The sequence below is a fragment of the Anarhichas minor genome, unplaced genomic scaffold (genome assembly GCF_050575085.1).
Source record: "Anarhichas minor isolate MPS153535 unplaced genomic scaffold, ASM5057508v1 ptg000043l, whole genome shotgun sequence".
Classification (NCBI taxonomy): domain Eukaryota; kingdom Metazoa; phylum Chordata; class Actinopteri; order Perciformes; family Anarhichadidae; genus Anarhichas; species Anarhichas minor.
In genome coordinates, this window is record NW_027466489.1 from 6,317,244 (window position 1) to 6,429,840 (window position 112,597).

Sequence of the window (112,597 nt, forward strand, 5' to 3'; positions counted from 1 at the left end):
TCACACTAGCAGCGTGACTCTATTGATGGCATTGTTGGTCTGTATTCATGGCTCCCAGACAAAGTATTCTGATGACTTTGTTGATGTCCTTTTTTTTTGTTTGGCTCCACCATGATGTTTACATATGTAGTTTTGAGTGAAATGTCTCAATAACTGATTTGCCATGAAACTCAAACTCAATCAGCAAGTTAGCATTATCATTCTGAGCATGTTAGCATTTAGCTCAAAGCATAGCTGCGCCTAAGTACAGCCTCACAGAGCCACTATAATGGCTGTGGACTTCCATGTCCCTGTGTGTATGTCATTGCGGTATTAAAACCGGGGTGTAAAATAGTTCAATCAGGAGAGACAAGTCAGATAAAGAAACGATAATAGTTTATTATTAACAGATGATACTATGTGATGATAAAGTCTTGACAAAGTCTTTGGTGTTGGACTCTACAGGGAGATTTGTAAAGGAGGGGCGTCTGCCCTGAGCAGCAGCCAGATAAATCCCCAGTGGAGTCCAGACACTGGTGGTGGCTGATGAGGCTATGAGGAATGATGAGTTGATGAAGCTGATGAAGCTGATGGATCGGAGATGGTGAGGTGGAGGGGTGCGTAACAACAGCATGAACGTAGAGAGACAATCACATTTAAAAGAGACAGCAGCAGGATGATATAGGCTAACTATGTCATTGTGTCGTTGTGCTATTGGATATAAAAAAAACAACTGATCTAAACAGCTGATGTCCTGATTGGCAGCCCCGAACAATGACAGCAAGGAAAGAATGAGTGAGCATGTGTGAGGAGTGATTGGCAGATGTATGAGAAATAAACTACGGGTTTAAGGCATACAAGAGTATAGTCTTCCTGACTGAACTTACGCTAGAGCTTCATCGGGTGCCAATAGTATTATTTGCTTCTGACACCTGGGTGCTGCAAATAGCATCTGCCTAAAAAAACAACTAGTATAATGAAAAACCACAGACGAAGGTTTCGGTTGGATTAGTTGCTAAAAACCTGAATGAAGTCTGGTGGAGATGATATGAGATTTCCTTCCAGTGCACCTGCGGTGAGAGGATGGACAGATTGTAAAGCAGCCAGCAGTTATAGACAAATTCACTGATTACAGCGCTGCTGAACCGCCCCTTTGTCGTGGATGGGAAAGGATGCCCATCCTTGTGACTGATCACTCTCTCTCTCTCTCTCTCTCTCTCTCTCTCTCTCTCTCTCTCTCTCTCTCACACACGCACTTGACCATACACCGACAGAACCAAGTGATTCTTCGAGACATGTCCCGAACATTTCCTCTTCCTTTCTTTTTCCTTTCTCCTCTCCTTCTCAGCTGAGGTTGGGTGAATCCCTGCTCAAGCAGTAGAAATCATGCATCCTATATTTAGACCCCTGTTTGATCATACCTCTCCGCTCCACTCCGCAGCGCTCGGCTCTGCTTGGTTAATTACAGATTTGGGTACATGTTTTATTTCATACTTTCTCTCCTTGAAAGTATGAAAGAGAGGTTTCCGTTTCCTGTGAGATTCTTCACACATGTTTTTTTTTTTTTTTGGTGCTGTGGGTGTGTGAGTTCATACCACAAAATGAACACATCGCTGTGAATATTTTCTCAGTATTATCTCTGTGAAATCTTTATTAATGAAGCGAGATAATCTCACTCTGTTCACTGAAACTCACAATTATCATAACTCTACCCAGCAAGTGATGCTATGCGAAAATCAAAACAAACAATTGTATAAAATAACTTGTGTGTTTGAGTGTGCTCATTGTTACCACTTGTGTGTTGTTGGGGAGGGGGGGGACGACAACTGAAAACTCATGTAATATTTAAAGGGACAGTGTGTAGGATTTGGTGGTAATCTGGTGGTACCACAGATTTGCACTTTGCCGCAGTTTCACAAGCGCGTCGGAGAACTGCAGCGGTCTTCAGGTAACATGAACAACGCAAAAGGCTCTCACTAGAGTCAGCGTTTGGTTTGAGCATCCTGGGCCATGAAACATTGGCGATGCAACATTGCATGGCATTCTAAGCTGATGAAAACACAACGATTCTTAGTTTCGGGCGAGTATACTTTCATGAAAACATATAGTTATGAATATTATATTCCATTTCTGCCAATAGAGCCCTCAAAAAGCTATACTGCCAGCTGTGATGGTCGGATGTGAGAGTTTATTCATCTTGATTGATCGATCTTTCATTGTCATCAACACACTTTCAGTTCTCCCAAGACCAACGCTAATTCAGAATACATTTTATCGTATCTTCTCTGAAATTCTGATTGTAACCAGTTTTCCATACGAGGAAAATAATCACCGCACATGCTCACACTTTGTTGTTTGTGTTCATTAACATCTTCATTTGATGATCAGTTTGTTGTAATGATCTTTGTTTCTCAGGGTAGACAGCTTCAAAGGCCTTTAAAGTATGATCTAATGTCAGGAAGATGTTCTCATCTAGTAACATTACAGAGCAGCGTCACATGCAGTATAATGATGCTTCTGCAGAATGAGCAGCATCTTCAGAGACGCTGTACATTAACTCCCACCTATAATGAAGTCTATGGGGACCACTAGCACGGCTCTGTTGCTTCATCGATTCTCTTTGAGGGAACAGAAGACATCACATGCTGCTGCGCTCTCTGTGCTTTTGTTTCTGTCTGTTCTTTGTCTTTCACTCTGTTATTTGTTTCACTACGTACACTTCTTATTTCTCTGCTCTCATCCAGTGATGGCGGTACCTGTACTTAATGGAACAATTCCACCGAATCCTATTTCATCCTTCTGCTCTACTTTAAGAGGGAACGATTGTACAGTCTACTCCACCATATTTGATTTTACAGCCACAGCTACTAGTTACTTTCCAGATTGTGTAAGATTTTACACACCAGATACACTCAGTGTCCACTTTATTGGGTACACCTGTATAATAATCTAATATAATCCCATAAAATAACATCTATCTTTTTGAAGCTCATAACGTTCAGCGCATGACAGTGTTGGAAATGTTTAAAATCATTTATATGTTTATTACTGAGGTCATAGTTAAAGTTGCTGTTACTGGACTGCATTACACTGAGAAATGTTTCTAATTTATTCATTTTCAAACTTCAAAATCCGAAATGATAGAACATCTATTAACACATCTATTAATTATGACTGCAGGACTTACCAACGGTAATATCTCTCACCAACTATTGATCTAACCTCGTCTCTGCTTTACTTGCATTCACAAGTCTCCCTCATTCATGACCCACCTACTTTCTCTTTTTCTGCAACTCCAACTCTTCTGCTCTTTTCTCACTTTGCCCTTCTCTCTCTCTCAGATTTACCCCTGAACTCCTTCTGTTGCTCTCCGGCTCCCTCTTTTGCGCTGCTCCCCACCCACTTTCATTTCCTTTTCATCTGTGAGAGGAAATCTTGTCTTTGAGCAGCGCAGAGTCAATCCCTCGGGGACTCGCTTCACCTCAGCACATGAAAGAAGGCTGCTTATCGTGTCTCTGGATTTTGGAGGCATTGTAGAGAGGCACAAGCAAACACAATGGAAGGTCCATTATTTGTCGCATACATGAGTGCAAATGAATATAATAAGTCGGGGAAAAAACAGCAGGATATTGAAGATTTGAAGAGCCACAGTATATGAAACATGTTCTCTTCTTGGCTTTAAATTAGGAGTTGAAGTTTTACGAGCCCACAAACCAATGGTTAGTATTTTTGAATGAGATTGTTTGCTGTAAAGCCTTCTTTGATTAATCAAATCAGCTCTTTTAAGGCCTATATAAGTTGAACAAAAACTTGTTTCATGACATTTTTCCTATGTAGTGTATCTGTTACAGTAACATGAATGCCATTCTGACAGAAGATGTACAGACATTTTTGGTGTAAATCAGGTATAAGCAAAATCTCCACATTAACAATGGATCAAAACAAATGAAACCATAGAGAATTGTCACTGTCATTTCATTTCATAAATGATGAATGCCCTCTGATTCACTGCCATCATCGACCTACTTTGCTACATCTGTGAAAAAATATTGACAGAAAAACGGCATCAGTAATGACGACAAGCGTGCATTAGATAGATGCAGGTGTACAGGTATTACTTTGAAAAGTTGAGAGTTTTCCATTGACATCCATCCAGTTTGTGGAACAAATAGCAAAACAATACAGTTTTTGAGACCTTATTTTGATACATATAAACACATTTTTCCATAAAACTCTTTTCTCATTCAATAAAGTTGTCAAACGTTAAAGTCTGTCTCAACACAATCAGCCGCACAATACCTAAATAAAATAAATGTGTCTTGTCTAAATAAAATATTTAGATAAAATATATTTTTTTAATAAAATATTTAGATATATATATATATATATATATATATCAGAAACTATGTAATAAAACATTAAGAGTTTCAATCTGAGATTTGATTTCAGCTGTTAGCTCGACAGTTTTGGAGGCCACAGAAACCAAAATTAACTAAAAAAAACAGCCCGCCAACTCCAACAACTGTAACAAATTATGTTCTAGTTCCTTTTTGCCAAAAAAAATGATTTATGTTTTTACTACAGACAAGCGTGTATCAATCTTGAATGTCACATTTGTTTACACATTTACTTGATGTTGTTTTCTTCACCTTGACCTTGCACATCTGTCTCGTTGTTTGACTTTGCCCATCACATTTGACTTTGTGCATCCCTTTTGCTTCTGGCACAACTGGTTTTGCTCAGTAAATCACACGTTGTTTAATATACAGTAGTAATACTGTAATAGCTGTTGTTATGTTAATTAAATGTCCCCCAGGGAACCTTGTCCATTTTCTTGCATAACAATACTGATACAGAACTTGAAATATAAATATAACCCATTGGAATAAAGACAGAAAGATTGAATCTTTACATATCAAAACATTTTGTTTTATTTTAACTTAACTAACTTGAATAACTTGAGAACCTGTACGGAGTTCTCATTTGTTAGACATTAATACGTTTTCAAGAACCTAACCTCTTCTCTGAACATTATATCAACGTGATATCCAACACATCCAATGTATTAGATGCATATCCCAAGATAAGGCTTTCCCCCTATTTATAATAAATTACCTCGTAAAACTGAGACAAGCTGTTATTTCTTCCAGTATTAATTACGGAAATGTACTCGTCCGCGCTACGCTTTCAATCGAACTAATTCAAATCTCGGCAGACAGAAAACGAATGTGAGCCAATGAAAATAATTACATTACCTCGGTTTATTTTCAGCGTCGCATTGTGAATGCACACACTGATTATAAAGTTCTGTTTCAGAGCACTACAGTCCTTCACACACAATAATATGCCAGTAATGCACTCGCAGGTCTGTTCACGGCATACGCATTCATTATTATATTTGAAAGAGAAAGGGCAGAAACCTTTTAGACACTGTCTCATTATTGGAGACTCGCTGAGGGAAACATTAAGAACTAAACACATAAGAACATTAATATACATTATAATACATGAAATATATTGTGTATAGCTTTTGTTATAGTGCAGTGTTTTTTATAAAATGCTGTACGTACAATGTACAAATATACTATATACTATGCGACTCATTTATTGAAACAGTCTGCATATTCTCCAAACTGTAAGTGCAATTGTCACAACCGTTTCATGAGACATCACAAATCTATTGTATGTCTGCAGAAGGCAGTAACTCGCCTAAAACATTTCATTCATGCATCAAACCCTAGTCATTGTGTCAGTAAATTGGCCAATGCCACTAAAATGAAAAGTCGTTTTCTCATCAATACTTACTGATCAAAATGTTTAGATGTTTTTCTCACTATGGCATTCTACCCTGAACACTTTCCTCTTTGTAGTTTGACTTTATTGTTGCCACTGACTGCTTACTGTAGCCTACTATTCTTGAATGTCAGTCGTGTCCAAGCTGAATGCTACTGTGTTTTGCATTTTTACATTCTGTTTTCAACAGTAGGTGAAAGTTTACAGAGTCAAAACTGTATAATACTGTAGTACAAAGAAAATAGATATGCACATTTGTATGTAACAGTCAATTTATTTGTGTAGCAATGTGTTACATGTACTGTAAACTGAAAATTCCCCTTTGATTGTTCAGTAAAAATCAACAAATTGTTCCTCCTCACAGCACGTAACATGTCATAAATATTTATTAAACATGCATGTACGTGTATGTGTAGATTTTGATAATTGAATGGATCATTTTGCATGTGATGGCTCACGCAATAAAAGAATGTTTAGAGGTTGTGAAGAGAAGGACAATTTCACTGAGGATCAGCTCGTCAGTTTTGATCAGCAAAGCCACGAGCAAGTGGTTATTGTGCAAATCATAGACGACTGTACCTGTTGTTGTGTAACAACAAGTGCAATTTGCTTGAATTAATGAGAGTTTCAAATCTGTCGCGAACAGCAAGCTAATAGTTCAGAGATTTGAACTAATAGTAATACGCAACAAATCTTTGCATATGGAAAAATAATTTCAACCATTAAATGTTTCGAGAAATGATAAATAAGAAGGAACCTAAAGAAAAATCCAAGTTTTTCACAACCTGGGTGCACAGCTGGATCAACACTGTTAGCTGTGGGCCCTTTTCAACCCCTTTGATTTCTGATACTCTATGTCCAAAACTACTATAATAAAACCACGATTGTCAAAAAAGACATTAATAATGCCTTATCACCAACAAGTCCTCAAAATTACAGGAGAAAACACACCATTTGTCCGTGCCATCTAGAACAACACACAGACTGTTTGCTGTTTGCTGGAAACGTGAAACAAACGTGTTAAATCCGACCTCCTCCCAACGCAGACTTTGTCATGCTATGATAACATCAGTTGACTTCCTATGGTTACCAGAAGGCGTTGTCACTTCAACGCATGTCTTTTCGGGGCTCTTACTGAAACAACTGCTGCTGCCGTTCTTCTTTGCAGGACGGTGTCTTTATTACAGACGACACAGAATAATGTAAAGCAATTCACTGGTTGAATAATGGAACAGAAACGGAGGCAAACATACTGTATAAATCATGTTGTGGTGACTCACTTGTATCACTGCCACACTCGCTCACTTTCACACGGTGCACACACATTTATTGCACATATAGTACACACCTACGCACACACTTGCACACTGTGCACCTCAGCACTGGGTATTTTTGAACACAGTGTTGTTGGGTAGCCTGTTACACAATATGTGTGTCAGGGACAGACAGTCTTACTCTGACCTGTTTTCTGTCTCACTGGGAAGGTGGGAAGAGACCGGCCTCACAAACAGGCACGACTCACTATTGTCTTTACCGAGAGAGAGAGAGAGACAGAGGTGAAGAGTTATCATCTCTGCCACTGGGCACTTCTACTGAAATATACTGATGAGTTACTAGAACAAACACAAAAGGAACCACTGCAGAAAGAAAGCACAGAGGGAGGCGTTGTGACGTGAGGTGCATCTGATGTAGTCCTGAAGTGTTGATGCTCAAGAAAAGAAAAGAATCAAATAACATATAACTTCAATGAGATGATGTTGACATGAGGTGATGAGACCTTTAACCTCAAGATCTTGCACAACCTTTGTTCTTTCTGTCTATTGTGCCATATATATGATTTATGTATATTATAGGCACTTTTGCTTCTGTTTCTGCTTGGATGTTGAACTGTCATTGTATTGGTACTTACTGTGTGCAATGACAAAAAAAGAGTCACTACTTGACTCCATCATTAGCATTAAATTGAGATTTCTGACACGTATGAATTAATATAGCTTTGCTGCAGATGTTTTTTTTACTGTAATTTGCACATATATAAAAAGACAAAGCATTGCACTTTGGCATTTTATCCAGAAGAAGTGTATAAGCCATGGAAACATTTTTTTACTCTCTTTCGGGGAATTTTTATGGCACTATAAACATGTCACAAGGAGAAATCAGGCACTTAAATAAAATATGGGAAAGAGATTTTAGTGCATAGGTAGAACGTATGGAAGTGATTTCCCACACAGCTCTTGTCATTTCCTGGTCCCAGTACTTGTTCTGGAGTTTTTCACATCCTGTCATTTCTCACCTGCCCTCTGGTCCAGTGTTTCTCAAATCAGGGTGTTTGGAGTGCTGCAGGGGATACATGACGTGGTGAGGTTGCAGATCAAACCAACTGAAATTTCTCCTTTAAGTAGGAGAACTACAGTGGCCGACACAAAAATGAGAAAACGCAATTTCTTTTCAGGTGACTATGAAAGAAAACATACTTACTGTATATATATGTTATGTTATTTAAAATTTTATATTCCACTTCTACCAATAGATCCCCCTAAATGCTACAAGCTGATTCTTTAGTCTCCAAAAAATATCAATCATGCATAATTCCCAAAATAATTACAATGTCATAGGTTTGAGAACCACTGCTCTTATTGTGCGGGTCATTTATCTGGGCGGTGCTTACCTTCTTTACTATCCAACCCTTTACTGTCTGCATTTGAATCCTGCTTCCTGTTGCCTGTTACAAGAACAGTGACAACCACCAAGAAGGAAATTAGTATATAATGACTTTCAATTCAATCACAACACATGTTTAAACTAAATACAAGGCCTACATGTATCATATAATAACCGATTATGTGAAATATTCCACCTGCTGAGCTAGCTATGTCGATCATCTCATTCACCACACCTCTTAGGTAACAGATACATTTTTGTCCCCTGGGCTGTGGGTTGCGATGTTGGAGAGTTCATTTCAGTTCAATACAAACTTTTGCTTACGCACAGGGGCACAAAGTGGCACTGTAACAACACATACAAGCCATAATTAGCAGAGGAATCGTATCAGAAGCAAATCATGTGTGGCACTTTAACTCCAGTTTACACTCTGGCCCACTTCCCAAACCTTTCCATATAATAAAGCTGAAACTTAAACCTGCAGTGTCTGGATGAGTTGAAACAACAGCTCTCCTGACACTTTTCACTGCTAATCTTTACTGTTGCGGCATCACATTATAGAAATGGTCTTTGGAGATTTGAAGTAACATGCAGAGTATATTGACATAACATTATCATATTTCATAAATTTTGTTGAATTACAAACGCTGGATTTTCCGAAGAAAATGTGGATGGACACACATTTACAGGATGGTGTGTTTTTGACCTCATTCTTTCTTGAAGCTCTGTGAAGAGAAGTAAAGTGAAAAGGATACACAGCGTCTCTAACAAGGACAGGCTCCTCAGGGAGTTGAGTCATCTATAAAGTCTATTGACGAGGTTATTTGGCTCTGGGTTTGTTGGGGTTATTATCCTGCTTCTTTTCTTCAAACCCCTCGTCTTCCTCACAGCTCTGCTCTATATTTGTGTTTTTGTTCTGAGGACCATTTTGTGATAACTTTGTTCAAACCATTGTAGATCAGTGTGTATCCAACGAGTGTGTTACTTGTGTTACTACTTAACTTTGTGGTACCATGCGTGTCATGAATGCACAATAAACCAGACCAACGAGAGAAATTTTGATTACTCAGCAATAAAACCACCACATATAATCTTTTTTTGCGTAGCAGCTTCTTAATTTTGCAATAACTGTATATTTAAGCTGCAAACACTGCTATTTGCAAACACAGGACACGTTCCCACCTCCCAATTAAATTCCTTCAAGTGCAATTCTTACTGTTACTGTAGTAACTTCACTTCAGACCTTGTTATACAGACAAAAGAACCCCTTCTAAATAAATCTATAGTTTAAGTCAATAAGTTAAAATGAATAGAAAGAAAGCATTTCATTCCTTAAACATTTTAAGTGTTCTTTATCAAATGTTTTGAAACCTGCAGCTTGAAGTCTTCTTCTCTATATTGCAACATTGCATCAAACACTCCACAGATGCCTTTATAAGAAGGCTTTAGCTTTAATTGTCGGTTGTTGTGGGTCGTGTGGTAGGTGTAGTGTCAACATGGAGTCAGAAATGGCTGCCTTCGGCTTCAAAATTACACATTTAAACATGTCAGTCATGGGATGCGGTGGCACACTGTGTCTCTTTCCCCGTCTTTTTGCGCTCTCTTCTTTTTCATTGCAGGACGTAATCGGCTGTCAAGGTGTTTATAATTACAGTGGAAGCTCTTCGGTGGTTGGCCTGTACATGTCGACATACACACACACGCACACACACACACGTGACGCAGAGATGGAGAGGAAAGCGGTGCCTACAGCTGGAAGCCCGCTGCTGTCTGTGTGATGGGAGAAAAGTAGGTCTCTTATTTCGTTAATCACACATGTGCAGTTTGCTGCTAGATGAAGGCGTTGATTAAACACATAATAAAGGGCTGCAGCTCTGCCTATGAACTTGTATGCCGAGGGAATTTTAAGGTCAGCGCAAAGTCTTTGTGCAAACTCCCTCTGCTGATCAGATGTTTTTTATTTTTTCTTGTGGTAGAAAGTGCTTTCACTCATGGGGTGTTTAAAAAAGTCACATAGTAGGTTTTCATTCATTTGGTTTGCTAAAATTAAATACATGAAAATATTCTAATGTCTGCAGGGATGACCTCATGTCTGTGTGTCATGTTAAGGTGCTCAAAATAATGGAAAAAAGGCACAACAGCAACAAACATTTTGCATCTGAAGGATTGCATTTATTCCCAATGAACATCCTTCTTCTTGGAAACAATGTTTACAGGATACCTGCACCCTTTATTTAGTGGCCAAAACGCTATTAAAGAGTTGAGATACTCACTTAAACCAACTCACCAGCTTCCTGTTGGGCGCATTTGACACATTTGCAACAAGATATACAGTATTTGCTCTTATTAGGGTCAGGAGCAGGCAATCAGCCTCACCATTGAAATTATATATATATCATTTTGGAAATCTGTTTATTACAGGGCTTAACCAGGCATGTACATGCATGGCCTTCCAGTAAACTAAGCACTATATGCACCATATGCACTAACAGTTCCAGTTTAGTTTGTCCTTCTCTCTCTCTCTCTCTCTTGCACTCTATGTATACTAGAACTGAAATATAAAGTTACATGAATGTCATTTAAACATCAATAACCCAAAAATCGCCATCCCACATTCTAATGTGATCCGTAAATACAGTAAAACAATTGCTGCTTCTCGGAAATCGTACATTCCAGCATCTGGTTTGTATCTGCTGCTATGGGAAACAGAACAAACTGTCAGAGAAACAGGGACCTGATCCATAACAGTTTTATCAAATTTTAGGCCCCCCAGCTTCAAGTTAAATCCATAAGGGCTGCATGTGTCACCGGTGCTGTTGGGAGTGAGATGATGCATCCTGTAGGAGTTTGAGCTGCAGTGATCGGAGGTCCTGCAGGAATGAGTGAAACGTGGTCCCCGATGAATTTCACTTGATCAATTATTACAATAACCCTCACAATAACACAACCAATAACATCTCACTTCTATAGCCAAAGAGAATTTTTAACAAAGATGATGAATGCAAGCCTACTAAAATGTTTTCTCACATGCAGGTGGAGAAGTGGAAGAAAACACTTACAGTGTGAGATGTGATGATTTTCCTCCGCACAGCCGCTGCCTCATGTGCTCCTGAGCAAAGGCCATGTGACAGCAGATCCAAGCAGCGGAGAGCAAACGCATAGACAACAATGCACAGGAGCGTGCACGCACAATTACACATCCATTCATGCACACGGTGATGTATCTCTCTATGCATAAGAGCAAACATGCTTTGAAAGCACATATTCTTAGCTACTATTGTGTCTGTGTATGTGCAGAAAGAATATCATGTGCATGTACCAAGAAAAAATAACATATTGAGAGAATATACACAGGCATACATGCACACACTTCCTCCTCTCGTTCATTTAATAAAGACCAAGAATGTGTGGAACTGAGATGTGCAGCATTGGTGAATGAAAAGCTCTCACCATAAAGTGTGTGTGTGCTTGCATATGTGTGTGTGTGTGTGTGTGTGTGTGTGTGTGTGTGTGTGTGTGTGTGTGTGTGTGTGTGTGTGTGTGTGTGTTTCTGTGTGTGTTTTGAGTAAAGTGGAATTAATACTCCCTTTGATCTCCTTTTGCAGATCATTCAGTACTGTGGATGGTTATGCATTTGTGTCTGCGTGAGAGAGATAGTGCAGAAGAGAGGGGGTGTTAGCAAATCCCTCTCATTCAGCAGCTGGCTACTGTTTGAAATACCGTTCAGCCTTGAAGGAAAGGGAGGGGTGAGGAGAAAGACAGGAGTCAATGCAGAAAAGTGGAGCTGACAGAGATAAAGCGAGGCAGTATGAGGCAAATTTGGAGCAAAAAGAAAGAGGCAGATAAAGGGTGGAGAAAAGAAAAGAGGTCACTGCAAAGGATAATTAGAATCAGCATTTCCTCTCCGTTGATTAACTATGAATGGAGCTCTGCAGTACAGTTCAGCAAGGTAAATGTGGGACTTTTCTCTCTCTCTCTCTCTCTCTCTCTCTCTCTCTCTCTCTCTCTCTCTGTGTATGAGCCTCTGGCCTCCTTCGTGTTCCCAAACGTGGTTGAGCACAATTCGCTGGCTGTGTCCAAACGTCCCGAGTGAAGCACAGTGATCTGTGAAAGTGACATGATCGGTTCTGCTCTGAGGAGCACACACTCTAGTAGTCAGTACTCCAGCAGTAGCTGAGCTCATATCAGGAGGAAGAAAGAAAAGAAACCTTGGATAAGAAGAGCTTAAGCGATCACCTTCTGCAGTTTCAAGGGTGTAACAGGCAACAGGACAAACTTGAGATTGAAAGGAAGTACGGTAACAGGCTTTGTGCTGCCATTTCTCATTGTTTTTGTTTATTTTACTGTATGTGAATTACAGTAACTTAGTATTGTAGTATAGGTTGCATAAATGTAATTCTCACATTCATCAATGTCTTGTGTTTGTGTCTACTGGTGTGCTGTAAATCTTTAATGTAACTGGTAGGCACTTACTCAGCACCATTCAGATCCTTTGTACCATTATACTCAGCACTAAGTGTGTCATTATCACCCGTTACCTCTTACTTTACTAATGTTCAACCTTCTGAAAAAGGCTAGGTTGCTGTTATTGACATACTTGAGCCACTCTGTGGCTCTAGAAAGTGCAATGATAGGCCAACATTTTGCTCAAGGGTCACATAACCCAGCACATTGGATGGACGTTACCAACAGGTACAACACAACCCCATGGATCTCATCTGTACCTTGAGATTAATACTCACGCTTACATGAGCAGAATAAACATGCACGCCATTAGTGACTAATGGCATTTACGAACTTAAAGCGAGTACAAGACACACATGGGCATAGAATTTAACAAAATAAGTCAAATTAGTTTCACACCAGGGGTCAGGTGAGAGTCACAGGTGAGTGTCCTTCACATATCCACCTCAGACATTCAACCTGACTTCAGTGCACTCGTTCAAGCACAACACAGACTAGATTTCTCGCACTGAACTGAAAAACAGAAAATGAGGTAATTGAACTACAAACAATAGTAAAAAAAAGTATTTTTTTTTTGCAGAAACATGATCCCTGACAGTATTTTTCTATTACATATGGATATTTTTTCTGCTGCAGATGTTTTAGGTGGAGCTCATTTTAACTCCTATATACACTGTTGTTCAGTTTGGGTAATTAGGAAGGGTTTTAAAAAGTATAATGTGCAAAGTAACTAGTAACTGAAGCTGCCAGACAAATGCAGTGGAGTAAAAAGTACAATATTTCCCTCTGCGATGTAGTGGAGTGGAAGTACAAAGTTGAATAAAATGGAAATATTCAAGTAAAGTACGTTGAATTTGTACATAAGTACAGTACTTAAGCAAATATACTTACCGGTAGTTAAATTCTACCACTGATCATAATATTTACTCTTACCACTCACAGCTTATCAAAACCCTACAATCTACTTTTTATAAAGAGGAGGAATAATATAGAGCAGGATCAAGTTCACTCTGTCTGGCCCTCCACAACAGTCCTTGTTTCTCATGTGGCCCCTTGGGAAAAATAATTGCCCACCCCTGCTTTAGAGACAACTTTCGATGGTGCTTGAATGTTGTTTGGATATCTGAAGGCTTGACCACCAGAGGAGGCTCAAAGGTCCGCTTCAGGGGCTGCGTCCTTCAGAGGACGCAGCTCCTGAATTTAGAAAGCTTTAGTGTAGTTAAATAAACGCCTCCTATTTATTCCATTGCAGGGCTGAGACAAATCCTCCATTACATGCATTTATAGTATCAGTGTTCATTGTAAAAATCCCTTCACTGGCACAGTTTCTAACTAATACATTCATCTGAAATGGGCCCTTCTTCATAATGAGTACTTTTGATGCTATTACTTTTGGACTTTTATTAAATGACAAAACATTTAGTCAGAGTATTTCTACACTGTGGTATTGCTACAATCTTTCTTAAAAATTGCATATATTTTGTCTGACAACACTGCTATATTTAAAATTGATGACGAGTGTAATGCTTTTTGAAAGTGAAAGACAATCTGTTGTTTTTCTCAGGGCTTCAGGTCCCACGAGAGGCCGGTCCATAACGCTGACTTTGTGCCGAGGCCTCTACAAGCTATCGATCCTCTGGTGCACTTTAGATGTAACCCAACTCTCTGCCCCCGTCAATCCTCTCAGCCCCCTCTGCATCCCGCTGCAGCATCCAAAACTGCCTCCTATGGGTCCACGGTCTAACTGGAAATTATTGATCCTGGCATGGACCATCTGATTATGATGTGTTTTATGACTCTCTGGATGGGAGCTTTATTGTTTTAGTGGGTGCATCTGGTTTCTGATGATGGACTTGATGAGGTCAGTGTATAGGGGAGAGGAGGAGAGGAGGAGAGGAGAGGGGGACAGAAGTGAAGAGATCAACACAGAGAACAATAGAGAAAGAGAGAGACAAAGTGATGTGTTAGGTTCAGGTTACTTTTATTTGTACCCGTAGGTAGACTTGGTTTGCAATAGAAGGCGAGGCATCCATCTCGACACACGTTACAATCAACACAGACAACAAGACAAACATGATAAAAGTACACAAGGCTACAAATCAGTAAATCACTAAATAAAATAAATAACTACACAAACGTTGCTTCTATAGCATCTGTGCACTGTTGCTATAATGTGTTCACCTGAGTGATGGCTGCTGGAACAAAGCTGTTTTTATACCGCTTTGTTCTACACCGTGGGACGATATACCTCCGTCTAGAAGGAAGAAGCTGAAATTCCCTGTGCAAAGGGTGGGAGTCGTCCTTTAAAATGGAGCCGGTTATCCGTTGTAACTATCTGGTGTACAGGGACTCTGGGTTAAGCTGTGACTCACCAATCTTAACAATTTGATGCAGAGAGTTTCTGTTCTTTAAAGATAGGTTTCCAATCCATGACACCAAAGAAAAAGAGAAAAATCGATACAATAAAAGCACGATAAAATAAGGTCATCATGGTTTTGTCAAAGTGGAAATAGGACAGTTTCCTCACACAAAACAAACGCTGGTGCCCCTTTTTGCACACGGCTAGAGGGTGGGTGGGGTTAATCGATACTCTAAAGCATTACATCATCGTTTAGCCAGTCTAGTGGGCCATCAGACGCTCTGCCAGTAACCCCGGCCATGAATCATTAATATCATCCACTCCTACACCCCACCACGTCGGTAGTGCACTCCAGTCTGATGTTACAGGCCACGGCACCTTCAGCGTGTTGTGTTGGTCAACAACACTGTCAACATGGATAATGTCTCCCATCCACTCTATGACGTGATTATTTCTGCAGGAGCACATTCAGTGCAAGAATCACTCCTCCAAGATGCACCACGGAGCGCCACAGGAAGTCCTTCCTGTCTGTGGCCATCAATCTTTTCAACTCCTCCCTCAAAATGTCAGACACTCAATATACTGGCACTTGGACATATTTTCACCCTATAATTTCAGATTTTTATATGTGCAATAATGATTAAACTGTATATATATTGGGCAATAATTCGACTGTGCAATATTCTGCCGTTTATACTGTATTTATCCACACTGCATTTATCTATATCAATCTATACATCTATTTACTATTCTTGCATTTATATTTAGCGTGTGAGTTTGATGCACATATTTCTTGTATTTCTCATTCCTTTTTTTGTTATTTACTTGAATTATCCGCATATGTTGTGTTATATTTATGCTAGCATTTTCCTTTACTTACATTCACTAAGTTCTTTATTTCTTATTTTCTTCTTTTTCTTTATGCCTATATATAAAAGCAACTGTAACATATCAATTTTCCCACCGGGATCAATAAAGAATTTCTGGTTCTGATTCTGAACAACAATTTTAAACAATGGTGTTGTTGTGTTGAGCTAATTAAGAGAAATGGAGCTGTACAGCTACCGATTACTATTTTTTAAGACAATGTTTCTGCATTGTTTTATCGATCTCTAAAATCGATGAAATTGATTAATCAACCCTCCAAACAAAGATTTTGATAATTGATTAATCATTAATTTTATCAAGCAAAAAAGCAAATCTTGCTGTACCCAGCTTCTTAACTCTTTAATTGTCTGTTTTATAACATTGTAAATTGAATTTATTTTGGGGTGTTTGTATTGTTGTTTGTACAATATTTCAAAATGTCTATTAGTGATAATGAAAATAATTGTTAGCTGCAGCCCCAGTAATTATATCCTGTATCCTGAAAATCACATTTACATACTTTGACTCTGCAACAGCAAATATACTTGAAAGGAAAGAAAGGAAAATGCCACGTGGATTATATTTCTTATCATCATTATGATGGAACATTAAATAGCCTATAGGCCTATCATGGCACGTTGCAAAATGTTAACTGATAATGTATTTCATTTATTTTCCCGACCATACCCATTTGTAGCAACTAGCATGAAAACACTTTTCTGTGTTTATGTTTCGGCACATTAGCAGAAGACAGGATGCATTCAGGTGCAGTAGTGAGTGTAGGTGACCCCTATTTTACTTAAAGACTTAAAGCCTAAAAAATATGCTTCAGGTTGCGTTTGCGCCCAAATAGTGCATGCGAGTGTAACATGAGCCGCTGCAGCGACAGCCACACTGATTAAAATTGCAGCGTAGGATAGTGTGTCTGTTTAGGGCAGATGACTGAAAAATGTAGGTTTTGTAGGTTTCTATCAATCCTGAATTACTCCTACCACTATTACTACCACCTGCTTTAAAGCCACAGCTCAAGTCATGTTTGGTATAAACCTACAACGCATCATCTACAAAATCAGTTTTTCAATAATTGAGAAATACAATATGTGCATCTTTGAAATTATATGACATTGCCTCATTAAGCAAACCTATTAGATGGTAAACGGGAGCCGTCCTTTACTTCACCGGGCTAACCTCCAGACAGGAGGACTTGTCTGGAGGTCATTTCTAATTGCAGACACACCAGAAGACATGTGAGACACACACATGCACAGACAGAGACACGATGAAAGGGAGAGTCTGTGAATGGGGAGAGGAAGAAGTTAGTTAGTATTCCTGCTGTCTGGAGGTGAATTGGTCTCTTATGGATTATTAATGAAGCAGGGAGAGCCCCTTGTAACTCGGTACGCTCGCCCCTTTTTAATGATTAGGACACATCCGAACAGCGTATATCCTTACTGATGGAGTTGAACAGACGGGCAGACAGACAGTCAACAATATCTTACATTTAAAGTTTATTATTATGCACCTTTTAAGAGCACACGTTAAAAAGTTGTTCACAGTAATGAACGGAAAAGCTACATTTACAGAACTCAAACAACATGACATTAAGACTTCAAGACATACAAAAATGGAAACAAGACAAAAGGAGGTTTAAACTGATGGGTCTTGAGCTGCTTTTTGAAGGTTGCCACTCGTCATTTTTCTCATCCTAATTGTCTCCTCTGAGTCAACGGGAGCTTTTTTTCATCGGACAGACAGGAGGTCCTCTGGCCACGCAGACACAAATAGAGTCAGTATCATTAAAAGAACTACCAGACCTTCATTGGTGAAAAAACAAGTATGATACAAAGACTAATAATTGATCTTGTTTGCAACTGGAGGCGCCCTGGCCTGTTTTACAGACGTCTCTTTTATAATGGAGGTCTATGGGATGAGGCATCTTTTTACAGGTACAACAGTAGCTGCTGGAGCATTTAATGAAAAGCCCCTTGAATATCCTCTTCACAGGCTCAGAGAGAGGTGAGATGTATATCCATAAATTTTTTATCACGTACGCAGACACCTAAGCACATGTTTATTTACACAAACAAGTGCGTACATGAATAGAGGTATAGTCTCACACTCAAACACAATCACGCTGGTTATTGCTGTGTCCCAGTTGCCATAGTGACAGGGTGACAGAATACTGAATTCAATGTGTGTGTGTGTGTGTGTGTGTGTGTGTGTGTGTGTGTGTGTGTGTGTGTGTGTGTGTGTGTTTTGTCACACTTCACTCTCTCTCATGTCGAGTGTCGATTTGTGAGGATTTCAACATTGCATCGCTACAGCGCTGGTGTGTGTGCGCACGCAAATGTGCGTGGGTTCAATCTCAGTGTGTGCCGTTAGTTACTGTGAGTTAGTGTGTGTGTGTACGTGTGTGTGTGTGTGTGTGTGTGTGCGTGTGCGTGCGTGTGTAATAAAACAGAGGAAACACTTGAGCTTGTCTGTAGGCCCTCCAACCAGAAATAGGCCTCATGAACACCTACTCACCAGATAAGGGCCTCTTTTCCATTGAACCCCAGACTGAAAATCACGTTGACCACTCTGACTCAAACATGACTCATATTCTCCCCCTGAATCAACCAGCGAAGAGCTGACTTTTGCAAATCTACTTTATAACTTTAATTTGGAGAAAACACTAAACTAGGCAATTTATTGCAGAGCCAGACATGTATTCTATACAAAACATCAATCTTAATGAAAAAAACATGTCAGATTAAGTCTTTTAGATTTAGATTCAGTGCTTTAAAATAAAGGTGAGATAGATCCCTGCAAAGATGTCAAAATGCCCAACGATTCTTGATGATGGAGTTGTACTGCTTGATTTCAGAGACTAACATCCTCTACATTAGTTAGGCTGAGGGTTAGGTCCAAGATAATGATGATGGAGACTTTCTGCAATGTGTGCTGTTCTGTTCTGTTCTTTCTGTGCCTTAATTTGCTTTATTCCCCACAACAATCTAGGAATGTTCAGTGGGTGACATTGGGATTTTAGAAATAAGCAATTATAAAATCTTGTTGAAAGGGACATTTTGAAAATAGAATTAGCAGTACTCAAAAGTTTGACCTTTTTAACTTTTTGTCTATAGAGACTCACAATTATCAGCGCTGTAATACCTTATAGCCTTATCCGGATTCCCATTAATTTCAATGAGAAAGGTGTCAGATGTATTTGCTTCATGTCAAACACTGATCCAGAGGCAATTCTCACAGCAGACAGGATTGGCCTCTCATTCAGAAAATACCCTACTTTATATAACTGCAAATCCAAATAATACGAGCAGCAAAGAGCCTGTCTGCAGTGAGGTAAAATACAGGCAAAAGGTCACAGCGAGACAGGCAGGGACATGAAGACTGGACTGGTAAGGCCGGGTTGCACAACAGACAAACTGGCGGAGAAGAAGAGCAAAGGGGCTGGTCTATAATGATGAGGGGATTGGGAGCAGGTGTGTGGGTGGATGTGAAATTGAGGTAATAAAGAAAGTGTGTGAGGGAAACTAGGGCAGAGAGGGGATGTGCCTTTTTCAGAAGACATTTTGACAGAAGGAAAAGCACAGGTGCAAATCATAAAATGAATGAAGGCTGAATTCTATTGTAAGTGAAAGTATATGAAATGGGCCCTTTTCTATTTTTTGCTATTCTTTTCTATTCTCTTCTGTTTGACCATAAGTAGTAAATGTGGTTCCTCTGCTCTCTATTTGACCCAATGTCCCATCATTGCTTTAACAGGAAGCTCGGTGGGTAGCATGTTGGATGTTCATGGTCATAGCATCTATTTTCAGACCGGGTGCTGCAACCTGAAACGACTGGCAGCTGTGTGGACCTGGATTGGGCCACTAGCCCTGAGAGCAGGACAGGAAGGCAGACTGGACACTGGGGTTTAGGTGTCAGTATGTGTGTGTGTGTGTGTGTGTGTGTGTGTGTGTGTGTGTGTGTGTGTGTGTGTGTGCGTGTGTTCGTGAGGGCAGGAAGCGGACGTGGACACCCGAGGCGTCTGATATGTAGGGAATCTGTCGCCTCCGATCACATGGTGGAATCTGTTGTACCGGGCCAAGGACGGGCCAAGACTTTCCCACAGTCAGAGCATTCGTCAGAGAGAGACAGACAGACTGAGAGAGGGTCACTTTTTTCAGCTCGGCCAAAAACACAAGGGCAGAGTAACACTTCCTGTCACACTGCAGCATGTATCCAGACATAAAAGCCCAGTTTCTTTTTTCCTTTTTTTCCCCCAAAAAAGACTCAAATACTAAGAAATGACAAACTCTCAAAACCAGAAGAGAATTTTGTAGTAAATAAGCAGATGAAGTTTGCCCGGTAGTAATGAAGTTATATATTAAGGCAACATGGACAAACAAATGCTCATAACGGAAGATTGCTGAGGTTGTTTGTTTTTCCTTCATAATATAGTAGTGTAGTTGTGTATGTAGTATAGCATAGATTGTATACCATAGATAGTGTTTTGATTTACTTACATTGGAAATGTTTCTGAATTCCTGCCCACTGCAGAAAATCTTCCAATAATGATCTGTTTTCAGCTCAAAGAGTCACCATGTGTCACTGTGTGGCTTGTTAGCTGAGAGAGTGAGAGGGCAGTTTTGACTTGACCCGTCTCATGCTGTCGCTGACACAGCGAGGCAGAGACGATATCACAATCATCAAGCCTCTGAGAGAGAAAACAGAAACTCAGATTCATGTGTTGGGCTGAATCGTTATCAAAAAGCGAGGCTAAGAGGGAAATGTGTGGATGCCAATGGAAAAAGCAGCAGGTGACATTTAACATTTTATTAATCTCCTTGTTTGAATGGTCAGTTACATCTGTAATTAATCTGTTAGAAAGGTAAACAGGGATATTTCATGGACACATTATGTCAGTGTTATAATATGCTCCTTTTCTACAAATTGGACTGAGTGATGACAATACAACAACCTGAAACATGAAAAGGTTTGCCAGCCATTTACGGCGTACGTTTCGACAGGTAAAGCTTGTTAAAGGTCTATTGTATGTTATTGTACATAAACACTGACTGCAACCTCTTGAAATGAAGCGATGTCTAGATGTGACCTATCACCACAAGTTATGGCTTCAGTGCGGACATGAGTTGAGAGCAACCAAAGAGGAATTTTTCTGAGGATGATAGAGATAAAAAAAAAAAATTTTTGATTATCTTTCGACCCCGCGGATGAATCTTGGGATCCGTTGGGGTTCACGACCAGAAAAGAGAAACAGAAAATGCTGAAAGTACCAGCTGACATAACTTTGAAACCAGTTTACTGAGGTGAAAACAAATACAGGATTTGTGTAAATTCACCACATGGACCACAATGCCATTACTTTGCGCAGCACTATTTTAATGTCTGCCTGGTTTCAGATTAACCTTTTTCATGATGAAGAAACACATTCCCTTTTTTCTGTATTTTCAAGAAACTGTTCAGTTTCTTCCAGGCTATATTTAGCGGGTGTAATTTACTGAGCTAGTACTTATAGTGTAGAAATCCCTCTTCTACTTAAAGGGATTCCTTTTTGTGTGATGATAGAAACTGATCTGTGTGCATGTGTGTGTGTGTGCGTGTGCGTGTGTGTGTGTGTGTGTTGCAGACATATCAGCTGCTGTGCTGTAAAGCCCAGATTCATGTTTGCCAATAAGTAGCACTGACATGGAGCCTGGGCCGCAACACGACCACAGGATTTGTAGATCATTAGTAGCTCTGACACACACACACACACACACACACACACACACACACACACACACACACGCACAGTCCTGTGTCTCCTGCAGGAAATGACTTGTTGACATCCTGATTCTGAACCCTGCATCTTTAGTTCTCCCTACAGATAATGGACAGTAATGAGGTGAGACCGACAAAACAAGAGTCACAGGGAGACAAGTTGATACAGGGACACCAGATGAGAAGAAAAAAAGAGAAGAGAAAGAGGACTAAAAAAAGCATTAGCCTCAAAGAAAAAAGACATGGGATGAATTAGCCAGAGAGACAATTAACCGTGTATGAATGAAACAAGAACACCCTGTCAGCACATAATGAGATTACAATGTGGAGGGAACATTAATCATTATTTTAAATCCACCAGAGAGCTCTCATCCCCGTTGGTACCTAGATGAGTGTATTCCTCGATAATAAAGCACTTGGCATGCAGTCTGTGCAGGTTTGCTTATTCTGAACAACAAACACAGAGTTTGTTATAGGAAATTAAGTGATAAAAGCTCTTTCGACTTGTTTTTGCCTCACGTTCATAAAAATCATACAGGTGTATACAAACATCACTGTGTGGTTAGCCACTCACAGCACTTGGTTAAAGTCAGGGATTTTCCTGGTCTTGGTTTAATGGTAAAAAAAAGACAACAGTGACAACAGTGACGTTTTGACGACGTTACGACGTTTTGACGTTAACATTCAACAAAAGCAAAAATGAATTTTGGACCCGATTCTGAACGCTGCATCATCTGAACACTGATGAGTCTTCACTCTGTGTATTCGACACAATCTATCCTTAAGACTCAATTCTGTAATGATTTGTAATGCAGGGACACAGGGATTGGACCCAAATGCAGACAGATGCAGAAGAAGAAGAAGGATGAATTTAGTGGATTTATTTATAAAAAGCTAGATTCCAAATGGTAGTGCATGGGTCCAGCAGACAAATAACAGGTAGAATAGCAGGTAACAGGCAGGTAACAAGAACCTGCACAGCAATGATGATCTGAGGAGGAACAAAGGTGAACTGGTTCATACGGAGAGCGGTTGACGAGTGAATGAGATGCAGGTGAGCAGCTGGAAGGAGAAGGTCAGGCAGAGCTGATGAGGGAAATGGCAACAGGTGAGTAGTGGGAGGGGATGTCAGGTGAGCAGGACTGGCAAGAGAGTCTGAGGGCATCTGGTGGATGGTTAGAGGATGGCAGGTCTGTGGACTGAGAGGAGGTACACGGTCCGGAGGAGACAGCAGGAGAGAGCAGGAGCTGGAGACAGAGGGACAGGCCAAACAACAAAGACCCTATAAAGTCCTCGAGACGGATTACAAAACCTCAACAACAACAACAACAGAGGAGAGATCCCTTTTCCTGGACGGACAATATTATACAGTGCACAGGGAGGGGGAGGAATGGGGGGGGGGGGGGGGGGGTATTTTTCTGTCCTAGCCAAAGCACCACACTGATGGCACATGAATAATTTTCTCAGACTCGACAAGTCAAACTAAAACTGACTTAAACATGTAAAATGAGTGGAATGTCCCTTTAAATTAAATGTATATTTCCTTCATTCATGCAGGCTTGTCATATTCAGGCTGTTTAAATCCCTTTTTATTACCTTCCACATATTGTATGACTGTTTTTTTTTTGTCAATAGAAGATAAGAGAGCGGATGTTATACTCTTTTTTTCTTTTCACAAGAGCTTCTATTTTAAAACAGCACTATGAACAAACGGCCTTCGGTGAGCCTTTCTGATAGACAGTAAACCTTAAGTTAAAGGTATTTCAGTGCAGAAAAGGCAAAACCAGGTTTTGCTCTAATCTAGAGAGAAAAGTTTACACAAAAGTAGAGAATTCAAGGTTTCCTGTGTTAGGGAAGATAACATCCAAGTTTTGGGGTAATTTATTTATTCAACAAGCATGAAACTCAACCTCCTGGATGTGAATTAATTTAAATCTGTGAGGAACACAGGACAACACTGAAATGGAGAGTTTGAATAATTAGTGGAAACTGTATTAATATGTATTTTTTGTCACTCTTGTGTGAAGTCGACCCTGCAGGGAATCCTGATGCATTATGTAACACAACTCCATGTAGTTCAAGAAGGCATGGAGTTTAAATGAATTTAGGCCAGAGGAGGAACGCATTCTCGGTTTCAGAGCATCGGGGAGAGGTGCTTACTGGAGGATTAAAGAGGAGTTTCTTAAATCTTTATTCACAAAGGGAACAGTGAACTCTTTTCAACCCACAGCTGGGGCTGTGGGTTGAAAAGAGTGTGCTGCTCAAGAGCCACGCAGCAGAAGTTAAAGGAATAGCTCTACATTTTTGTAAATAAGTTTTCTGTCTTACCAAGACTTCCCAGATCTGAAAAAAGGTGGACGAAACAATGTCAGTTAAACTACCATTGAAACTGTGCTGGTGGTGGATGCTACCAGCAACATGATGTTTAACTGAAACTAACTTCTGGTCACAGAACAGGACCCTCATAGTTCCTTGGCAAGAATGAGGTGAGATGATTGTTACTACTCTCTGAAGTGGCATTAATGGAGCTGGACCCTCCTCTTTAATGGGGGAGCAGTTAGCCTGGCTTATGTTTTATTTTCAATATAAAATGTAGCCCATCTCGTTACTACAGGCCTAAGTGCCAAATGAATGTGGTGGATTAAAAGTATAAAGTAGCATAAAATGAAAAAGTATGTCAAAAATGTTATAGGTACATTCCACCATTGCCCTTAAGGGAGCTGTAAATGAAATTCTGGGCAGGAACTGCCAGCCATGGAGGTGGCTTTATCAAAATGTTGGGCTAACGGTGCTAACAACGGCAACACTGCAGCTAGAGCTAACGGTGTTAATTGGGGTTATTTTACACTCACTGGGGCGACCTGGTGCAATGTTACGAATCCTACTTTAGCAAAGGCACGACCCACCTTACACTGCCTCTGATTGGCTCACCCTTATATTCTTACCCAGACCAATCTCACTCCTCGTGCCTAAACCAAACCAGAACTACTAACGAAAGCAACGAGTACTAGCCAATAATAGAGGCACAGTAAGGTGGTTCATGCCGTCAGCGTTTAGCTCACCAGTGATCCTTGAAACTTTTTACTTTGTCTAGGGTGATCAAAGTGTCGGATAAATTTTCTTGCTCACACTTTCAGCTGGGTGCATTTTATCTGTGAATGGGGGACTGAATCACTTTGCCACCCAGCTCACCACTTCTACAATCAGGGCACAGTGTGGCGTGCACAGTGTCAGTTCAGTTGATTTGGGTTCAGTACAGTTCAGCTCAGGTCAGCGAGAGTTTGCAGAGGCTGATTATGCAAGTTGATAGATAATCTAATGGGGTCAGATAAGGCTCTGGCTAGAGTCCACAGCGTGAAGATAAGAGCTCACAACTGCTACCACCGCATGCTGCTATGCTGACAAGGAAGACACAGTAACAGGAGACTTGTATCTTTGACATTTGCGCTTTGGTTTAATAAACCACAAACACTCATTCAGGATTTTTGGACGAGCTGTAATCACTTATTTTGGTTTCCGTTAGTGTTTCAGCCGGTCCTGCTGAGCTCTGCAACAATTCCACTTCCTTCCTGTTCCCAGGTTACCATGGTAGCCGTAAAGGAGAACTCTGTTGTCATCAGATGGATTGGGCCGCAAAATCGTATTTTTATCGCCACTTCCCCATCTCCCTGCCCCCATATAACCAGGGGACTGAGTGTCCCCTCACGAGTTTCATGATGCAGCTGGAGTGTGCAGCCATTTCAGAGGATGTGAGAGAAGCTAAAACGAGACCACACCATGGAGACGATCAGAAGCTTGTTGCAAAAACTGTGAATTTTCATCAGAGGCACAAATAGAGCAAAGGATAAACAGCCGAGCAGCAGCTGGAACACAAACGCGCAGATAGGAAGACAATGTGTTTGAAGATCAGTTTTCCCAGTTTCTTAGATGAACGACTCATCTTGATTGTGTGGAATAACGACATAAAGCATCACTGTTTCTAGCTAAAATAAAGATGTATCGTGACGATTATTTCATGCTACTGTAGCAACATCATGCAAAAGAAACCCTGCTGAAAATATCATCCAATGGTATCAAGTGAAATGGTTTTTCATTCAAAACACTAAAGTGCATTGAAAAAAGTAAAATGTTTTATGGAAAATTGTGATAATTTACGTTAAAGTAAGTAAGTTAAATCCACCTGCTGTGGTTAAACTATTTAATTGGTGTAATTTAATCTAGATTGGGAATATATCACACCACTAATTCATGGTGCTATTGTTTGTCAGGTCTTTGTTTTAATCCTTAAAGTATAGATCTGGGGATATTATGTATTTTTCTCATTGTCAACAAATCCGACAACAAATAATTGATCCTACTAACTTAAGTATTGCCTGTGTGGCCAAAGCCTGATACGTCTTAGCCCTCTGTGCCCTCCATTGTTGACCAAATGCTATTAAGAACACTCCAATTCACCGTTGCACTGGGCACCATGAACATTGGCACTGAGGTTTAATTTTAGTCAATCACACATACACCCACCTGCCTCTGTAGTGTAATTATCTGAAAGTAGTCCCCAACAAATGCATTATATATGCTTCAGTTTGGGTAACGTTTGTTTGTTTTCAATGATACCTGACGAAAAGTTACTCCTCATTTTTCAACACTGATGGAGCGTCATGGTCTGGTATTTGAGCAGCATACAAATGCAGCCGTTATTTCAGAAGTCAGGTCATCCTCATGCAGAGGCGCGTCCCTGTGAGTGCCTGGTGCCCGTCTCACATCCAGTAATAATTTCTAATCTAACCGTTCGTCTCGGAGGAGCAGCCAGGGTGAAAGAGGAGGGCTGAGGTTGTCTAACGCCAGTAAGGTGCTCCCGAGACGATCAGGCAATTTAGAGGAGTCAAACGTGCTAATGGTGCGCTAATCTGACTCTGGGGAGCACACCGCCGCGTTTCATCCATCATTCATGAATGCCAGAGGAGAGAGCATGTCTGATCACTGATTATTTTATGGGTGCATATTACCTGTTGGCTGAAAAATGACTGGATATATCTTGTTACTACACGAGTGAATATATGAGAATGAACAAATGCTGTGAAACACGTTTAAAGGGGCTTGACAAAATAAGATGTAGACCTTTTCAGTGTTTGGGATCTCAGCATAACAACAAAGTCCAAACAGCAGAGGGTTGCTGGATGCTTCTTATTTTGAATTTTGAATATAACAATATCACCACAAACCAACACAAACAACTTGGTTTCTTTTTCTGAAGGCTTATTGTTGGATTTGATTGTATTGTGTTGGTTTTCTGCCCACTCTTAAACAAAACGTATCAGCTGTAGAGTTAACAGACTTACATGTAATTATATCATAATTATTTTGCATTTCTAAAACTAGCAATGCTCCATTAGTTTCACGGGATGATCATGATCCTAATCTCTTTCCTGAAGCACTCATGTATGTTTCCCCCGGACATGGTTGCTATAATCTGGACTGCGGTCTGACTGGCTGTCGTGTGGCGATCACCTGTTGTTGTTACTCTTTAACTTGCGAGCGGATGTGTGGTGCACTTTTTCAGCCTAGTGAGCACCTCACCCTGTCTGGAGTCATGTTACACCGGCCGAGGGGATGGGGGAGGATGGAAAAATGGATACCAAGACGAAGTGAGCGAAACAGAGGAAGATAGTTGGCGAAAAGGACAGGATAGAGGAAATGAAAGACGATTAAGAAATAAGAGGCAGAGGAAATGAGGAGTAAAATGAGGTGAAAATTCAGTGTAGTCGAAAAGATGGCAGAAATAAAGAACAGTGAGGTAAAGTGAAAGAACAGTCAGGTAAAGTGACTTGATTTCCCAGTTGTGAGAGTGGAAAACTACAACAAAACAAGACATTGTATGTATAGTTATTTCAATCGTCAAAACTGTTAAATATGTGATTATATGAATAGAAGTAAAATATGTACACTGACTCCAAGATATGTCATTTAAATAAACGTTTCCATCCAAGTCGGAGCTTCGTTGGGTCAAAACGGTTAGTATTATATACACACAGGCTTTATGATGACAGGTGTTAACATCTCAAGTAAACAATTCAAGACAGTACAAAGGCATTACATCATAAAATACAGTTATTTAAAATGCATGTATAACCCAAAAACCTCACTTCAGATGTGTGTCATGGTCGAGACTATGAAGGAATAACAAGATATCTGACTGTAATCATCAAAGAATGCCACCAATACCAGCTGGAGTTACTGGAAAGTATATACATTTGACCACAGAACTCATAAGAAACACATTCAACACTATGAGAATGAAATAAATACAGGGGGTAATGTCACAGGGGGCAAAGAGATAAGAAGAGACTGAATATGTTTGCTCACCAAGGACAGGATCAAAGTCAAACATTCACATTGGCACATGTGGCTGCTCATGCGCATACACAAGCACCAGATGCGCGCACACACACACACACACACACACAGAATGTGTGAGATCATAGCCTATAACAATCTCGATTTTGCAGCTGGCAGCAAGTGTTTAACCATATTTGGCCTCGATAAATCTGCTCCACATGGTCACATAGACATGGATATATTTCCAAAATGCCACACTTCCATTTTTTTCTTTTTGGGGAGCTGGGTTAAAGATTTGTGAACAAAAGTCTTCAATCATACACATTTAAAAAGCTATTGTCCATTGTGAGTTTCCGTTTTATGGCAGCAATCATGTGTTTGAGGTGATGTCAGTGATTGGTTGCGTTCAAAGTTCGTTCAGGTGTGTGTGTTTAATGAGCCAGCCGTAAGTTCACCAGCTAACACAGGTGGACTGACGAGGTGTATATTCCCCAAGCTGCTCTTGTCAAACAAGTGTTTCCTAATAATGTGCCTCTGACCTGCAAAGGGCACTTAGGTTGTCAGCGTCACAAACAGCTGATTTCACTGCCTTCGCCCCTTTATGGTTGGGGATGTGCAGTTAACTGTAAAGTTTGATTGGAGTGGAAATGAACAGCCTGCACTCTTGAGGATGGCTCTGTAAAGGACTTTCTTTTGTTTGCATGTGGAGAACATGTGATTCAATGTCTCTATAGCTTCCCCTCTGTATGTTTTACTGCCTCAAACAAGTTCCTCTAAAATACAAATTTAGATTTATTATTCAATATCGGGAACGCACTCTGATGAACATGCAAGCCCACACAAACTCAGCTTTGACAGTAAGGATGTGCTCGGTCGGCTGATAAGAAACGCTGCTGCACTGTGTTTCAAAATGGGGATGTTATTATTCTAGTTTTCTAGTATTCTAGTTACTATTCTTATTTCTTTCCACACAGTTTTTAGTACATCACTAGACCACAAACTGAAGCATCACTGTCATACACTTATTACAGTTTGTGATCGCTCTCATCAATTTATTGCCAACATCGCCTTCTGGGTTAACGGGGATGTAATATTAACAACGATTAAAACCTAATGACAAGTAGAAAATAACAAACACTCAGAATGCAAACTGGTGATGAAGATGTGAGGGTGATTGTGATCACAGCATGGCAGGTAGATATAAGAAGTGATTGAAGTGCTGGAGCTGAAACGTTCGGTCAGCATGGATTCCTACCGGTTTTAGTCCCCCCCCCCCAGCTCCCCTCTCATTATGCTCTTGAAGTGGTGCGTTGCTGGAGAGAGCGCTGCACTGGCTCTTTATATAACTGTGAAGGAGAGCTGAAAGAATACAGTACATCAGAGTACAGTACCACTCACAGTGGGAGGACAGTGCTCATCTAAGTACTGCGGCAGCGGCAGCAGCTGCCATAGCAGCTATTTACTGTAATTATTTGAGCCCATTAAAGGAGGCGGCCACAGCGGAGCTTTCGCAAAAGTAGTGAGACCCGAGCTCCTCTGTTTTTTTTAATGTCATGACTGTGGTAGATGCAATTTATTTGCACGAGTTTCAGTTCTGTCAGTCAGACAGAGAGCACGAGGAGCATCTCATTAAAAGAAGATGGAGGACTATTACTGAAATAAGTCTGTGCAGCATTCACAAATGATGGCACTAACATACAGCTAACATACAGTTAACACCTGCAGTTTCTCTCGAAGAGGAAGTGTTGAGATCAAATGTCCTTCTGCTGTGACCCTTCATTCACCCCTCGGATCGTGTCCACATTCCTTAACAGACAAGGTTTGGTTGATGAAGTTTGACTTTAAGCAATGTTAGTTGTATCATTTTGTTTTACAGCTTTTACTCTGGTCGGTGTACAAATAGCTTCTTTGAACTGGTGTCAACATCGACTGATAGTTTTGTTATTTATTCATTAATATTTAAAAACACTTTGGCCCAACACTGTCACTGCATGCGTTATCATCAGCAGCAGGTTCACTGATTTCTCGAAAATAGTTGTGAGCTTCCTTAAACAATAGTGCTACTAGATAGACAAACATTTCGCTAACAGGATTTGAAACAACTTGGCCTTTGTGGGAGAAAAGTGTTGTTTTTGCAGGAGCCCTAAACTGAAGCGTGTGAGGCTTGAACCTGACCCCGAGACCAGAGTTCTCTATAACATTGTAAGACTCACAATTGATAAAAATAAAAAAAAAGAGGAAGCGTCTTTTCTATTCCACACATTCTTTTTCCTCGTCAAAGGAACCGACATTGCCGACAAGGCAACTTCTCGCAAAAATCTCTTAATGAATTGAAAATAACCAGATCCAAGCCAAAACCTGAAACAAGGGGAAACGAGCAGACTGTGGAGAAAGTAATGACATGAATGGAGCTGGTGCTGTGACAGTAACAGAACCAAAATGTCAACATGCACCTCTCTGGATACCAGGGTGAAGCATCTTCATTAGCGAGCAGTGGGAAACAATGTTTTTGAGCTCCTAAAGAATAACACTGCAAATGTCACAGAGCTCTCATTCATTTAACTATCTAAGGTCACGATGAAGTCTTCAAATTAGAGCGGGAAACATTTCCTGTTACATGAACTGTCACGATGATGATGATGATGATGGGCATGTGGGAAACCCTGTCATCATGTTGCCAGGAAACCAGAAAGTAATCAGTCGGTGGTGTCGATCACTCTGTCCCCAATCTCTTCAAACAGGCCTTCATTTCCTTTATGTCACCTCTGCTGTCGCTGTAATATCCTGTCTGAATTACCATGAGGTGAATGGCTCACTCGGTGTTGCGATGGCGCAGGAAGTCATGTAGCAAAAAATGAAAGATGAGCCGTTGTAGAAGGAGGGAAGAGGAGCGAGGGCAACACCGGAGGAGATATTTATAGCCAGCTCAGCTCAGCTCACAGCGCTGTCTTTAAGATGCTCTTTTTTTTTTATTCCCACCAACCCTCCTCACTTTGCTGATTCTCTTTCTCTGACTCTCTGTCAGCTTTCATGTGCACATGTGGCGTTGTCACTTGCTAGTTGAGAAGGTAGAACAAAGGGCAGCTTAGGGTTAAGCGGGAGCACTTAATGGTCACACAGGATGCAGCTTGGAGAAAGAGAGTTCTTATCCCTCACAGCTGGATCTCTGCTGCCAGCTTATGGAATGAGGAACCGTAAACTGGTATTCATCACCACACAAATAATTAAAAGAATGGTTCAACAGTAATTCAACAGGAAACTTGCTTATTTGCATTCGTGCCCAGAGTTGGATGAGAAGATAATAAACTGGAGCAGCTTAATTTAGCATAAAGACTGTAAACAAAGTGAGCTAGGAGTCAAAATACAGCAATAAAACTCACTAATTATTTTATCTTATCTTTGCTTGTTGATAAATTTTGCCATTTTATGGGCTGACTATTTTTTGGCTAGGAGCAGTTGCCAGGCAACCAGCAGAGATTCCTGGAAAAATGCTGCGTTCCCTTTGAACTGAGTTGAGTTCCCAGTCGAACATTTCAACTAGAAGGCCACCTGAAGTACTGTATACTTCAGTACATACAGTACTGTCCTGTCTGTCTGTGGACATGTTGCTACGGCATTTGTATGCGCGTGTACCGACATAAGACATTGTTATCAACTGGTATCGTTAACAATGACATACGATGGCAAACCTGGCTGGAGAAAACCCCATTGAGTTTTCCTACGTGTTGTACTGGAACAAAGTCAACTCTGATGTGAAAATATGTAACTAGACGCAGTAATAGTCCACTAACTTCATAAATCCACAAATACTCATTTTCACACTTTGGTGTTTGTACAGATTAAACAGATGGATTTTTATTTTCTTTGGACAAAGCTAGGCTAGTAGTTTCAACCTGTTTTAAATCTGTATGCTAATTCAAGCGAAATGGCTTCTGTCGGTAGCTTCATATCTATAAGTGATGTGTGGGAAGGGAAGTGGCACAGTTTCAGTTTTAGCAATCGGATGTGTAGCTGCCTGAAAATGTGGAAACCACAGCAAAGATGCAACAAGACAAACCCTGTGTGTGTGTGTGTGTGTGTGTGTGTGTGTGTGTGTGTGAGTGTGTGTGTGCGTGTGTGATTGTGGAAGAAGATGAAGGGAAGTCTTTTAGGCATAGCAAAACTAAACTCAAGCAAACTGTTTCTATCATCTTGTTGTTCTATACGCAATCTTGTTTCGTAAAGGCTTATTTGCCTTTCTGGAAGGTGATTGTCTTTGTTCCCATTATTTAGCATTTACAAGTAGTAAATACTCATTTAATACATATAATCAATGTACAACACACTCTTGTGTAGTTGTACGCAGTGTGTTTATTAATGCTTTTGTCAACAACTTTAACCGATAAATGGAAGCTGGTATTTCAAACAGATAATGAAAATATAGTAAAGCACAGCTGTAATAAAACTAACTAGACGCAAGAGGCCTGTCACGCTTTCAGCGGTGTGGAGAGGAGAGAGGAGAGTGTCATATTTGTCACCTTCCCGAAGCCAAAAAATGCAAGAGTAGAGATGTCGGATATGGATTAAAAAGTACGGAAGAGCTCTTTCACAGGTGAAACCATCAAAAACCAACAACTACTTTGTTTGCACCAACGTAAGATGCTAAAAATGTTAGTTACTGAAAGCTATAGGGAGGCATAACTAAACGTTTGTTTAATATATTGACACACCCTGCTGTGTAGGAACATTGTTGTTTCTGTTGGTCCTTGTATACCAGAGTTGTCAAGACTTTGGCTGTCTGACGCTTGCATTGGGACTTTTCATTCACAATACTCTGCAGACAAATCATATCGTAAGTGAAGCTCTCATATGCATGTTTTATTTTTCTCTCTGTTATTTCAGAACTAATATAGGAGAAATCTGCTATTATAAACATGAGTAGAAAGTGTGTTCTCCTGCTTTTTAAAAATCCTTATCACCTCACAACCCATCCATCTAAAAATTATCAATATAATTATGAAAAATTCCTCTGCATTTATTGTAATTACTGCTATACTATCATTATGTAGTAAGAAATAAAAAGGACACAAGTTCTAAAGAAAAAAATATTTCAATATTTATTTGCGGTATAAACATGTCTTGTGTTGTTTCCATATACTGTACAAATACATGGGGTCAATCGTATTTCCTTCAGTAGACAGAAAGGTGAAACTGCCCCGGTTAACATGCCCCTTGTTTTCATACACAGACAGATTGCATCTTCTTTTAAAAACCGTTTACAGCACAATACAAAACAGCTATTCAACGTGTGTTCGAAGCTGTAACACGATGCAAGATGCATTGTCAAAAAAATCCCTGAAAAATTCCTCACTGAGGTAACATTTTTAAAATCATTCACTTTTTCTTTCACTTTGTGTTTCGCGCTGCCGCCCCTCGCTCTGCTCCCGCTCGTCTTTCCCTCCCGAGCACATTCCTACCGAGATGTAGCTACAAGTTTAAGGACACAGAAACGGCCGTTCCCGTGATCTGGCAAATTTACAAACAGAGAAAAAGACTTGATTTCTCTTTCATTGTTACAAAGACACACACACACACACACAAAAAAAAAAAACACAAGAAAGCAGCTTGAAATCCATTTTCTTTTTGAGTAGAAAAGCTCCGTACTGAAATATATTTCAATCCTAGGGTGCAAGTGATCAAGTTGTTTTTCTTATTGTAAGTGGGATATAACTACAGACGCGGGAAGGCCATTCAAGCGTGGTAGTATTAGTTTCATCTCTGATGTTACAGGAGAGGAAATTTGCATATAAATTCTAACATATATATTCATATTGAAAGGCCACAGGAATAGCATAGAGCACATTATATCAAAACAAGACGGAGAAAGACGTTTTAATTATATAAGCGGGGTGGTGTAATTGTCTATTGTGAAACATAACTGGCATGCTGACCCACAGCTCTGGCTGTGTGAAGCAGTGTGTGTGTGTGTGTGTGTTAGTGAGGGCCTCTTTCAAGTTGGTAACGGGCACGTCGGCCCTACATTTTGGACACCCCAGGTGAAATGTTACTTCAGTCCACAAGCCATATCGAGCTGGATCTTGTATAATCATAATAGAATAGATATAGTACAAAAGAAGAAGATTAAAAAAAATGTTGAGGTCTTGAATCTACAAAATACTGCAAAAAAAGGTGTTTTGATATATTGCAGAGTAACAAAGAGGACCTTGTGTGACCCGTTACGGTAAAAAAACACAAAAAAAAACAGCTCGCTGTCTATTATTACCATGTTCTGATTCAAATAACAGAAAACAAAAGTCTCGTTTTCACACAACGTTTTTCTAAAGTGAGATACAAAGTATTGAACAGTCAGCATTAGAAACAAGTTAGAAAGATTATGTAAGGCCAGCTAAAACCAACCTTCTTCAGATTCAACTGCTGTCCCCTGTAAAACCCAGTCCTTTGTTTCCGTTTAGACCCTGTCCACATCCAAACCTCTGGAGCTCGCTTTTAACAATGGGCCTCATGCAAGAACCATAATCATGTAAACAGATCTGTTCTTTAGTGTGCAAGTTATTTGTTTTCTTAGACATTTCAACCAACTACAAGTTGTCCTCGGACCAACAGGCCAGAGGAGGACATGCAGCTGGTCTGAACGTCACTCATAACTCTACAAAGAGCTGTGACTCCAGTGTCATGATGGCTTTTAGCATCTTTCACAGTAGGCAGCGCAGACAACCGTATTAACAGCCTGCTAAATGTTATGTCTGCTAATCTAATCTGCTTTTTACATTTTTGTGAACAAAAAACATCAGGCTACCTGTTCGCCTGATGAAGCAATTCTAAAGCGCCAATTATGGAACAATCGCAACTCACGAATGTGCACGACCTCATACACAGGTGGCCATAACCAGCTTGAGACTTGCGGTTTACATGTTTGTGCAGTTAAAAGCTGAATCAGACTCCTGTGAGCATCCCTCACAGAAAAAAAGTGAGAGATTTAGGATGAAAAAACTAAAATGTTCTTGCATGACGCCCAATGTACCTACAGATAGCAGGTAGTACAGATGGAAGTGCTGCAGTGTTGTTGGACTCATTGGAGGAAACCTAAATTAAAAGCACAAATGCTGCAGCATTTGTGCTTTTTTTTGGGGGAGTCTTTGTTGTTAAGGTGCTTCTGATGTGGACAGGATCTCAGAAAACTCCTTAACTACATGCCGTGTGCCGCTGTGTTCAGCAGCAACAGCAGTTAAAAAAACGGTCCTCATCATTCATCTTCCCACCTGGTAAAGCATCATCCAACCCGTAGTTACGTCTGCTGTTAGAGAGCATACAGTACCACAGCATGCTCAGGTATACAAAATAATATCGATCTGTTTACTGTCAGCTCTATTATATATATATATATATATTTATATCATTTTATGTTTAATATATCTTTCATATACCCAAGGCTTACGGGTGAATCAACTCAAGACAAACCTTTCTTTGACAAAATGGGTGATCCCTTTGCAGAAAAGACCTTCCTTCTGTTTCCACCAATGCAGTTACGGGACGTGAAGCTATTGAAGTAGCTAAGTGCAGTCTGTAGCTGAGGCCAGTCCCAGTCCACAACACCATAATACCAACACCAAGAGCAGGATACAATCGCAGTCCCGTGTCCTATACAGTCCTTTTCTTTGTATTTTTGGTAAACGGAACCTAAGATGGGACAACAAATTGAAAAACTTCCTCTGAGGCGAAAAGAAGTAAGCTAATACAAAAGTGTTGAGGCACCTCCCCAGATGACCTCTCAGTTAAGTGTCCGCCTCAAAGTACAAACGTCAGAGGTGTGAGAAACCAGTTTGGCAATAACATACTGTGGTCGGACAATATGCGACGTGAGGAAATAACCGAGGAAGTTCAGTAGCTTACTTTCTGAGTGAACGAATCAAAACAGCTGGTGGAGACAACTGGTACTTCTTGTAAGGCAACTGGATGAACAGTCGTACTGGGAAGGAAGTAGGAACTTTCACTTGAAAACAGTTGGCCGACTGTCAACTCGCCTTCACCCACACCCAACCGCTGCTCGTCTTTGCCCCTAACCCCACCCTCTAACCCCTGAACCTTGTCCTTTGCTCGGGGGGCCAGTTCCTGCTCCCTCCCCACTCCACTGTGCAGCTGTCGGGACTCGTCGCAGCCTGGGACTGGCCTCTCCTCTCCGCTCGTCCTCTCTGAATGTCTCTTTATCTGCCTGCTTCTAGCACCGGCTCCAAGTGCCAACAAGTCAGTGGCTACACCACTGTGCAAACTGCATTAGGTCATTACAAACCTGAAAGGAAAAAACGAAACTTAAAAAAAAAAAAAAGACGACTAGGAATATCACAATAACGTTCCTCTTTGTTGGCGTCTCCACCCGTTCTTTAGTTTTACAATCTCTTAAGCCATTGTTGGATTGAAAAGATACGATTTCTATGTGTATATATATATATTTATATAAGGTACAGATTTGTGCGTAAATGTACACAAAAGTATACAAAATGCATAAAGACATACTGAATTTTCTGCTATGTACGTTGACATACATACAGTACACACAGTACAAACATACATACTTTGTATATGTGTGTGTTAATTCCTTGGTTTGTAAAACTCTACATTCAGTAGAGCGAGATTTCCTACAAGTAAATCCCAGATTCTCCACTTGGCACCAGTCAGCTCGGCCAGAGAGCCGAGAGAAAGACAGAGAGGATGTTGTTGTCTCATAAGTCGAGCGCTGTAGATTTTTCCTATCTTTGTATGAAGCCGTCTGTCCTCCCGCGTCCTTCGCTCAGTCAGTTAAGTCTCCTCGGTTCTTTGTGACAAGGCGAGTTGATCGGGGCTCTTCCTCCCTCGATTTCAATCAACTCCCACGGAGGACGCCATCGTAAACCCATTTGTCAGTTCCCCCACTGGGTTTAAAAAACACCTCGTCCCCTTTTTAACGCCGCACCTGTGACCTCCACCTGCCCATCCGACGCTGCTCCTTCGCCAGGCGCTCAGACAACGAGCCTCGGGAGGCTCAAACATTCATTAAAACCGGCAGCTTCCCTCCAGTGCAGACGCTTGTTATCATGGTAACAACACCGCCTTTAACCCCCCAAAGAAAGGAACAGTCACCCCACTCAAGTTTCATCTGGACTCCAGCGTGTCCAGCTGAAACACGTTGTGATTGGTCGGGGTGGTGAAGAAGAGCTGGTCGTGCGTCGGGGAGGTCGAGTGGTTGTCACAGGGGCTGTTGAGGCCCAGCGTCCGCTCAAAGTCCAGGAGCTGGCCCATGAAGTTGAAGTTTGGGGAAATGTTTGACTTTTTCCGCTTGACAAAGTCGTACGCATCGTTGAGTGACAGGTTGAGCTTCTGCATCAGGTAGGCCACCGTGACGGTCACCGAGCGGCTGATCCCGGCCAGACAGTGCACCAGGATGCCGCACTTTTTGGAGCGAGCCTCGTCTGAAGAGGAAAACCATGAGAGAGGTTTAGATTACAGATGTTTCAGCCATACATCCTAGCCTTCACATTACCAATGAGCTTTAGATTCTCTGTCTGTTCTAATAAAACAATACAAACAAATAGTAACTAGCTTGTTACTATTAGCAATGGTATCATATATATATATATATATATATATATATATATATATATATATATATATATATATATATATATAACAATTGTATTTGCCAAGATGTGAGGTAACATCGTGACATATAATCAAGGTAAATAGGAAAGAAAGAAATAAACAAAAAAAGGATGAAAGGACATCAATAATAATAATAATACATCAAACTAAAATAAATATTTCTGCACTTTAAATATGATTGTTGCTTATTTATTCATATCTAATGTTATAGAAATAATGATTATGAATCACTGACTAAAACCACATTTTCAGGCACTTCTAAGCAATGGATCTTATGACACGAGATTCAATTCTTCAAATGTAAATCAAAAGAAATCTGCACCTCAAACTATACCAGACTTTGTTGGTATTGAATTACAACTAAATAGCAATCATTTGTGCAACAGAAATATTAAACGTTATATAATCACAGCACAACACAGGCTTACTCCAAGTCCCAACGCTGACGACTCGACCTTTCTTCCTAAACATTTATTACAGTTTTACTCCAGAATGACTTTTCTCAATGACGGCAGAAGGACGTGTTTCATTCTGCTTTCTCGCTCTCAGTCTGAATAAAGAAGCCCATCTTACATTATTAAAGGCCTACATCCATCACCCTTCTATCAGTTACGAGCCCTTGCACTTGCATCACTGCAGGCCATTAGAGCGAGAGAGTTAAGTGCTTCTTTCCTTTCTTCCTCTTTTATCCTCTCCTTTATCTCTCTCTGCCTGCGTCTCTTGTTGTAGGATTGGGGTCAGTTGGCTCTTGAGCTCAGGCTGCCAAGCGGATGTCGAATGGAATTTATATGTGATGTGTGCTCACTTTCCACGACTATACACTGCTCAGAAGTCAAAGAAGTAAACCGTGGTTCATTTGTCCTGAACTGATCTCTAGATTGTGCAGCGTTACATCACTTTATTTGTGCTTTAAATGGATTATAACGCGGGAATTGTGCATTTATCCACCTGTTACAATGCCTGAAAACATCAAATCCCTCCATCTCTACATGTTCATACAATAATTTCAGATATTTAAGGAATCTGCAGTCCACATCAGTACATCCAAGGTCACATCTGGGTCTCCTTTTCAGCCTGAGCTCCTCTACCCATAATTACCATGCTGTTAAAAGACCTGATGTAATCCCTGCACATTACAGCCAGACTGCAACATTTAACATCAGCATGACCCGAATCGGCCACGACCTCTGGCTCTGGCATATGTCCCACTTGCTGCCACCTAAGCTGAAACATTAGCCTTAAAAAAAAGAAAGTAAAATGTCAGGGGTCTGGACAATCACAGAGACTGTGGTTCTCACTGACTCATCCGAGAGGGAATTTACTCATTCTCTGGGAATTCAGTCAGAGGGGACGATGGGAATGACGGGAAATACTGAAAATGGGACGAGGTGAGGGGCTGGAATCCTTGTGGCTTCAATTCTCAAATAATCTTTTTCCATGTTTCATTCAAAACTTTGCTTTCGCCCTAACCCTTGATATTTAATTCATGTTGAATCAGGAATAGTAAAAATGAGCCTGTGGACGTCTAAATGCAGCTCAACAAAGCAATTTTAGGAGAATTTCACACTTATTCTGTTTTAAACTATTTCCACAAAACATATGGCAAACATATTTGTACATGACGTATGATTAAACTCTAGGATCAATGTGTTGAAAGAGGGGAATGGATGATTCATTTAACTAAACTAGTGATGAAGTGACTAGTGAAAATTGTTTTAGGTTTTGGAGTGTTGGTTGGACAAATCAAGCAATTTGAAGGTGCCGACTTGGCCTTTGATAATTGTTTAAAACGTTTAATGCAAATACACCAGATGTACAGCTTCTCAAACTGCAGATTTGCTTCTTTTCTTTTTCACGTATTAAATAGTTTGCGTTTTGGACAGTTGGTCGGACAAAACAAGACATTTGAAGACGTCGCCTTAGATTAATCGATAATCAAAATAATGGTTACCCCGCTGTTTCCAAAAAGATCTGTTGTAACGTAACATAGAGAGTTCCCTCCGCCTTTACTTACCAATGAATGAAATGGCCTCGGGGAAAAACTGAGAGAGGTTCTGGCTCCAGTGATCGGAGATGGGGATCTGTTTGTACTTGAAGTCCCCTTCGTGTTCGAACATGTTGGGCAGGTTGGGCGTCACGTTGAGGATGTACTTGATGTTGTACTTGCTGAGCACATCCAGGTTGGTGGAGTCTTTGGCACAGCCCAGGTAAAGGTAGGGCAGGATCTGGACAGGGAACGCTGGCTGGTTGTTGGGGAGCGGGCTGCCCTCCGACTCGGTGGCGCTGCCCGGCTCACGGTCAGATTCCCCGTCTGAGCAGTCGGAGCTGATGCGAAGTCCTCCCAGGCCGAGGACGGAGGCCGGTGGCGAGCTGCTGGGGCAGGAGCAGTCCAAGTTGGTCTCGCAGTGCTCGGGGTACTCCGACTGGAACTTGTTGAAGCCCCCTGGAGGACGAGGAAAAGACAATGTCAGGATAAAAGCCAAGAAAATCATTTCCCTGGATGGTATTAAAAAAAGTGCCCTGTTCATGACCACAGGCAAGGTTGTGTTATACAACATCTACAAAATGGCAGCTGAATGTCAAGTCTGCGTGATACAGGGGGTGGACCATGAACTAGAATGACAAGAAATAAACCTTTAAATTAGAAATAAAATAATAAACAGAGTTAAAGACAAAACAACAACAATGTTGATGCTGGTAAATAATCAGCACAAATTATGTTTTCAAACATAACAATCTATTAAAACGCATTTCACCACTGTAAATGAATACTCTAGTTACATTTCATTCATTAGAGCAGCCAGGTGTAGGAAAGGCTATCCAAATGGAATCAATTTACAGAACTTTTTTCATCAACTCATATAAAGACGAATACATCATAAACATTATTACATTTGCCATTTCTATTGCAGTGTTTTACAATTACATAAATAAAAAAACAAATATATAAGATTTTTTGTTGTTGTTGAAAATGCAGTTATTGCAGCCACGCCACCTTTTTACGCAACACTACACATTATTCATATTTTATAATGTGACGGATAAGAGGAGATTATAGGCGATATTGACGTCATTGTGACCGAGCAAACAGGCCGGACAGATGTGCTCCATTGAGAAAAGCTGAGCCCTGGGGAGGAAGAGCAGCAGAGCCGACTGTCCTGCTGCCACAGCGCGCACCACTCAGCGCAGTGGACTTTTTGTGAATGGCAGCTCGGCTTTATGACTCAAGTGTAACATTTCTTTGATTGCCATTCAATCAAATACGTCCGCATCTCCTAACGCTACCACATGTTATTCTATTCAAATTTTAGAGTCCTTTATTCATTATTATTTTTATTTGTTTCAGAGTGTGTCGTCGTCTCCTCGTGTCCTTGTTCATTCATGAAAAAAACAAACAAAAAAAAAAAAACGCCAGTCTTTTTCCTGAAGGAGCACAACATGGCGGGGCCATTTTTTTGCAGCATTTAATTGAAAACATATTTGACCCAGCTCTATTTGCTGAGACACGGGACACCGTTGGACGCTTCTTTATATTGGACTATAATTTAAGCGAGTCTACCCAAATAAGAATACAAAAAAAATAGGCAATAATCAGCATTAAGTGAAGGAAGTGCAATGTCAAACTTCATTGAGACTTCGCAGTGAGTGCAGCTCACGTGTTCTCCCTCGTTTTCTATTAGCCTGTAATAACTGCTATAATAGTCGAAACTGTCGCTGCCTCATTATAGTTCATACATAACAAATAAGACACAAACTCTAGTCTGTCGACGGAGGATAACAGCTGGATGTGTTTGAAGTGTCGCCACTTAAATATCCCTACAAGCTATTTAAATATATGTAATAAGGTTTTATACTAACACGAGTGGAATTGTCAAAAATGTGAAGATGCCCTTTTCCCCAAAACAATATCTTCTCAAGCGGTTTGCTTCAGAGACATCAAAGACCCAGAAAAGGGATGAAACATGAACATGCGTGTTCATTAATAAAATCATCCCAGGTCAGATAAATCACAGCATGCATGTTGTTTCGTGCTTGGTGAAGAAGACGCATTCAGAAACAGCCGCGTAATTCCCCTCAGATGATTACATCAGAGTGAAATTAAACAATTTGTCTTTCCGTCAGTGTGAGTTCTTTTTTTTTTTTTTTTTTTTTATGAATTAACGCGACTAGGCTACGCCACAGAAGCGGAGTTTATCTTACCCTCCAGGTAGAAAGCCTTGCACCCGTCGTCCCGCAGTTTCTGCAGCAGCAGCCCCAGCACGGAGCTCCCCAGCCCGGACTCCTGCCGCTCCGGGGTCGCCTCGTCGTACAGAACCACCACGTCCGTCTTGCACCGCTTGACAAATTTCTCCTTGTCCTCGTTGTTGGGGATGATGGAGCGGATGGGGAGGTTGCCCTTCTTCAGCCTCCGGAGCATGAGGCCCGGGATGGCCAGGTTGATGGCCGACTCGATGTGCGAGGACTCGTACAGCTCGTGGGGTCTGCAGTCCAGCAGCAGCAGAGAGCTGGCCCCGGACTCCAGCTCCTCCTGCAGCCACTCCACGCTCTTACTCGACATCATCATCGAAGTCACGATCACAGAGTCTCCCCACAGATGATTTATTTTCATCAGGGAAACGTTAATCCGCCTGTCCCTTGGTGTGACATTTAAAAAAAAAAGCAACACAACAGAATAGAGAGAAGACAAATCACGGCGCTAAACTTCCCTTCCCGCGGCCGCCGCTGCTCCTGCTGCTGCTGCTGGTCCTGCGGGCGCGCACGCACACGCACACACACACATCCAACACGCGCGCACCGATGCCCCTCTGGTTGGAGCAGGAAACTTGAACATGCAGAGGTTTCTTTCCCTCCTTCCGTCAGTCCGATAGATTTGGAGGTTTCATTCCGGTCCATGGACGTCCATTTGGCGAAGCTCGCACCAACTTTGAGGCGCCCGCAGAGCCACAAAAAAAACGGCCCAAAAGAAGCCTCGTTAGTGTCCGAGGTTGTGGGCTTCGGACGAGTTGCTGTCGCTAAAACGCGGGATTCTTGTTGTTATTTGACATGCTGGCCCCGTGGAGCGCCTCTGGTTTGTCATTTCCACTGGACGCGTTAAAGAGGCTCTGCGGGCTTGTCACTGAGACGAGGGAGGGGCGGAGAGATTTAAAGGTGCAGAGCTGCGAACGATTCACACGAGCTCAGGCTGCTTTCACGACATCCACGTCCATTCATTGATAGTCGGTACAGTGCGGTCTGATCATGAATGACACGTTCGACTTAGGAATCTGCAAATAAAAGTCACAGTTAGTTTCTACACGGACACGTGTTCAGTTCATGGAACTGCAAATAGCCTTTTTATACAGTTCGGTTGTTAATAGGTCTACATTTTCCTCATGAATCTTATTAATAACACTTTTTGAGATTGTAAATTAATGTTGGACCCTTTTGCCTCATAGCCTACTTTCCTTTATATTACTAAAAGTTGCAATGTTTTTATTAATAACTTTACTTAATGCTTTCCAAATATTAATGAGAATTAGAAAAACAATCCTTTTAATGGACTTTGTGGTGAGTTTGTTTCCAGGGTGAGTAATTAACGTTCAATCTCGACAATTCAGCAAAAATGTCCTTAAAGTTCCCAAAGAAATTGAAAGTTGAACATTTACATATCCACGACAACCGGGTGAGCCCCATCTGCTGACGAAAATTGGCAATTCTTTGAATTAAACAAAATCTCCGGAGTAGCTACGAAATGGCTCGTGTTGTTTTGTCAAGTCACAGACAGAGAGAGAGAGAGGAAGTGGAAGTGTTTTTCCTCATTCTGTAACAAATGTGCTAAATAGCAGCATACAGCTATTTGCTATAGATAAAGTGGAGTAATGTCTACCCGAGTAGAGAAAGAAGTCTCTCTCCCTCTGTGTTTGTTGTTATCCAAGCGTCTCTGTGCTTTGTTTACGTAGCCAGGCCGCACATGCCTTTTGGGGCATATTTGCGGTTACTCGCCTCGACCCCCTGGTGTTGTTGCGTAGCGCCCGCCATTCGGTTCCCCCTCAGGTAAACACTGTTAGCTCTGTTGGCACCGTTAGCAGGCAGCTCAGCCATCGGCATGTTGAGAGCCGTTTGGAGGCAATAGATATTCTCTGGATTCCATATTGAGCACCTTTAACATTCACATTTCTTTCTTTAATCTTCATGTTTTTTTTGTTCAACCCAAGATAACACACCTTGTGTATATTGCTCACACAATGTATCCTTACTGGTATTGTATATTTGTGTACCTTACAGGCCAAAAAACGTTGTTCCTTCTTTTCTGAGCTCCAGACAATTAACAAATCGATTTTTTTTTTTATTGATGAGCAGTAACATACTTACAAGTAGGTTGTTATCATCCTGTTCATTTATTTTTGTTAATGCTTGACAATAAACTGTTTTAATGAAATACCTGAGGACAGAGTGTAACTTTGAATTATGGGCCTCGTGCATAAGAAGTGAGTCTGGCTCATTTTCCACTGATCTCCACACAACCTTTACTCTGTCTTTGACACTCACTTCATCCATTCAAGTTCATCCATTCATCCATAATTCACACTTCCACACATTCGCTTACCAATCAATTACTGGACACATTGCTAACTGAAAACTGGCCTTTGGCCACTAACTTGACAGGACGAGTGACAAAGTCCTAGTTTGTCTACTAGACTCATGTTAAAAGTTTGAGAGTGTTTTGTATTTTTTTGTTACAGCAAAAGAAACAAGAAGAAACGTTATTTTTCCTCACTTCTTTATTCAATTCCTCTATAATTCTCTGTACTTTTATTTAAATGTGAATTATTTTCATTTAGACTGTTTGATGTAAAACACTTTCTAGAAAGGTGATGTAAATATAAATATTTCTTCTTCTTATCACTACTAACGCTTAGTGTTATGATGTTATGTGGAAGATTCACATCTTGTGACAGCTCAATGGTGCTGGTGTACCTGCTGCTGTGGGTCATCACATACGATTCACCATGAATGACCTAATAAGGCATCAGCAGGTTGTGACAGCGGCAGAGAGGAGGAAAAGAGGAGCGTTTGATTTCCTCACAGCTGCAGAAAGGAGGAGTGGGGGATGCACCAGCTGCAGACAATGGCTCTTTATCCCCCCCCCCCCCCCCAGTGACTTATACACACACACACACACGCACACACCACACTAACAAAACACAGACATGCATGCATATACGCAAGTACACAAACAGACACACACACACACGCACACACTTTAGGGCTCTTGTGTTTCCACTCCCTTCATGGACAACAACAGGCTCTCTTAGAGATGTGTAGCCACTTCTGTGTGTCTGTCCAGAAGTAAACACAAACTATCATCACTTATTTTTAACTTTCATGACTGAGGACTGAAACTTCTGATGAAGCTCTATCACAGTTTGTTTGATTTAGTGTGCGACAGGACGATAACATGTCGCTTTAAGCGTACAAATAGACTGTGTAATAAGAACATCTGGTGGCAATCTGTGTCACACTGTCAAATATTATTTTTTGGGGTTCCTATATCAGATTGTTTAATGAATTATATCTTTAAGAGGAGGAGGAGGTTGTGAGGTCGGGGCAAAGACGGCAACATGACCTGCTGACTTGAAAAGGATGTTTTTTAGAAGTATCGTTATAGCTTGCCAAATATAATCGCCTGGTTTCGAAACACTGTTGAGAGGCAATAGATATACTCCCAATTTTGCATTTAGCACCTTTAACGAGCTGGATACGGTGCGGTCACTCAGTGTTGCTGCCAATTAGCTCCAGTGGCCAACCGCAGTACTACGACAATAAAATCTCAGGCAAAAAAAGCATTTCAACACCAGACCACCTTTTAGAAAAACTGTTGTCAGGTCACCTGCAACTGCCAACAAAGTAAAGTATTACTCTTTGTATTGTGAATTGATTTTTTTCTATCTGAATCCCTTTTATTTTATATTTGCAAAAATGCTCCAAAGCTTAGAAAAGTGAAAATGAATGTTGGCGGAGTGTGAGTGAGTAGGAGAGGGAGGAAAACAATTGGACTTCCTAATGCGGATGCAAACTTTCTTTTTGGCTGAGGCAAGCGATTTCAATTCAAATGATTGGGTGCCAACTTGGAGTCCTGTATCAAGTTCTTATACTACATCTATGATGCATTTCATGTTTTATTCTGATTGGCTGGTGTCTAGTAGTAACAGTCATATTATGCTATTCTTTCCCCAATTTTGATGTGGCCCTTCTCAGGTCGTCTAAACTCTACATCGGCGGATTGTCGGTGGTGAATATAAAATAACAGAAGCCTGGCAACATAAGCAAACAGCCTACCACCTGTCTTCAGATTTTGATTCAAATGTTGCTGATTGGTGGTCGTGACATCATGTTGTTCACGTTAAGCCCCATTGCTCATAATGAAACCGATTGAGAAGATATGTTGTCTGTGCCTTTAACTGGTATTTCTTCATAAGCAGAATGGGTTATGTAATAAAAGCAGGATAAGACAAATGAGCTTATGTAAAGATTAGGACGTATTCAACGCTATCTGAACAACAAAAGACATGAGCTCATCAGCAGCTTCACCCACCATCGTGAGTCTACTTGCTCGTACATGCATACAGCCTTTAATCTGCCATTTTGGGAAGAACAGAAGCTTTCAGATTGTCTTTGTACACACATTTCCTGTTTCACAATACATCTCGTCTGTGTCACAGTCACAGTCTTTAGAAAATGGCCCTCCTCCGTTCTCCACTATTGAGGGTTTTAATCAGGTTTATCGTGCTCATATTGAAATGGAATATGAATAACCGTCCGTACAGTATAACCTAATCAAACAGAAAAAGCAATATGCAATATGAATCTTTTCACTGTTGACACAGAGACTCATCCTTCACTGGTGGATGAAATCCTTCTGCCAGATGGAGGAGCCCTTAATTTCATCTTGAATCTATACTCCAGTATGGTAATGTCATTTTCTGAAGCATGAAGTTGAGATGAGCGTAAAGTCCCTTATTCCCTTTTGTACATCTAAGAACTGGAACTGAGCTAACCCGCCTGTATGACGTGTTTTTTCTCTGAATGAAAAGCCACATAACAGAAATATTTCACAAACCCAGGAAGCACCCAAAAAACAAGGACAAAGAGAAATCTTAACATGTGAAGATTTTTTTTTTTTTTGGGAGGGGAAGTGTTGTTCGCTAGAATTTAGAGATTGACAAAACAGATGAGGAGCAGTTTTTTTTTCCTCAGGAAGAAGTGACTTTATGATTCCACATACTCCTAAACTGCACCTGAACAAAGTTTTTAAAACTTCAATCTGAAAAAGTAAAGTCAAACTAAAATCATAACAATAAAAATGTTTTGTTCAGTGTAATTTAGAAAAATTGTATTTGGAAAAATGAAATGTATAAGTTCCCCTACATTAGTGTTCTCCAGTGCAGGAGTTTTTGTACTGACAGACAATGTTAGTAATTTGATTGCTGACAGTTGCATTTTTGATTTGAGCACATTCCATGTTAATGCGTGACATGATGTGAAGGTATGGAGTGATGAAGCACAGTGTTTGTTAGCTGCCGACGACAAAATAAAAAGTAATGATCTGTGGAAATCACTACGATATCTACGATATATTGCAATACATATACTGTCCGCAATTTTATTTGAGTGTCTGAAGTCTCCTAAATTGAACACCTATTCGAAATATGAATGTTTATATCAAAACTTAATAATGTGACATAATAGCAGGACAAAAATTGAGTTGGTTCAGACAAACTCGTCGCTTTGGCTGTCAATCACAGTCTGTCAATCCACGCAGGAGTCTGTCTGTTTACAAAGGAAAGAAACATGAAGCCATTTAGCTTCACTGCCGTCATGGACTGAAACACAAAACAAAAGAATAGATATAGGCTAGCGTTTGTTGCTCGGCCCACTGACTACAGCTAAACTTTAAATTAGCTAAAAGTAGGATTGTACTGTTGCAAACCGAGAGTCAACATTAGCAAAGTTTGCCAGATAGCCCACCGTGCGCTAGATCGCTGATCGGAGAGGATTCGACCGTGGAGATGAGACGTCCGCAAAGGAGCCGCATCGAAGAGTTGGTTTTGTGTACCCTCATTCAAATAATCTATCGTAGTGCAGGTGGCCGTTTCTTGACTTAATCTAAGAGGTTCGGTGGTGAAATGCAGGAAATTAGTTTTAAATCACATTTTGCCAAGTTTGCTCCCCATTTCAAGACATAACCCAAAAGACTACCAACTACCAGTCAACTCCCAAAGCATCCTCCAGAGGCTTTGGGCTTATAGTTTTACTATAACATATGCACAAAAGCTGCAGTGTCAGTGCACTTCAGACAGTGAATGGGAGATTAATCGAAACACTCTGTGTATGCTTGCCAAAAAAAGCAAAAGCACCTATTTAGCAATATTTCGTATTTACATCGATCGACAGATAGATCATTGACGAATATCTTTTCTTGTGTAATCTGTAACACCGGTGGGAAAATGTACCCACCCTGGCATCTCTGCTGTGGACTCGTGCGGGTCTTCTTAGCCATGAACAGCTTTAAACTAAACTCATTTCTGAACCAGAAAATCTGCCCACATCCCTGGTAAATCACCCTGTGTTGTATCCAGTATTCACTAAAAGTCTCCTATTCATTGTCAATGGAGTGGCTCCAAACATTTTTTTTCCACAGATGACGTTTAAAATATGTAACACAAAATGAACTGTTCCTGTTCATTAAGACATCATTTGTAGCTCAAGTCCTGATCAAAAAATGAATTGTAACTTGCGCCCTGTCTATCATTATTATCCAAATATGCTGCATTTACATCACGATTCTGTTTCTTTGTCTTTGTCTGAGGTCTCTTTAAGGCAGACTGTGGTTTAAACCCACTCACCTCAGTTATGGAGTGAGGTGGCCACCCCTCTCCCACGCTAACGCTGGCATTTCCTCTGCTGTTTCCTTTGCCCCCAAACACGCAGGTCGCCAACACATAAAACACAGGCCTGGAAAATGTACCACAGCACTTTATCTGTCTCTGCTCAGTCGCTCTGTGATTCGTGTCTATTTTGTAATCGCAAACATATGCAGGAACATAGATTGTTATAGTTAGTGATTAGTGGCTAAATCTTAGGTTTTCATAAGGTGACTGATTTAGTTGTACTTTTTTCAAGGTATTTAAAGTACCTTGATTAGGAAATTAAAAAGCTTGACAGAGGTACTTTTACTTTAGTTGCAAGGCTATTGTATTGCTTTACAGTATAGTGTACTGAAGTAGATTGCACTACATTCGATTACACACTTCAACAATTCTCTTTTCTATATGATTATATGAATATTTTATATAAAGCACTTTGTAAAAAAGCACAGTGAAATATCTGGCGTTTTTTCTAAATTTATTTCATTATTATTATTATTATGGTATCATGGGCTAGGCGCATTACCAGCAACCATTTGTCCAAAAACTAGTAGAAGAAAATACAAAAAGATTGCAGTAAAATACTAAAGAAATCAAGAATGCAGTAAGAGCAAATGAAAAAGAAAAGAAAATCAAGAGGACGCAAAATGTGAATTCTAAAATGTGTTTTTAGGGACAGCATAGCCACACAGGAATGCCATTATTGGAAGAAATTATAATGTTTTTTAAAATTCCCGCTTTTTAAAAATCTCTGCACGGCCACTCTAAAATAGCGGTTCGGAGAAGATCTTATGGTTAACAAAAAAGCAAACGTTAATTAAAGGTCTGTGACTGGAAGTGATATGAGGTCTCCCGCATGTAAGTCACATGCACGACACATCCATCCCTGACCCACGACCTCCACATCCGTACACTATGAACGTTCACATTAGACATAAATCAGAGACGCAGATTCATCCAATATGGCCGTAATTGCAAGGCATACTGGGATGGTTTCTAGTAGAAATTTAAACAAAAAAGCTTTGTTGCCTGATTTGCTCTGGTTAGTTCCAGAGTCGAGGAGCCCTACCAGGCTCCTACCAGAGAAACTCAGGCTTGTACGGGGTTAGCAGGTTAGAAATATTGTAAAGAGACAGCCTTAAAAGTAACTTTCCAAATCTAATCTAAGGCAACCCACTGTACAGAGGTCACATTTGGAGTTATGTGCATTCTGAGAAGTGATCTCGAACCAGCTGAAGCTCAGAGAAGCTCTACTAACTGAGTCAGGATTATAAAGAGTTGCTCTGCAGATAAAAAGAAACATTCTGGTTCGTGAAATTTTTTTTTAACATGAAAAATAAAGCTGGTTATCAAAGGTGATACTTATGTGAGGAAATTTAGCAAAGCACATCAACGCCAACAACCAGAAACAGCTGAGGTGCTGAGTGATGCCTCACCTCGAAACAAATGTGATAAAATAACGGAACACTTTCTCAAATGTAGCTGCCTCAAACGTCTGGGATGACATGGTGAACTGGTGAACTGGTGGAGCGATCCCCGTGTAAAAAGTAAAAAGGAGGCCGGTGTTAATGCTAATGTCTTCACTGGAAGTGTGTGAGCACTGACCGCTATCAATTCTTCAGAAATCCTAGAGATAGAGAAGTGTGACTGTGTGTGCATTCATGCTGTATGTGTGTGTGTGTGTGTGTGTGTGTCTATTAAAGAGAGGTGAACACATGCTCACGCTGTGAACTCCGAGCCATAGAGAAGTCTCTCAGCTGAATGCATTATTAAAGACCAAAGCAGAAAGATGGAGAGCGACAGAGAGACTAACATTACACAAAGAGGAGAGACAGAGAGAGAGAGACAACAATCTTGAGGGAGAATGGATTTAAAGTGGAGCTGGCTGAGTGACAATGATGGAAATCAGTTTACCAAGTGTACATCTGAATCAAATCTCCTCAGTCTAGCAGTGATCATGAGAGGAAACAACTGAATAAAACATGCAATCCTTCACCGCCAACCCTTTGTCCACCAAAATACTGCTAATCAGCTGATTTGCCAAATATGTGGCAATGTTTCATCCAATCTAAGTGTGACATACTCAAGGGGAGACACTCCAGGGGAATAGGGTAAAAGATAGCAGCTATCACCATGAAGCTTCCCCAGCTGATTATTTACACTAAGTTGTCTTATTAAAGAAATGCGTTTAAATAAGCAAATGAGGCTTTATTTAGGATAACTTTCAAGAACAGAAATTTGAACATTGGATAAAGACAGCTAAAACATTCTTGTTTCATTTTCTTTAAGGTTTTTACAGAGGGAATATTTGTATCACTCCACAAATCAGAAAATACTGTCAACAGACATTTAAAAAATCCATTTCACCATGTTTTTAGGAATAAAATGTTCAAATCAGGCTATGAATTATATATGAACAAACGCCTCTGTAAAAACTTTCAGAATATAGATAGGGATTTAGCTGCAACGTTTTGTTTTTTAAGTGCTACTGAAGTGGAGACTTCTGGCTCAGAGTATGAGAAAAAAAAATAGTTTTGAGTAAATGGCTTAAAGATATGTATTGTTTTCCTTATTTGTGCAAAACACTGCAGGGGAAAAGGGTAATGTCCAGTGTTGCTGATGATTCTCTCTGACCAATCAGTGGTCTGCACCTTCTAGTAACAGTTTGTTTAGAACCGCAACCAAACTGGTACCAAAAAAAAGTACCAGGTACTATCTACTAACTTTAGTTGGAAAACCAAAAGTAAATGAGTTGAGTAGAGCACTGCTGTACCGCACAGTGGAAACGTGGTATTAGAGCATTCTGAGGCCTTTGCCCTTCACAGAAGTCATAAGGAGCAGGTCAGGGTGCACGGTCGGGCTGAAGAAGCACAGGACTAAGACAATGGAAACGAGGTATTTTGTCTTGTGTGTCGTTGCTTTATTAAGGATTTTGATCAAAGTTACGGACAGATCGTGGTTCGGTTTCATTTTTCGCGGTCGGTCGATCCACGACTTTGATCGAGATTGAAATATCTCAAGAACGGTTTTCATGCATGTTCGTGACATTTTGTAGATACATTCATGGTCTCCAGAGGATGAATCCTTTGATAATGCCCTGACCTTTCCTCTAGCACCACCGACAGGTGAAATTTTAGGTGATAAACATTATACCTGCTAAATATCAGCATGGTAGCATGCAACTACAGCACCACTGTCCTTTAGCACTAGCTAGCATGGCAGCTGTAGACTCGTGTTACAAAGTTTATACATCCCGTCTTGTGTTTCATGTCCCTGTTGATTCGTACAACATTTAACCAAAGGCCATGATTATTTCCTCACTTTAAAAACATGTTTTGATTGCTTCTGAATGTATTTGCTAATGCGAATAAGTTGAACATCATTTTAAAGAGACAAGGTGGTCACAGCAAAGGTTAGAGAACAGGGTGGGATCAGCAGCTCTTTGACTCAATCAACACTTCAGTGGTAGCTGAAGAACTAAAGTCTACAAACCATAATGGAGCAGGTAGACACACCGTCTGTCAAAGAGTTAACAGTAGAAATCCACCCTAAAACTGAGTCACCCAACCTGTCCTCTAAATCGCTGTGCTGCTCTCTAAGCCTGTCGCCGATCCAGAAAACACATTTGACTGGTTTTATTCCCTGTTTGAGTGAGTATTTAATAAACCGCTGAACCAACACGACAAAAGCAACATCAATTCTGGTTGACTCTTTATTTGAACTTTAAAATAAATATATATATATATATTTGTTTTTAAACCACCTGTACGCCTACTGTATCTAATCGACCTGCAGAGCAAACACACTGTAACTATGTAAGCAAGATTGTAAAAGCACTGAGGTGAGTCACCGTGTGTGAACTCCTTCCTCACCTCTCCCTCTTACTTACACACACACACACACACACACACACACACACACACACACACACACACACACACACACACACACACACACACACACACACACACACACACACACACACACACACACACACACACACACACACTACTGTGACAGCTGAGAGGCAGGGCAAAAGACAGATGGTCAAAGGTGGCCAAATAACACACTAACGATCTGTTCTATCTCATGAAGAGTTTCACTTTCCTCATCTCTGTTTCAGCTCCAGCAAGAGTTGTCTGACAAGCGCATCAGCACATCAATCCAGCAATTTTAAAGCAAATACAAGCAACCTCATAACTACTGCGGTTACGTAAATACAATAAAGGATCTGAATGCTCAAGATGTAGGTATGTAATTGCCATATGTGGAAGTGAAAAATCAGTTTGGATGCGAGTTGTCTTTCTGTCCATGATAATACAGCTACAATACACGGTGAGTTATAACTTTAAGGTCACAAGAGCTAGTTTTGACGCCTTGTGCGGATGGTGCACATTCGCCTGTGTCTGTGCTAAAGTTTTTCCTCTCCTCATCCTTCTGTGTCTGCGAGTTTTAGACGTCGGGTACTTTAAAGTTTGCGGGTCCTCTCCCCCTGAACGGCGGCCAATTAGTGAGCGGATTTCCCTCCTAATCAGTGAACAGAATATGAAACTTGAGACAGTTCTGGGGCTGAAACGAATCGCTGGACGCTTCGAAGCTTCATATATATATAACGTTGACATTCAAATTCTAAATCAACATTGAAATGCTGGGCAGCTTCCACTTGAACTTAAGCAGGGATTTGCCTAAAATGTGCGAAACACATGAAAAGGTTGAATTGATATGAGAAGGTTCCAAACGTCCCGGGCGGTTCATAGTTAGAATGAAGCTTCTTACTCATTTCCATCACAACTAAACTAAAGGGAAATGTAAATGTCTTTGTTCTACCATATTTAAAAACATCAGTTAATATAGAACTTGTACATTTTGAAGCTTTTACGTGTCTTAAAAAAGGCGGTTGTAAACAAGTGGCTGAATGAGACTACAACGCGTTATCAAGCAGAACACCGGTCTGCTTGTAGCTCCACGGTGGTGACGTGAATGAATGCCACCGTGGATTAGTGTGTTTATAGCGAGACTATTTTGCTGAATGAAACATGTACAGTAAGTCTCATGAAGGTTTTTTTTTTTTTACCACACAGAGTTTATCTTCTGCAATAACAGATAAAATCCTGTTGGAACCGGAGTGATGCTAACTTCCTGGTTGGCCTACAAAAAAAACTTTATACAGTTATGAGAGTGTTATGCAAGCCTGATACACACCCATTCAGGTGAGTGTTATTCAAGAAAGTAACACAAGCTGTAACAAACATGGTATCTTGCTTTTAGACACATTTCTAAGCTACATCTTTGACCTAACTCGTGGGTGTGTAACATGAGCAGTCACGCTTCAGAGAGGCAGGTGACGTTAAGGTGAGACGAGGCTTCAAGAAGTTACGTCCAAGTTTGTTTTACGGGCTGGCTCGTTGTAAAGTAGGTCATCAACTTTACACTCTCAGCACACATTTACACACCTTGAAGCGTGTGTGAGCTGGTTGTATTTGTGTTACCTGAGCATTATATTTGTGTGATTTAGAGCGGGCGCTGTAGTTTCATATTCTACTGTAAGGACCTTTTCCTGATTATATACTTGGATACAAATTCAAGTTTCTGTCCATTGAAATGAATCCTGAAATAGACCGATGATAAGAGGGCAGCATGAACTGCTTTTTACAAGAGCTGAAGCTCCTTTTTTCAGAATGTCAAAAAGGGCTAGTTGGTCAACAAGATTAAAAGCCTTTTTTGTTGTCGACTTACAACAGACGAAGAAAAAGAAAGAAAGAAAAGAAACCTCACTCCCTCCGTCCATTCACTCCCATTGGGATCAAATGGAAAAGATAGTTTTGGAGCAGAAGCTGAGGCGTGGGTTGGAGGAGCAGAGCGCCAAACCTCAGCCACTGCCGACAAGCACGGCTTAGTCTCAGAGGGTGAAGGAGTGGGAGGCGATGAGGGGGGGAGAGAGGGGTGACAAGGTGGGGGAGGAGGGCTGAAGCAGGAAATGAGGCACTGGGGAGTATTGCCAAATCCAGCAGCGGTCAGAGAAGACATGGCGGGACTGAGGCTCAAACAAGTTTCCCCTCTTTAGAGAAAGGATCTGTAAAGAGCGTAAAGACTTTCCACACCTTTACATACTTCTGTTTGCTATTGTTAATGTGACTTTGTTGCTAAGAGCTCTATCTACAATTTTTTATTCTTGGTCTGTGATACTGCACCTCTGCTCTTTTCGCCTTAAAAAAAAAAATCACGTTTTATTTCTAAAAAATGCATTGATTGTTTCTGATGTTAGTAGAGGCGGTCTGTATTTCAGGCTATGGTGTCCCGCCACCACAAATTAACACAGTATAAAATTCAGACTTTATGAAAAAAGACTTTGATTATCATTGCAAACAGCTGCTTCAGAAAGTGGGCCATAATAAGGTTGTATGCATATTACCAGTATTTGTCACCTACGCATGTTGTCATGGTTTGATTCACACGGATCCCTTAACATATAAAAGAAACTATGCAGCTGAAGTTTGGACACGCGAGGCTTCTTTGAGGCTTTACTTGCTCGCTCATGTTGCTTTGAAAACTCACAACCTGACATTCAGAGTAATATACGTAAGCCACTTTTGTAGCTATTGGGTGTTTACATTATTTTGTCTACCTTGAGCATATGGATCCGTCTGTATTGATGAACTTCTCTCTGGGCTTGTAAAAACTTATAGAGCACCTGCTTTGCTTGTCACTCACTGGAAACAAGCAGAACGCAGACTTATTCTGTGTTTTTCTGCGGTGGTTCCTCTTCACTGTGTATTTGGTCTCCGCAGACCGCCTCTCATTTCTTTCCTAGAACTACAAAAATGTCAGTTCCCCCTCAGCTCATTGTGCAGAGACCACCACATTGTAACAATGATCATTTCAGTGAGCAAAGACTAGATTATATCACAGGCTAGTACAACTTGTAACCCTAAGAATACACACTGGCAATAATGTTTCGTTGTTTTTCGCCCGGCAGCCACAGTGAAGCTATCTATGGCAGCGCAGCCTCCACCTGCTGCAACAGGACACAGCAGCAGTGAGAGTGGCCTGGTATCATCTCAATCTCATAAAGTCAGAATATGACACAATGTTTGAGGACACGAAAAAAGCCAAGAGGAGCTGACACACTGAACTAGTAAAACGCACACTGACACACACTCAGGCAAGCAGTAGCAGCAACCACAGCGCACCAGGAAAAACATATCCAGATGTTCTGCTCATAAGATCACCAACCCCCTCCTACACACATACACACACAGACTTGTGGGCCACACATGGGCTACATATTACAGAGGCTTGCTCTCCAACTTCTCTTTCCTCCCCTTTCTTTTTCATGCATGCACACGCTCACGCATTTGTACAGCTATATTTGTGAGGACTTTCTTTGACATAAAGCATTCATATCCTTAACTTTAACCAGCACAACTAAACCCCAAAACACACCAGAGCGGTCGTAAAGTGCGGCGAGTTATGACCGTTGTCACTCCTGTGACATGTTGACCTATGTTACAAAGAATTTCTTCCAGGAAGTCCAGTTTGAGTAACAGATCGATTAGTTTGAAAGCTTATCAGACGCCAAAACACTGCACAGAGGCCTCACCCTTAACTGAACTGCAACTACAAAATATGTTCATGTACGGTTGATATTCCAGTTATTCCCTTGATGAATAGTTTGGTTTGTAAAATGCCAGAAAATAGTGAAAAATGACCATCACGTCCTCTCAGAGTTCAATGTGACGTCTTCTAACGTCTCGTTTTGTCAGAACAAAAGTCCAAAACTCAAAGACATTCAGTTCACAATGATATAAAAGAGAAAAGCAGTAAATCCTCACAGTGGAAAAGTTGGAACCAAGGAACAGTTGGTGTTTCTACTTGAAAAGTTACTATAGATTATAGTTGCAGATTCATTTTCTGTCAATTGACTAACGTATTAATCGTGTCAGCTCTAACCTAAAACCAATTCTAACTTTTATCCCTTTAAACAATTCTGTCAAACAATTTCTGGCCTGAAGGTCCTCCCAAGGTTTAAAACTGGAGTTGGTACACACACACACACACACACACACACACACACACACACACACACACACACACACACACACACACACACACACACACACACACACACACACACACACACACACACACACACACACACACACACACACAGTCAAGACTTGCAGTTATTGAACCCACTCTTTCAGCCCCTCCTCTCCTCCACTAGAGCTCCTGGCAGGCCGTCTGGTTGAGGCCCATAGTAAAGGGAGCCGTTTTCTCTGGCAAGAGTGTGTGTGTGTGTGTGTGTATGCGTTTGAGTGTGTGTGTGTGCGTGTCCTCGGGCCCCAGACAGGAAGGAAGAGAGTGGGCCCGGCAGCACAGCTTCAGAATTCCGGTTTTGTTTTTCTTCTTTTTCCATCAGTGCAGAGCCTGAGTCGGGTCTTAAAGAAACAGTCATTAATATTTTCCCCTCTTAATGACGCCACACTGTTCTCAGAGACCTCCACAATTAGACCCAGTATGATTCATTACAGTACTACGTAAACATGGTACCAGTTTGTTCAATAAAGAAGTCCAATGAATGAATAGGTCTTTTATGGCTCAGATGAATCTGTTCCTGGAGAAAGCACAGCGTGCGTCTGAGCGTGGCCTCAGGCTCATTTTCATTGAGCGTCTAAAAATAAAATAACTGATCCAGCATCAGCGATCAGGTTACGTGAATTACTCAGGGGGTGAAATATAATGATTTTGGACACAAGCAGGGCAGGTGTATTTAGCTGCCACCCCCGTGTTTTTGTAATAAATCATCACTCACAATCTGGCAAAGAAAGGGTTGAAAATGAGCACTGGATGACAGCTCACGGCTCATGAACTTAACGTCTCTGCTGAGGACAATAAAGACAGAAAAGTCATGCATTTCTTGGGTAACCTCTCGAGCTCTGTGGACCAATCAGAGCAGGAATAAAGTAACCTTAGTGACATCATCGATTTGGCAACGATTATGAAAACAAACGCTCGTTCCCTCGTTACACAAAAAGAGCTCCGTGTTGTGAAAGAGCACCCAGATTGATTTTATCAACTGATTTCAGAGAGATACGCGTGAAAAACATGTATTAAGAAGGTACACAATAAGTTACCTCCAATGTATAAAAGGATACAAAGACAAGAACAAGACGCTGATCTTTCAAACTGCAGTAATTACAATCAGCCATTCAGCCGTCCAAATAGCACCATCATTTCAACTTGAAGTATATAAACTGCCTTTATTTTACATTTTGTTTCATCGTCAACAATCCAGTCAGGAGAGCAAAACCAACAATGTGTTAGTTCATCTCTCAATGCTCTCTGTCTGTGGCTCTCAGCCGTAAGCCAATTAGTTCTCGGGACACAAATATACATAAACAATATATGTATAATTTCACTTGAAAAAAGGCAACATAAGTTACTTAAACAGTGAGGTAATGTAGATTTTAACAAACAACAGTCAAAAAGAAAAACATAGTGCATTGGTCAAAGAATATGTTGCGGCCCGGGTTCACACTAGAGAGTATTTACTTACTAAGGACGCAATTCAACTTCTCTCAGTGCTTCTCCTAATGATGGCAGTAAACAAACACGGAGTATCTGTGGACCGCTAACTCAGCGAATAAGGTCAAACTCAGGTTCCTGTTTCTCCTCTTTCTGCAACTTAAAAATGCTGCTGAGTGCATCTAAAATAATAACTGTGTGTAACTCACGGACATGTTGGTTGTGATTACCGTTTGCAGTCGATGTGCTTTTTGATGAAGAAGAACATTTCATTCTGATGCCTTTCTGCGGGAGCCTGCACGTGCACAAATAGATTTAAATACGCCCACACGGTTAGTGCAAAGGCAAGTATGAAAGTCTCTTGCATGTTTCTACACTTTTGTACACACACACACACACACACACACACACACACACGCACACACACACACACACACACACACACACACACACACACACACACACACACACACACACACACACACACACACACACACACACACACACACACACACACACACACACACACACACACACTGACTTGTAGCAGCAGGTCCTTCCGTCAGCAGAAAAGGGACTGCGCTCTCAGCACTCTTGTAGAAGAACAACTTCTCTAATATTCAACTCCTTCACTTCTGATATCTCTTTGTCAAACAACCAGGCGCCGTACATCAGCAGTTAAGGCTCGGTGTGCATTTAAAGTCCAGTCGGGAAAATGTTCCCAGACCGTGTGCAAGTTTGCACATTTTAAGTGTGATCAACAACAGTGAGAGAACACTGCATACGTGTTTCTGTTCACGGTGTTGGTGCGACCCCATTTCCTTTACACCACAGCTCGACCTCTCTCTGGGGCCGCCATCTTTAGGCCTCCTCTCGTCTCTGGAGATGCAGACCGATCTCCATCTGGTTCTCCAAACACTCCTTGAGTTTGTCCTCTGTCAGCGTCAGACGCTGCTCCAGGATCGAAACCGTCTGGATGGAGGCAACAAGAGGAGACGGACAAGACGAAGAAAGAAAGGGGGGGGGGGGGGGGGGGGGGGAGGAAGGAGATGGATAAGAGAGAAAGAGCATGTTAGAGAGGGCTGTATAGCATCAGCTTGACAGTAATGACTATATAATGGCTGCGTTTGTGTGTGTGAAAGAGGCAGTTGTGTGTGTGTGTGTGTGTGTGTGTGCTCGAGACAGATGTTGCGCATGCAAGACAATCCAGCTGATTATCGCAGAGAGGTCTGCTGCCTGAGCCGAAAACACCAGAGTTTCTGTGTCTGGCACGCACTCGCTCTTGTTCTCCCTCTCACACAGTTGCATAAACAGCCTTACGCACACAGAGAATACAAGAAGGTCGCTATCCGAAACAGGACGGGCATGTGTGGGTAGTGAGATCACAGTGCGACATACTTTTCCTCTCGGCATCCTCCAACAGTGACAGCATTTGTTGTGCACTTGTGTCATCTGAGCCTGTTTACCAGAGGAGCACCCAGGTGTAATTTCACCATCTGAATGAAGCGATTACTGAGCTGTCTTTTTATTGTATCGAACATCAAGGCAGTAACGTAGTCAGCCTTTTATCATCTGAAACAAATACAAAGAAGTAGAGGATTCAAGACAAAATACTGTTTTTTCGTCAGAGTTCTGACACGATAAGGAGAATTGAGCAAAGTACTGCACTTCTTAACTCGTTATAGTGGCTGTAGTTAGAGAACGTGTTAGCTTAAGAGCCTTGGATGAAAACATATTTCTAATATGTTTGAAGGCTATAAACCCAGTAAGTTCCCTACGCTGTAAAATGTAGAAGCTGAGAAGTCTTTGTGAGTTCACTCAACTTCAGGGTGAGCTAGTTGCGTTAAGACTTTACGCTGTTTGTTCAATTAACCTTTAAATTACTGCTTCTGTCCACTGATGTCGTGTTCAGATAACCTGAAATAATAACTATATAGCCAACATGACACACAGTTAGGGACATGGGTCTAAAGTGTTGATTGATACCTTCTTGGCTTTAGAGTTCCCTCTAAATCTCTGACATCATTGCTTACTGAACTAATGTCGCCCGGTGACAAACATGATCCCAGCTAGTCAGCAGTTTTGGATAGTAGTGCTTGGTTAAAAGCAGGAACAATCAAACAGCAGACATGTCTCCCCCTCAACAGACGAGGCTCTCCAGAAAGATATGTCAACATGTCTCGACCTGTAACTTTATGTCCCTCCTTGTGCCAGCGAGTTTCATTTTGAAATTGCTCGAAAGCAGCGCAGAGATGAGTCATTTATCAACATAAAAACAGCATTGAATAGAGAGACGGACCAAAAAATAATCTATTTAGGTTTGTTTCATTTAGAAATGACCTGATGCTGGGTTAGCTCATTAAAACTATACAGGAAGTGACTCAAAACTATGATATCAAATGCAGGGTCTAAATAATATGATCATCATGGGACTATGTCTCCTGATCTCTTGTTTCCTTTCTGTTCCAGGACCGTCTCTCCTTCACGATCATTTTAAGGTCACTTCATACAATCAGGGCTATTCTGGTAGCAGTGTCTCATCGACTAAAGATTGTCATTGGATTTCTAAGGACTACTTGATTAGTTGATTCTTTTTCCAGTGTTATCCTCGCACCACAAATCAAGCCAAAGTATCAATGAACACAAAATAAGAGTCTCTTAAGATCTGATGAAAACCAAAGCATATGTCGTCATGCCGTAAGAGAAGCATTATTTTGTCCGTGCATACGGCCGAACGGCTAACTTATCGACGACTTAAATTCCTCTCATTCCAGTTAGCAAAGACTGAGAAGAAGAAACAATCGAATAAATGCAAGTAAGGACAAAAGAGAGACGGGTTTAGGGAAGAGGACCGAACATACGTTTGATACTCAGATTACAAATCCACACTGTCATGTAAATGTTTTAGTGCGGTTCATTATTTTAACCAAATTAACATCATAACCCCCAGAAGCAGCATAATCATATATCAGTTTGTGATTTGATTGGTGGACCAAAGTCGTCAACACCGTTTCTCTTTTCACTAATAGGGTGATGATTGATAGACGCATCATGTCGGCTCCACTTATCGATTAAGACGTTAAACAGAAAAGCTCTTTTCCACTAGCGTCTGTAACTCAACACAATCGCTTTGTTTTCATTTCCTTCATCTGTCTTTCTGAAAGAAATGAAGCGCGTTCTTGTTCAGATTTACTTTCCATATTCTCAGACATACTGCCTCCACTTAGCACTCGCTGTTTGTGATTTTATCAAAGTTAAACAACGATTCGCTCCAACAGCTCCAATGAAACTTAACATTACGTCATTGTAACTCGTTTCATCCATATCCGTTAAATTCACCAAAGCCATTTTTCTTTAGCTGTTATCTCCGCTGTCTTCTCCGTCCTGCTGCTATTACAGACATGCCCGAGCAAATCGCCGCTCCTCGCATCTTTAGTCGAGCGGTTACACAGGTCTAGGGGCTTATGGGAGATGGTGTTCACATTAGGCCGCTAAAATAAGAGAACTATTAAATAAACATCTTATTTCTGTAACAGAACCAAGACGTTCTGCTTTTTAACCATTTAAACACTGAAGAACTTCTATTTTCTTCTCAATATTCTCCCCAACTGTTAGCTCGCATGTAAACGCGGCCATTTTCAAAACCCAAGACACCGCGTGCAGCGTGTCCCGGCAATACAGCTGCGTTTGGTAATTGGCTATTGAAGTCCTGCGTTGACCCCACAGGGTCACGCAGGCAAACACACGTGACCAGGCATGAACAATCAAACGCGTAATGATGAAAGAATTGACAGGGATTATTAAATCCCTGAGATAATCTCACACTCAGCACACACCTAATGCCGGGCAAAGTGGTGTTTTCTTTTGGGTCGTCAAACTAGATAACGTCTCCTGCTATTCCATGCATCATGGGAGAGAAAGGGCTTGTATTTCCTCTTTCCCATCTTCTCTCTGCCTGTCTCCGTTTTCTAGATCAATACCACCCTGTTTATCTTACCAACCTGATATGGCTACCCAGGCCAGCTATGTGTGTGTGTGTGTGTGTGTGTGTGTGATTCTGCACGTGTCCCCAGGCAGTGGCAACATTATATGGGCATATAGTTTTCATCTGGAGTGGAAACCAAATCTTTATGCTCCTTAAAATAGAGCGAGCTGTTTTTCTTTTCTCTCCAGAACACATTATACTCTCCATCGCCCTGAGCGCTGCTGGCCTCTGTTACAGAGTCTCATAGCTTTGGTATGACCCACCCCACAACAGTCTGTGAGTCAAAGAGAAGGCAAACTGGTGCCGCTGAAAGGTGGAAAAGTCTCTTCTTTTCTATAAATATAGGTAACAGATGATCAAATATGCCCCTGCTAAAGTGAGTTACAAGAATACAAAAGAAGAGACAAAAACAACTGGTTTCAGTGATCGCATAAAATCATGGAACTGGTAAAAACCAACTACTGAAACAAGACTAGGTTACCTGGTATATGACTGGACATGACTGACATTAAATTATTAAATTATAAAGTTGGTAAACACTTGTCCGTCCACCTCAAGGTGTAATTTGAAGTCTTTATAGCTCGAGCGCTTGGTGTGGAAGTTAGTGTGCACTCAGACTATTCTCACTGGACTTCATAATCAACGTATTGTCAATGTGCTACATTGTGTCTATAATGTGAATCCTGGATATTGAATGTTCACTTTCACTTGTCTGTAGCAGTCCCAGTAATATTTGTTCTGAAGAAGCATTTCATATGACATGGTTAAGATACGTTTGAGACAGATACTATATTCAACAGTATAATCGTGCTATTTTCAACATTGTTTTGGTTTTGGGTTACTGATCTAAAGTGTTCTGTGAAACCGACCAGACCTGAGTTACATCCCATGACAATTATGAACATGGCCACATCCTCAAAGTTGACAGCTTTCCTGCTGGGCTGAGGTGAGGTGCAGCATTTATTCAGAGACGAACTGAAACCTAGACTCTGCATTCACTTTCCTGCTAATTTCTCTTCTGCTTCAACTGCTGTCTGTTCTGAGCACATCCACCATCACTCTCTCTCTCTCTCTCTCTCTCTCTTCACTTAACCACACACGTAATAAACATAACTTGCGCATCAAACGGGGTCAACGACCTAAAAATATCGGTTTCAAACACAAATACAGAAAAACATAAAATCATACAGAGGGATCAAGCTTTTGCGGAGAGAGTAACAAACGTGTTGCACAGCAACGACAAACGCATCGAGGAAGTGAATCAGTGAACTTTGACCGCCAGATTCTAATCAGTTCATCCTTTCAGTGATTTCCCAATTTGGGATCGATAAAGTACATCCGTCCGTCCATCCAGCCAGGGTTGTTTGTGTCTAATTTGAAAAAAAATCCCTCCAAACTTTCCTGACACCTTGCGTTCACGAGAGTGGGACATACGTACAGTACGTACAGCCTGAAATCATCAGACTCATTCACACTGATGGAGTGAATGAGTGACTGACCAATAAAGTGTGTGTAGAAGAAGCACTGCTGTGGTGTTAGCATCCATAACCAGGTTCAAATATAATTGCCAAACAGTCATCAGCTACAAGCTTCAGCCTCGTGTTACAGTTGGCTCTTTAAGCTTAATGCTGCCATAGCATGCTAACAGGCTAACTTGCTGGTTGAACTTTTTACTACATTTATACTTAACCTCCCCTGAAAATGCAATAAAGGATTTTATATGTTTTTACGAGACACAATGGCAACATTTCAGAGTAAAAAGTATTATTTTCTTTTCTTTTTCTTCTCGTTCCCCCTCAACATCGCACCACATACCTGCCTCAGAGCAATGTGCTGTAGTCAATGGCAGTGAGTGCGATTTAGTGAGTCGGGCATTTTTGGCAAGTAATTATGTAGTATATTAATACCAACATGTTTGCATTGTACAGACAAGAAGCCTTTTCCCTACTGATCTTAGTCATGCGGGGGATGTAATGATTTTTAAATGGTACGTATGATAAAAGTGCCACGTAAGCGCCCGTATTTCTCAGAGTTGTGACTTATCTTGTGACTTTGATTTTTCTACAGTTCAAATAAAAAAGTAAATTAACTATGTTGGCAGCAATTGTTCTTTGCCGCGTTTCATTCTCCCAGAACACCACTGAAAACAGACAAACCAGAGACGGACTGCGTTTCCTCAGAATCTCAAACAGAAACGGTTTGATTCTTTTCTGAGGAACAGGAACATGTTTCTTTCTCTTTCTGCTCATGTTCCTTGCAGCTCTGCTTAAGGCTGCTTCAACAGAAATACCAAATCAGTGGACTGGTCCACATCTATGTATATCTATTCTGACGCACACATTGTGGCTGGCTACTCTGGTAGTTTGGGGGAATTACAGAGAAGGAAAATGTTTTTTTCAAAGGAGCAAGTGTTGATGAAAAACCTACAGTGTGTTCCCGTTGAGCCACATCACGGAGAAAGTTCACTAAATCTTCTCACCTTCTGTCTCGTGGTGTATTGGGGAGAAGACGGCGCCTGATAAACACGACTTGGTAAATGAAATTGAGAGAGAGAAATGATTCATAGGAGATTCTTCATAATTAAGAGGGGGGGAGGGTGTGTGAAAGAAGGGGTTAAGTGTGGGTATGGCAGGCTTAGTGTGAGAGGACATGTGAGAGCAATGAATTATCAAACAGAGGGAGAGGGGAAAAGAAAGGGAGATGGGGGGGGGGGGGGGGGGGGGCAGACAAGTGAAAAGCAGCTAACACAGCAAACTGTGGCTTTGGAAGCTCCAGTCTAACGGTGAATAATTCATCATCTTCCCTCTCAGTCTCCTCAACTATTAGAGTTACAAAGAGCTGTACTAGTAAGAGATGATACTGGGGAAAAGACGTATAAAAGAAGACGGAATATAATGCAGAAATGAATAATGTCGCTTTGTACGAGTGCGCTCTGAAGGTAAAATGCAACATAGCTGGATTGAACCTGTCTAGGAGATACTTAAAGTGGGCTGACTTTAACATGCCTTGTTTGCAACGTCTGTATTTTAGGGAACTGAAGGCCTCAGGGGTCGCACTCATGGGTTGTAGAACTCTTTGTATTTTAAACTCTCTTCATCAAGCTGTGAATAAAACAGCAGTTAAGGTGCCTCCAGTGGTAACATCTGTATGGGTACCAGCTGTGCTACTTGCTGCATTGTTACTGAACTGTATGCAGGCTTTGAAATTATCCTGTTCCACACCAAATCAAAGTTGCGAAAAAATGATGTTACTAGTTTCTAAATCAGCTGTTAACACAAGTCCCTTTGGTGCAACAGCACAGTAAAAACAGGACATTAAAACACAAGTTACACGCCGTATAAGGTGTAAAAATGTACTGTATCCTTTACTGGATTGACACTACTGAAGTCACTGCAAAGCCACAAGAAAAGAACAATGTTGTTTTTGACTGACAGCCTTAAGATGGTCAGAAATGTGTATAATATGAAGAAAACTCTACAGAAACCACGTACATGATTTACCAGTTATCTCAATCTCTTGTCCTAATCTAGAGCAGAAGAATGAAACATTAAAAGAGCAGAAGGATAAAACCAGATGCAGACGATTCATCTGGTATCAGGGTCGGGGTACAGTGGGCTTGAAAGGAAGAGGTTGCCCCCCCCCCCTGGGAGGAGGTTAGCTAGCTGCCTGGCTGCTCTGGGCCAATAGTAAATACTCCCACATGCTGGACTGCAACTTGAAAGAAGAAAGAAAGACAGAAGAAAAGCCAGACACACACACACACAAACAAGAAGTGTTTCTGCGTCTCAGTGTGGCCATTGAGCACTTACACTTAATATCAGTGAGTGAGGCAGAGTGCTGCCAGCACTCATATATCAATGATGCATTTCCCCCTCAGGGCACGTTCACGACCTCCAGCTAAAACCCTGAACACATGACGGAAACACACAAACACACAAACAGAACCTCCATGCTCCCTCTCCTCATTCACCTCAATGTGAGCTCAGACTTTGAAGGAAGAAATTGCACATTATGTCTCATATTTATGGAAAATACTGGAAAGCACAACATGCACACACCCTTAAATCAATATGTCATGAGTTGTTGGTATGAGCATGAGTTTTTGTTTTTTAAGGGTCTTAGAAGTTGCACTGAGATGAGGCCCAAGTCAGTTTTTGGTGCTCGATCAGTCATCTGGAGATCAACAAGCTCAAACTAAATACTTTGAAGAAAATGTGCAGCAATTACAGGATAATGATATAATGTAGATAAACGATTTCAATCAAACACACATTTGGATCGACATAAGAAATAGAAGTTGAATGCGATCGTACTGGGAATGCCCCGAGCTTAAAACAAATGGGAGATTCTTTCCAGCATCTGACCTCCACAGCTGCACATTTCACAATTCACAGGAATCATGCCTTCTAATCAGCGGCAGACAGTGGTCTCTTCCAGTATCTGAACAATGAACAGCAATGTAGATATAAAATAAATTAGATAGGTGATAGGAACTGCTTGCAATGAGGGGTGGTCCGGTGCAGAGTGCAACTGGCTGCAGCCTCAGGTCGTGTTAACAAAAAGATGTATTGCTGTCCATTGCACCCAATGTTTACAAGAAAGATTAATACAAGTTGCAAATGCAACAGCTGCAGTGATTTCATTTCATACGGGACAGGACGGTGAAAGGGATTACTTTATGTCGACTTTCCCTTGAGCGTCGAATGTTTTGATGTATTCTACAACAGTTACTCCACAAGTGAGGAGTCTCAGTGTCCGTCACTGATCTATGAAGCTAAACAATCGCACACAACATATTAAAATGACATAAATTGATACGAAGCAGACCTCGGGATCTTAACCGATTGCTGATGGTTTCTGTTTTTGTTCGAGGGTCTATTTTTAGTCCCGCAGGCTCTGGTTTAGTCGGGCTTTGTCGGAACAGTTTTTTTAGACCAAGCAAACTGGTAAAGTCAAATATCTCGGCTAGCATCAAGGTACAAATGTCTCATACTTAACTTACTTTAACAACACAAATTATTTGGGAAACAAACAGACAAAAAAGGGTTTCTACTTAAAGACAAATTATTGTCTTCCTCCAGTTTTTCCTCCAGATCGCAGAGGGGAATGGAAACGTATTTGTGGTGCGTTCAGCATCAACATCAAAATAGCAAAACAGCTTTTTTTCCAGGTGACTTAGTCGTGGACAGTGTCAGCGTTTTCCACCTTCTGTAGAGGATGGTTGCTGATGAAATACTGAAATGTAAATATGAATGTTTAGTGTAGGAATACACTCTATCACAGACACATTCAATGTGCCAGTCCAATGCAGTACCAAGCAGCAGGGAAGAAGCTGTTCTTTTTATTTTTTGAAAAGATATTTGTGTGTCTGTGTTGCTGAATCCATCTCTGGGCTGCAGGTTGAAAGGAAAGTAAGCTTTTGTTCTGAGCAGTGTGAGTGGGTGGCACAGCCTCAGCACAATGCTTGCTGTTGGAGAGATCAACACATCTTCTGCTTACCTGAGTGAGAACATCCAGTTGACCCATGATGTGTTCCAGGGTGCTGGCTAAACCAGGGGGGACCCCTCCGTCTGAGGCCTGGGCCTGTGCTTGAACCTGGGGGGACCGCTGTGGTAAACCGCGGGTCTGTGGCTGGTGGGTGGAGGAGGAACTGCTGCTGAGGTGTCTGTAGGTGTGGGAATGAGTCGCTCGGCTGTGGCTGCCACTGCGACTGGCGCTCTGAGTGTGGGCAGCAGTGTGGGAGTCCTGTCCATTAAAATGTTCTGATGGTTCGGGAGCCTGAAAACAGAGAGGAAGGAGGGTGATGTGCTTCACATAGAGTACTGCGTAGTGCAGAGATACTGCAATGTGCACTACTCTCTGTAGTGCACATTGCACAAGGCTAGAACTACGGAAAAAAACAGTCATATCAATAACAGTATTATTAGTAGCATGCAGCGACAATAGTAGTACAATTAGATCTCCTGAGACATGTATGTTCACAATCCATCTCTAATATTATCCTGATTTTCCATATTTATTATTTTTTTTTTTACATTATGATTTATACACACATCTGTTATTGCAATGTTTGTGTGTGTAAAGTATATGAGGCAAATATGTGGTTTGTGATGTTGGGCTACATGAATAAAATGTACTTGACTTGAAGATTGACTTTCTTTCATTGATCGTTTATGTTCAGGGGTGAATCAAAAGCACCGTTTCAAAGTTTCACCCACCCTGTCAGATGTGCAACTTCTGGCAAGATAAGAAGTCAGTTTTGTATCGTCAATAAAAAAATGCCAATAAACACAGATGTAAAATGATCAACAATCACAAACATGACATCACACATTGAAGAAATGATTTGGGGAAAAAGGGCCAATGCCAGATCACATACATTTGATCAGATATAATTAAAACAGAAACATGTGAAACTGAATAAAAGTTTCTTTAATTGATTTTGAACTAAGAGTTTATAATGTAACAGCACAGTAAGAACGTAAGAATGCACCCTGACATTAGAAAACAACACTGGCTTTGCTTGAATCTATCTTGTTTCCGTAAAGGAGCCTTTCACACAGACTTCAGAAGGGCCACACACACACACACACACACACACACACACACACACACACACACACACACACACACACACACACACACACACACACAATTGTCAGTCAGTCTGTCTGCATCATGATTAATTCAATGAGACATAAACACATGAAGGTCAGTGATCAATCTCTCCATCATTTTGTCTCTGTGACTAAAGACTGTGCACACACATCTATAGGTTTCTTCATATTTCTGTCCGTCTCCACAGACCTCTGTCTGGTTGTGAAGTAGTGTGTGTGTGTGTGTGTGTGTGTGTGTGTGTGTGTGTGTGTGTGTGTTCCAATGACCCTGGCCACGACTCTACACGTTTGCCACAGTCAGGGCTAAAACACACCACAATAAAATTCCTGCCGTGTTAACATGATTAAGAAATGACACAAAGCCTTTAGATAATGCCTAAAAGTGACAGAGAATAAAATAGGAGGTCGGTTGAGGGAACGCTAGCTCTGCAAGAAAGTGTACGACTTGAAAATGAGATCACAGCCAGAATCAATTGCAATTGCCGAGGAAGGAAATGTCAGAAGAGGAACTCGATGCCCTTCAGCAACTTTCAGTTGGTTCATTACTCAATGTGATCTCGGTACATTACATGGTGCATGCCAAGGGTCAGCAACAGACAGGTTATTTATATAATAGAAAAAATGTGTCCTATCACTCAGCATGTTTTTGTCAAGTAGTGTTCATGCTGAAATGATTTACAAACATATTTATTTGGATTAAGTGAACAAAGTAATCTACAAACAAAAACTTTGCAGAGAAGTGGATTAATTAGAAATCCTGAATAGAGCGGTAGAGTTGATGGATGTTCCTTCACTGCCAGTACACAGTAATAACTTCAGGTCAGACCAATGAAGAGGGTCAGGACGTTAAATCACTAATATGCTGATACAATTAGACAATGTTTTTAAGGACATCACAAAGTTAAAAAGTACGCGCCACACTTTCCTCACACACATCAGGGACAATAGAGCAGACTGGTCACTGGTGTAGCGAGGACTGCTATGCTGGACGGTGCAGTTATTTGGTATCTTTCTATCTGAAACATTTTGTTTTCAAAGGAAATAAATAATTTTCAAGAGGCTAAATGAATACATTTAATGCACAATGCTATTGATAATTGATTTATATTTAAGTGTGAACTATATCATCGTCAGTCATTTTACAGAAGCTCTAAAACATAATGAATAAATAAAACACAGTATCAGTAGATTTCCTTATTTTGTCTTTTACTATGGTGCTTTATCCCTCTGCCATATAATTCCCTGCTCTGATCTTCTGTTGGAGGCTGTACAAAGACAAGGGATGAGACAGAGACAGAGACGGACAGAGAGAGGACAGAGAGAGAAACGGACAGAGAGAGACAGAGAGAGACAGAGAGAGAGATGGACATAGAGAGACAGAGACAGAGACAGAGAGAGAGAGAGAGACAATAGAGCAGTTCTGCTGAGCCTACAAGCTCCACCAAGACTGGATTAACTTTTGTTGAGAATACGACTTACAGCTTTGTATTAAAACAGCTGCTTAATTAAACACACACCAAGCACTGGTCCTCACATAAACACACATGCTCATAGAGAAAAGCAGAGGCAAAATGGATGTAGACATGTGCGTACAGTACAGACTTGCACCTGTTGTCCAACACACACACTCTCACATACACAGGGTTTCGCCTGCTTAGTGTTTCTGATGACGGCCTGAAAAGACAAATATTGAGTTGAAACATTGTGTTGAAAAGCTGCTGCTGAAAATAAGGAAAGGTGTCTTTTTTAAAAACAAAAACATTTAAAAAAATGTATTTAAACCAAAACTTTTTCAAATAACAAATGTAGCATTTTCTCCTGAAAAACGTTGCGTGCGTAGCGTTGTTTATACGAAAACAATATATTGTTCTGCAAACTCAACACGTCCTGTACCGCCGTATCCTTACGTGGATCCAGGGAAACCCCTGATATGCTCAAGTGTACACACACACACACACACACACACGCATGCGTACAAACACAGCACACACAGTAACCACCCTCCTAATGAATCACCTGGAGTGGAAAAACCAACAGTGGAAAATTTCCTGAGGCCCAAATTAAACTCTTGGTCCGACACAGCGAGCCATCGATACACTCCGCAAGCTGCATACAAAACCATTCATCACTCTACATGCAAGCACACACACACACACACACACACACACACACAGAGTGTGTGTTCCCCAGCTGAGATTATTTTTTAGAATACAGCAGAAAAGTGAAGAGAGGTGAAACAAAGCACAACTAATAATGATGGCTACATTTCATGTACTCACACCGGTGCCAGAGTTCTGGTACTATGCATGCTGGCACATCTAACAGAGCCATCATTAAGGTTAGTAGTTACACCTGTGCTTTGAAAACTCTAAATGGCTGCAGTTACAAAGGTCTAGTGAGGAGTGTTAATTGAGAAACTGGAATGTCTTTAATAGGGTGGTTTTAACATTCGTACAAAATGGAGGACTTACACCAAACTGTGATGTTGTATTACTGTAAATTTGTAAATTTTGATTATAACTTACATAATCCAAAGCGTCTTAAGCTGAATCAAGTCAAAGTGTAAACTGGCAACTGTTGATTTCACCGGCAGCTATGATATAATATATGACGACTGTTGGAGGTAAATTTACTCAGCTATAGCTAATTCATGTTTCTTATGCGAGTTGGTAAATAACACAAGTAGTTCTTGGTTTTTGTCTGGTTCCTTGTGCGTGAAAGACATTTTGCTTGTTGTGACACTAACATGGTGACAAAATCTGTCTTCAACAGAAGGAAGTATGAACACCTGGCAAAGTACTGAAAACCGCTTCTGAGGTCGATTCTGCTACAGTAGGTGTCTCCAGGACCACATTTTGCCATGATGACACGCACACACAGGGTGAAAACAATAGCCTCCACACACTGTCACGGCTGGAGGAAGTAGGCGTTTGAGAGGTGCACCTCAACTCAATCTCTGGGATTCACTGTCTGAGCGAGGAGGCACTTAGCAGCTACAGTCACCACAGCAACCTTTGATTGCTGCTGGATGAGACGCAGCTGATTGAGATGAGCTAATTAGAGCAGTCTGACACACACACACACACACACAAGCACTCAGGACACACTCGCACTTTTCAGGCTTTATTTATACTGACAGCGGAGAAAGTCCATTCAAACCTTACCATCACATCTTTCATACATTATTGTTATTCTTTAACTTTTAAATCGGACGTGTTCCTCAGTTGCACAGGTTTGAGTCTCACGGAGCGTTAATTTACGAATCAAGTCTATTTTTCTTTTCTCCTTAGCTGCTCGACGCTTTGAAATTCAGACAGAACGGGTATAGACAGTCCCTTCAGTGATGCATTGTATAGGTTATTTTCACAATAGCTTATTTTGACATGTCATAGCAGGGTAAACACAGATATCATTGATAAAATGAATCACGGTCCCATTATATTGAGTGTGTCACAGTGAGCCAGCATGCACAATGCCCTGGCCCACGTAAAGACAACAGGGCCATAATTAATGTTAACAGTCACACCTGTTTTACCCTGCAATGACATGTCACAATGGCTGCTGTGAAAAGGGCCCATTACACCAGTTTTAACTTCCATTTATTGGCTATCTATCTATGTTAAATCAGACTTTACAACATTGAATGAATGGACACACCCCTTCCTATCAGCATGAGCTCCTTTAGCCTTATACTCCAATCAGGACCCACCCCCCCCTCAAAGTAAAAGCCCCATAGAGTAATTGTATCTTAAAGCTCAGGATGAGGCTTGTTTTTCTTCAAAATAAAAGCCCCAAACTCTCACTGTACATTAAGAAAAGCTTCAGAAGATAATTGGATATTAACAGGGTGCTCAATACAAGGCTTTTTAAAAATAAAATGCCAATAATGTAACTCTATCCGAACAGGGAGATCAGGGTGTGGGATGTGCACCAAGTACAAGAAACACTGTCAAAATGTCTAGTTTTATTTGTGGTTTTTAATTATGCTTGGCACAATCATATCTCTTTATAACCGCAAATACAGGCCTGTAATTTAATGTATAGAAAATATTCAGTCTGTAAAATCACAAGTAAATATTTTCTTGGAATTGTCCATCTGTATGTTCTCCTCATAAACTGTAGGGCTATACCTGAGTCAGCACTTCAGACTGACGCATCAACATTTTTCAAAGGAACACAGTGACTCCACTGAAAAGGGTGAGCCGACACAAAGGGCCTCTCCCCTACTAAACTCCATTGTAGCATCACTCGAGACATTTAAATGTAATGATGCATGCACTTATCTACAGGAAGAAGACAATTAATCATACCAATTACAAAGTAAAATATTAAATACACAATATCTCTCTCTAGGTAAAGCTGGAGTGTGGATGCGTCATAATAATATAACCATAAGATGTAGACAAATGTTTTCATCAACTGCTGACATCTCAGTTAATTACAGTGGAGCAAACATTTCGTGACAAACTGCGAGTGACGCTTTTTGATGAATGAAGATGCGCTGTGAATCAGAGCTGACTTATGCTTTGCTACAGCTTGCAGAATGGACGAGGGAGGGCGTTTCTCACCAAACTCTTTCATTAATGATACTTATAGTTCTCACTTTTCCATTTCTGTCTGACCGTTTGCCCCACTTCCATCCCTTCCTGCTACTCTTTTCTCTGCCTCTAATCACATCTCTTCTGATCCCCATCTCTTTCAAACCTTCTCTCTGTCTTAAGTGTAACAAGGATCAACAGGTGTTAATGGCTGTTACATTTTCATTATTCTCATGCTTCCGCTTTCCCATCACGATCTTTTCTTTTTGTCTCCTCTGCGCTCATGATGGCTGGCTGGCTCACGTGCTCACCCACTTGCTACCTTTCCCTCTCCCTTTCCCGGATGTTCTCTCACTTCACTAGACCATTAGCTCTCTTTAACTCAATTGCTATCTTGTCTTCCAATGCTCCCTTGTCACACCCCCTGCCTTTGCCTCTATTCCATGCTGTCAAATGCATTCAATGCATTCCTGCTGTCAGAAGAATACCACCTGCCTCTCCGTACCAGCACCTTAAAAACGAGCACACACAACCACAAACCGTATGAGAAACTGCAGTCTTCAGCGCAATGCTCTGAGATCTTTACATCCTCACATATTGTGTCACTGCTTGTTGAGTCTTTAATTAAGGAGAGTGTCAGTAAAGTTTGGTCTGCTGTAGCACAGTTACAGCTGCCTGTTAGCGACTGTGAATGGAAACAAAATAATGGTGAAAGAGATAGAAGTTCATACAGCTCCTGCAGTCTCAGAACCCCCCCCCCCGCTCTCCAATCCACATCACAAAAGCCGAGCCGAGTTGTGCAGTGATGTGTGTGTATGTGTGTGGCACTGTGGAGGGAAGCCTGCTGTGAGTGTGCAGCTCGTCTGTCTGCACACGTGAGTGGGAGAGAGACCCAGATGTGAAGCTAGAGACAGGAAGGGGGGAAGGGGTTGAGGTGGGGATGGATGGAGGGGATTAGGGCGGATGTGATCAGAGAGCGCTGATCTGCCTGTCAGCAATGGTTGGCACACACACACAGACACACACACACACACACACACACACACACACACACAGATTTGCTCAGCTGTGTTGAGCACGGAGACAGCCTGACTGAACCACACACACTCTCAATGTTTAGCTGGAGAGGCCTAATTTTAAAAGATGGCTTAGTGTGTTTAACAAATAGGCCTACATGTTACTGGTACAGTGCCCATCACTGAGAAATTATCATGGAGCTTCGCATCCAAGTGCATTAAAGGATCAGCATATCAAATTAGCCATTTATGAAATCCCTGTCGGGGTCCCATGTGATTCTGAGAGGGCAGCAGCCATGGGTGGCCTTTGCCTCTGAACGAATAAACAGGGCATCGCTGTCTCATTAGTCAATTTCTTCCTGCTGAAATGAATTACAGCCAAAGGCGGTTGTGTGTAATACTGGATGTTCATCATAGCAAGGAGGGAAGGTTTTAACACCTAGGTCACATTAGACAATTCACATCGGACTAAAGGGCTGTAGTCCTGCCCGCCTTCCATGCCAGTCTCTGCACCACGAGCACCGGCCGACAATTATCTCACAGAGATTCTTTGATTTGTCTTTTTTGAAGAGCGTTTAACATCATAATATTATTTATTTATTTGTATTTTTTTAGCATGCATACAAATACAACATATCCCATGAGTTTTAGAAACAGTCAAAACCTCGAGGAAGATGAAGTTGTTAAATGCTGTTCGGGAGAAATTTGAATTTATTAGACACCTAGCTAGCGCTAATACAGTTTAATATAACAGTCCTGCAATACATCCTACCCTTATGTAGGTTTCATTGCTGTTGTTGTTTGTTTGGAGAGCTTCAATTCTATTGTTTTATATTGACATGTGATTAAATATTTTGTCATATATTTTGATAAGGGAAGGCTAATTAAAAGAAACACCTCTCTATATGATGCAATACAATTCAGCAGCACTACATGCTACATCCCCCAAAATGATCACACAGTTGATTCAACACCCATCTAAAACTGTTTCAACTAAAACTGCACCGTATAACCTTCATGAAGGTAGGATTTATTGCTGTACTGTTGTATGACTGTTTTAGCTTTAGCTACCGGGCAGCGAAGTGTATAATAACGTGCACAACAGGTGCTTAGTGCTTGACTGAGCTTATGTCCTACAAAACTTGTATCAATTTAGTTTTAATCAGTTTTCAAGTACAAGTACAATTTAATCTGAAATACCTAAATAGTAACCATTTAGCACAATTTAAAAAAATGTTTGTGAATGTTACACACACACACACACACACACACACACACACACACATATATATATATATATATATATATATATATATATATATATATATATATATATATATATATATATATATATATATATATATATATATATGAAGGTTCATCCTGAGTGTTGTGCTTCTCTTTAATTAGTTTGCAGTCTGGCTTTTGGACGTATGAGCTGCATTAGCGTTCAACGACTACTTTCAGAAAGAACATCTTGTTTATTACACTAAGCCTCTCTGAAAACAAGTTAATTTACAACATCACATTAGATCCACTTCACCTTCATTAAAGTCAGGGCTGAATGACATTAGAGAACATTACTGTGATTTTTTTTATAAAATCTGAAAAAAGAACAATAAAGTACTGCAATTAAATAATGAAGAATCTTACTGATTTCCAGTCAGTTACAGTAATAAATCACACAAACTAAAGGGCAGAAATACAAAAAAAGATCCCCTGATTATGCCTCCGCCCCTCTAAACATAAACAACAATGATCTCTGCTGGGCGGTAGTCAGCCTACTTGACACACCGGTAGTCGGGTCTTTAGCCATGCCTTGTGACCATATCTGACTCTGTCCAGCATCGTCTTGTCTAAACCCAAATAAATACAACCGACTAAACTCCCTTCTGCTCTTTGGTGTTTGGTTCTGTCGATTGGCAGCAGATAGCATCAAAGCTTTAGTTGAAGTTGTGGCGTTTGTATTGTTTACTTCATCTACTCTCATTCGCATACGTCACATGCAGCGTAGGGCCCAGGTGTTTCTGACCCTTTGGTTGGTTAAATTGCGTAGCATTCATAAGAACAAAGTCTCGCGTTTGAAAATTACGTTGTACTACATGGCAATGGTTTGATTTTGATTATTCGCTCAGCTTTAATTAGAGTATCTCTCTGAGTTTTAGACCCTCTTTTTAAAACTCGTAAGCCTTTGAATACTCTTTCTAGGGGAAGGAAAGGAACACATTTAGGGGAGCTGGTGACATTTTTCTCCTCTCTGCTTCCTCTCGGGCAACACGTGTCTGAGACTTGAGGCAGTTTATGAGAGATGAAAGGGCCTGTATTAATAATAAATTATGAATGGATAAATAATACATGAAAAGGAAAATCTAGGAAGCTGGCACTTCCAGGTGCAGCTACTACCATTACTTTAACTGTAACGACTGGCAGATGACAACTCATAAAAGAGGATGAAAGTAATGTTATTGCCAGGAACAAACTCAGGTTAATGAGGTTAAAGTGTGTGTGTGTGTGTGTGTGTTTAAACTAACAGGGAATAAATAATATTAGAGTATTTTTTGAATAGCAGTAAAGATATTGATTTGGTATTCGCAGAAAATTAACTAGTGTGTGAAGTCAAATGCCGAAGCAGCGTGTAGTATTATCGTTCTAATAATTCTAAACATGTATTTTTTATGACTTTATGTTTCATTTAAAGCTGGGTGATACCTGTGGAAATGATGGCTGACACTGAACAAGAAGCTGTAATGGTAACAGCAAAATTAGTGTTTAACATGCAACAGTCAACAAAACGAGATTTTGACATGTTCCCCTCCATCAGTCTAATCTAATCTAATATGTAGCCAACATAATCGTGACAAGCAAGTAGCATTGCAGCTTTTGCAGAAGCGTTTGTGCATTGATTTTGTTCTACATCGTGGAGCCTATTCATAGCTCTGTGTTTAGAATCTACTCAGCCATTGAAACGCTTTGCATGCACTTCATCCACATGTTGAAAAACTGCATCAAGATCATCATAGAAATTAATGAGACTTTTTTTTTTATAGCTATTGCAATTGTCATTTTTGCAAAGTCAATCCAGAATATGCAAATATGAAATAATAGCATACTTATCGCTTATGTGTCTCGTCAAAACATGTGTTCTCTACAAGATAAGCAGCCAAAAATAAACCAGTTAAACCATTTTGCACTTTGATCTTAATCAAGCAGATGTGAAGTGAAGTGTCGTAGCTTCAGACAGCTGTATTTAAAAAAAAATTTTTTTTTCCAAAGAAAGGGTTCAGTTTTACGAGAACAGTTGTTCTCAGAAGAAGAGAATACGTTTTCAGCATTGCATTAATCATTTCTCTCTCCCCGATCCAACTGCCTATTTTCTAATCACCCTTTGAGGCACATCTGTAATAACGGCTGTCGAGTGGAAAAGCTATTAAAATCAATTTACAATCCTGTATCGCAGCAGCGAGAGAGAAAGGCACAGTCAGACAGAGAAGAAGAAAAAGAGCCCCAAATGGTCCATGGATGGCATGAACAAAAGAGGTGCTTAAAAGGAAATTAGTCAATGCGAAGGAGGTGTTAGAAGTAACCACCTTCTCATAGCTGATGCTGCTTTAACGCTTGCATGTACTTGGTCTCAGTAGAGAAATATCTGATGTCTTGTTGGCCAAGTTTCTGAGGGAACATTTTCCTGAACCCATGTCACTTGGGTTTCACTCTTGCCCCGCCCCTTTAAGAGACCTTCAGCAGGTCCTGAGGTTATTCACTCCAATGGGGGAAATGAACGATTGTACAGATTAGGACCAATTCTTTCGCTCCAAAGGAAATATTAGACCCTATTTTCACAAGCCACATACATTTTGAACATTCTTAGACTAAAATGGCATTTTCTTTGTTCGACACACCGATATCTCTTCTCTCTGTTGGCACTGAACCGTCAGTCTGGTGACATCACAGCATTACTAGTCTAACGTTAGCGAAACTGTGTCAAAATGTCAAGCTCACGTTCTCAAACGACCTAGCTGACTAATTGTTGTAATGCTTGATATGGCTAGAAATATTTAATATTAGCAAAAGAAAATATAAATACATTAGGCCGCGCCCATTTAGGAGACAGGAAGTGTATACCGTTTCATACTATTGGCGTAGCTTGTACTGCGTCATCTTTTATTAGGCAAATCATGACGCATCACATCTGTTATTTACTTGTCATACATCTTTGGTGGATCTTAACTTCTAGCAGTGCGATCAATATGAGGGAGGGTGTGTGTGTGTGTGTGTGTGAGAGAGAGAGAGAGCATGAGACAGAGATGACCTCTGCTGTGCCCTTGTTGATGTAAGTAACACTGTAGCAGTCAAAGCGGTCGAAATCCAAACCATTGGTTCCCCAGCCAGCCGGTGACACCCTGTCCCCTTTGTGTGTGAGTGTACCTCTGTGTGTGTGTGTGTGTGTGTGTGTGTGACATCTAACAAGGTCTTTTAATATTTAACCGTCGCTAATAGCTGCAATACTCTCATTTTCAGTTGGTTTCTAATCATTTATCTCCTAGGTTAAAATGTCATAATAATAATAATAATAAAAATGCATGACAATACATTAGTCCCTTTCAAAAATCCAACCCCTGCTTCTCCCATTGTGTGTGTTTACTGATAAAACATCAGCCTGAACTCTCACAACAGCAGCTTTGCATTTAGTCTGGAGACACCTGAAGTAAACCCACACTTAAAATATGAATACTAGGTTTCATGACGTGTTCAAGCTTCTGTGATGTACGAACACTTTGTCAATGGACAGATTCACACAAGCAGTCAAAAAAGGGTGTGGTGGAATCAGTGCAAGTAGAGACTCCTACTGATGTTCTATGGAATTACTGTCACGAAAATGGAGGCGACGCTGCCACAAAATGAGCTTTAGTGTCTGGAAGGCTTCCATCTGAATATTTTTTTTAGAGTATAACAGACTTTGGCATTTATTGACTCATAATATCCAGAATGTCCAAGCCTCTTAGATGTCAAATTAAATAAAAACAGTAACAGATAGTGGAGGTCGACATCGAGGCGATAGCGGCCGATATAATAACAGGAAAAAGCTGATAGCCCGAAAAAGACTCTACTCTACTACGGCATACATCACTGCAAGCCTCATTTCAACACTCTAATTCATAAGACAAAATAACTGCAGTAATCACAGTGTTTGAAAATATTCATACTTCATTGCTACTGTTTTCATTCACCATGATCCAAAACGTACCTATTGCACAGTAAAATATCTCTGTATTTTTTGAGGACATAAACTGAGCAGAGACTAATATTTCATAATTTCATGTGGTCAGAAAGATGGAAAAAGAACTTCCTCCATGTCAAAGTGTAGATGCAGGAATAGGTAGGTGTTTCCTGCATTAGAGATATGAAAGTAGCTTTGGGCCACACTGCAGACTTCAAAGGAAGGATGTGCAGGGAGGAAATGAGCCAGCCGCACTGGCAGCATGAGAAACCGAGGGGCACCTGTGCATTTGCATGAATTTCTTTATGTTAACTTTTTTTTTTTGCTAAACGCCACACATGCATGCAAATGTGTATGCACACTTGTTTAAATGGGTTTGTGTAGTGCGTGTACCCTGTTGGTGAAACTATAAAATGACCCTGCTTTTACATATTTCTGAAGTCTTCATGAGCTTGAGCAACCCTCAGGAAAAAAATGTATATTTTAGTAGCACGCCCGGTAAACCTCTACGAATGTCGAAATCATTTCTATGTTGTCCATTGGCTTGAAATCATTAAGTTCCAGATGATCACATGGTGCTATAATCAACCTTAAACATTTTAAAACAGCAAAATCAACTGAAATATGAAGAGAGAATATGAAGAGAGAATATGAAGACTGAGGAGTTGAAGCGGGTCGTCCACTAATCGGAAGATGGGCTGTTTGATCCCCAGCTCCCCCAGTCCGCATGTTGAAGTGTCCTTGAGCAAGATATTGAACCCCAAGTCGCTCCCAAAGACTGTGCCTTCAGTGTGTGTGTGAATGATTAGACTAGAACCTGATGAGCAAGAAGCACCTTGTATGGCAGCCTCTCCAACAGGATGAATGTTGACATGTAAAGCATGTCTATTCACACAAGTCCAGTCGGCAAGATGCATACCAAATGACTGCAATAACATCCTCTCTGTATCCTCACTGTCAAAGTATCCAATAAAACAGAAAATGCCAAAATAAATAGATGAGTAAAAATCTACTTAAACAATGCTGCCCGACAAAAGTTGAAGTCAGAAAAAAACTCATTTTGACCTTAGTTAACAATCAAAAGCACATGACGTAGAGACTTCCTGATGAGGACACTAGGTACAGATGTATTAACTAAGGACATTCGTGCATGTCAGGGTTAAGTGTGTGAGGGCAAGGAAAGGATATATGCTGTGTGTTTTGTGTCTTGGATAAAAAAATAAGTGCATAAAATGCGGGATAAAAATGGGATATCCAAGTAGATTTGCTGTCGGCTTGCTGTGGTTGTCTCCAGCTGTCTGAACTCACCTCGCTGCGGAGAGCAGATGGATGTGAGTCGAAGGAGGGCTGAGCCGTGGAGCTGGAAGTCGTTCTATGTTGCAGCCTGACACCGTCACTGCCTCCGGCACAGTCAAAGTTACTCTTCCACACCATTACCTGTTCATTCCACAATAATACACCAAAGTCAAATTACCAATAATCTAATATACAAAGAATGAACAAAAAAAAAAAGCTCTTTCATGAGTGTTGTTTCATAAACTGTAAACTAGATCATTTTCTAAGCATGCAAATGGATTAAGGACTATTTAAACGGATTGTATTTGTCCTGGTACTGAATGACACGGCTAACTTGTTAATGTAATGTGTTGTTTGATTTAAGTCTGTTACTTGTTTCTTTTATGTGTGAAATTGTGATGCTGCTGTCTTGGCCAGGATCCCCTGAGAGAAGAGATATTAAATCCCAAGGGGCCCATCTTGGGTAAATAAAGGTTAAATAAAATAAAACATTAAATTAAACTGTCATTATACTCATCAATATCACTGTCAGTGGTATGAGGAGGCAGATAATATAGCCAGTCAATGGAAAATATCGATTCAATGTTATAGGATCAGTTAGCAGACCACGTCCTCACCTGTTCATCAGAACCTCCAGAGGCAAAGTACTCTCCTGTCCCGGAGAAGGCAACACCGGTCACTGGACCCTGGAGCGGAGGCAAAGACATGGAGGTGACCATACGGTATGATCATATCATCATAGCCTTATGTTTATCACAAAGAGAAGCATCCTGAAACTATTAGCTGCAAACTGTTTATTCAAGTTGAAAAGAAAAGCAATGGTATTGTTGCTACGTAACTTTTTGCTCCAAAAAATTGAAATATACATAAAGCACGGGCAGATCTATGCTGTAGTAATCTAGTGCACATCTCATGAAGCGAGCTAAAGCCATTAGTCAATCGAACAGAATCAATTAATCAGCTGCTAATGTGATGACTGCTTAATTATTCTTTGTTGTATGTGATCACAAACGGAACGTCTGTCGGTTTTGGACTCAAAACAATTAATAGATCAATAATACAAATAGTACAATTAATCAATAATATAAATATTTGTTAGTTGCAGCCGTAAAAAAAAGAATGAAGAAATCCCTGTGAAAATTGTGTAGTCTGTGTGTTTCATTCAGCCCATTCATTCATTTTCAAACCCTACATATAGTACCTTTGGAATATATGAATAATTAAAAATGTTTCTTTTCTGCCAAGCAATATAGCTGCAGTGAAAGTGTAGGTGTTCATGTTAAATACGGGGGCAAGAAAACACTACAAAAACGAAGAAAACACAAAAACACACACTTCTAAATATTACACACAGAGTGACGAGAAGAGAGCTGGAAAGGATTAAGCATTTCTGTTTAGGAAACCGTTCTCCTTTGTCTTTATGCTCAGTCAGAGCTGAAGCTCTTGCATGTGTGTGAGTTTGTGGAGGAGGATGGGGGGGGGGGGGGGGGGGGGGTGGAGATGTGGCAGAGCAATTATAACAGGAAGCAGAGACCCAGGTGAGGTGAGGTCACACATGGTTGGAGCCAAAAAAGGATCACCTGCTGATGTCAGGACTTTGACATGACGTGTGTGTGTGTGTGTGTGTGTGTGTGTGTGTGTGTGTGTGTGTGTGTGTGTGTGTGTGTGAGCTTGTATGAACCTGGAGCGCAGACTGAATCCAGCTTGAAAAAGTCAGAAATCACGCTCAGGCTTTTTCTTTCTTTCTTTCCTTCTTTCTTTTCTCTACCTCACAATTCAAAATGGGGTGAATGATGGCAGCCTGAGCCCTCTGACTGTGTTCAAAGAGAGGATGAAGGAGAGAACAAACAAAAGAAGGGGAAAGACACCGACAGGGAGGCTGCTGGGAAGAAAATGGGAGCTGTGTGTCCTGTGCCTGGCACCCAGACGGGCTGGTTTGGGTGAGGAATGGTTTCACAGAAGCACCTGAGAGAAGCAGACAGTTGTCTCTATGGCAACGCGACAGTCTGACAGACAGCATGTTCTGTCTGTGCTCTCTGACTAATGCCTGCTGCCAGGCTGGCACATGCCATGTCCAGACACACAGACAGAGAGACAGAGAGACAGAGAGAGAGAGAGAGAGAGCAAATTCTGCCCTTTTCTGCCCCTATACACACATATTACACTCAGTAGCATATTAAAGGTTCTATATTAAATATTCAGGGCATTAATATTGCAGCAAACATCTATTTGCTGTGTAACGATATACTGGAGTAATGTCTACGTTAGCAGAGAATGAAGTCACTCTCCCTCTATGTGTGTAGCGAGTAGTGCATGTTAGTGCATGTGATCATGCCCCAGTGGCTAGCTCACGACAGCGGCTCTGCACTGCTTTCTTGCGGCGGTAATAGCCAATCACACTGTCAGGTAAACACTGTTAGCTCTGTCAGCACTGTTGTTGTTGTTGTTGTTGTTGTTTGCACCGTTAGCTTCTAGCCATGTTAAGAGCTGTTGAGAGGCAATAGATATGGTCAATTTTAAGACTCTAACCAATAAAATCTTATCATAGATTCTCTTTGCCATACTTACTTTCACCTGAAATGTCCCACCCTATAACCAGCTTCAAGCAGGAGTACATATAAATATGTCAAAACTGAAGCATGTAATCTCTTTTGCAGGGTCTTTCAAAGCTAAAGTGTAGTTGAGGACTTTTTACATGAAAACGTTTTGGATCATACTGTCAGTTGTCAGACAGCGGAGCAGAGAGAGAAATTAACCTAAATTAGGCTGATTCTACCCAGCCAGGTAAGCAGGTAACCCCTGAGGCAAGGTAAACAACACGTTTGACGGATCCAACAGAAGAAAAAAAAACACTCCCTCAGAGCCTCAGAGTGTTTTCACATACAGTTCACGCACATACACAGACAAGCAGACACATAAACACAACCTACACACCAACACCGAACAGATGGGGGTCTCTCCCATTTTCAAGCTTTGGGACTGGAGGGACCATTAACACCCTGAGAGCTCCCAGCACCAAAGGATTGGCGAAGAACAACAACAGAAATGGAGACAAAGCGAAGGAGATGACAAATTTCGAGGTGTGAAGCGCTTTTTTCATCTTGACAAAGAGAAGAGTCTTGGCAAGGGGTTGAAGAGAAGCATGGGTGAAACAGAGAAAAAAAGAGACAGGAATGAGAGACAGGCAACCTGTACAGAGGGATAGATAAACAGACGGACCACATGTGGTATTGGCAAGCTACTGATTTCCATAACTAGCCAGCAGGCCAGTCCATCAGCTGTTCAGATACAGTCAGTGAGCCGTCCGGCCGGCTAGTCCGGGCCAGCCAACATGCGAGTACATGAGCGGTGGGAGCTAATAGAGGAGGACAAGGGAGGAAAATTAGGATCACAATGATGGCGGCTATACTATAACATCGCCAGAACACACAGAGAGGAGTGTGTAAGTTAGAGAAACAGCATGGGATGGAAACAAGAGAGGAGGAGAAAGAGAAGAAGAAGAGGAGGAGAGGATCCTGAGGAACGGAGGCAGGAACACAGTTCTGTTTCCTTCCAACAACCCTGAGATGAGTCATCATGAGTGGGCTGCCCGCTCGCCTGGCAAGTACTAAAATACACCATATACAAAACAAAAAGGCCTCATATGCACACTCTCACACACTTTACAGAATCCAACATGCACAAAGGAGAGGACAAACACACACACATACCTGTCCACACCAAACACACACACACTGAGGAGCAGCAGAGCAGACTACAGACACAAACTATCATGATCATGACTGGGTTTTAACTGCACAGTTTGATATCGGAGTATGATATCTGAACTGTGTGTGTGCGTGTGTGTGTGTGTGTGTCTACCTGGTGTCCGTGCAGTGTATACAGTAGCTTGCCCTCTACAAGGTCCAGTATCTTCATCGTGGAATCGCTGGACGCAGTTATGAGGAAATTACCAGCCGGGTGGAAAGACAAGCTGTTCACCACACCACTGTGGGCTGGAACACACACACAAACTTCATGACAGGACCAGAATAGACATTCTGTTACTCTGAACTAACTGCGTGTGCTTGTGTGCGATGTTCAACTGCCTCTTAAATAGCATGGAATTATTCAACATTATGATTTAAATGATGATGACAATAACAATGACTTTGACGCAATTTAAAGAAATGTAACTTTTGAGAACGATCTATGTTATGAATATTAAATATTACCAAAATCGCTGTTAGTCAAAGTTAATAGTTTCCTTTCCCATACCCCTCGAAAATTAGATGACAGACGACAATGCCAGTTGTATACCAGCACCTATGCGGCGTTCAAGAGTTCAGAGTCTTGCTCAAGGGCACTTCAGCAGGCCAGATGCTTGCTGATAAGGTTGCCTGGACCCCACTGAAGTGCACTGCTGCTGTACATCACAGCGCCTCAGTTGCTGTGTAACTTGAGAATGGCTTAACATCAGGTTTAGATGAGTACGTATCAATACGACGAGTATAGCAGCCCATAGCAGCTAATCAAAACTGCCCCGGACCTGAAATGAATGGAGACAGGACAGCAAGACATTCAACGAGCCACGTGGTCCCTCTGCTGGCTGCAAGATGCTATGACATATGTTATATGTTCCCATACCTCTAGCTGCAAAAGGTATGCTGAGAGGCTGCATCAAACTATACTGGGAGCAGGGGGATGTACTATTTGGGTATGTCTTAGGTTCATACAAGGATAGTGAGCAAGGTAAACACCCCTAATTAAATCAAAGCCAGCTAAATGAATCACCTAATGACGAAAATACACAACTAATCCTGGGTATCCAACAGTAACCACACCACATTTTAACCACAATTTCACACTTCAGGCTGGCACAGTTGGTGATTTACATTACGTAAAGTGAAGCCCTGTGGAAAGTGGAAGACATGAGAGGAGAGGAAAAGCTTTTATCTTCATGCCCCGTCTCCTCAGACAGATGTGATTATCCATTATTAGATCTCACAACTCAAATCCATTTAAGAGAGCTGATTAGAACAATCAGACCGAGAGGCAGACTGACAAAAGGCATCAACATTTGGCTTATTGAATATGCAGTCTCTTGATTAGCACTTTAATCGGGAGCTTTAAAGCTTAATTTTATCTTGGTGTTATTTCCGGCACAGTGTTTAAAGGTGAGGCTTTACTTTAGCTGGGTGGGAGTGGGTGACAATACTCTGACTTTTTGCCATATAAGGTCAAGACATTTTTCTCCCAAACACAAACACTGGGCTGTCTTTTTGGAAGTGCTTTTACTGTATTAGGGATCCAGTATATTATAAAAGTACGTAAACCTCACCTGTGTTGTAAAGCTTATATTAATATAATATCAATAAGGCATGAAAAGTGGCTAAACTGAGTGTTTTAAGGTTTAAAAAAAATGTAGTAAATGCTTCCATTAATGCGTATTAAATGAATTAATGACTTTGCATTAAAGATATGAATATATAGCGATTGAATTCAAATTGTGGTTTTGCTGTAGCAATTGAGCATAATGTTCAAATGGCATCGTTATAAACTAGATACTTCCTTTAACTGTCTTTACCTCGGTAGTGCTGCAGCATCTTATGTGATCTGATGTCCCACACCTTCACAGAGTTGTCAGTACTGGCTGCAGCGATGCATGTTCCACTGGGATGGAAGTCCACATGGTTCGCATAACTTGGGAGAAAGAAAACAAGACATTTAATGAAATTAGGTCTTTGGCCAAGCTCTAACAGTACATGAAATGAATTAATCCAGCAGGTTAACTCTAAACATTTGATCTAAAATATTACTTGGAAACACCCACCTGAGATGTTTGCTGCTCTTAAAATATTTCAAAACAATTCAAAAACACTTCAAACACAAGTCTGTGATGAATGAGTGGATGTTCAGTGCCTTGGTTTACAGTGATTTAGACAGAATACATTGAACCTGCAGCCTTTTACAATTGTTGTTACTGAAACAACAGTGTAAATGTAAGCCAAAAAAAAATAAAAAATATGCTTAGTAAATAATGCTCTAAAGTCTAAACACTCAACATTTAAAAAACATACCAGGAGAAACACTGACAAAAATAATGGATTCATTTGGTTTACTCACTGCAATTGTTTCGCACACACATCACAACATTTCTTATCCACAAACTTTTTCTTTTTTTTCGGTTTTAATTGCTCACCCAGCATGTTCATAGAACGAATGAATACACTCTCTGCTATTCTTGTCCCACAGCTTTATAGTCTTATCATCACTGGACGACACAATCAAACGATCATCTGGAGAAAATCTGCAAAAGATTTATTGAAAATTATAGATCAAAAACTGTCCATTATCTACGTCTTCAGCTTCAGCTTTTTACAAGTGACGTGTATTCATCAAAGTTGTGAAACAATGAAATGTATGGAATCTATCTATATGTACATACAACAATAGAAATAACTGCAGCAGCCAGTAATATCTAACAACTGTATGCTTTTGTGTGTGTGTGTGTGTGTGTGTGTGTGTGTGTGTGTGTGTGTGTGCGCGTCATACTTGGCACAGCGGACCCAGTTCATGTGCTGGTTGAGAGAGAAGAGGAACTTTTGCCTGTGGACGGTCCACACTTTGATGGTCTTGTCGTCAGAGGCTGTGACCAGATTCTGTCCATCACCAGAAAAGCTAACGCTGCGCACGGTGGCCGTGTGAGCCCTGAAAGCTGTTGACTCAGCCTTCCTGTACACACCCACAAACACCGAGACAACGTTTTAAACAAATGACCAAAAACAAGTGGGTGCTCTGAAATGTGTGCCTTCTTCTGTGTTGGCAAAAGCAGGAGATTCAGTACAACTGTCTAGTTTTGCTGCTTTTATGAGTCAGCGCCATTGTCCTTTGTGAAAGCTTTCCAGTGCAGAACAATAATAATGAGAAAGGATAGATATGTAATCAAAACGATAAGGTGGAATACTTCCAAACTCACATGCTGGGCACCCAAAGACGAACAGTCTTGTCTCTGGAGGCAGAGGCCACCAGGTGGCCAGAGGGAGAGAACTGAACAGAAGTGACAGCGTCTTTGTGTCCATCAAAGCGATACGCTCGCATCTGAGGTTTCATGTTCCAGATCATCACAGAGGAGTCCATCGAGCCTGTGGCTGGGAGAGGAAGGGAGCACAGGAGCGTGAACTGAGCACATTGTGTAGAAATCATACCATGCGGACAATAAAACAAAAAGAAAACAGCAAGCAGGTGCAGCTAATGATCTGGCCACAGACAAAGAGTAAAATGAAGTAGCAGTTACCAATCTGTTTCATGTTGCAGCTCAAGTCCACACTCGTAACTTTGTCCCTGTGGCCCTTGAAATGTCTTTCTAGAGTTGGATCCGACTAGATGGAGAACAGAGAGACAGGTTGCAGCAGCCACATATTAAAAACTTGTTTCAAAGTATTTCTCAATAGCATTAGATAGTCGTGGCTAAATAAGCAACAATCAAAGTTGAATCTGTGTGGCTGTGTGACATGATTGGCAGTGGCCTGAAAACGTAAGCAAACAATCCTGTTATTTTCATCCATAGCTCAAAACCGATTACATTCTCTGCAATGTGTTTAGAGTTTACACTGTTTTCAATACAGCTTGTAGGCAAGTCAAGCAGTAAAATAATGACAATCAAAACAATTAAACAATAAAAATGCTACTGAGAATTTAGCTCCATACATTATGTCGCCAAAAGTATGAAAGTGTTTGTTCACTCAAACACAGGGCTTTTTCACTAAAGTATTTTAGCGTGTCACAGAAGGAAAAAGCAGAGCTTGAATGATGGCTGGAGCTCACTGTTAAACTGCCATGACATACTGGGACACTTGAAAAGCACGAGTTATTGCAAATGGTATTAATAATACCAGTGCTTTTCATTTTATAGCAATGTGATGAAAGCCCATTACTTCCATATTTGATGTAAGATAAAACTGTTTTCATCCCGAGGGAAATTGTAATGCTCGATGAGTTTGATTGCTGCAGGAAGAAAGGATTTCCGGTGCAGTTCTGTGGTTTATCATATATTGCAAAGGTTCCACAATATTTTGAAGTTATTGATGAAAAACAGTCACAAAACAAAAAAAACTAAAAAATAGTTTAAACCACATAGTGCATTTTCTGCCACAAAATATAGACATACTACTGCCGTGGGGTGGCGCTGTTTCACGGCGTCACTTGTTTCTAGACTCCACCAACACCAACAAATTAACCCTCGTTTTGAGACTTGTGGTGAAGTTGAATTCAGTCGTCTTCACTGGTTTATTATGCTGAATTAACACGTAACGATGTCTTATTCTCTCCAATTCACATATGTTAGTTCATAAACGATGCCAAACTAGGAAGCACGGCAAACGTAATAGACACTACATTAGGCCCTCCGCTTGTCCTGCCAGGCAGCAGTTATCAAATTTGTGACGGCACAATAAATTAGCTATAGTAAAATTAGCTATATATCTGGTATCGAGTTGCAAAAATTATACAATTTGTTTTGCAAATGTTGGACTTGATGTGTCTAAATGCCATTCAAGAACGCCTGACATGGTGACATTGTAACAGGAAGTGCTGCCTGAGAAACTTCAATTAGGGCGAAAAACTCCCCTGTTTGCAGGAGGCTCAGTTACCAAGGAGACGAGAGCTGTGGCGCTAGTCTCTGCTAGCCGTTAAGCTAGCGGTTAAACTCGGAGAACGACTAGAAAGGGCTATCGTGCTGCATGTTTATGTGTAAGGGGACATTGGTATCATGGCGGAGCTCCACATTATCGGCCAGATTGTTGGGGCCACTGGTTTCCCGCAGAACAGTCTATTTTGCAAATGGGGAGTCCACACGGGAGGAGCATGGCGTCTCCTGTCCGGGCTGAAGGAGGGTCAGACCCAGGTGGATGTCCCCCAAACAGGAGACACGGCGTACTGGAGTCACCCCATCGATCTGCACTACGCGACCAAGGGACTCCAGGGCTGGCCAAAGCTTCACCTCCAGGTGTGGCACCAGGACTCTTTCGGCCGCTGCGAGTTGTATGGTTACGGGTACTGCCACGTCCCGTCTAGCCCCGGACACCACCGGATAAACTGCGGGACCTGGAGGCCGCTCGGCTCCTGGCAGGAGCAGTTGGCGCAAAAGTTTGTCGGCGGAGGACCGCAGCTCCGCAGCCCGGACCTCATCTACAGCGGGGCGGACAGATACAGGCTGCACACCGAGGCCATGGGGACGGTGGAGCTGGAGCTAGGCATCGTCATGAGACACTTTGACAAATATGGCGTCGAGAGTTAACTCTGTGACATAAAACAAGACTTTGGGGAGTTGAGAGGGATTTTATATTTTATATTCGTTTGTAGTTAAGTTTTTTTTACTTTTTCTAAATTGCGTTGGTGTTGTTTTTATATTATACTAACGCTAGATATGTAAATAAATAAAGTATCGTCTTAACGAAGTTGGTTCTTTGTTGATATGTGATTATCCACTTTCTCCCAATGTTAGCTGAGATTAGCAGTGGTTGTAGTAAATGGATGCAGAGTAACCAGTTCATTCTCAATTATGGATCATATTTATCTTCATTATACATGATACATAGAACGTTCTTAACACGTATTTAAAATGTAATATTCAAATTGTCTGGTCCAAAACAAAGAAGTCCCGGGCCCCAGCAACACATCACACTACATAACTCATATTTAACTTTCTTTAATATTTGTGGATAAATAAAAAAAACTGACCTTGATTGATGAGAAAACCTATTGCTTATGAGGCATCCAAAGTGGGTGAATTATTACCATGATAGGCTACTAATCAACGCATAAAATAGGAGCATCAGATGAGTTAACTTGTGGCCAGCTATGAACATACAAGTCAGGCATGATCCAGGGTGTTATTAGAACTAAAGTGCACTATAGTTGGCAAAATATTTATGACAACTTGACTCAAGCTGCTGAATGTATTTACCAAGGTCTACATATGTCATCTACATGGGCATGCTAAATAATGTGCTCAACATCTGTGCTCATAGTTTAGCAGGAATAGTTTAATGTGCATTCAGGTATTGGGAACGCTCCAATGTGCAGTCACCTAACTAACACACTCTACAGAGAAGGAAGAACAAAAGAACTTCATGAAGCCACCCTTTCAACATATACCATCTCCCACTTCACTGCTCTATTCACGTTTTCATTCATTTCCCTACATCCCAAACTATGGGTGTTTGTCTGCTACAAAAGCAAAATTACTATAAAATCTGCAATTACAACCTTAATATGACACCTATAAAAACTCTCAGTAGTATTATTGAACATACAGACTAGTTGAATGTCATGATTACATGCTATGTTTATTACACTAGTGTGAAGGTATAGGTTGCAATGAAAGCGTGGCAGACAGCACAGTAATTCACTTAAAACACAAAACTACAGACGTATCATTTGTCACAGTATGTTTTGTTGTTGTTACTAGAGTTGTGCTGTAGACCTGAACAGACTTGTAACGTACTGAAGATCCTGAAAAAATACATTTGCACATCTGTGACATAATTCACTTTCATTCATTGACATATTTGGACCACAAATACATTAATCACAGAGCCTCCTCTAACTCAAAACAGTGTCTGAAATAAGTTTACGAGACATTTCACCCAGGCCACATAACAACAGGGGTAACAGTACCCTCGTTTATGATCAACCCGTGTGAGAAGAAGTTCCCATATCATCTAAAAATGTCTCTTTATCGCTTCTATCGACTTGTACTAGTATACACAGCGACTGTGAAGCTACAAATGAGAAACCAACTTCAGCCATACAGCTAGCTTAACGTACACTTACCGGTGAAGAAGTCATCTTTCCTAATCTAACGAGAACGTTAGGAGACAAACGGCCGGTGGATAGCGACCGTTACAACCGAAATGTGACTGAAGTCTACTTCTCTTTTGCGGTGAATGAGACAAACTAAAATGTGCAACTAGCTCTTTGGTTAGTCCAACGTTAGCTTACAACTGTATTAGCTGGTAACTGGTAGTTGCTGACAACAACAAAGTTCAGTTTACGCGCCGCGATTGGGCGCTGAGCGCCCGGTCGGATTCCTTAAAGGGAAAGTTGTACATTTACCGTTGATAACGTTTATGTGTAAAAGTAAAACGTCGAAGTCAGAGAGATAATATTGCATAAGTATGACGAATCTGAGCGATTAAGAGTTTATTATGATATTAATCCATGTAGATATTCGACTGAAAACTTTCATTTTTAATTGTAGTGACGCGCCATTACCGCTAGGTGTCAGCAGTGTAGCACCGTTAGAAATCTACCATTCAGGCTCTAGTGATTGTGTTAAAGAAGTGGAAAATTGAGTTATATAGCAAATTCATTTTTTCCTTGAAAATATATGAACATTGTCTCGAATTGAAACAGAAGTTTTTTTCATGCAATAAGAGAATATGTGATGGATGGATCACCCAGGCTGGTATTTATACTAAATACTAATACTACTACTAATACTTTAGGGGGTGACCGTGGCTTACTGGGTAGAGAGGGTTGTCCGCCAACCGAGGTCACTGGTTCGATCCTCGGCTGCACCGTGTCCTGTGTCGAAGTGTCCCTGAGCAAGACACTGTACCCCTAACTGCTCCCCGGGCGCCTATCATTGGCAGCCCACTGCTCCCTATATATACAGGGATGGGTCAAATGCAGAGAATAATTTCCCCACTGTGGGACTAATAAAGGAATGTTTCTTCTTCTTCTACATTTGTACAAGGACTGTTAAAAACACATTTGAAGCACTTCAACTCCATTTGAAGCACTACAACATTAAAATGCTTCTTATGTGTTAATGAGTCAATAACAATAATATAACACTGAAAGTAGACATGCTTCATAATGTGTACTATTTTGTTGCAAACTCTTCTGTGCTTTTACTTGTAGTGGAGTATTTTTTAAAAGTAAAAATCTTTCCTCCACAACTGCTGTTAAAAAAATATATTCTGACAACAGTTCTCGTGGTAATAAAGCAAGACCCACTGTAAGGCCCTTATTGTGTCAGTTCATATTGTGGTGCATATTCCCATATGTATAATTGCACAAACCAGTTGGAACACTTTTAAGCCTGGAGCTTTCGGGCTGCTTGGTTGGTATATATATCATACTGTCACCATAGTTAATCTCGCTAAATAAAGGTCAAATCAGGCCACCTTATCTGAAGTGTAATCTTGTTTGTTTTATTAGATATGGCCCGGCAATTAGAGACCTCTAAATATGTCATAATTTAGAATGAAATCAGCACACTGTATGCAGGTTGAAACAGTAAGCAAAACTGCATAGTCAGACAAAAACTGATGTAAGTATTCTAGTGTGTTATTTCCAGGATAATTCCATCATTATATAGTGCACTCTGTTGACCTATTCAATGTCAGAACAAGGCCTTTCATTAATCAAATCCCTTGCGGGTTGTTTCAAGTGGATGGTTGCCATGTCACATAGCCAACAATTCATACCACAAATAGTTTGTATAAATTCCTTTCGTTACCTCATATGACTGTTTGTAATTATCTTGTTTTCGTATCGTTTACACACCATGTAGTCATGTTTCTGTTTTAGGATGTATTCACAAAAACTGGCTGCTTTTCGCCTGCTAGCACAAGAGCCAGTTATCTACAAAGTTAATGAAAGATTCAAAGAAGTTCGATACTTGCTTGGGGATACACGGACAGCTTTTAGCAGATGCTGTTATCAAAACGTATTTTCAAAACCTACTGAACCTTTTCAGATGAGGCTTTTGGTAAGCTTCATTTCTCTCCTTTTTTAAAGATATTTACTTCCTTTTACAAACCATATTGCGTGTGAGTCAAAGTCAAGCCTGTTTGTTGCACACTGAAGATGGAAATTCTTGTTCAACCCAATAGGAGCGTCAAGAATTTTGCCAACATACTGTAATCTAATAAAAAGCAGGGCACACTTTTGATTAATTCAAATGGATTTCCAGAAGAAATACATAAGGAAACACATTTCACCTTCTGCCGGCCTCACTTCTATTTTGATGACAGTTAATTATACAACCTGCATGAGGCACACCCATGGGTTTATTCTCTTGTCAAGTTACAGTAATTCTAAACACGCTGCACCCTTTCTATGCACTGCAGTGTAAATCAAGACAGTGCAACCCATCAATAACATCATCACTTTAATGCTAATACTTCTTATGTCTGATGATCGTTTCCAGTAGATGATCAGGAGAAGGAAAGAGGAAGTAAAACAGACTGATGAACGGGAATACTTTTAACCACAGCTACATAGCTGTGAAATGACTGCAGGGTTGTAATTAAATAACACACCACACACGCACACAAGGGGGAATCTCTTATTCAGAGCTTTACACACTTAAGCAGCAACAAAACATTCAAATCTCCCTGATTATCTTAAAAAGTCCAAAGTGTCTGTGCTCCGGGCCATTGTGCATTGTGTGTTTAAGGGAAGGAGGATATACTTACCTGAAAATAAATCTGGGCTTGGTCCACAGACACACCGTTTCCCTTCCAGTAAGAGGATGTTTTTGATGTTATTTCTTTTATCAGTAGGAGTCTTTGAGTAATGTATGACGGCTGTTTAAACCTGCAAAGAGCTCTAATCTTATCTCTCTTGCTGTCAACTTTCACCAGGAGCCATGTGAGCTTCTGTCGTTGTATATGTTTGTCAAAAAGCATAAAGAATACTCTGTATTGTTGGGTAAAGAGCAGAGGTGGTACCAAGTCACAATGAGGTCTCAAGTCTTTGCACTCAAGTACTGACTCAAGCCCCGTGTCTTAAAATAGACAAGTCATAATGCGCTCTTCAGCAAATGTCATGCCATTTTAACAACAGGGTAATGATATATTAAATTAGCAAAAATATGAAATATATATAGATTTCAGGTAATCATCTGTATAGGTGATCGTAGGGTTTGTCTGACCTGTGAGGGGAACCAAGTTTCAAAATGATCTGTGATACAGAGACGATGTGCTGGTATCGTTTTAAAATGTAAGAGTCAGTTTAAATTGACCCTCTCACTACATATGATAAAACAAAATTAAAATATGACTTAATTAAACAAATGTATTATTTGAATGTAAAAAAAGTTCTTCTCTGTTGCTGGTATTTTGTGCTACTGTTTAAATCCCTACGAGGCTGAGGCATTGTGTCCGGTAATAGTAAGTGACTTCACAACAACAACTTATCTCACTTTGAAATAATTAGTGTGAACCATGTGCGTCATGTGAATGTCTACTGACAACAACATGTTCGGGATGAAGTATGAAACCAAAGACCAAAGAGTTTCTTGGTTTATACTCTTCCTGAATAGATTTTAAATAATAAATAAACAGATCCATTTTCTGTAAGTGAGAGTGAGAATGATTATTATTCATAAAAGACATAGTTATATACAAAGTTAGTAAAATGCTCAAAGAAGCTTGATATTTGCATGGGGATATATGTAAAGCCTTCAGCAGATGCTGTTAATCAAACAAAAAACCCTAAACTTGATCAGATATGGCCTCATAAATAATTTATTATTTAAAGCATGTTTAAATTCTTTTGGCTCTTATATAATTTGAGTAAGAACAATTCCAGTGTCATGCAAGGCTGACATCACAACTATGCCGAACTAGTGCTGGTCTATTTTTAGAGAAAACTATTTCGCTCATGAATGAGGAAATGTGTTAAACTCGTAGAACCACTGAACAGTTTATGACTACATATACACAGATCTTCTATCATTGCGATGCTATCAGTTATATGATGGTTTGCCTGAGTGGTTGTCATACACAAAAGAGAAGGAACGTTTTGTAAATATATAGATTACTCTATATATCTCTGTCTAATAAGAAACAAAAATACCTTTGACTATCTTTTCTCTAACTGTGGTTGCAGAGTCAAAAACAAAGTTTGGTGGCAAAGTGTTGGTTAAACTTAAGAAAGAGCTTTTTGTTTGTTTGAAGGGTGTATATGAAGGAGTTATTCACTTAGGTGTAAGCTGGATCTGACATCTACTGAGGAACATTCTCAAACACAATACGGTTGGTTACAGCCAACAGTGTCATAAGAGAGCAGTGGAAATCATCCCGCTTCTTTTTGTCCTGTGCATTTCTGTTTTCACCTGCCTTGACTTCTACTGTTAGGTGATATTGTTATTTTATAAACATCAGTTATCATGGCAAGTATGAGAAAGTGAGTCTGAAGCGTTCAATTCCCCCGTGTATTTATTTTGATAAGTCATTTCTGCATGCACGTTGTTGCACTGGATTTTGGATAAAAAAGGATCTGAAGCCATTGGAGATTCACATACGGTATGTCGTGCTATTTAAACAGGATAGTATCCAATAATCAAGAGTCAACAACGCTGATTAACGTTACACAACTGAATATTGCACATATCCCTTGGGTTTGTATACACAAACCTTTTTTTTGCATGAATAAATAAGAAGAATTTGGAAATTGAACAATTTCAGTCAAGTCCTAAAAACAACAACAAAACTATGACAAATTACCATAAAATAGGATTTATATTTCTCTAAAACATTTAAGCTGCACAGATTCACCATCACCCTGAATTTAAAATAAAATCCCAGTTGGACGGGTCCTTCGTCAGCATAAAGTACAATAATGTAAACAATATAACTCAACTTTGATTTCTTTGTGATTAGAAATGTCTGCATGTCAATGTAAAGCTAGTTGTAGGCTTTGATGGTACATGTATTTATTCTTTTTATACATATTATCTTTTTTAGTATGGGTATAAAAGAAGTCAATGGCAAATTTGGATTCTTAATTTAGTGAATAATAAAATCCAATAAATTATAATCAATTTGCAAAATACGAGTTAAGGCTCCCACATTCCCAGAACTGGAGCTGATCAGAGTTCGTAGGTTGCACTTTGCTCTTCCTGCTGCAGGGAGGAAGAACGTATAGTTGTGATGACTTCTACTTCGTGAAGGAATGGAGAATTCCCAGAGTTTCCAGCTGACATTCTTGTTTTTGTGACCGTACGCTGTGAAACAAAACAGCAAAGATAACTAATAACTAAAGATAACTAATAGCAAATTCAGTAATTAACACTCAGAAAATGTAAATCTCTATTGGAAAATAAAGTGAACAATGGCAAAGAACAACAACAAGCATCCAACTGTTGCAATGCCATTGATTTGCCAGGGTAAAGGTTCTGTGTCTTTTGATTAATGACACCCTTCTACCTGCAACAAGTTGGCAGCGTGGAGAAGCACGCTGCCAACTATAAGAACAAAGTCATGACTGCAATTTGTGCAGCCTTCTCAGCCACATTGTTAACACAGAGAGTATAGTTCATCAAGTTATCCTATCATAGTGCTATGGTGCGTGACAGATTTGTTTATTGAAAGTTCTCTATCACTCGACTTACTTACTACAAATAAAGAAGAAAAAAAAATAAGAATGGCGAGTTGCTTGGCCTGTAAGGAGGAAAAGGAACTGACCTCATCCAAGACTGTGGATGTTATCCTTTCATCAGGTTCTGGTCTCACGCACTTATACTGTAAATACGACCATGCTCGTTCTCTCTCTCTCACTGAAAACGTCCAATCAGACACACAACACATTATGTCCTTACTTTATTACTAATGTGTAACTGATGAAAACATGAATCTTTACAGAAACACAGAAAGACCTCCAGGTGAAATAGGCAGCTGCTGTTAGTTTGCTGCTGTTCTGAATTGAGCGATTGAAATGCCTCGACTTTAAGAATGACCCACTTTGTGTTGTGAAGTACGAGCGTAGGCGGGTAGTGAAAAGTTTAACGTCTTTTTCCTGGGACTCCAAATTCCATTGACTTTTTATAGATTTTAGGGTTGGAACACTTTTTTTTTCGTCAATTTAAATGAGAAAGAAAATGAACAGGGAAGTTCGTCAAGGTCTAAATACTGTAAAGCGACTGGTGATCTGATACGACAGCTGCTGTGTCAGACAGAGTGACATTTCCTGATGGTATGTTTGTTACCTTTACACATCCTTGTTCCTGGTGTTGCTTCAGGCCGTCGTGGGCAAAGTCTAGTTTTACTAGAGTGAAGGTTGCAACAGGCAGCACACGTACAAACAAATATGGAAGATACGGATAATCTTGACTGGAATACGTCTTTGTTATCACTGTTACCATGAGAAAAAAATAACAAGGACTCTTTAACCTGTATTTCCTTGACTTATGAGGATCACTATTATACTATAGAAATGTAGGGTTTCTTTTGAAAAGTAGAGAACTCAGTTCAAATACAAGAAATAGAAAGTTGCTTCCCCTTTCAGTGTTGATAGTGTTTTGCACTGATCTGTAACCTTGTAGGTGTTCCAAACCAGGGTCGGGGAGAGGCCACAAAGGGAGAGGAATGTCCAGCTTGGTGAGCCTGGACATCGGCCAGACACGTCCATGAGCATGCAGCAAGGCCAATGTGATCCAAAACTTCAAACTCCTCGTGCACTGCTTTCAATATTCAGATCCAATGGGTCCGTGAGTTTCCAAGAAGTCCTCCTAATTATAGGATTCTTTAGTTAGTGTGAAGCAGGTCAGCTGAACATGACAAAAATGTTAATTGGTTGACATGCAAGCATAAAAATTAACATATACAGAGATTTAAGTTTCTAACACCAAATGCATAGTGATTATTAAGCTGTTCTTAAAGAGAAATTAGTATAATTATACTCATACTTCCTAGGAAATTTGTGGCTTTGTTAAATAAGACATCAAATCTGTTTTCTTTCAAATGAATGACCCCAAAGACAACAGTGTTGTATTTGTCCTACTTCATACTGCGGATTGCTCTCAAAACAGAGTACTTATTTTAACAAACTGGGGAGTGAGAGCGTGTGCAGAGACATATATTTGTCCCTCATTCTTTCAACCATCCGGTCAGGGTGGGGATTGTTTTGGAGCCCCCAGAGTTTCATTCCTGTCAGATTTCATGCTCCAGAAAGCCAAAGAGGAAACTTCTACAGTCATAAAAAGACTCACAGTAAACAATCAAAGCTTGTGAATATAGTTTCCTGTGGATGTAGTACCCAACAAACTTTACTTACTTTTAAAACTTTGTTATAAAGCAATGAACCACATAACCACGAAAAGCCCGGTCAAAAACAAAACCCCAATATTTATATCTGCATATATTTTGTCCGAGGTTTTCAAATCATGTTACTCTTTGAGCTGTGAAACTGCCCACTGCACAATAAATCAGTTATCTAGAAACACACACGACAAAAACTGCAGTATTTATCTTACTCGACCTAAATCAAACTCCAGAGGGATTTGTTTAGAAAGTCATTACATTTGTTTTTGAGATTACTTCAACGGATACAGGAAATCTTGATTATGGTTCCCTGGGGATTCTTTTTTTTTTCTGCTGCAGAAAGAGAACAGACGTGTCTCTTGTGATCTTTTTCACCACAACTGTCGGAATTGTGTCATGCAGTGCAATAACCGCTTATCGTTGGTGGTCAACAGAGGCAGGAGTCATCTAGTGATGCAATGTGACTCAAAGTAGCCTTTGTTAACGTTTGCTAAAGTTACTGAGTTTACTTCCTTCTCATTTGTGATCCATCTTATTGGTGATTTGGTAAACCCACTGATAATCATAATTAGCGCATTCAGTTGATCTGTATATAATACTGAGAGTCTCTAATTATAAATGACGTTTGCATTGTATATTGTATGGTGAGTTATCGATGCAAAGGGACAGAATATTACTCATGATAACTCTTAAACGGTGCATCTCACCACCATGAACTCATGTGCAATGAATCAGTGAGCAACACTAAGTCTTTTGAAGTGTAGATAGACTTTTGTACTGTAAATAAATACAATGTGACAGACTGGGCCTCCACAGATTTGAATGCAAAATACAATACAATGAATGCTTCACACCCTTCACAGTAATTAATTATGTTTGTCCCAGCACAGGCCTGGCACAGCCTTAAGGCGCTTTTCTACGCATATGATTTCACGCAATTCATGCAGACTCATGCGCTCTTCACCTTTTAGACGAGGCAAAACAGTGAAACAGTCACATGGTCACATTCCTGGAGGCCCCAAGGACATGCAGTTTTCTGGACCCTGATGGCAGCTGCAAGATAAAAAGCTCTGAGTCAACGACAACCAAAAAATAACTATTTATACAAACCCTCTAACTGTTGTATTAAAACAGCAGCCACAGACATTTTGACAACGTCTCAGAAGTCTTTCTATGAATCACGGGAAGCAGAAAGATACCAAGTCTCAGCTTGTGCATCACTTTTGGATAAAAAAGGGAGGGACTTTCTGCCTCTCTGACCAGCATGTAGCTTTCCAAATCTTTGAACTCTGGAGAGCAGAGGACCCTGACCGCAATAAAGCAAAACCTCTATCTGTTCTGAAATGATCATGTCTCATTTCAAACTAAATGAATGTTGAAGGATGACGCTGCGATCCTAATAAGGGATGTATTGTTTTCAAAACCCAGCTGCAACAAGGGGCGCTCCCTGAAATCACAGAGGAATGTTTAATAGTGTTTGAAATGTAATGCTGTTTTAATCAGCCATAGAGACCATATAGAGAGACGCGATGACAACGTTACAGACAGAGATGTCATGAGAACAAAACATTGTGTTGTGTGCATATGTGTTGTGTGTGAGTGAGTGTTATAAGAACACATCTGCAGACTGTTTGCGGCTCCGGGTGTTTTGCTATAGGCTCCATTATATCGATAGAGGAATAAGAGGAAAAACTGTTATACATTATGTTTCCAGGTTTGTGCAGCACAAACTATTTGTAAATCCAAGTTTGTGTGTAGCTATAGCTCTCAAACTGGTGATTGACAAAAGCTGACTAAAACTAAAGACCTGTAGATAGAGAGCTGCAGGAATGAGTCCTAAAACCTAGAAATGGTTGGGGTTCCCTCGTCAATGTTTTTTTTTTAATGGATTTTTGGTTAGATGCCTGAAGCTGAAGATATTAAATCTTGTGCAACTCTTTGTGCAATTTGGCTGTGAAGACCTGATGATCAGCCTCTGTGCTGTCTGTGTGTGTGGACATAAAACGGTTCATGTCCACACACGAAAGACAAATTAATTAAAAGCTGAAAAAATGGGTGGAGAAACTGAATGAATGCAAGTGCTTCCATTACAGGTGATGAGGGGTCACTGAATGGTTTCATGTAGATGAAAATGAAATATTGGCTTATACCATTCACAATCATTTCAACTCAACCCAACAATTTTAGAACAGCGTGTTAGACAGCTCAATATTCTTATCTTGAAGAGTAAAGATCATCCCATTAGAAGAGTTTAGAGACTCTGTGACAAAAAAAGCACTGAAGCTGATCTGGTAGGTCATAGTGACGCTACAGAGACATGTTGTTTTTGTTTGTTTTTGTCTTTCAATTCTCACCCATTTGGGATATCAAAATGAAACTCTAAATACAACTGTAATATGTATGTATATCTTCATTTTCTATATTCTGAAACATGTACATCTTGTATTTTCACAACATGAGACAATCATGCTTGTGCTTATGCAGTGATGTAGTGAATCCCCCTCAACCTGTTTGTGTGCGTGTGATGACCTTGTTTGTGTATCAAGTATAATGAGGAGTCAACTCAAAAGTGGAAGTGTCTTTATTTAGAAAAAGCAGTGGCAACATCAGTTCTGTGGAACAGCTGCAAATATTTCTCACTTCCATTTCAGAGCAATCCGTCCTCTTGTGACACAACGGTGGCTTTTACAACACCTGACCACCGGGGAAACTGTCAAATGAATAAACTGTCAATGCAGGATTGTGATTAGAGTAATGTAGGCTCACATTTATCCAAACAAAAGAACTGCCGTGGGTTGGATGGGTGCCGGAAAATCACAAAATTTACAAATGAAGTTGTCAGCACTCACAAATAAGTGTGTCCACTTTTTATGATGTTCAGCAGCAGAAGTAACCTGAAAGCGTTTCAGCCTTCCTCAGTGCTCACACTCAACCCGTCAGGTTTCAGTTAGAGTACAGTTGATTAAGAGAGGAGCGATAAAAGACTGATCCAAATCATTTCAAAAGACCATAAGAACATGAGCCATCCATGACGGGCTCTGGGGCTTATGTGGATCTTCAGGATATATGCAGTTATGGTTTTGAACCATTGTGACTTGTTGAATTTTGTGAATCTGGGTCACCTCGAGTTTCACAGCAACATTTATGTCATCCCCGTCTGAATTTACAGGGACAGCGGGATAGGTCCCCCTCAGACACACACACACACACACACACACACACACACACACACACACACACACACACACACACACACACACACACACACACCATGCAGGACTCACCTAACACCTGGAGGACATTATATAACATCTGAAATCCTCCTCATGCGCCGGGATATTCAGGCTTTTTGAAAAAGTTTCAAATTGCATGACCTCGTATGATCTTTTACAAATTGTTATGTCTCAGGATTTGGAAAAAATGTGTCCATGTAGTTATCTTCTGTAGCCTTGACTTCTGTAACAGTGTCTTTACATGTCTCCTGAAAAAAACATCGACCAGAGAGCTGCAGCTCATTCAGAACTCTGCAGCTCGAGTCCTCACTAAGACCAAAGAAAGTGGGTCACAAATCTTCAGTTCTGAGGTCTTTACACTGGCTTCCCGTCTGTCAAAGATTTGATTTTCACTATATTACAAGCACTGAATGGTTTAGAGCCAGAATACATTTCTGATCTGCTGCTATTATAAATCATCCAGAGTCCATTCAGTTTATCTGGGACAGTTCTGCTTTCTTTCCCCGGAATAAAAACACGGAGGAGCAGCGTTCAGTGTTTATGCACCACATATCTGGAAGAAACTCACAGGTGCGCTGTGACTTTAAAAATCAAGGCTGAAGACTTGTTTACCGCTGCCTTTTAATAAATAAAATAACTATGAATTTCTTCCACTGTAATGTAACGTTCATACTTGTCTTATTCTATTATAGCTTGTTACTAACAGGTGTCAGTTCACCCACTTTATCCAATGAACACAATCTGCTCATCATTAACCCATTTGAGATTGTGTAGTTATTATAGTCGTCAGCAGTACGACAATCTGAACACACATTATATTTACCCGTCCTGTAGGACAACTGTTGCACACACAAAGAATCAGAAGTGCTGAATAAAATATAGTCCAAAGTTTTATATGTATGGAAGTGCATCTTCTTCTCCATTCAAGTATAAATCAAAAGAAAAAAAAATGCCACACAAACACACACTTTCTTTACATCTCGCATTTTATTCGGAGCATATAGAACATCTGACCATAGAATATATTAAGCAATATGTGTAAGAGGACTTATCAAAGATAATACACTCTATGACAGTGATAGGAGGAATGAGTGTTGAGTATGAGTAGTATGTGCCATCTCCAGCCGGCGGTAGAGAGTAGTGTTATGCGCAGGCTGAGATTAGGTGGCTGAGGCCGGTGAAGTAAGACTTTTCACGATCGCTCATCACCTCAAAGTGCAGCGGCTGCTGGCAGAAGGTGCACTCTGCTGATGAGTGGGGCTTCAGGTCCAGGCCCACCTCCTTCCATGTGTGCACCAGCTTCTCTGTGGAGGGAAAACAAGTCAGTGGTTAGTACTGAGAGAAAGCGAATGTCAGTTCCCACATGCATACTGATCAAATGAGCATTTTGAGTGAAACCAATTATACATTTAAGACAATCTGGTAACGCAAACCTCCAACGCAAATGAGGCCAAGTATCATGTCTAACGGGGTGAATTTGCATTTGAACTGTAATACATTAACAAGATTACTGTATGCTCTTACCAACAAAGTATTTCATCATCTCGGGGGTGTGGTGAGGCGTTGGGGCGATACGCAGGAGCTCTTGTCCCCTGGCAACGGTGGGATAGTTGATGGCTTGGACGTAGATGTTGTGGCGACTCATCATGATGTCACACACCTCCGTGTTTTTCTCTGCGTCGGATACCTAAAAAAATAACAAAAGAGACGCACATGATGATTAGAATGGAGCTATATCTGAGACACACTGAGGACTACTTGGTGTGTTTTTTATTTTTACGTGTCAAGCGTTTTAATACTAAATTACCCGGACTGGGATGATGTGGCTGGGGCAGTGCACCACCGGCAGCCCGGAGTCCATCAGCATTTGTCTGAGCAGCTTGACGTTGCGCTGGTGTTTGCGTCTCAGAGTGCGGCCCTCCTCCCCTTTAAGGATCTGGATGGAGTTCCTGGCTCCGTGCAGCAGCATTGGCGGCAGAGAGGTGGTGAAGATGAAACCCGCCGCGTAGGAACGCACCGTGTCCACCAGTGCAGTGGTGCTCGCGATGTAGCCGCCCACACAGCCGAAAGCCTTGCCTGGAAGAGGACATGGCACACGGGGGGGGGGGGGGGGGGGGTTATTCGTTAATCTAGGTCGTTGCCACAGCTTTGGAGACATCATTTAGCATTCTTGAATAAAAAGTCACAACATTATGCTCAGTGGTCTATGCGACCTCCTCCCACTGTAATCTCACAAAGTAGATCACTCGGAAAGGGCAGCTGCAGCCGTACAGGGGCTGAAAAGCTCAGAGTTAGAAATAATTGTCTCTCAGCTTGACAGCGACACACAGACGCAGGGAGTAATTCAATGAGAGCCCACAGTCTCCTAGCAACAACAGAGCTGCTCCGGCTCCTTTAAGCCCTCTGGCATATTGTGTGACACAGATGAGGCCCGAACGTCAGAAGAACGACAAAACAGAGATTCAAAACAACAACAAAAAAAGATAGTGACACAACTCGCCATTCATTTAGTGGCTCAGGAACATGTTGGCGTGGCTTCAAAAATCAATATGCTCAGTTAGAACATCAGTATTTTGTTCTACGAGAGATTACATGCTGACCTAATGTCCCCGAGACGATATCGATCTTGTGCATGACCCCGTCCCTGTCTCCGATGCCCCCTCCTCTGGACCCGTACAGGCCCACAGCGTGAACCTCGTCTACGAAGGTGATGGCACCAAACTCGTGGGCCAAGTCGCACATCTCCTCCAGCGGACACACGGCACCTGTGTTACGGAAAGACAAGTTTAGCCATTAGCCAAACCACGGCCACAAAGTACCTCAACTACAGTCACGTTGTTAGACAACTTTTAAATGTTCTCGTGCGAGTAAATGTGTAGCTGTAATGAACATTCCTGCCAGCTTAGTGATCCCTAACATTTATATGACAATTAATGAGCAACCACATGATAAGCAAGTTAAAAAAAAGAATGAATCCCAAACTAACCATCCATGGAATGGACGGTCTCAAAGGCCACGATCTTGGGCTTTGTGGGGTCTCCCTCCTGGAGGACCTCTCGGAGATGGGCGACGTCGTTGTGGCGGAAAACAAACTTCTTAGCGCCACTGTTCCTGATACCCATGATCATTGAGGCGTGGTTGCCCGCATCAGAGTAGATCTCACAACCTGAAATAGTTCAGGAGAAAGTGAGACTGAGAGTTTGCATCACACATTTATTAATGACATAACGTACATAAACGGTGGATTTATCGAAAACATATATATATTTTTTAAATTGTGTACCAGGTAGCAACTTGGCGAGGGTGAAGAGGGTGGAGTCATTGGCGACAAAGCAGGAGGTGAAGAGCAGTGCAGCGTTCTTCTTGTGAAGGTCAGCCAGTTCTTGTTCAAGTTCCACGTGGAACTTACTGGTCCCAGAGATGTTCCTGGTGCCTCCCGCCCCGGACCCATGCTTTTGCAAAGTTTCCCTAGAAACAGAGAAAGACAGACAAAAACAACATTTGAACCTGTCCAGGTTTTTTAAGCTTTGCAGCACAAATGTTACACATATATAAGCCAGGTGGACGCTTAAGGAAGGGTAAGACTACAAAAAATGGAAAGCTGTAAATCCTTAAGCAGAAGAGTGGCTTAGTAGTAAGTCACACCTTGTTTCAAGGTGTTACTGCTACACAGGGGATAAGTGAGCTGGGCAAGCTCAAACAAGCTGAAAAGGAAAACACCCCATCGCTTTGGGGCCATGAGGTCCACGAGTAAACTATAGCCAACTTACACCTACACAAACAATGGACTAATAATTGAAATCAACACCATGGGCGTTGTCCCCATGTGTCAGGTGTTGATTTCATTTATTATGGGCCGTGTCTCACCTTTTGTACATTTTTCTTTCTCTCTCCGACTTAAGCGTCCACATGAGGCGTGACCAGCCAAGAAAAATATTTGTCCCATTACACGTAAAACACATCTAGACCCAATGGACTGAGTGTTTTGTTTTGTCCTACACTACACACAAACAACTCCTCCAGTACTCACATAATGGACTGCACGACCCGTGGGTGGCGACTCATGCCCAGGTAGTCGTTGCTGCACCAAACGGACACATCCCTCTTTTCATCCAAAGAGCTAGTGAAGTCGTCGGCCATCGGGAACTCGTTGGCCAGACGATTCACAGTCTTGAACACACGATATGTGTGGTCACTCTTCTTCTCTTCGATCTTCCTCTCGAAAAACTCATCGTATTGGTAGCGGGACACTGCAACAGAACAGGAAGGCAACACTTGCTCAATGTGGCTTGCATTGTGACGGATGAAGCAATGCCCAACATGATGAAAGTCTACGCTCACCTTACTCAAAAACACACAGACTTCAACATGCAAATTAGTAGGTAAACTACAATATGAGAGTTGCTAGCATGATAATAATGTGGGAGGACAATGTGGAGCTAAACAACTCTGCAGTTCTGTATCAGTATGTTTCCTTATAAATAGGTTGTCAGAGCACCCAAATAAAACTTACAACTGCCTGGCATGTTGTCCTGCAGCAAGTGGGAGACACTTTTAGGTCTCTGTTTCAGGAGGTCCTTCATTAGATTAGCTTTCTCCTCTCCGCTTCCCTTAATGGTGCTGGCCAGGGACGGCTTCAGCTGGGCAGGGGACACTTCTGCCAAGAAATGGTATCAACATGTGAACAAAAAGATGGGGCTCAATCAGGCTCACCTAATCGATTTCTTAACGCTTCTTACCTTTCTTGACTGTGCGGACTTCCTGAACATCCTCTTGGAACTCCATGCTGACCTGGCGGACCACACTGCTGTTCTTTTGGCCCATCTCAGCAGCCAGGAAAGGGCATTTGGAGGTCGCCGCCTGGCCTGAGGATATCATAGGGTGGCCACCCGGCAGCTTGGGCTGCCCTTCCTGTTTAGGCCCTACAGGTGGACAAGAGGTTTTAAAAACTTTAGATATACATCATTACTAAGCACCTATAAACAACAACACACACCGCAATGATTCAGTCAGTCATCGCATCAACTGGTTCACTTGATATAATGTAATTACTGCATTAATTAGACAAAAAAATAAATAAATCTGCATTTACTCCTCCTTTGGCACACTCACCTTCACGAGCAGACATGATGTCCTCAATCTTCTGGTGGGAAGAGGAGGAGGAGGAGAAGAGGGCCCGAGCCATTGATGGAGCCATAGGTTTAGCGGCCAGCTCCATCATGATGGGGCAACGCTGGGCGTACACCACCATAGACTTTTTGGGCTGCTGGAAGAAGGCCTGAGGCACACGAGCCAGGAATGGACAGCGACGCACGATCACATCCATGTCAGCAGTGGTGATGATTGTCCAGAGGTCTAAAGGAGACAGTAGAAACTGAATTGAAACATATGCTGTGGACAGTTCAGATACTCCTATGTGCTACAAAAACCTGTTTAGCAAGGTGTTAGCTGAAAGGCAGTACACACAAGTACACATACAAAAAACAAAGGATTTTCCCCCCCCTCTTATTTACCTGAAATGCAAATCAATCAATTCACACAGTTTTACAGAAATGTACTCAATAATAAGCACACATTTAAGTTAACAGTTCCTTCTCTCTGTGCAGGAAAGACAGATGTTGGTAGTAAATAGTTCCCTATGAAAGTATCCACAACGAGGTCTGTGGGTTAGTAGAACTGTCATTTCATTGCTGAGGAGAGATGTTGCCATTTGTTTTGGAGCGCAGAGCAAATGTCATTGGGCTCAAATGTTTTCACACCAAAACCATTCGAAATGGAAAGATGTTGGTTAAGGAGGGCGGGAATAATCAACTTTCAGTGTCACTGCAACAGGTGTCCGATCATGGCATTAAAGAGTTTTTTTTTTTTTTAAGTCCTATTGCGTAAAAGGGGAAAATATACGCGTCATGAGCGTTCCCGGAGTTGAAGTGAGGTCCACACACTCCTCGACAGAGTAATCATCACTCCCAGACTTTCTCCGCCCACTTGAAGTTCGAGGGAAAATGATACGAGCCGGTAAAAACGCGTATAATTAAGTGCAACTAATTTAACTTTAGAAAAGCAATAAACTACCAAAATAGCTCGTGTTGTTGATGCCTTTTGATCGCATTCCGTGTTTTTACACGTCTGCACTGGTGTAACAGTAACCTCTGTAACACGATTCCCGGTGTCCTTACCTGCACCGTATGCATTCACCGGTAAGATAACAACATTGGCATTGACCCGAGCCTCTGGTCAAACTACTACTATTATTATTATGAGCGGGACAATTTTACAAACATTGAATCGTTTCCAAGTGTCCACAAGCCCTTTAAAGTGGTGTTACGTGTTGACTCCCAAGGCGCTATAACACATGAAGAGAGCTAGAGTCACGACTTGTCTGTCTATAACGTTACTATTACAATTATCAATTTCGGTTACAGCGTTCTTATAACCCGTAGCTAATGTTAGATAGACCAAGTCTTAACATTAGCCCGGCCGCTCGGGATCCCTGCCGGTCGACCGTGCTTTACGTTAGCTATAGTGCTAACATTAGCCAAGAGGCTACATCCAGAAGTCAAGATGGTGAAAGGCAAATAAGAAACTTACCTCCTGAAAACTTTCCAATTAATGGCGTAGTCCTGTTCAACGGTCACGTAGTGGTCAGGATAACAGCAGCGGAGCCGATCTAAAGTTAGACTCTGACTAAAATGCCTGGTTTTAGGAGACGGTAGAGAGAAGACAGCTTCGTTATCCTACACTGAGGACGAACGAAAAGGACGTGGTTGTGCAAGTGCTTATATGAGTTTACGCTAGGGCGGAAGTCTCGCGAGATCTAATTCGTTTTACGTCAAATGTCATTCCAGTAACTCAGCTGTGTGACTCGTGCATGTGGTCAAACTGTCACCTCGCCAGGGTACTTTACATCTGTGGATGTTTGAAGTTATAAATACACTTGATATGATAAAAATATATACTTGATATGCTTTTTACTACACACATTGTATCATTATTATTATCGACATCACTGCCATTTTCTAAGGACTGCAGATTCACAAAGACATTGATGCATGTCTGTCCACTTTTTGTCATCAGTGCCGTCTCAAACTGCTCCTTCAAGTGTTGTGTGCCTAACTTTATTTTTTTATATATTATTTTATTTTTTTATTATACCATATTCATCCCGGTGAGGGGGAAATTTGTCTCCTCATTTGACCCATCCCTGTATATACTGCGGTCTGACCGCAGTAGTCTGTATATAGGGAGCAGTGGGCTGCCCATGACAGGCGCCCGGGGAAAACTAGTTCAATACACATTCACTTCATCAATTATATTCTTTTAAACAGAGAAAACAGGAGCAACATGAAAAACTTTGATACACGGAAGTGTTTTTGAATGAACATACATGACATGAATTATATATTTCAGCTCAAGATTTACATGGATTAGTTGATGTGGTGGTATTGAGCGATTTTCTGTGCACAAGTGACCTCTGGTGTTCAAAAAGAGAACCTGGACTACAGGCTATCTAGTTTAAAGTCTACAGTGAACAGTTGAAGTTGTGTTGTTGAGACATGCTTGCTTGTGTGAGTTTGGCAGACAATAGAGGAGTTAAACGTGAAGTTCACATCTACATTGCGTCTAAAACATTTGAACAACAAACGGAAGTTAAACTCAACATGCATAAACAGTTTGCACCCAGTTGCAAGTTTATTAGGTACAATTATATCAGTTAACAACCATGCAATAATTCCTACCTTTATGATCAGTTTTTGTCATAATTGTTATTGATTTATATTTTCATACTTGTGGTCTACCCTTTTGATATAATTGGTGGGGGCAATATAAAACAAATATGAACAGAGACAATACCAATTGACCAATTTAAATCTCACACCCTGAAAGAGTGTTTCCAAACTGTGTTTTTTTAATTCAAGAAGCAAATAACTTTGGCTGCAAACTTCATCTCTGAAATGTATTTCTGTGGTATAATCTGGGTTTTAATGATTGCGCCTCAGCAAAGGCAGTCACGGTGTTTTGCTGCCCCCTGCTGATCGATTTAGGCGTTGGCACTGGCTGTTATAAAGTTTTACCCGCTGGACTTTTGGCATACTGTCTTTGATTTAAAACTAGCTGACTTGGACTGAACGCTGTTTTTAAATATGACATCCAGAATGGAGGTTGTAGGCTTGAGAACAGGTTGCAAATGATCTTTTTCTCTGAAAAGAGATACAGATACAGATCAAGTCAACATACCATAGGCCTATATATAATATATATATACAGTATATATATATATATATTGCTGTTTAGACTTACCTTTTAACTCAAGTAACATTTTGAAATGTTATTATCTTAATACTCCTTCCCTCACTGTACCCAAATGATCACAAAGCATGAGAATCTGGGGGTGCTTTTGATCACTCAATCACAAATACAGCAGACTGCTCATTCTTGCTTTCAGCAGCCAGGTGCACATCCGGTCTATCTATTGCACAGACTTCAGAGGACACAGCTCACCAACCAAAAAGGCATAATGTGGTGGGCGAGTCTTGTATGGAGTCCACATGAGACAGTGAAAAAACTAAGATGTATTACTCTCATTATTTCCTGAATGTCATTGGGCAGTTTGACATGTGCTCTTTCCTCAATTGCCATTTTGTTTTCACTTTGTCATGTTAAATTAAGAAATCAATCCACAGAAAATGTATTTTTGATAACCAATTAATTCATTTCCAAACATAATTGGTTGAATACAGTATGTTTGAGTTTTGGATTGGTGGTCAGATAAAACCAGCGGTTTGAAGATTATAGGCTAAAAGATTAGTTGATCAACAGAAAAAAATAGAGACTAAAGATTAATCTATAATAACATTGCAAGGAATGTGGGAATATGCATTTCTTTTGACAAACTACAATATTAACATGATCTCATATCAAAAACTGAATAACGAGATATTCTATAATAATATTACTCTTTGAAAGGAGCCATTAGCGTGATAAGAAGGGGGTACGCGCAATAATTTGCTGTAAATTACAAAATTGTGCTGTATCATTAAAAAGTGCATATCTACTTCCACCTACATGAGCTGAAACTCTGTATGATTGTGTCACACAGCAATAAGTTCATTATTTTTAAGTTGAAATGCTAACTGAAAGTCATCTTTAGACTGGTACGTTTAAATATCTGGATTTATTAGGACTATGCCTCGCTACTGCTTAAGATCAATTACTGAAATGTAGGCTATACATGCTGTTTAATCCTAATGCAATTTTAATAAAAATCACCATCTGTTTGAAGGTATACGGTATTAATAACATGAAATAACATTGGAATTTACAACGCAAAACAACCCACATACCCTGTCCTACTATGCCAAGTCCCTAATCCTCCAGCTCATATCCATTCAATATGCTGTCTTTAGAATCAGAACTGTTTATTTACCAGAGTATGTTGCACATACAAGGAATTTGACATGGTGGATAGTGCATAACATTAAACAATCAACACAGTGCAAAAAAATAGAAACATGTTACAATTTACAATAAAATATAAAATATAGTGCACAGACAGACAGATAACAGTATAGTATAATGTAAATGTAATGTAAAAGTGTCAAGCGTCTTTAAATAAAGAAACATAGAAGGGATGTGCAGGGGAGTGACCGGTAGGAAATTGTCCTGGGGATGTCAGAGTCAGTGGGGGTCCCGGGCTTTGTTAATGAGCCCCACTGCAAGAGGGAAAAACTGTTCATGTGGCGTGAGGTCTTGGTCCTGATGGACCGCAGCCTCCTGCCAGATGGAAGGGGCTCGAACAGTTCATGTCCAGGGTGAGAGGGGTCGGCTACAATCCTTCTTGCTCGCTTCAGGGTCCTTGAAGCAAACAAGTCCTGGAGGGACGGCAGATTGCAGCCAATCACCCTCTCGGCAGAGCGAATGATGTGCTGCAGCCTGCCCTTGTCCTTGGCAGTGGCTGCAGCGTACCAGACCAGTTGATGTTAAGCTCCCACTTGAGTTATGGTGGAGCCCAGGAAGCGGAAGGACTCCACAGCATCGATGGGGGAGTCACACAGGGTGATAGGGGCAGGTGCGTTCTTGCGGAAATCCACAACCATCTCCACTGTCTTTAGAGCGTTGAGCTCTAAGTTGTTCAGACCGCACCAGGTCACCAGATGGTCAACCTCCCAGCTGTAGGCGGACTCATCCCCATCAGAGATGAGTCCAATGAGGGTGGTGTCATCCGCAAACTTCAGGAGCTTGATAGACTGGTGACTGGAGGTGCAGCTGTTGGTGTACAGGGAGAAGAGCAGAGGGGAAAGAACGCAGCCTTGAGGGGAACCGATGCTGATGCTCCGGGAGGCTGAGACGTGGTTTCGCTTCCTGTCAG

The 112,597-nt window shown here is 40.9% G+C and overlaps 4 protein-coding genes across 5 annotated transcripts; 1 reads left to right on the forward strand and 3 right to left on the reverse strand.

The window, feature by feature from the left end:
* Positions 1-33,295: 33,295 nt before the first annotated feature.
* On the reverse strand, positions 33,296-42,883 carry dusp7 (dual specificity phosphatase 7). The gene is made up of 3 exons (XM_076111014.1): positions 42,059-42,883; positions 39,873-40,301; positions 33,296-37,668 (listed from the first exon to the last, which is right to left on the reverse strand). Exons 1-3 carry the CDS (start codon positions 42,465-42,467, stop codon positions 37,352-37,354), a joined length of 1,155 nt encoding a protein of 384 aa, XP_075967129.1. The 5' UTR covers positions 42,468-42,883; the 3' UTR covers positions 33,296-37,351.
* Positions 42,884-58,011: 15,128 nt separating this feature from the next.
* On the reverse strand, positions 58,012-91,966 carry poc1a (POC1 centriolar protein A). Its single transcript, XM_076110654.1, has 11 exons — positions 91,776-91,966; positions 88,237-88,321; positions 87,919-88,090; positions 87,495-87,674; positions 87,142-87,249; positions 86,527-86,642; positions 84,822-84,955; positions 81,578-81,646; positions 80,973-81,101; positions 67,775-68,053; positions 58,012-59,262 (listed from the first exon to the last, which is right to left on the reverse strand). The coding sequence occupies exons 1-11, from the start codon at positions 91,788-91,790 to the stop codon at positions 59,152-59,154; spliced, it is 1,398 nt and encodes a 465-aa protein (XP_075966769.1). The 5' UTR covers positions 91,791-91,966; the 3' UTR covers positions 58,012-59,151.
* b9d2 (B9 domain containing 2) lies at positions 89,588-90,397 on the forward strand. The gene has a single exon (XM_076111097.1). The coding sequence runs from the start codon at positions 89,710-89,712 to the stop codon at positions 90,235-90,237; it is 528 nt and encodes a 175-aa protein (XP_075967212.1). The 5' UTR covers positions 89,588-89,709; the 3' UTR covers positions 90,238-90,397.
* An 11,233-nt stretch (positions 91,967-103,199) lies between the features above and the next one.
* On the reverse strand, positions 103,200-108,986 carry alas1 (aminolevulinate, delta-, synthase 1). 2 transcript variants are annotated; one of them, XM_076110812.1, is made up of 11 exons: positions 108,820-108,986; positions 107,344-107,586; positions 106,971-107,153; positions 106,745-106,885; positions 106,262-106,481; positions 105,515-105,699; positions 105,218-105,397; positions 104,832-104,996; positions 104,039-104,307; positions 103,756-103,918; positions 103,200-103,535 (listed from the first exon to the last, which is right to left on the reverse strand). In XM_076110812.1, the coding sequence occupies exons 2-11, from the start codon at positions 107,555-107,557 to the stop codon at positions 103,375-103,377; spliced, it is 1,881 nt and encodes a 626-aa protein (XP_075966927.1). In that variant the 5' UTR covers positions 107,558-107,586; positions 108,820-108,986; the 3' UTR covers positions 103,200-103,374. The 2 variants fall into 2 exon arrangements, with proteins under 2 accessions (XP_075966927.1, XP_075966926.1); XM_076110811.1 differs by having other exon boundaries at positions 106,745-106,888.
* Positions 108,987-112,597: the final 3,611 nt, after the last annotated feature.

What these genes read in the sequence shown, in the direction of transcription:
- dusp7 (XM_076111014.1), bottom strand. Translation starts at nt 42,467, where the DNA reads ATGAAAATAAATCATCTGTGGGGAGACTCTGTGATCGTGACTTCGATG. An exon ending in CAAGGCTTTCTACCTGGAGG is followed by an intron (nt 40,302 to 42,058) that starts GTAAGATAAACT and finishes CTCGTCCTCCAG; the next exon opens with GGGGCTTCAACAAGTTCCAG. An exon ending in CGAGGCCATTTCATTCATTG is followed by an intron (nt 37,669 to 39,872) that starts GTAAGTAAAGGC and finishes TTTCCTCTTCAG; the next exon opens with ACGAGGCTCGCTCCAAAAAG.
- b9d2 (XM_076111097.1), top strand. Translation starts at nt 89,710, where the DNA reads ATGGCGGAGCTCCACATTATCGGCCAGATTGTTGGGGCCACTGGTTTC.
- poc1a (XM_076110654.1), bottom strand. An exon ending in ATACACTGCACGGACACCAG is followed by an intron (nt 81,647 to 84,821) that starts GTAGACACACAC and finishes CCTCCGCTCCAG; the next exon opens with GGTCCAGTGACCGGTGTTGC. An exon ending in CTGGAGGTTCTGATGAACAG is followed by an intron (nt 81,102 to 81,577) that starts GTGAGGACGTGG and finishes TGGAATGAACAG; the next exon opens with GTAATGGTGTGGAAGAGTAA.
- alas1 (XM_076110811.1), bottom strand. Translation starts at nt 107,557, where the DNA reads ATGGATGTGATCGTGCGTCGCTGTCCATTCCTGGCTCGTGTGCCTCAG. An exon ending in GACCGTCCATTCCATGGATG is followed by an intron (nt 104,997 to 105,217) that starts GTTAGTTTGGGA and finishes TCCGTAACACAG; the next exon opens with GTGCCGTGTGTCCGCTGGAG. An exon ending in GCCACATCATCCCAGTCCGG is followed by an intron (nt 103,919 to 104,038) that starts GTAATTTAGTAT and finishes TTATTTTTTTAG; the next exon opens with GTATCCGACGCAGAGAAAAA.